This window comes from Ixodes scapularis, unplaced genomic scaffold (genome assembly GCF_016920785.2).
Source record: "Ixodes scapularis isolate PalLabHiFi unplaced genomic scaffold, ASM1692078v2 PGA_scaffold1__304_contigs__length_218370807, whole genome shotgun sequence".
NCBI classification, from domain to species: domain Eukaryota; kingdom Metazoa; phylum Arthropoda; class Arachnida; order Ixodida; family Ixodidae; genus Ixodes; species Ixodes scapularis.
The window spans coordinates 88,899,953-89,044,131 of NW_024609846.1; the positions used below are offsets into that span (position 1 = coordinate 88,899,953).

At 47.9% G+C, this 144,179-nt stretch overlaps 1 protein-coding gene across 1 annotated transcript; it reads left to right on the forward strand.

Annotated features, from left to right (window-relative positions):
• The first annotated feature begins 33,053 nt into the window (after positions 1-33,053).
• LOC8031621 (acetylcholine receptor subunit beta-like 1) lies at positions 33,054-99,589 on the forward strand. The gene is made up of 6 exons (XM_029972736.4): positions 33,054-33,427; positions 54,002-54,138; positions 60,688-60,732; positions 60,802-60,911; positions 60,992-62,090; positions 98,892-99,589. The coding sequence occupies exons 1-6, from the start codon at positions 33,247-33,249 to the stop codon at positions 99,060-99,062; spliced, it is 1,743 nt and encodes a 580-aa protein (XP_029828596.1). The 5' UTR covers positions 33,054-33,246; the 3' UTR covers positions 99,063-99,589.
• Positions 99,590-144,179: the final 44,590 nt, after the last annotated feature.

Genomic DNA, 144,179 nt, shown 5'->3' on the forward strand with positions numbered 1-144,179 from the left:
ACAGGCAAACGCGTTGCTCCGCCTACCGAGGCTGAGATCGCGGCACGTCGACCAATCTGTCCGAAAATGCAACATAGTGGCCACCGCAGTGAGAGATCTGTACCGCAGGTACTTGGTAAAGGAAGCTGCAGTGTCATGGCAAAGAAACCGCACTGGACTGAAATCCTATAAGTAGTGTCAGCGGTATGGTGACAAATCACGAAGTTTTCAAGTTTTTGTGTGTGAGGATCGTCTGACCGATTTCCGGTGGAACAGGGAGCTGAGGCCACTATTACAACAATATTCTGCCGCTGCGAATTAGTTACTTTTGAACGGGCGCTCTGGTGTGAGACGGCTTCCGTGTGAGGCCCACTAGGACTTTGAACAGAGAAAGTGAAACATTTGTATTATACCAAGACCGGTGCTACTGGAGTGGGATGAAATTAGGGACTCTCCCTGTTCATGTACGCTATTAATGTGCTTAACTAGGGGTGGACGTAATTTATACTCTGCCACCCGTGGAGGAGTGAAACAGTCCTCTGAGATCCTTGGTTGGATAAGTGGGACGAGTGTTTTCAGTGCACGTTCTGCAAGATCCTGAGCTGAGGCGCAGTCCTTAAAGGGAAGCCGGAACACTTCTTTAAAAAAAAATGAGATAGAGCTTGATTCTAGCGTAGTTTTATCCCGTGGATATGAATATCGCGTTCGTTTTCCCCGAAGATGTAACTTAACGCGAGAAAACACGAAAAACACCCGACCCGTCGTGGCGTCATAAGAGGGCCTTTCGGCCGCAAAGCTCGTGTCACTCGAGGGCCGCGCATGCAATCCCTAGCTTGCCAGGTGTATTCCCCCGTACTGGCACAAGTATTAACATCTTTTTCTCCCTTCTTAAAAAAAAATATAGCAAGAGTACGCGTGCATAGCTTTGGTGGACGCTGCTGGAAGGAAGATTCCAAGAACTCCTTTTATGGCGACACGCTCCTGGAAGGAGGGCCTTCGGTGGTACTCTGAAAATTATTTTCTGAAAGCTCCATGCCCCAAATTATAAAAGAAATAATTTTGATATTCGAGATCCTGGAGGTGAAATGAAGACGACTTAAGTGTGTTTTCTCAAATACAAAACCGCTTCAGGTTCCTTTTAACTTGGTGTGTGAAAGTTATTTGAGTAGTCTCCGGAAGTATGTGCATTTAGGTGGTTCAGGTAGATCTGCAACGTGCTGGAGGTAGTGTAGTGTTGAGAGGGAGTGTGTTTGTACACGCCGAAGAAGCGTAGCATCTGCCCTCTCTGCAGTGTGGGTGGGCTGTAGGGGGTTATGTGGTTACGACGAAACTATAACAGAAGGCACGGCGAGTTTCCTTCTCGTCGTGCCTTGCGTTGTAGCTTCCGGGTCACGTAGGGGTCGATTTCGTCTGGCCATTGACAGGGGGTACTCGGATCGTTGGTGGCGTGCGTAGATGAGTGGGCGGCCTTGCAACACCGGCGCACAATGCAAATATTTGCCTTTTGGCGCCGGTGCACCCCATGACTCCAGCAACGTGTCATGTTCCTCTTTATTCATATTTGATGTCCGCCAAAAAGGTGAGCCTGTACTTGATTTTTTTTCGTTTGTAATTGCATTTTTTTTGTCTTTTGTTAGTTGTTATCTTTCAACATTTAAAGCCAGCAATAAAAAATTGATTTCTGAATCACCCCTGCATCATGTCATCTCTCTAGTTCATTTCCACCCCGGACCTGTTGCCTGCAAATCAGTCAATTTTTTTGTAGAAAATGGGTTGTGGTCTTTGCCCCTTTTACGGACAAACTGGCGGACACTTTTTGTGGCAGGTATAGCCCAAAGTAGATCGACAGAGTACTGGCTGATTCCCCACAGGGTAACGTGCTATTTTACTGTTTTTGTTGGACCTACGCTGCCCAATCGGGTCTTTACTTAACACAGAATTCGTTTTATCGGCCGACTTTCATGAAATGAACGACACGCTGGACGTGCAAAACACATTCTGTACTTGCTCAGTGTAGGTCAGCATGAACAAGCTAACATAAATGTTAAGCTTTTTTTTAATTCAAAACAATATTAGCGATTGCGAACATGACAAAAACACTGAAGATAAAGGACACGACATAAATAAAAAACCACAGGTTTTCAGATGAAAAAAAAATAAAGCCAAAACAATCATGTTGGGGAAATAATCGCAAACTATGCACAAAACCAAATTGTCACAGGATTTCTATGACAAATGTCATGCGTGGCATGTGTGACATTTGCGTAGGGGACTCATTAAATAGTAGAAAGACCCTTTCTTGAAATCTGTTTGTGGGGATCTGACACGAAGGTCTGTCCAGAAACCGAGAATCGCTGATCGGCACTTTGTAATTAAAGCCATTTTACACGCGTGTCGCTCGCGTAGCACGCGTTCAGCGCGTTTACATATCAATTAGTTATTCTCACTATACGTAAAAATGTAAAGCTCGATTTTTATCAAATGGCTTTAATAACAAGGTTCTGTTCAGCGTTTCTCAGTTTCTAGACAGACCTTCGCGTCATCTGTAAACAGATTTGAAGAAAGGATCTTTCTTCTATGCCACGAGTCCCTTACGCAAAGTGATCGAACAGAAGCGTCAATTGTTATCGCCTGCAATTTTACAAAGGAAGCAACCACAACCCTCTCGTGGTACGCAAACGCCAGTTCGTTTTAATGCCGTACTGAAGCTTACATCCCCCGGCGAAAAATATTCACATGGAAGAAGCACACCCGCCGCCCCACCCCCGCAGCGAATTTTGAAGACGACGACGTAGGTGACGCATTTTTCGTATTTTTGATTCCCACGTTGCTATGACCACCGTGACGTCTTTCACGAGCCGCGTTTGATTGGCTGTCAGTCCCCTTCGCAAGAGCGGCCGTTCGCAAGGAAAGTTTGGCAAAATACGGAGTTGCGAATTAGTCGAATTCGCATCGCAACTGCGTTGTGCCGCAAGAACGGCGTCGCAATTGCGAAATCGCAGGCAAATTCGCACCATGTGAATCAGGCATTACGCGATGGAGATGTTTTACGCGTCTCCGGCGCTTTTTGCTTACCGGAGTTGTTTTTTTTTATCTTTTTTATTAATATTTATTTTTGCGCGCGCGGCTTTTTGCCTCATTCTCCGTCTAGCCTCCCTTTTAACCGTTCATGAACATTCAAAGGTGGCTACGTGTGGGGTTAAACGTACGTGGCTTACGTGCCAGACGGCGCTAATGCCAGGTGAGCCGCTTGTTTATTAAGGAGGACCTGAACATAGTCGCGATTCAGGAAACAAAAATGAAAAGCGAGGCCCAGACGGAGAACATGGTACGGCTTCATGAAGCGAGATATGTGCGTCAGCCACGCTATGGGGTCGTCGGAAAGGTGGGAGGGGGGAGGTATCCTTTATTTTTAAAAAAAGTTTATGGCGACCGTAGAGCAAGTATTTAACTATAACTCAAACCGCTTTGTGTGATGTGATTATTTTTTTTTTATTTCAAACATTAAAGGAGCGATGCAACAATTTTTGTACTGTGCACAAATACCGCTTAAAACGGATCCCTAACGTTAATGACCTATGAAACACGCTTTCGTTTTTCACCCCACGCAATAGAAGTCCCGGAAAAAAAAATTAAAGAAAAACGAGCAGCGTTGACCCCCTCAACTCGCAGCCAGAACAAGCAGCCACGTGATCTGGAGCCGATTATATGCCGCCAGTGTAGATCATAGCCACGCGCTGGGGTTGGCAAAGCGCAGGACACGCGCTGAGTTCCAGACATTGTTATGGCTCGGATGTTGTCGTCGTTGCAGCGATTGGACACGGGTCACAACCCGAATGCTTCTTGAGCTAGCAATCGTCACGAACCCAAGTCGAGTGCCCACGCAATGCTCGGGTCCAGTCTATGAACCGCATTCAAATATCGTCACTTGGGTGTACTGCGATCCCCGAGTTACGTCATCAAATTTTACAAAGGAGAGATTGAATGAAAATGATCGCTTTTTGTCCTTGAAATTACACCGCAACAAAGGAGTTTCTTGTCCAATGGCGTTGCGTGCGAGTATCCTCGAGTCCCAGGTGTGCCAGTAAGCTCGTGTAAAGAGAAGAACATTCCTGTTGAATATCGTTGCAGAGCTCCTTTAAGTGTTATGTAATTTTCATTTATGCCCCTATGAAGGCAGATGAACGGGTTATTTTTTCGCGCGCATTGAACAGTATGTGCAAACGGACCGCCTCGTCATTTTGTTAGGGGAACATTAACTGTGTGTCAGTCACGCGCGTTTGGATCGAGCGTACGTTCCACTCGAGCTTGTACTAGCGCGTAAGCAGTACGGGATCGATCACGTGTTTTTTAGTGGTCACGTTCTTGTTTATAATCGATCATTTTAAAAGAAGCACCGAAGATGTTTGTTTGGAATTCATAGAAGTTGCCAAGCTTCTAGACGACGACTGTTTTTCAAGGGCGGTTCGAAAAAATCTTGAAGACTTGGCACACGCAAAATGGGAGGAATTCGGCGTTAAATTGGAACTGTTTGAACGAGATACCAAGATGTTAGCCAATGAGCGCTCAAGTTTATTAAAGCACAAAGAAAAGAAAAAAACAAAACAAAAAAAAACTGCGAGTTATATAGCCTGTTTCAGAAGCTGATGCAGAAAAAGTGCCTTTCACCCGGCTTGTTTTTGGGCGAGATAATCAGTATCAAGAAGCGCCTCGAGGTCCTCGATGCCGAACAGTACAGGGGGGGGGGGGGGGGGGGGGGGCTATGCTACGTGCGCAGTGTAAGTGGCAATCGCTCGGATAGATACCCAGGAAAAGGGTGATAGGGGCGGAAAAGAAATACGCCTGTAGAAATGACATCAGCTAGATTTTATATCAAAAGCTTCTTTCACGCGATAAAAAATATCATCGAACGCGCTTTCGTAGACTATTGTAGAGACCTCTTCAAGTGTCGTGTGCCCAAAAAGGATAAGTTTGGAGCCTTTCATTTAGCGCTATTGCCGCGGCTTTCGGCTGATTTGAAGGAAAAGGTAGAGCAACGCGTCGAGTTATGGGAAGCAGAAAAGGCGATCGACAATATGCAGAAAGGAAAATCGCCAGGACCCGACGGTTTTGGGCGCTGAGTTTTACGAAGCGCTTAAAGAACGAATTGCCCTCTTTTTGCACTGTGTCATGATTTATAAGACAAGGAAAAAGAAAAGGAACGAAGGAGAGATTTGTGGCAGCATGAAAAAAGAAGAAGAAGAAAGAGGCGCGAGAGGGGTTCGAAGCAATCCGACGAGGCGCGAGATTTGACGGCTGTCTTCTGGGGTTGCGGAGCTCGGGTCGGCTATGTCCCGTCCTCGAAATCGACTCCGCCAGGCTTGAACCGGTCGGCTACGTTCCGTCCTCGCAAACGACTCCGCCAAGCTTGGATCACCGCGCTCGGCATCGTCAGCTGGTCCGAAGGGCACCAGCGGGCCGGACATCATTCTCCGACGATCCGCCCGACGACGATCCACCCGCCACATCCCATGGTGACTATACAGGGTGATGACTATTTGTGCTGACAGTATATATCTTTACTTTGAATGCAATATTTATTTCATTTATCCGACGCTGGTCGTATTCCAGTTTTTTTCTTTTTTTTTTTTTCTTCTTACAGTAAAGTACGTTTGAGTTCTCCCGCTGGCTCTGGCTTCCATGATTCTCTCTCACCTTCCCGAACGAACCTGACAAATTGGCGAGCCTGCCAGGATTCGTCTAGGCCCATTAAATCCTAGTTGCGTTTTTCCGGGAAGTGAGAGAGTTGAGGGGAAGCTCAGTTCGTTGTGTTAATATGGAGCTAGAACGAATAATCGCGTTGGGTAAGGAATTGGGGTATGCTGGGGACGAGCTAAAGAAATGGGTAGCTGAAGAAAGAGTTCGGGCGGATGAAGAGAAAGCGCGCGTGAGAGCCGAGAGAGCTGAGGAACGTGATAACGTAAGGGAAGACCGGGAAGCAGCCGAAAGAGCGTTAGCTGCAGAGTGCGCTAAATTAGAAAAGGAAAGGGAGATTCTGCAGCTGAAAATCGCTGCACGTGAGATTAGTCATGAAAGTGCAGGAACTGTGGGAGACGAGCGCGGGGAAGCGCCAGGCTTAGTAATTCGAGGGAGTCCCCACAAGTTAATCCCGCAGTTCGACGAACGGAGGGATGATCTAGACTCGTATCTACTGCGCTTCGAGCGTACAGCAACAGGGTTGAGCTGGCCTTTGGAGAAATGGGCCACCACACTAAGCTTATGCTTGACCGGGGAGGCACTGTCTGTGGTTGGCCGGATGGCACCGGCGGATGCGTTGGATTACGGAAAGGTCAAGCTAGCGCTCTTCCAAAGATTTAGGTATACTAAGGAGGGGTACCGCGAGCGGTTTCGCAACGCCGAACCCGAGAAGGGCGAAACGCGCAGACAATTCGCTGCCCGATTGGCCGGATTTTTTGACCGATGGCTCGAGATAGCTGGAGTTGAGAAGACTTTCGAGGCATTACGAGACCAGGTCCTGGTGGAACAGTTCATGTTGACCTGCTCCAGCAAACTGGCCGTCTTTCTTAGAGAGCGTGATTCTCAGACTTTGGAAGACGTAGCAGCAAAGGCAGACCTGTTCCTAGAAGCCCAGACACCATCCAGCTCGATTAGGCAAAAGTCAGACGAGGTGACAACCAGGCAAGGTGCTGGAAACGGAGACACTCACGCAAGGGGAGAAACGCGAAGAGCTATCCGCTGCTTCATTTGTGGGAAGGCTGGACATAAGGCCGAAAATTGCAGAGGCAACGCGCAAGGCAAGAAAACAGTGGCGTGTTGGAATTGTGGCCGCGCTGGTCATAGGGCGGAAAACTGCAGGGGAAGGCAGAACGAGAAGCAGCAAGCCTCGTGCTTATGGACTGCGTCAACAGGGGCTGTCGACGCGCCTGACGACTCCTACGTAACACTGGATAATGGTGACAAAATCCCGGTAGTAAACGCGGCCATGGGAACACCTCCAAAGTTCTTAGTAGAGAACATGCCGGTCGTGGAAGGCCGTCTCGGGGAGCGCAAGATAACGGTATTAAGGGATACGGGGTGTAACACCGTCGTGGTCCGTAAGGAGTTGGTTCCCCGAGAGAGCCTAACAGGAAAGTCAAGTCCGGTGTTTCTGCTAGACCGCACCGTTCGATATCTGCCCGAGGCGGATATAGTTGTACGAACACCCTACTATACAGGGAAGGTGACGGCAAAATGTGTAAGTAATCCTCTCTATGATCTGGTACTCGGGAATATACCCCAAATGCGGGAGGCCAATGATCCAAACCCAGACTGGGAAATTAAAAACGAAGAGGGTCAAGGTCAAGTTTTGGCCAAGCCAACGTCGAAGCCGGAAGCACTTCCGAACGCCGTTGAAGTCAGCTTCAATAGTCGCATGACACCGAGATTGTCTAAATGTACTGACGAGCTCCGGAAAGACAAACCAGCAGAAGTTGCGTCCGCGAGGGCGAAGGGAGCAGATGGTCAAATGGAAAGACCAGATCGACCTTTGAAGGTATCGCAGGCGGCAGTGGTCGATGCGACAACCGAGGAGCTCGCCAATTTGTCAGGTTCGTTCGGGAAGGTGAGAGAGAATCATGGAAGCCAGAGCCAGCGGGAGAACTCAAACGTACTTTACTGTAAGAAGAAAAAAAAAAAAGAAAAAAACTGGAATACGACCAGCGTCGGATAAATGAAATAAATATTGCATTCAAAGTAAAGATATATACTGTCAGCACAAATAGTCATCACCCTGTATAGTCACCATGGGATGTGGCGGGTGGATCGTCGTCGGGCGGATCGTCGGAGAATGATGTCCGGCCCGCTGGTGCCCTTCGGACCAGCTGACGATGCCGAGCGCGGTGATCCAAGCTTGGCGGAGTCGTTTGCGAGGACGGAACGTAGCCGACCGGTTCAAGCCTGGCGGAGTCGATTTCGAGGACGGGACATAGCCGACCCGAGCTCCGCAACCCCAGAAGACAGCCGTCAAATCTCGCGCCTCGTCGGATTGCTTCGAACCCCTCTCGCGCCTCTTTCTTCTTCTTCTTTTTTCATGCTGCCACAAATCTCTCCTTCGTTCCTTTTCTTTTTCCTTGTCTTATAAATCATGACACACTGCGTGTTTATCGAAGCATACATAGTTAACGTTTTCCCTCCATTGTTTTTGTGCACGCACGCAATTTTTACACCCAATAATGATGATCCCGTGAAACTTGTTTTTGTTGGATCGTACCGTTCGATCATTTTAGCAAACATAAGGTTCTGATGAAGGTTTTAGCGAAGCGTTTACGAACGCTTATTAGCATTATTGAGCTACACAGGGCACGCGGAATAAGAGTGCAAAGTATATAGTAACAAACATACATGTAGCCCGATGTAGTTTGGAGTGCTGCGACGCAATGGTGAGAAGGGTTGCAATGTTAGAAGTCAATCTAGAAAAGGCCTTCGACCGTGTGTCGCGTGAAACTCGCTTTTCTATACTAAACCATGCCAATTTTAGGTTCTGCTTTGTGCGACTGTGTGTGCTTGGCGTACAAAAACTGTGCGACCGGTTTTGCTGTGAACAAGTGTGTAAGCGAGCGCATTCGGTTTTTTTCTTCGGTGCGACAGGGCTGTCCACTTTCGCCTTCGCTCTTTTGTATTTCTTTAGAGGCATACTGTCTAAGTATTATTCGGAGTCATTTTATTCGTGAGATTAAGTTAAAATCTCCTGAAAGGCGTATTGCGTCGTTCGCAAACGGCGTGACGATTTGTTTTTTTATGTGGACAAAGATTGTCGTAAAAGCCGAAGTGCTAACGGAAATGTTTGTGTCAATACGAGCAGTTCTGTTAATTGGGATAATAGTATAGGTTTGTGGTACGGAAATCGGTTTTCAACGCCGGCTGTCTTTGAACGTCTGGTATGGATCGAATCACCGTCCAGCTATATTGGGGTTCCCATTCAAACACTACCGTGCCAACGACGGGTATTGGCGCGTTCAAGTTGAAGCTTTACGCGCTATAGGGGCCCGGGGACGGTTGGCAGGTGGGGGTGGTTATCCATTTTCGCTCGAACGGGTGTTTGCAATGCGTTTCTTCCAGCCAAAGTGTGGTACTTCTTGCAGGTGCTGCGCTGCTCGCGAATCAACAGACATAGTATACATCGTATTTTTGCAGTTTTTACTTGGTTCTTTGTATGGGAGTGTACAAGCTGCACAAATATTTTCGTACAGTCTAAGCTGGTGGTCGTGGCCTTTCTCATTTGTTTGTGAAGCAGTTGGTTAATTTATTTATTTCTTTTTCGCTACCAAAAACATCCGTTTTTGCGAACATTATTGAAGTACTGAGCAGCGCGATCTTTTTTATATTGTTTCATTGAGCGTAGACATCAGTGCCTGTGTGTGTTTTATTTTTATAAAGAAGTTGCTGGTGCGTTTTGTTTTTAATAACACAGTTCTCGGTCGAGTACTTGTCTCAAGTGTCACGTAAAAGGCTAACGAAAGATTTAAATTATTTACTTTTTCTCATTCCCATGTATCCTTTTTTTTTTGTACAGTGCATGCCCAGGGTAAGATGTGTTAAAAAAGTTAAAAGAATAATGGTGTCATCGAACACGAAAACTCTTTTTAATTGCATAGTCAGGCACTTCCAGTCAAAGCCTGATTGATTGAAAAATGCATACCAGTGGCATGGTCTGGCAACTGCATCCTTTAAAAAAAACATGAGACCATTGAACACGTCTTTCTAGAGTGTTGGGACGCGGTCTTCTTTTTGGGACGTCCTCCAAAGGACGCTCAAAAACGATCTCCCAGTAACGCCACATTGTATACGAAGTTATAGCTGTTGAAGGAGAAAATAGTGTTCCTTGCGACATAGTCCTGCTTCTGAGCCTGCACATCCTATGGCGGTGCCGGGCTGTGCGACAAGCGGATAATGACGAGGGTCTTGCCCACAAATGGTTTGTAGAACACATGTGTTTATTAGGGAAATGTTCAAAACCCAGCAATCACCACCGGATTAGTGGCCTCTTTTTGATGAGCTCTCTTCTTTTAGCATTTCCCGACATCAGCCAAGTTGGCTGAAGTCTTTTAGTGTCTTGCGCTTCTTTGTGTATGTTCACCTTGTATCTTCGACGTACATCATGGAATAAATAAAAAAAAAAAGTGTGTGCGTGGCCTAGTGGGTAGAGCGTTTAGTTCGCAACCGCAGGGTTGTGGGTTCGTATCCCGCCAACGCCTAATTTTCTTAGAATTTTTTCTCTTTAAGGAAGATTAATTACTTGATAAAGTGAAATCTGAGACATGCGGCGACCTTTAATTCGCATTGGATGTCGTTTTTGAATCACTTTCATTCCACGCGTGACGTCACTTGAGCATTGTGGATTGTTTGAAATTCATGTGCGAGGTCATGTGGCTGTGACGTCAAGACTCTGTCGACCAATCAGGATTTTCCTATTCCACGCCATTGTCACCGGCCTCTCTGCGACACGAGCCTCCCAGAGCCATCGCTTCAGAATAGGACCCGGGATTTAGATTTCCCAACCTGCACATGCATCCTCGTGACCCGATTATTTGAAAAACGTCCCGGTATCAGTAAAAGAATGGACGGGACATGGTAACTTTGTCTTGCTCAAGAAAGAAGCAGCTTCGCTTAAAGTTTAAATAAAAAATAAATCCGCAGATAAAAGTTTTTTTTTTTCTCTTAAGAAAGTTAGGATTTAAAAACATATATATATATTCGAGGACAGCTCTAATTCGGGACGTTTTATTCTTTAACATTTTTAGAAAACCGTCTCCAGGGATAATTTTAGGGACTTATCGGAATTTACCGAATATATGCATAACCCTACAATCATAACACATTGCACGAACTTAAGGACTCGTCATTAACTACTCTACAACTCTCCTATGCGTACACAATACAACTGTATAGGCGTAGAAACGGGTCTCTTTTTATTTACTAAAAAGCGGAATGCACCGTGTAATGTTGATAGCGCCGTTTTTCACTTTCTCGTCCTATACTCGTACCCAAATAAGTCACGCTCGGCACGCAGACAGGACTCCTTTTCCATCGCGGTCTCTTTAGCGGCCCCTAAAAAGCACTACGAAATAATGCCTGAATTGTAGCGACACACACACACACAAACACAAATCAAAGAAAACGAATCGTCGTTAAACAAACCTAAGAATAATAAATTTAAGAAGGAAGGAAGGAAAGAGGACATACCTATATTGAAATAAAGAAAAAAAAAAGCTAGTCGCGCATATTGCAGGAACAAAAACCCCGTGGGGCCCCTCCGACAAAAGGGAGTGTTCACTCTCGGCTCACGAGCGAACGAGAGCCTCTTTTGCCAACCGCTGTATAAACTCTGGAGCGAGGGCTTTGTCCCTCGCTTTTATTCAGGAGGACCGACTTGTTCGCTTCGTCGGGAGCCAACAGAAAAAAAAAAAAAAAAGGCCTGAGTTTGTGCGAGAAGGCTGGGGAGGGGTGCGCGACGTTCTCCATGGGTAAACGTGGCAACCTTCGCCGGCACTCGCGACCGAAAGGTCAAGACGTCAGCGACTCCCACACCTACGATGCTTCATACTCCTCCTTGAAAGGGGGGGATATTTTTTTTTGTAGTATCGATCACGACGATCTGAATACCGTGGGAGTTTGATATAAGGAGAAACCAAGCCTCAATATATATATATATATATATATATATATATATATATATATATATATATATATAAGAAAAAAAAATGGAATGAAAATTTTATTTAAAAAAAAAAGAAGAATAAGCAACGTAGGCTGGGTTTACTTTTCCCGCACTTTGGGAGGCAGTTAGTAGAGGGTTTTAGTAGATCGTTCCGACGACTCCGACAACGACACCCGATGCTCCGCCTACGCCTTTGCGCATGCGTCTTATAGTTACCGGGTATCGTTATCGGAGGTATGGGAACGACCTACAAAAACTATATTATTTCCTCATACGGACACCCTGCTGTACAGACGCAATTTTTGGTTGCGAAAATAAGCGAATGTTTGTCCCGTGATTACGGGCGATTATATGGACAAATGTCCATAATAATGAGATATATATATGATATATGACTGTAGTTGTTTTATTAACTACCTGTACAGGATTTGATTGTGATTGATCACCATTTAAAATGAACATTTTGTACTATATAACATGAGTGTGAAAAGCGATATCAGTTACGGCTGCTTTGCACTGTATCAAACGCACTGTCCTCAAACGGGTTTCAAGAGTGATTCATTCATCACCAAGAAAATCAGTAATTCGGATACGAGAAAAAGAGTTGTTTTCTCACTCACTGCTATGCAGAATGTATACGCAAGGGTCATCGACAAAACAATATTTATTTTAAGAAGCAGATAGTTTGTCGTTGCGCGAGCATGTGGATTATAACAGTATCTTTAAATACCGCTTTAGTGGTGAACGGTAAAAAGACGCGGGGTCAACCGAAAGCACTACCGCCTAACGAAATACAGGGTGCCCTAAAGAAGAAAAAAATGTATAGTGTTTTAGTGTACTTGAAAAGAGGCTTTACCGCTGCGAACGCTCATTCAAATACCATTGACTTGACTTATTCATCGCCCAAATGTAGCCCTAGCGTTCCGAACCAAATGCCAAAGCTTCAGAACTATCCGTTACCTTATTCATAAGTTACAAGTGGTTCTTTTTTAAAATTTTGAATGGTTCAAATTGCGTGACGGATTTAACCCGAGACCTGAGCAGGAGGAGGCAAAACACCTCGGTAGCTGTAGAAAAAGAAACAGGGACAGACAACTAGGGATCGTACACGTGTGTCTGTCCCAGGGTGAAGACATCGTTTGTTGCAGTGAGTAGGCTAGCGCGTGACGTGACTCAGTGCGTGACTTGTGCGGTAAAATAACATCTAAGCATTAGCCAAGGCTACGCGTTCGAGCTGAGTCCCACAGAACTGCGCGCACTTCCAAATACATAAAAAAACACGATTAGACGGGAAAATGGTTGAGATGTCACCACTCAAGCAAAAGCGCGTTTCCATGAAGGCACTCTACAGACAATGTTGTATGTCCCAATTTATTTTTCTACAGCTGTCAGTATTTTTTTTCTCCTTCTGCCCCAGTTTCGGGTTAAAGTCATCGTAATAAACTTCCACCATCTCGTTCGCGCAGTGACTGTATTTTCGGAAAATGTCGGCTAATGGAGCGCATGAATACATAGAGCGGAATGGCCGCCAGACACAAAGAACGGGCCCGATGTTGCCTTTTATATCTTCAGAAAATAACATGAGTTCATAGTAAAGTAACGGTTTGTTCTGAAACTTCGGCATCTGGTTCGGAACGCTAGCGCTACATTGGGGCGAAGTCTGGGCGTTCGGCGATGCGTCGTCTATGCGAAGTCAGCGAAGAGCAAGTTCGTCTGCTTCTTACACACGGGTTGTGATGATGTCAGAACGCCGAGCGCTTATTGGCTGATTGAAATGAAAAAAAAAAAAATAGTGGGTAAACCTCGAGGCATCTAGCATTGAGGTCTACCCACTATCTTTTCAATCAAAGCCAATCAGAGCTTGGCGTTTTTCTGACGTCACCGCAACTCCTGCGCAAGGAGCAGACGACTTGCACTCCACAGTTTTGGGTCACAAAAAAAGAAAAAAACTATATTTTTTTTAGGAAAAGGAGGGATTTAAGAATGTGGAGAGTGTTGTGTGCTTAGGGGCTAAACAAAATTACGCTCAAATACAGCATCAGAATCAGGGTTTGGCAGAAATGCTCAAAAACGTATTTGGAAATACAAATACTGGGATACATTAAAATAGTAGCTAAAATACTGATACTAAAATATATATGTAAAGATGTATCGAGATACGTATCGGAAATACATTTTAAAAACGGGCAAGAAGTCTTTGGAAATTCAAATACAGGAATACATTTTAGGGAGGGCAGAAATACAAATACAGAAATACTGATAGTGCAATACATTTTTTCAAATTTGTTTCAGACGCCAACTGAGATGCAGCATGAAGTAAGAGTTTTTGATCCCGAAATTACTTTCCCGTAGGCTTGGCACTTTGCCTTGAAGATAGGGGTTTTGGACGACAATTAGTCTTCAATGGGCTCAAAAAAACGTTCCATCAAGGACTGACCGCGGTCCCTTCCTTGACATCCTGTCTGTCTGACGAGGGATGCGAAAAGACTTCGATATCTAAATAAATTTAATGTCACCCTAAATCCCATGAAAATGTCACCACGAACCCGTCCACATTGATCACCGCATGGTGAAATTAACTGGTATTCTTTATCTGTAGATGAGGCCTTGAACATGAAACTTTACCACGCTGCTGTATGAAAGAACAATATGTACTTTTGTCGCAGGTTACCTAGTTGAAGATCGTGCAGGCAGTGTCATTTGAAATTTTTGAGAATAGTGGACCACCTGAAGCATTTTGGAACACATGTCTTATTTTCTGTTACGTTTGAAAAAAAAAACGATACGGTGGCATCCTTGTTATGAAGGACCTTCCTACCAACCCTCCGCGACCGACGCATGGATTGCAGTTCTCAAGTTTCACCTAGCATCATCCAAACAAAGACCTCGTGGATTGCCACCTGATAATGCCGGTAGAGGTGTGAGCTCTCCGAGAGTCAGCGCGCTCGAGACTAATCGCAGGTGTACGAAGTCTGGGTCGGCACAGCGAGGCCACGTCTGGCCTCCTTCCTGGGTTTCAGATCGCCAGAGCAGCGGGTCACGTTCACGTCGGTTGATGACCTACCCTTGAGCCGTAATATTACGGGCGCAGTCGCAGACGCATTCGATTATGTGGTGAACTTAAATGCGTGAGTCATCCTACTATTTCAAGTCAACCACCACCAGGCTCGTGCTGCAACGGACTGTGACTCAGCTTTGCCAGCTGGGTGTACTGTATACGCTAAGGCAAGACAGACGGTTAGCAGCGGGCGTTGGATGACAGAAAACAATGACTCAAGAAATCCCTACCTAAGGTCCTGCGGCAGAAGATGCTCTGACTCCACTCCTGGCACGCCACCACTTCTCAGAAGAGAGAAGAGGACGTATAGAAAAGTAGTTTGGAAAATAGGAAGGAACCTTTGTCAGCATAGTTACAATGCCCCAGCATCTTCTTAACCCTCAGAAGTAAAAAAACAAAAAAATGTGTTCGAACATTTTTTTTCCCGGGGGGAGGGGGGGGGGGGGGGGGGGAGTCATTTTCAAGAAATGTAACGATATGCATTTCATCCTGATTGTATCGCGACACAAAGAAATGTTCCAAATGTATTTCAATATAGGAATACAAGTACTGGTGAAAAAAATGTTTCACGATACAAAAATACATATACGAATGTATTTCTAAAACAGTATCGCGATACATTTGTATCGCGATACTGTTCAACCGTGATCAGAATGTCTCTTTATACTCAAATTTACTGTGACTTCTTTTCCCGGTGGTGCTTTCGTGTGGTTCCCCTACGTGACGTCATTACCAGGATTTACGTCGTCGTGACGTGACATGTGATTCTGGCTACCATCGGCTGTGAACGATAAGTTCAACGGTATGTGCGAAATCGCTCTCCTTTTTGTCGATGAAAGCATAACTAATTCCTTTGAAGACGCCATGGTGAGTGTTTGGCTAATCCTGGAAAGCCAACCAGAGCGACGTTATTGTTCGTCCAAGGCGACAGTTAACACAGACCTTTAATAGTGAGTGAATATGAAGTACAGAGATAAAAGTATACATTCCTGCATTGTGATATGTGTGATGTCTTCTTTTAGTCCGGGAAAAAATGGCTGTCTCTATGGTATATACCTCAAAGGCGCTCTAAAGGCATAGCATTTATAGGTTCTCTGTGACCTCACAATATCACGTGACGAGGCGTCACGATGTTACGTAACGTCACGGTGTCACATGACGTCAAATATGTGACTCTCGGTTTCACGTGACCTTATTGTGTCCCGTGATCTCACGGCGTCACGTAAGAACAATGACCTGAGAGTTTCTTGTCACCTTGCCGCCACTAGGGGCAGACACAAACTGGGCTGCACATCGTGACGCCATCAGCGTGTCGTCACCATCGAGGCTTCATCTCAGGCGCAGAAACGAAGATTTTGAGAGCTGGCTATATAAATGCAACGCATCAGCTCTTTTTGAAAATACAGGCAGTTGTCAAAGGACAATTAGTGGTATTTGGGCGTGTAGTGTAGTGGTATTTGGACCGTAAAATAAAAAGTTAGCCAATCAGAAATTATAAAAATATACGTGATCGGCTCTTAAACTGTATAATGGCAATGCACACCTCGCCTTTTAACTGCTAGAAGAAAAAAAATAGTCAGACCCATGGTGCTAATAATTGGCATGGTTTTGCGAATGTGCGAATTTTCTAATAGTAGTTTCGAGTAATACGCGATTCTATATTTGCTTGGAGGTGAACGGCGATATTCGTACTTTTCGAAAAGCTGACCCCGGCGGGTTAACCCCGTGGAGTTCGCTTCTCACCGAGCTGTTGTGCAGTGTGGGGAAACAATACCCGCGAAGCTCGCGGGCTCTGCGGATGTTGCTTCCCCGCAGTGCACAATTGCTCAGTGACAAGCGTACTCAACGGGGCTAACCCACCGCGATTATTCAAGAGTATAGACCCTTTCCAAAATTCTGCCTGCCCACTACAATAACTATCATCATCAAACTGTATATCAAATTTACATGCTAATGGCGGCCTTTGATCGTTGATGAAGCAAGTATTTGAGTACGGGCGCCTAAACATTTCAGACGTTAACTCGCGGTATTGTTGTTCGATGTCACCGTGACGAGTCTTTTGATGGTGTCATATAAGCCCTTGGAATGCCCAGCATCCACACGCCCAGGCAGCTCATGACAATCAAACGTAAAGTGGTTTATCAAGCGTTTAACTCAACTAAACACCTCGAACAGAGTGGTAGTTTCTTGACACGATCGAAACTGAAATGAATAAGGAAATAACTCTACACCGGAGAACACCGTAACTTCAGTACGTCTGCCATTGACCAATACGTACTAGATTTCAACCGCCATTACCATACACAAATTTAAACTGACATTGGAGCCACTAGATGGCACTGAATTTGCGAAATGGTCTATTGTGTTAGGCAGTGATGTCTTGACAGCCCACGTTTATCATTCGTGCTTGTTTTAATGCGTTAGCATTAGCGCCTTGGTACATGCGCCGACCTTGGACTGGTTTGGAGCACACATATTTAAAGTTCCTAACGTCGCCACGGGATGACGCAACAGCCCCCGTGGTTGTGAAGTGAAGTGACTGTGATTCGCGCTCTAGCACACCTGAAAAGAAGCGCTCATCAGGAATTAGATAATATCCCGGCATAAGTCCTGAAGGCTTTGGGAAAAGATGCCAGACAGCAGCTGGCGTCGATCCTCAACGACATCCTCTGCGGGACACAGCCCATTCCGTAAGACTGGATCCCGAAGAAGGGAGGCAACCATCCCTTTTCTGTGCAACTACCGACCCCTGACGGTTACGAGCACCCTCTTCAGAGTTTTTGCCTACACCCTCAAGGAACGGATGTCAGCATGAACAGAGCAGGATCTGCGCCTTACTGAACTTCAGGGCGGCTTTAGATTGGGTCGCCAATTGGAGGACAACCTATTTACACTCACCCAATGCATTGAGGCAGCCTGAAAGAAACAACGGTCCCTGATGGGTTGTTTTCTGGACATGGCCAAAAAGTATGACAATGCCCCACACGGAGCACTGACGCAGTGATTAGAACAGTTGGAACTGCCGAAGCGGTGTGACATCCTGGTGCGTTGTCTCTAGTCGGGAAATGCGGTACGACCAGAACTGGGAAGGGCAGTGACAGTGACAAGGGGCCTTCGACAGGGATGCCTACTCTCCCCGCTTCTCTACATGTTATATGTGGCTAGGATGGAGGAGAGGCTGCTTCAGTCGAAGTGGGTTTCTCTCTTACCCAACTGGAAAATAGCGAGAAAGTGAACTGGGTGCTGCCAAGGCCGACCTTTGCCGACGACATCGTGCTGACCGCGTAAAGTGTGGAAGATTTACAGCGGTTACTAGACGTATGTGCCACAGAGGCTGCGTCACGACAGCTAAGGATCAATGCAAACAAGCCGGCAGTTGTCAAGTTCTCGGGACCCACACAGAGACGGTGTCTTCTCTCCGTTTGACTGGTGAGGCTGTGCCGGTCGAAAACGCCTAAAAAGACAGGGTGTCAAAAACAATTACGTGTTTTTTTATTGCAAAAATAAACTAGGCATCGCCGAACGCTCATTTACCGCCCAAAAATAGCGCTAGAGGACACAACCAGATGCCAACGTTTCAGCCCGATCCGATACCTTATTCAAAAGTTATAAGTGATGTTTTGAAAAGTTCAATGGAAAAATGGCGGCCTACGGAGTTTTCGAATACATGGGGCTCAATGGGCACCAGAAATCGAAAACTTGCAAAAATGGGTTTCATTTTCCCAACGAAAATTTCAGAAAACCACTTAATTTTTTAATAAGGTGTTCGTTCGGGCTGAACTTTGGCATCTAGTTCTGGCCTCTAGCGCTACCTTTTGGCGGATAATGAGTGTTAGGCGATACGTATTCTAATTTTGCAATAAAAAAGCTGTAATTTTTTGTTGTGACACCCAGTAGTTGGAAGTCATCCTTTCCAATACACCGGACTACCTTCAGAAGCACCATGGACACCTTTGACAGTCAGCCATGCGTGGAGGCAACATCCTCCGGAAACGCATCCTGTGCAGTTGGGACAGGTTGATGGTCTCCCAAAAGGTGTGGAAGGCAGTGGTGGTGCCAGGGCTAACATTCGCCTATGCCGCTGCCCACTTCCCTGGGGATGTGCGCAACCTCCTGGAGAGACAACAGTGAGGGGTTGGTCGCCAAGCCCTGGGCGGCTCAGGCAATGCCGCCAACGAAGGCGCCCAAGAAGACTTATGATGATCAAGCTTCGAGGCAAAGCAGGCAGCTAGTAAAATAAGCTATGATAAAAACTACGGCACATGGACCGGTGCCGCTGGGCTAGGAAACTATTCGTATATAGCCACTTGAATGGAGTGCAGACCAAGTGGCAGAGGCGACTTTACCAACACGAGAAAAAGCATGGTTTCTTTGCCGAACCTGGGGAGGCAACAACGAAAGAAAAGTGGGAAGCTGAGGTCCGGAAGAGAGTGCGCGAGAGCGAGACCCTACAGTGGATTGAGGCAGCCCAAGAAAAGTCAAATGTGCTGGTCTACAGAGAAAACAAAATGCAAATCTTGAATGAAGCTCAGCTTTACGACAACGGTTTAGGTAGTCGTAATTTGTCCGATGCACAAGCGGTGCCCTGCGGACATTGACTTACATGAAAAGGTTCGATCCCAAAGTGACTTCTACCATCTGTAGCTCTTGCGACAAGGGCACAGAGACGGTAGAGCACCTGGTGCTCTTCTGCCAGCGGCTGCTGCCACCTTCGACGGATGACTGCTGGCCTCACCGCAATTGGACGCTCGCGGGCCCCCTGGGGTTCAAGCAGACGCCAGGCGAGGGCAGCATGGACTTTAGAGGCGCCAGGGGAAACTGACACATTACTAGTGCGGGAGTGTCGTCAACGGAAACACGAGACAACGAATCGCGCGTGCAGTGTGTGAGGACAATAAACGCGCGACTGGTGCACATGTGACGCGTGATTCAGGACGATAAGTGATATTCCGCATTATTTTATTTTTGATTTTGTTTGTTCTCGTTCAGGGTACAACGTTTTTTTTTTTTTTCGAGCTCTCCCGTTTCAAAGGAAAAAGCCGCACAATCAACATCATCATCATTCTGGAAACTTGCTAGGATACACCTTGTGCAAGCGCCGACAGATGGCGGTGGAGTGCATATTTATCTGAACTCGTTCTTAGAAATATGGCGTCCAGTAAGTCTCCCCTTCCTTGCAAAACTTTTTTGACCATTTTTCAATTTACATCGCGTTAGCTCGAGCTATAGTCTTGTTCGAACTATATTCCGTTCGCCCTTAAAGGCGCTGTGCAACAATTTCAGTGCTTTACTTAAATAATTTGGGAGTTGGTGTCTCAACCTTTCTGAAGTAAAGAACAAAAAACCGCTTTTGCCTGCATGTCCTATTTTTTATTTTAAAAATGGATAAAGATTGAGGTTTTCGCCACCTCTCGACTCCTTCACTGTCTTCCGAGTCACGTGCGCTGTGACGTCAGTGGGAGTCGCGCGGGGTTCCGGTGAAGCTCTCTCTCTAGAGCCATCAGTGAGCAGCGAGAACTCCTCCGCTCGCGACCGCGTGACCACGTGCTGGCCCAGCGCGAACAACATGGTGAAAGGAGAAAAGTCTCATCCGTGTCCGGCCATCCCCGTCCGGCTCTGTCCCCGTCCCCCTCCGGCTTCTGGCGGCTGTTCGCGGTAGCAGATAGAGCTGACGGTTTTGTGGACCTAGGATAGATGGCGCCACTAAAACTCCGTATAATAAAAGTTTTCTCGATGATACCAGGTTTTTCACGCATTTATATTTATGTTGAAACGACAAAATTTATAGAACAGTTACCTTTTATTGAGCAGGTATTCGCACAACGTGCTATCTTTCTACAAGACCCCCATTGACGTCATGCCGCCTGGTTTTCATGGCTGCCGCTCGCGGCTGCGGGTCGGGGGATATTCTCATTTTTGCCTCGCGATAACGCGGCGGAATCGCAGCATTTTGAAGGAAGGTGTGTTTTCTGTCCTTTGTGACAAGATAAACAATGTCAAAAGTAGAAGGTGCCAATTCTTTCAACATTAAAACCGTTGCACAACTCTTTTAAGGCTGCTGTCCAACGGCGGCCATTTTGAAGAAGGCGTTAGTTGAACCAATAGATGGCGACACGCACCCATGGTGCGGCCGAAATATTGCGCTGCGAGTCTGTTTCAGTCTTTTTTGTTTGCCTGTGAGTGTGACTGTATATCCGCGCTGTTCCATCCAAGCATAAATTACCGACTAGCTCAAGCCTCCACATTATCAAGCCGAAATATTGGTTCACGGTGGGATGGCTCAAGCACAATCGCGTTCCCATCGTGGCCTGTGCTGGCTCAGTAGCGTGGCCAAGCAAACTCATGTATCCGGGGATATCAGGCTGTGTAATAATTGTTCTCGGATATAGGGACATGCGGTTCGCCGGTTGCAACGGGCTTTCGCAATAAATCTTACCAAGAAGAAATCAATTGTTGTTTGGCGTGTCTATAATCAGTCAATAAAAAATTCTTCTGCAGGAATGCACGCTCAATAGACTCAATATTGTAAGACACCAGTGGAAGCGGACGTCTAGTAAAATGCTTCGCGATTTACGGTACTTACCTCACCATTATAATGTCGACTGAAAAGTTACGTCACGAAATATTGTGTTTCACAGTATGCGAAAGGTGTTGTAAAGGCTGTTACATTACATTGTTCCCTGAAAACAAACGCCGTTACAATATTTTCGGAATTCTCGAGAAACATAAAGATGTAAGTACAGCTTAGAAGAAATATTATGAAAAGCATCAAAATAAATAGGACGACGTTTATTTGCTACGAAGATGCTATGAATGAGAGGAGGTTAGCGACTGCAAGCGATGAGCGCTCGGGAATTTATAAGTTCACATGATTGCTAACTATGGACAATCGGACAATGAAGACCTGTTTTGTCGGGAGATGGAGTTGCGGTGATGACCCGATATCGAACGAATCGTGGCGGACGAACAAGCAAGTTTCTTCTTAGCGAATGGTAAGAGTAGTGTCAATCAAGCACAGCACGTCGCTACCGACGTTGTCGACGTTTCGAACACCTAACCGCTTTCGACAAAAGTGCTGACACCTGGGATAACTTTGCGGAAAGACTCGAAGTCTTCCTCGAGTCCTGTGCCATCATTAGAGATTTGTAGTAGGTCGTTTTTACCCTCCGCTGCGGTGTCCGTAAAGGAAACGCCGCCGGTGCGCATGCGCGCCGCCAGCCTTGTCTGCATAGTTCAAGGTCTTGCATGTGGCGGATTACGGAGCGCTATGCGGGTGCTTAGCGGGCTGCGGAACCGGTCTACTACAACTCCCTACTAGCAGCAACTGAAAACGATCCACTATTCAGTCGGTGCGTGGTGAAATCTACGCGGATCTGCGGAGTCATGGTCGATGCGTACTCTAAGTGATTGGAAGTTTTGGCGATGCATGCCACGACTTCCAAACGCGTCATTGACGTTCTATGCTCTCTTTTCGCTACTTTTGGCCTTGCGAAGATACTTTTCTCTAAAAATGCGCCGAGCCTTGCTTCAAATAAAATAAACAAGTTTTTGACAAAAACAAAAACAAAAAAAATTGCATTAGTCACCACACCAGGCATCATACCATCCTGCAACTAACGGGCAGGCAGAACAAATGGTGTGCGAAACGAAGAGAGCCGTCTTGAAGCTTTCAGAAGAAGCAGTTCAGTGAAGAATTGCCAGGTTCCTGTTCCGGCAGCACGCGATGGTCTCATCTTCCACGGGGAGAAATCCCGCCGGAGCAATGCTGGTTGATCTTCCATCGTAGATCTTGATATATACATGTGTATAAATTAAACGCAGAATCACAAAGAACACAACGTGCCGCCTTTTTTCTTTGGATCGTCTTTTTCAAACCAGCGCAAGCTTGCCCGTTCTCTCTTCTGTCGACAGTTAGAACGGTCCCACATAAAACCTTCATACTTATCTGTTACCCGGCCGCTTCGCCCTCTCATAATAATAATAATAATAATAATAATAATAATAATAATAATAATAATAATAATTTATTGCTGGTGCTTTAAGTATAATAATAATAATAATAATAATAATAATAATAATAATAATAATAATAATGTATTTGTTTATAACTAAATAAGCTATAAGAATGATGTAATATTTTTATTCACTTTAAATTTTAGTCAGGGGAAAGGAGGTTCGCGGGAAGAATGAGAAAGGGGCCAGCATCAAAAGGTAGTGGCTAGTGAAACCCACGGGACTCACGTCATAGCCCCTGGAGGTATTACAAGCTCCTTGATCAAGGCCATGAAATAAAGAGACGGAGAAAGAAAAAAAAGTTTTATTTTTGGGTAGGCTACCTGTTGCCCTTGAAACTCGTCATTGGCTACATGGGGGAAGGGAAGGAGGAATCGGGGTTAAATGTAAAAAAATGAGTCCGGCGGACTTGATGTACTAGATCAGCGAGTCTAAAATGGCTTTCCTGTGCTCGGGGGTGTCGTCTCGAAGAACCCATACCTTTAAGCAAGAAGGTCTTTCTTGTGGCGGTAGAGCATTCAAAGCTAGTTTCCGCTTGTTATCACTTTTGAGACAGTCCCAGATGATGTGTTTCATCTATGCCAATATTTGGCAGTGATAGCACATGTCAGTATCGGCATCTTTCCCGTTGTTGCTTTTGCGGAATTTATACTTCAAGGCCGGTGCAAAGCGGTTACTGTGCGCAATCTTCTTAGGCATACACGCTTTCACCGACGGTAAGATGTCGATGGCAGTGGGTGTTCGTCTGGACTGCGTAGATCGGCGAGTCTTTGTCTCCTTTCTAGTCGTTCTTGGGCTTTTATTTCCGATGGGTCGATGTTTCCTTCGATGTCCTCATCTACGACGGGATACTCTGAGCCTTGTCCAGGTGGGACTGCCTGTAGCTTCTCCCGTGCGTCTGCATGTACCTCGCCGTTTCCGTGGATACCTTGATGCCCAGATATCGTGTCATGATGGTGCGGCCTTCAGCTCGAAGCTGTCGAGCCGTAGCCTTGACGTTTTTAACCGTTTTGCTGCGGCTATTATGTTTTTTTTTGTTTTTTTTTCAATTCTTTTACGGCATTTTTAGAGTCCGTAAATACATATATGTTGATTGTATGTTTTTCTTGTTCTACACTCTCGACCACCGTCTCGATGTCTTGGAGTTCAGCCTCCTTGACGCTGGTGGTATTGTCCAGGGAGGCGGTGACTCTACTCTGGTCGTTTGCGCAGTAATGGGCTATAACCGTGCCTTTGTCCTCCTTGGCTGCATCCGTGTAAATGATGACGTTAGTGTTATCTTCAAGAAGGTACCTTATCTTCGTGTTTCCTGACAGCGTTATTTCTTCTTTTTAGTTATGTTTTTCCTTGGTCTTGCGGGGTCGGTCTTGTAGCAATCACTATCTCGTCTTCCCAAGGTGAAGGAGGTTTCGTAAAAACTTGGCAGACCTCGTTGTTGTATACAAGAGCTCTCAGGATATTTCTTCGTGGTTCAGTTTTTTCAAGCCTCAAGGTTTGACTCATCTTGTTTTCCTGTGCTATTTCTTCGACGCTGTTGAGTCCTCTGACCTCGTAGAGCACTTCCACCTTGGTGCACCTGGGATGCCCAGTGATTACTCTCAAGGTTTTCCTGTGGAGTGCTTGCAGTCCCTTCTTTTGGGCTCTGGTGAGACTGAGGTAGTTCGCCCCGTAAGTTTCCTTTGTTACAAGGAAATCCTTGACAGCCTGAGGATGCCTTCTTTGACTCCCCACGCTTTGCCGGTGGTGCGCTTGATCATATTGAGGGCCTGCTTCCTCTGACTTTTTTTTTTGCTGGTACCAGCTTCCCGCCTTTCCGGTTTTGTCAATCGTGATACTGAGTATTTTAATGGAGGTTTGAGATTTAATTTGCTGGCCATTGAATAGAAGCTTGATCTTGTCTCCAACTTTTTCATTTCGTCCTCTGGTGTTGGATATGGCGACGTAACTTATTTTTTCGGGTTAGAGTTGTAACCCCATCTGTTTGGAAAAGTCTTGAATTGTGTCCAGGGCTTTTTGAAGCGCGATGACGTATGTGGACGTGCTGCAGTTCTTTTTTTAGGTAAGAATATCGTCTTCCTAATTGGTACATCCCAGCCAGAGAATTGTTTCTAGGGAAAGAGCAAGATCTATCATCACCATATAAAAAAGTGGGCACCATGGCAGAACAGCACACGACAAAACAGCACGCGACAAAACAGCACGGTCAAAACAGCACGCGTCAAAACAGCACGCGTCAAAACAGCACAGCGTCAAAACAGCACGGCGACAAAACAGCACGCGCTAAAATAGCACGCGACAAAACAGCACAGCGTCAGAATGGCACAGCGACAGAAGAGCACGTGCCAAAACAGCGCGGCGTCAAAAGAGCAGAGCGTCAGAAGAGCTCAGCGACATAGCAGCACAACCTTAAAAGGGCACAGCGACAGAAGAGAACGGCGTCAAAACAGCACCGCGACAAAACAGGACATTGACAATATAGCTAGAGTTTGGCATTTTCGGTTTTTATTATTTCTAATTCGGCGTACCTTTTTCGGTTTTTATTCCAAACAGAAATTTTCTGTTTATTGCGGTGAATATTTGTAGACTCATAAGCTTCTAGCTTCTTTTCGGTTTATTGACGAAAACCAGTATACTGACGAAAATGCAGTATTTGAAAGCGTTTCTTTAAAATGTATAGAGAGTAGACCAGGTATGTTGCTGTCTGTGGCAGCCGACGTGACCTGTTCTGCCAGGCGCACTGGGACCCTATCGTGATCTGACGTTATCGTCGTGTGCTCGTATTTGTACGCACACTGGACGTACATGAGCTTCACTACCACTTCGGTCGAAGAGGCAAATATCAAAATCCAGAAATTTGCAAGCTCTGTACTTAGTGCGTTTTTTCCCCATTTTTACGACTGCGAGGGGTGGTGAATTCGCGCTGACCACAGAAACGACAATAAAACAATCGTATGTATGCCCTCCTCTAGTAGACGGAAGCTAGGGGTGTTAAAATGTGCGGCATTTACGGACGTCCTTGATTTTCTTTGTTCAGTTCACGATTAACCTCTCTTCTTTGAACGAAGAATTCGGCACAGAAATTTATATCAGGTGAAAAACCCAGACATTGTCCTGAAGACCCTTAGGCCCTCGGAGCTTTTGTTGAACGTTGAACCGATTTCGGAGACAAGCTGAAAACTGCGAAAGGAAGTGGCATACGGTCAGTAATGAGTCATAGCATACCCCCCCCCCCCCCCGGCCTCTCCGAACTCCCTCGAAAATACTGACCCTTTTCAGTTAAAACCCAATTTGAAACAAATTAATTCGGCGTACTTTTACCGGTTTTATTCGCTTTAAGCCGAAAACGCTGAACCCCGTATATAGCGTATGTAGTTAAATAAACGTATGTCTCAAAGTTGGCACTGTAAACGAATGGAGAGTCTAAGCCAATTCGTCGAAAGCCAATCCGTCGAGGGCCGATTTGTGAAATCCGTTTTCTTGGGAGCAAGTTCGGAGGGGGGGAGTATACTCGATGGGCACATGAAGGCTCCCTGGGCAGTACCGAAGCCTTTGCTTGTGCGTATTCTGGCCATTTCTCGAGCAGTTCTGCTAATTTTGACGCGCAAGTTTGCTGCCAATGTCGTCTACAAAGAAAAAAAACAAAACTAATTAATTGGACGGCATGTTTCTGCTTCATCGGTTTCCCCTCGATCGAGGCCTTCGTCGGAAATAATCTGTGAATTTAATTAAAACCGACTTCTCGCCTGCAAGCTACAGGCGCGTGTTTTCTGTACATTTTATTCACGGCCAATGAACCGCCCAGAATCGGTGCCCATGGTACACCTTGAATACGCTAAGCATTAAAGTCAGCTTATCTTACCGGTTCCATCAATGCATTTGTAATCGGCGCATTTCTCGCATTGTTTTTTTTTGTTTTTTTTTTTTTTTTTGGGGGGGGGGGGGGGGGGGGGCGTTTTTCGCTTAGGTGGTAATTACGAAAAGACGAGTACTATGGAACCTTACCGGACCGCCGCAAACCAGACGGTTCATAACTTGAACTTATAGATTTCTTTTTCCCAATAACTTATAAATTTTTTTTTCCCAATAACCAGACAACGCGGCCAACATCGACGCGATGATATCCACCTCTAACTACCCAAGCTCTTCAAGTATGCCCCCATCTTTTACAACCTAGCGCCAAAAAATGAAAGGGTCAAGGAGGTTCGAAATTATTTGCGCTGAGAGAGGTGAAGAGCGCACTCGAAGTTGCTACATGCGTGCTGTTTTGTCGCTCTGCTGTTTTGACGCCGTGCTGTTTTGGCACGTGCTCTTTTGTCGCTGTGCCGTTTTGATGCTGTGCTGTTTCGTCGCGTGCTATTTTGACGCGTGCTGTTTTGTCGCCGTGCTGTTTTGACGCTGTGCTGTTTTGACGCGTGCTGTTTTGACCGTGCTGTTTTGTCGCGTGCTGTTTTGTCGTGTGATGTTCTGTCTCGTTCCCAAAAAAAGTGTTGACGAGATTTCGGCTCTCTGTGGGACACCAATCTTGCTATCAGACATCGGTCCTCTGGTTGGTCCTATGACCGTTTTGTATTTTATTTTGTCCAGCAAAGAGTGAACGAATTTCCGGAGTCTCCCTTTGATTCCTCGTTTACTGTGCCGCGTATGACCGCATCGTGGGGCACAGAATCAAATGCTTTATTTATATCGATCATGACAATCAGCCGTGAATGGTAACATGATCGTTTGGAGGTGATGTCCTTGTGAATGAGCGCCAAACTATCCTTCGTTGAGAGCCCTGGTCTGAAGCCGTTTTGTCTGGCGCAGTAAGCCTGGTTATCAATTTCGAGGAGCCACGCAATTCTCAACAGGACTATCCTCTCCATGGTCTTGCACAAAATGGAAGTGAAGGAGATAGGTCTTTGATTCTGGATCGAGTCGATGAGCTTGCCAGGTTTGGGAATTGGGATAACCATTGACAGCTTTCATTCTTCAGGAAGCTGTCCTGTTTCCCATATTTTGTTGAACCAGGCAAGCAGTTCCCGTCTTCTTTTCCTCCGGCAGGTTCTTGAGAGACGTGATGGTAACCTTATCCGGTCAGGGTGCGGTGTTCTTTGCTGATTTCAGAGCCATTATAAGTTCCCCCATGTTAAATAGGGCATCTTCTGGTTACCGATGGTCGAACTCAAGAATCCTTCTTCTGTAGCATTGCTGCAGCTGATGTGTTGTTGGTTGCGGCAAGAAGTGTTTCCCTGCCATTACTGCAAGTTGCTCTTCCGTAATTTTGAGCTTGATAGCGAGATTTTGCCCCGTGCATTTGTTATTTCTCTTACCGGACACGCATTTGTATGTCCGCCACATTCTTTTAATGCCGGTTTTTTAATTGAACGAATTGCAGCGCCGTCTCCAGATTTGCTCTTCTTTGTATAATGTTTAACTCAGCCGTGGCGATGTTTAGTTGTATTTTGTATCAAATGTTATGCTTTTCTATATCGCTATCGCTGCGCTTGGAGTCTGCTTGCCCAAAGGTTCAGCAAATGTATGTCTAGGTTGGGAGTGTCTTCTTCGACTTGGTAGGTCCTCGTCGCCGCCTTGTCTGCCAGTTGGATGTTATGAACGAGGGTGAGTAAGGAAGGGACCTTTTTGATGGTCTCGCAAAACATGTCACATCGAATGAAGGGTGCGTTTCGTCTCCGGTGCCTTTGGTAGGGAGCCAGATCCTGATCGGCAGATAATCACTGCCCATCGCCTATGGAAACGTTTTCCAGGGGAGTTTGGTATTCTTGCTTGCCCAAGTGAGGTCGGGCGTCGCGTCTCCTTGTTTTGCATGAAGTCCGATCCTCTTTGGTATGCCGGGTTGGTTTATTAGTACTAATCCAAAAGCCTTCACATTGCACTTTAGTGTCTTGCCTCGAGCTGGTGTGCGGGTATAGCCCCAGTACTCATGCTGAGCGTTGAAATATCCGCTGATTATGAGTAGTTCTTTATTGGGTCTGAGGTGCGTGAGCCAGCTCATGTCATCTTCGTTTTTGATGTTAGCTCAGATGCAGGTTGAAGCAATTATGAGAGGCTTTTTTTTGTGCTTAATTTATCTGCACAGCAACTACCTCTCTTGCTTCATTGCACAGGTGTGCCGATTCTATACGCGCGTGTGGAACTTGTTCCTGAACTGAAATGGCCTACTGCCCGACGATCGCTGTCACTGCATCTTTGTCATTCCTGTGGTGGATCGTTCTCGTCATGGAGGGTGCTGTGTACGTTTTGTATCCGTTAAGTTTGACGTTTTCGTGGTTGGTTTCCTGGAGGAAAAATACTGCTGGTATTCTCTTTCCCATTCTTTGGAGTCGAAGTTTGAGCTCCGCAGCTTCGTTTGCAAAGCCTCTACAATCCCAATGGAAAATCCGAGCGTGTACCTTCGTAGCTTGGTAGTTTAAGCCGTCCGGTTTCATATTTTCTCGGGTGGGTGTTAGACAGTGAGGTATTTGTCGACCCTCTAATCCGATGTAGTTCACCTTGGTGAGGATTTAAATTGCTAGAGATTCTAAATGCTCTGTTCGGCTCGTGTTGGTGTGGACGTTGGCGAAACTGCTCAACCCTTCGGCTCAGTGCCTCTAACCTTGCTTTCCAATCGAGTTGGGTCCTTGTTCGAATATCTGAAAGGAGTGAGGTCTGGCTCTGTTCCCCCGGCTGCCGTTGTTGCGCGTTTTCCGGTGGAGTTGAGGTTGTGGAGTGTGCCAGATCGGTTTCTTGTTGATGCAGTGTTACTATGTTAGCCCACGCATTGTCCGAGAGAGTCTTCGTCGGTCTTGAAGATCTCTGTTATAGCACACTTAGCGAGAACTTCGAGTTCATACCTCCCCTTGTGGCAGATCTCTTACTTTGGTTATTTCTTCGCGTGTTGTCTCTCGGTGGAAGTTTTTTTTTTTTCGGACACGCGTTGCTCGTGACAATGTGCGGTCTTTCGCAGTTCACGGACCTGGGTGTGGCCTGGCATTCCTCAACTTCTCCATGTTCATGTCCGCACGATCCGCATCGTTTGATCTTTAACGGGCATACGTCGGACTTGTGGCCGAGTTGGTGACACCCGTAGCAGACCAGTGGTCTTGGCCTGTATTCTTACACCTTGTAGACCTCAAAGACGTAGCGGACATGCCGGGGCACTGTTTTGCCTTCGAAGGTAACGAGAATGGTCTCTTGCTTGATGTCCAGGGCTCGTGCAGCGACAATCTTGTGCGTGTTGCACCTGAGCTTGTTTACGAAAGTCGCTGGGTCATCATGTGCTGAATTAAGGTATACCATCCCTCGCACTTCGTTTGAGCTTATCGCCTTGTAGGGTTGCACAGCTAGTGGGCCATGTTGTTAGTATGGGATTTCCGTATCCCCAGGAACTTGGAAACCAGTGAGCTGTTCCTAGTGGTGATGACAATGTGTTCGCTCTTCTGTGTCAGTGCAAGGTGAACTCGTCGAAGTTGTTTACCCCGACCTTCTGGATGGCGGTGCGGAGTTACTTTGTCGAGCAGTCCTTGATGTTACCTTTGCACACAGGGTGGAGAACAACCGTCTGGGTTGGTGGTTTTGCAACTTTTCTTTCGAAAGTCTCCAACTGGCCTGCTGCCGCCTGGTTGTGTTTTCGCTTTCGTTGCACTGTCTGCCAGCCATCGTCGTTCTTATCGTGCATGATGGGGCCACGTTGGTCTTCGCGTGTTTGGTGCGAGCTACTTGCAAGAGTAGGAAAGACTTTTTCGTGGATGGCAGAGATTTCGTCACAAAGAGGTGTCATTTCGGTATGGTTTTCTTTGAAGCCATTGTTCTTTTCGTTGTTTGAGAGGAGTGATAGGAGTTTCTCTCGCTGCTCCAAGCATTGTCTAAGGAATGTTTGGTTAGCCATGCAGGTCTTGACCCAACCCTTGTTGGTAGCGCGCGTCAGGAAGTATCCTGCGTCCATGACGCTGTTCCGTTTTAAGACGGCGGTCGAGGATGCCTGGCTTTCAATGCTTTCTTGGATCGCTTGGGCGAGAGCGGCGGTGCGTTTAGCCGCTCCGCCTCCGGTATGCATCTTCTGACCCTTGAAAACCCCTGTTCGGGGGCGTCCAAGGGTCGCTTGACATGTCGGCTGGTTAAGTGACTTGTCCTTGTCGGTCGTTGGTATCCATGGCGGTTGCGATGAGGTGCCAAGAACCTTTCGTATCTGTGCAACGATCGAACCTTGGAAGGGGGTAGTCATGTGAACCGGAGTAAACGAGGAAGAAAAACCTTTCAACATGGCGGATGGAGGGGGACCAAGAAGGACCAACGTAAATACGCCGTTCATCGCAAACCTTAAGGCGGTCCAATGAAAAAACGGATGCATTGTTTCAAAGCGAAAGGTTCACCTAAGAAATTTTCGTCTACGCATCCGCGTATGCTGTCCTGAAAACGGTTCACCATCTTCCGTTTGGCATTCTCGGACCGATGATCACCATCACGGGACCACGATTCCAGGCGGTGAATTTCAATAAACTGGTAAAAACTACCGCTTTGTAGGTCATTACCGAGTTGCTGTTTTTTTGTTTTTGGTTTCTGTTGTCTTGCTTTGTTATGCTAAAAATGTCTGGCGGCACGCCAGCGTACAAACTAAATCTTAAATAAAACGCTTTCCTTCAAGAGCTTTGAAAATAAACGTCCAACACCGCCAAGCATGGACTTCGAGAAGTACATGCCAATGCTTGAAAGTAAAAGTGAAGTATGAAGTAAAAGTATGAATTTCCGAGCCTGATTATGTTCTTGGCGCATGCCGTCGTGTTGTATTTTAAGTGGGCGTAGTTTTGAAAGAGACAAGTTCAATGGAACGCAAGGTGACTGAAGCGCTGTTTTTTCAGCGACGACATTCAGACTCGGTTCTTTCAGAGGTCGGCGAATGGCGCCTAGACGAACATTTCTAACTTAAAACGAAACCACAGCGGCATCTTTTGGACCGCCTTGAGATGTGGCTTCCACCACTCGTCCAAGCTCGTCCTGCTCCATTGTGCCCTGTTGAGAATCTCTGGGTCTTTTACACTCGCACTAGACCGGTGCCGCAAATCATAACAATTCAGATGAACCTTTCCCAAGCTCCTTCAGGGACGAATCGATCGCTTCAAAAGGACTCAGGAAACAACCGGCGTGTGCAAATTTGTTTATGGGACGAACTATTAATATGAAAACGGCTTACTAAATATTCCTATTTACAGCTCAACCGACGCTACGAGCGGATGGGGCCGATCAAAGAGGGCCAAACATTCAGCGTCACGGCATTTGTCATCTTTTCGCGTGTCCCCCATAACCGGATAAACCAGCCAAGCGGAGTGAATGCACCATGAACTTAGAATTTTAGTTTGCGTTTCTCTGTACAGTCTCCCACATCAAAGACCCATTCGCTATAGATCTTTGATGTGGCGGATCTCAATACACTTTGGTGAGATGGACTTTATTTTAAAAGGGACAGCGTACCAAAGAATGATATTTTCTTCCACCCTTATTAATGTGCACCTGGAAAAAGTGAACTCAGCCAACACCACCTAGAATATTCAAAGCCTTAACCTCCATGTGACGTCCTCAGACTCGGATGGCGCCAAGTCAGTGACTGGGCCCGAGTCCTACACCAAGCATCTTTTGACGCATTCACTGGACGCGCAGTCAAATGCTGAGCAGCATTAGTGTCCAGTTTGTGTCTGCGCTCATTGTGATAACGTCAAAAATGCCCGGGCTTTGATTATTCTAGGTGGTGTCGAGTAAGCACAACCTCCTGTCTCATCGAATGGATCTTTCATATTGTTAGAAACTGTCCGCCTTCTAGCATTTGACCGGGGTGTTACTTATGGTGAAAAAGTGTAGGGTACGATTGGAGAGCAGCTCATGAGATGGGGAGCGCTGGGAACCAGGGAAAGAGGCCGTTCTCGAAATATTAAAAAAATACCTGACCTAACCGGAAGTTTAGTCCGACAGAGTGACCTGCCAGAAAGAGAGAGGCCCGACACCGGGGCCCGTCCGAGTGAAAAAGGGGCGCGACGGGAGTGGTGCGGCGAGACTGGTGCCGCCTGATGGATCGGCGCGCACGGGAAGAAGGTGCCGCGGTATGCGGGTCCGCTCAATGGCCAGTTGACGGGCGACGCGTTTAGGCGTGAAACGCTGCGGCGGCGATGAATGGGTCCCCCTCCGATCAATCGAGGTCCGAGGGCACGCGCGGGCCCGAGCGAGGCCGCGGTGGCGGGCCGTCCGCGGCATCTCCTGCCTGGGGTCCGGGCGACTGGCGTCCGGGGCGTCGGCGCTGCTGCGCGCGAGGCTTCACCGGCGGCGCTGCTGGTGCCCGGTCGATGGCAGTGCGCGCGCAGGCGGCCATCGGCAGACGGGGGTCCGCGTCAGGCAGGCGGAAGCGTCGGCGGAGGAGCCCGCAGCGAGCGTCGCACAGCCCCCCGCAGGAGACGGCGCAGCGGAGGAGCAGAGCAGCGAGCCCCCCGGCGTTCCCCGGCCGATGTGCGGAGCGCGGTGAGGGCCATGGGGCCGAGCCATGGGCGCAGCAGCGGCGGGAGCCGGGCGCCGGGCCCCGGCGGGGCCCCCCCGCTCCGCTTCCCCGGGGCCTCCTCGAACGCCTAAGCGCCGCCATGTCGCCCGGGCTGGGCCGCGTCTCCCCCGGCCAGCCATGACCGCCGCCTGCACGATCCTGCTCCTGGCCCTGCGGCTCGCGCCAGGTGAGCGCCCCCGAGCACCCCACGGGACAGGCCTAGCCGCTAGGCCTAACGCCCGAGGACCGCGCCATTGACCGTCGGCGACGCCCGCGCGCCGCCGCCGCCGTCGCGTTGGGCCCCCGGTCCGACCCGTCGGGCGCTCCCCGCCGACCCGAGCGCGCGCGGTCGCGGGACGCATCGATCCCGCGCGAGGCCGTCGGGGACCTGGACCCTCCCTCCCGAGGGCCGTCGCGACCCCCGCGGACCACCCCCCGTGCTTCTCGGCCGCCCAGGCAACGCAGCCTGACCCGCCGGGCCACGTGCTCGGACCCCACGGCCGCCCCGAGGAAAATCCGCGGGGGGTCCCGCCGCCGGAATTTCCCGAAAACCCGCGCCGCGCTCCCCCCCCGCCAACGGGTCCCCCTCTCGCGGGTTGCGGAACGCGACCCCTTCGCGTCGGGCGTCCCAGACACGCGGCCCCCGAATGGGTGCCGCTTGGCGCGCTCGGATCGATTGTACGCGATTTCCCCCGGTTCGGAATCCCGGCCGTGCCGCGGGGTGTCGACGTCGCGCGGGGGTCGGCGACCATGGTCTGTTAGCCACCCGACACCCTCGACCCCTCCCCTAGTCGACAACCCCGGTTGGAACGAAAGGGTGCGAGGTCTCAGGAACGCGGACCGGCCGGCCGGCGGGGAGTCCCGTCTAGGCAGCGCTCCGCGGCGCGCCCTTGGTTCCAGCGTGGAGCAAGCCGCGGCTCTCCCCACGAGCTTCCCGATTCGGAAGACGGTGCGGCAATCTTCAGTCGGGAGAACTCCCGCTCTAAACCCGCTCTTCCCTGAACTCCCCCGAGGCGTCCTCTCCTCCGTCACAGCGAAGATGTCCGTGTGTTTTCCGCATTGCTTTGGATTCTGACAGGGACCTTAAATTTCGCAATGTAATCTGTTACTCCGAACCAGTCAATCAAACGCGTAAAAAAGACCATTGCTTTCCCATCTCAACGTAAAAGGAATTTTGATTCGTTCGATTTTTCCTACGGTTCAGATCCCGCCGCCTCCTCAAAGCTTGCTTTGAGGCGCGCGTTGGCTGCAGCGTTACGGAGACTCACTCCGCTAGAAAACTCCTCGTCGTAAAATTCTTCCATCAAACGCATTAACCCCCGCCTTTTCCTATTAGTGGCGAAAAAGAGAAGCCGTAAGGGCATTCGATCCGTGCTAACAGATAAACGCGTAACCCGCGCGCGTAATGAGTATGGTCTCGAAATAGGGTTTCGTGTTTTCGGTATTTTTTTTCTTTCCAATCAATATTGGGGGTGGTTTTTCGGTATTTTATTTCGTTTCCCCAGAGATTCGGCTTTTTTGTTTTGTGTGTGTGTTGGGTAAAAAAATAATCAGTATTCATCCTGGCCTATCTGGAAGGATACAGGAAAGGGGCATGGAATTCCCTCACGTGCAGTGAACATGCCCGCTACGCTAATACTTGGAAAACGTTCGGGTAGCGATAAGACACAAAATAAGATATGAAAGAGGGGGGGGGGGGGTGTTCCTGAAGCAAGAATCAGCCTTGCAAATAGACACCGAAATCTCCCGAACATTCGTCTATCTTGCCTCTCTCTCTTCTCTTGGGAACGTACAGTTTGGTGGAGGTTTGTATCACGGTTCAAAGCAAAGTAAAGCTGCAAATAAAGATTTTCCACTTTTCCCGGGAAGCTTGGGTTTCTCGATATAAAGGAGAGCTTCAACTGGGGGTTTTAATTCCTTCACCCCCGCCCCCCCCCCCCCCCCCCCCCGCGACTTTCATTAAAAGAAAACAGCTCGGGAGTTGTTTTTTGCAGTTTATTGGTGTATAGACCGAAAACACAGAACCTTATCAGGTATGACGTTGGAGCCGCGTCTGCGTCTGCGGCGGCGGCGGACCTCCCCCGAGCTCCGGGGCACGAATCCTCAAGCATTCCTCTTGCACACTAAGAAATCCGGAGTGTCTACGTTGCCAGCAAAGCATTTGGTGAAAACCCATCCACACACTTTACGGGGAGAGATCTTGGTGAATGGAATGACGGCGCCAAAATTATGTTCAAACCCAGGAAAAAGCACGCACTGAGCATGACGAAACATCATGGTCAGTGCCCACAGCACAGACTGTCTTCTTAGGTCGAAACACGTTTTCAGCTTTGTCCACCGCTGGGCTGACGGGGTTGAAATTACAGCGATCGACTCTTCCGAGTGTTTTGCGGTAAAGCAGGCGCTCCAGATTTCTTAAGGTCTATCAGGCGTTGCGTTGAGGATCCGGCGAGGGACGCGAGCCCTGTCCCGAGGAGCCTATCGCGTTGCCTTCGCGTCGCCCTCGCGTCGAAAGGGGAGCCCGTCGGCCTCCCGAGCGACTCGGTCGGCCGAGCTCCCCGCCCGGGTCCCGGCAAAGCGGCGGCGCCGGGTCGATGCAAGAGCCGGCTCGGTGTCGGCTTTGAACCCCGGACCCGAATTGAACCGGATTTTTTTCTTTTCTTTTGCGAGCGACGACTTCTTTTCGGTTGCCTCGCGCGAAGAGCGAGAAAAACGTTTCGAACGGGGGTAAGGAAAAGAGGAGGTGGAGCGGTACGTGCGCTGCGTGTGGAAAATCACGAAAGCGGTACCCCCCCCCCCCCCCCCCTCGAAAAAAAAAATAAAATAAATGTGACGCGATATGGTTCGTGCGAACTGGCTCTCGTTTCTTCACACGAACGAGAAAAATTTTAATTTTATTTTTTTATCATTAGCTTAAAAAGGACGTGTTCCTAAACAGCTCTTTCGCCTTTTGTAGTTTATCTTCCTTTTTTTCTTACTTTTTGTGTCTTTATTTTTTTTTACTCCTTGCCATGACTGTCAAAAAGTGCCACGGTTAAAATTTTTTTAGCAGAAATTTATTTTTGTCAAAAAAGCCGGACAACAACAATTTCCCCGTAAAAAAAAAGGTGTAGGTTATTTTTTTAAAAAAGAAGACGTTCCGTTTATAACGATATTTCACTCTCCTACAGAGTCACTAAATCATAAAGCCAGTTCGCAACGCGACTACTGTACTATATAAAGCAATTCGTAACGCCAAGTCAGTGCCGTCATCGAGCAGAAATTGATGCATCAGCCACGAACGCGTCGCTGCATGATCGTTTTTCTTTGTCACCCCTTCATCACCTTCCCATATTAAAGGGGGGTGTACGGCCCCCGTCTCATACGAGGTGCCGCCGGTCCACCGTCTGTCAAAGAAAATTAACGAATCGATCGGCCGTCGACCTCAGGGATGACATCGTCAGTTCCTGCCGTCCACTACCATATAGATCTCGACCTTGATCTTTTTGTTGCGACCGCTCTACAATTTTTAGATATATACGGTATATACGACATCCACCCTCTTTCTTTACTGGTTTCTAGCTGTATCTCTAGATTGTTCTTTTCCTCTCTTATTTACACTTTTCCGGTCGAATCGCAACATTTTTACGTGCTGTATGGGGAGAGCAAGTCGTCTGCTTCTCGCGGGAGCTGCGGTGACTTCGGAACGTAGCCGAGCTCTAATTGGCTTTGATTGAAAGGATAGTGGGTATGTCTGCATGCTAAATGGCTTGAGATCTACCCACTATTTTTTTTTATCAGCCAGTAAGAGCTCCTTGAGGTCTAGCCACTACTTTCTTTTTCTTTTTATCAGCCAGTAAGAGCTCCGCTTTCTGACATCATCGCAACCCCTGGTACAAGGAGCAGACGAACTTGCGCTCCTTATAGTCAGCAAGGGCGTGGCTCATGTTCGCGCTCTTCGCTTTCTGATTGGCTCTTTGGCGTTCTGATTGGCCAATGCCGCAATCTGATTGGTTTAGAAGCGATAATGAGGTTATCGATGAGTCGCTACGCACTGCGTTTTTCGAGATATCGGTGACACCACCAACCCTCTACGAGGATCCCCATGGTGTCTGTCTGTTTTAAGCGATTTATAGTGCACATATCGGACACGCAGATGGGAAAAAGCAGAATACTTTCGATGCAAAACGCGTATTAACATCATCGAGCCGTACGTCAGCACTGGTGATACATCGTATAACAAAGGCACCGCGTTCGCTGCAGCAGATATAACGACGGAATACAGACACTTTCTTTTTTTTCGAAAGTTCGTCGAGCAATATTGATTGTCGTATTAAGAAAAGAGGCTGGAGCTAATGCAGGCATTGTAGTTTGAAAAGACGAATTCCATAGTCGAGCACTTTTTAAACCGAAATTCGACGTGTTTTACGGAATACCGTATTTCAAAGACAACATTGGTCGTCGCCCCAGAACGTAGGGTTATAGGTAAGAGACCAAACGTAGTTATGCGAGCTGATGCTTCGCCAATATTCTGACATACAGTTAGATATGACGATGGTTTTGAAGCAATGTGTGAACGTTTATAAACGAGACCGGCCATCGCGAATTGGTGAAAATAATGTCAGACGCTTTGGGCGTTTTGTAGTGCAACCGTAGTTGCGGAGGAGGGCGGTTAAGACTGCGTAGATTACATTAGACATCACATAATAGGCGGGAAGAGGGCTGCTTAGAATGTCGAAATTATTTTGTGGAAAATATTTTTGGGTGAACATTGGGACTGCTCATTCGATGTAACGGCATAGGTAACTTTTACATTTTGACGCTGTGTGTCCCCCTCTGCAGGGAATGTTTGTGGTGTCACTTATAGGCCTAGTTATTTATTGACAAAAGATACCAACATTTACTTTCCGATGTAGCAATAGCTATTCCGATGGGACGTAATGTATACAGTAAACTTTTTTTTGGCTTCTGTTTAGGTCAAGTTCTGTGGGTAATTATGATATACGAGATCTGAGGTTTTGCTCGCAGGAAAAAAAAAAAAAATCTGATTTCACCAGCTCTGACTACATCCTGAAGGAAAGACTCGAAACGTATCAGGACCCGAAGGCTTTCCGGAAGGACCGCAAGCAGTTGTAGCCGGAACAGTTTGAGTGATACAGATAGCGTTAAACGCAAACGAAAAGGCCGACTCACAAAATCCGCCGATACGCGCTATGAAAATATCCCCCTAAAGCGCGTCTTTTTTTCTGCATTGCATCTCGAAAAAGAATAGAGATAAGAGAGAGGCGTTCCGACTTTCTTTGTTCTTTTTTAGATTAAAAAAAAACTTTATTGGTTAAGGTCGAAAGGAAACTGAAGCACGTGAGCGCATTTTTTAGCTCAACTGAAGCGCTAGGTGTGTACATCGATGACAAAGTTTCATGATGTTTTTGATAGTATAGTCAACGGCACCAGGTCCGAAGAAGCTCAGGGTGTAAACTACCGTGTTCGCGCTTCGTGACTAACTCTTCGTCACTCTTATTGGCTAACGACGCGATCTGATTGGCTACGGAATGGTAACAGGATCCTCGGGGCTCACCACACCCTTCGTCAGTTTAATCATTCAGCGATTATACAGAACTAAACGGAAAAATACATGAAAAAAAGCGAGATCCAGATATACGATTAAAAGCTGCCGAGGGAAGAAACGTGTTGAATAAAAATCGTAATTTTTGCCCAACGACATTTCGTTTTTTGTAGCAGGACGCGAGAGTGAATGTGGTCTTAACGAGTTTTAACGATGCAGCGCTTCACGAAGAGTAAGAAACATGTCGAGCGAAGCTGCGCTCCGCGGTCTATACGAACGAACAAATAAAAAGTATCGACGGCTTTACAGATTCTGACCGGTAGTTCGGAAGGGGTTTCTAGAAAATACGCCGAAATAATAAACGGGATGTTTTAAATATAAAAGTCGGAAATAAAATACTCAACAGATGGAAGAAATGAATGGTTGCGTTATATGATTTCACGGTTGAACCTCCCGGCTAACGGTACGCCGTCAACAAGAACTTCAGGAAATCTATCACACGACTCAGTACGCGGCAATTCGAAACGAACGCAGATTATGATAAAAGCTTCGATGAATCGGGGGACGCTTTAGGTTCAATCTGAAAAGGTGGCTCTCGTATCGGACGCCCGGCAGCAGGCAAAGCTCTGTTGGTGCTCCGCGGACACTGGCGTAATCGTAGACTCTCCGAAGGAATTCCTTCTTCTTTTTTTATCGCTTCCCCGCACGCACCGGAGCTAAGGGGAGAAGTGGATTTGACGACCGGGACGAACTGCACACGCTTGTCACGTCTCGGCGCTTTTCGTTCGAGGACGTATGTAATAGTAATAAAATAAAGCGAGTAGGAACGCACGGTCATGCACGCGCGCGCTTAGGAAAAATAAGAAACGGGAGAATGAATTAACATGTTGAAGAAGCCAAATGACGAAGCGTGAAGATTGTGGGAGAAGGTCACTGCCCGTGACCTGCGAGCCGAAGGGAAATTGAGCGATTGGTTTTGTTTGGATGGAAATGACGAGTCTTGAAGAGAGAAGCTGGAGGGGAATTGGTATCTCAAGAATAAGGAAGAGGGGAAAAAAGGATGAGATATTTGAATTTAGTAATATCCGAATTCCCGCGCGCCTTGCACCGAATCTTTTCTTTGAAGTACTCAGAGCTAGCACGAATTTGAAATGCAGATGCTAGAGCACTTTCTACGAGTAATGTAGGCTCGCGGCAAATTTCAACAGTAAATATACCGTATTTACCCGAGGAATAGCCGCACTGTTTATAAAGCAAACCTGAGGGTTCGTTTTTCCGTGAAGCACGCAGATTGCAAATCGCCACGATCGACAGCATGACTCCAGCTGTTTACAGGACGGAGATAACGTCTTCGTGTGCAGATACCATCTTTGAAAACTGCATTTGCATGGAGAATCGTGTTCTCGATTTGGTTATTCGCTGCGTTATTTATGCGCAACGCAATGATTGGCTGTATATGTGTTCTGTAAGAAAGTAGACGCAAGGACCTTGTACATAAACAGTGCTGCTATCACTCGAGTAAATATGGTAACATATACATATACACATGTAAATAATAAGGAATCTATTCCAATTCAGATTAATTTTGGCAGCATTTTTGATCATGTTTATTCAACAGCCGGAAACCATCTGTGAAATCACTCGCGCATAACTCAATAAAGATAAAACAAATGCACTGAAATGTGCGGTACTTTTATTACCGTTAAAACCTGCTGATGACTTGCATATTTAATTACTTGTACGCAGAGCTTTACTGAAGGTTATTTGCTTAATTTCTTGACATCTTGGTGATGCAAAAAAAAAACAATTAATGTTGTTATTTCATCAAGGTTAGATGGCGGATTATAGATATAACTTCGTGTCTTTGAAGAAATAATAAAAAGAACACCTGGAAAATACTTGCCCGAACGTCTTTTATAAATTCAGATTTATTGGGAAAACTACCATCTCGAGCTCCTAACGACAAAATAAAAAAATAATAATAATACCTCTCTTCACAAACAAACTTTATAAGAGCACGAGGTGAGTGATCCTTAGGAAATGCCACTTCAGTTTCGTTTGAAATCTCGACTGCTGACAAAAGTGACTTGCCTTTTAGCTTGTTACGGCTCCTCCAGGACAACGGCTTAAGGTACCCGAACTTATTTACTGTGCTTATGAAGTTTAAAAAATGGGAACACAATAAAATAAACTTTGAATTTCAAAAAATTGTGATTTTAAATGTATAAAATGAATACATTTTTATTTCTCTATCACATTCATGATGGAAGGAGACTGAGGAAAAAAGCTGCATAAATGCAGTTTGACGAGTCCTCGGCCCCCTCCCTACAAGCAGCAGCAGTGGCAGCTCACAAAGAACAAAAACAAATTCCGATAAACCCCGCATTTCCGCGAAAAATAAACTTCGAAATACACCCTCGGAATTTTACGAGAAATAAACTCAGAAAACACGAAATACTAATCATTTTTAGGATCTATGCTACTTTCCACAAAGACTTCAACGAGATCATGCACTTCTTCCTCTCGAACATGGGTGAGCGAAAAAGCTCGTACGAGCGAACAAAAAGAAAATGCAAGTTTCATGTGCTCGGCTAGAGTCCACTTACCTTCAAGAACGATGTTTAGCGCTGGGGAAGGTGGGGATGCTAGTACGTGGTTTGAAAAAGTGGTTTTCTTCTGTTGGTTCCCGTTGGAAATCACATTCAAAACCGCTACATAATCACTTCGAAAGCATTTTGCAGTCCTCGAACCTTTGTCTTTTACTACAGCTACAAGAAACTCCTGAGATGAAGACATAAAGTACAACATAGGCGACACCATAGCACTTAATTTTTTTTTTCTTATGCGGGGGAATTGACGAACAACCAAATTATACCCACCAAGTTCAGTGTTTCAGATGACCGCGTTTGAAGTACACTCATAGTTTTGGGCCACATCGTTTAAGCCGGGGCAAAACACAAAAGAAAGCTAGAGATTGGTCATTCGAAATAGCTATATAGACTCTTAAGCAGGGTTGTAGGCTTTACCGCAGATAACGTTGGGACTCCAATCCACGCTATGAAGGTGGTTGGACAGCGAAGCTGTGCTATCTCCTGCAACGATTGTGGACTGCTCTATAGACTATTTTTATGGCAAGCTTCACCAGGTGGTGCTCCAGTCTTTGACGTCCGAGAGAACTTCCGGTTTATCAAAATAATGAACAAAGGCCACCTTAACACCACCGCTTGAAATGTAGATTGAACGTTTAACCACTAATTCTCTAGGTGAACGCCAAAAGAACGAAGGAGTGCAGCATCTCTTAAAACTGTTTCAAATGTTCTTGTAAAACAACTTGCCTCCTCCTAGATGTAATATTGTACAACCGAAGGCCCTAGTTAAATCTCCAACTTTGTTGTCCGTGCAGCATTTATGCTTTCTAGCATTTGGGACATAAACAAGCTCAAGAGGCTTGCAAAGACAATGCGGCCAGAAGTTGCATCGGATGCAAGCGACAGTTTGTGTTTGTAAACAGCAAAAGGGACTATACTTCGCCTCACCTGTGCATGAGCTAACTGCGAGGCTGTGCAAGCGCGAGCGGCTAGCCTTGACTGCTTTGTCTGGAGTACTCCCTGAACGAGCGCGCGTGCAGCCGCCGAGGCTTCATTCAAAGCAAATAGCTCGCGCTTTTAGCATGCGCGGCTAACAAATGATTGACGAAAGAAAAGTAAATTCACTGTGCGAACACGTTTTATATTGAAAGGCTAGTGACGTCACTCCTCACGTGGCAAGCTCTCGTCGCCGCGGCAGCTTGCGCAACAGTAATCTTTACCGGGAAACGTATACGGTGAGTTCTACATGCTTTGCATTGTTATAAGGAGCGCCTTATCATCAATTTCGTGGTTCGGACGCTTGTTTTGTGCTTGGTCATTATTGAAACGAGTGCTGTGCTGTATGTTGTATGCGTGATATGCAGTTTTCGCTTCAATCGCTGAAGTTTTTTTTTTTTTTTTTTGCGTGAGGACGACGACACTAAGAATTTCTAGAAATCCGACCTGTGAGTCATATACAGCTTCGCTGCAAAAAAACGAACGAAATACGTTACTCGTTACTTGCAAATAAAAGGAACGCGTTACAGTCCTACCTTACCTCAAAATAGAAGGAACGCTTTACCATCACCGTTAAATAGTAACGCACGTTAGCTTTAGGCTACTTTTCTATTTGTGAATTAAACACGTTTTACTGTTTTGAGATTACAGGTATGCATACGCTCCATATTACACGAAACATTAAGATAATGCAGAAACTGAGCATAATTACTTGATCTTTTTTTACGGCGACACCTAAATACTTACAAGAAACAACGCAAATAAAAAAGACCCCAAAAAAATTAGATTCTCTTAGCGCTTAGAAACACGACACCAAAAATGAAGTGTAATATTTTTATATCTTGGGAAGAAAAAGTAAAGAGTAACGTAAATACGTTCTACGTTACTCGTAATTAGTAATGTAAGTGCGTCACAACTATAGGCAGTTTTGTGAAATCGTTTTTGCACATCAGATGGGCCCTCCGGTACGTACTGTGCATGCGCTAGCACAGAAGACTCGCAGATGCGTAGTTCGTACCCGAGGGCCCGTTGTAACGTATCGGATGCGGGGAAACGGTTCCCTAAAACTCCCTACTGTTCTGAAAAAGCAACGGCGTTACCGCCAACACTGCTCTTAAGAAACCTAAATCGTCGGCTTTCCCCCCAAAACACTTCGTGGAGCCAATCCGCCTCGTCCTTCGTCGAGCTCCACCATAAACATGAAGCGATTACCTCTCGCAATAGACCCTTTCCGAAATGGTGAAATGATGCATAGATTATGCGCAGCCATCCTCAGTTGGTCTCATCGCTTCCGGCGTGAAGCCCGTGACTGGTTCCGAGTTCCCATCGAGCAGTGACGCAGCACTCGTGTGGAATGCGTTTCGATCCGAGTGCAGTACGAATGCTGACGAAACGCTCGTGGCCAATGCGTGCTCACAGTGCATGACCAACTAATGGCGGCCGCACACAATCTATGCATCCTATCAAAATTTGGAAAAAGGGTCCGTTACACTGCTTGAAAGCAGGCGCTCCAAACGTATTAAGCCGCACTCCCACTGCTAATAATACATCGTACAAAAGACAGTCTGGAAACAGTGTCTGGGTCGTGTTCCTTACTGCGTGGTGATAGTTAGGGGGAGAAAATTGGCTTAGAAGGGCGGGAGGAATCATATGGTTGTCTTTTTAGACTTTGGCTAGGTGGCGCAAGCTACCGCGAGTTACAGAGGGTGTATCCATTAACATATATATCGGCCCTGCTCCATTGATCGCATATTGGTCCTGTTACATTGATCATAAAACAAACTGTCTGCAGACTTGTTCAAAGTGTGCCTATTATGAGGCAAACATAGTTCGAACATACTTGAGTCGGGCCCACCTTTTACCATGCACGCTGTATAGCGTACTATTTTATTGAATGGGGACTTCTAGCAAACCGTTACCGCGTTCCACGTACCGTACTACCGGAGCCTTTGAAGCATGCTTTCAATCGCGAGCACCGCGGTCACGATATCACCCGGGCTTGCGCTTAAAAGCATGCTTTAAAGGCTCCCGGTAGTGCGGTACGGAGAACACAGTAACGGTATGCTAAATGTCTTAAAAATACATTTTTAGGGGACTGTTTTTGCACAACCGATGCGATACGATAAATTCTCCGGTACGAACTGCGCATGTGCAACCGCAGAAGACTCCCAAATGCGAGTTCGTTCCAGAGGGCCCATTGTACCGCATCAGATGTGCAAAAACGGTGAACTGAAACTCTCTAACATCTGGGTAGAGTAACATATCGTCGTCGCGGGGACTAAAGTTTTGACGGGTTCAAAAGCAGGACACATATGTGTGGCGGCCTGGAATACGCATTGCATGTGAAACAGGTACCGGGAACAGTGGCTGGGACAGAGGGAAAAGAGAAAAACCACAAGAAAACAAACCTTGCTTTACCAAAAAAATTGCTAAAAACTATATATCTTCGAGCGCTCTGCGCTCTGGAACCGTTTCAGAAATGAGGTTTCCTCTCTTGCCTCTTTTGTACCATTACCAAAGTGGTGAATATAAAGCATTGTAGACGTTTGGGGCGTACAAAAGATGCGATTGAGATTTGTTTAAAACTGCAATGAATTACGTTTTCTGCCAGTCTCTATTTGCACATTTCGATCCTATTTTATTACGGCTATGGGAACATCAGCCAGCATCGACGTTTCCTGAATAGATTAATTTCATAAGGTGGCCAGTGCTTACAATCTGCTATGTGCTACGCCATACGGAAGTTTTAGTGGAGCCATTAGGTGCGAGCATTAATCGCAGATAGATCATGAGTGACTAACACATCTGTCAGCTAGATGGCGCACTAAAGGTCGTTCTCGCTGAATGTCGTTCCCACTAAAGGCTACTATGCTAAAGAACCCGGTACAGCCAGGGGAGGAAAGGCGGGAGCAGAACGCGTCAATTCGTATAAGCGAGGACATCGGCCGTCCAGGTGAAAGAACGAGAGAGGGAGCGACAGAAGAGCGGAGAAAGAAAGCAGACGACAGGTTAAGCGTGGTCGTTTTGCCGCGACGAGTCGAAGTTGTTGGAGTGCTTGTCGAGTTTATTTTATTTTTAATGCAAAGCGCCGGTGTTTTCGTACAAAGAAAAAAAAAAGCGAAAAAAAACAACAACAACAAGGTAACGACATTTGGTGAGTCGTTTTGCCATTCTTTTGTGTGAACGCATCGTCATAGGCGATATGGGCCCTCTGGGGTGGACGATGTCCCCGTCTATGCCTCGCCGTTCTCAAGTGACCGAAATGTAGGGGAACATTGTGGACTTTTTCCACTAGATTTATTATGTAAACTATGTGGCTACCACACGCCGACAACGTGCCATTTACCGGCGATTTTAGTTGCTTTGGGATAGACTGTTAGCAGTTGAAACTAAAACTAAAAATATTTAGCGAAACAGTGTTTTTAACCTCTTCAAAATGTTGCAAACACGGATCTACAGTGTAGAAAAATAATAAAAAATAAATGAAAAAAGATTGTGAAAGGAATGTAGTTGAAATAAGGAAAATCTCTCAAGGTTTTTTTATATTATAGCTATAGATCTGAGTTGATTACTGACGGACATTCTTGGAAATGTCTGGTAACCTCTCGAGTGTACTTGATGTTTTCTCGCTTGAAACGACATAGAAAGAAAAAAAGCTGTATCTGTCCATAATAAAAATTTCCCCACCCTGCGTTTCTTAAGGTGTCAGCGACTGCAAGTAACTGTGCATTTGGGTAAAAATAAAACTTGCTCCCTGCGACTCAGCCAGGAAGCACTATACTCGTTTGCACCTCATAAACCATAGTATGAAAACAAAAAGAGGTCCGGCTCCTCGCGGAGCATTACTAGTTTACTCCTTTATGTAGAGAATTAAGATGTATGCAGGGTGAAATTAGGTTAGATGTATAAGTTATCAAGACGTACCCGTTTCAAACTTCAAAAGCATCGCGTCTTCCTCCGACAACCAAATCTTGTAAGAACTACTTTGCGCGACGCATGAGCAATGCGCAAAAAGTTCCTTTTTTTTTTCTTGAGGGGAAAACGAGTGTAGTGTGCCTGTGGGAAACATGGAGAGCCTATATTAGAGAGAGTGTCCAACTGCACGATCGAGGTCACGTGGTTTATGGGCCGCATTTGCAATACGAGCTGCGAGGAGGCGACGAGAGCGATGATCGTCTGCAAACGCCTCCGCCTTTCCTCCTCGCCACGCAAAAACTCAGCCCCTGGGCACTTGCGACCGATCGCCGCAAGAGGTATCCGCCATTAAATTGCGAAAGCTTCCCGTGGTTTGTGGTGGTGGACTCACTCCTCAGTCTAGGCTTTTAATGAGACACCCGGAAAGCAGCACGACCTCTCCGCCCTGATCTATAAGAGGGCCTGGAACTTTATAGCATTTGTAATGAAGTGCCACACCATTTTTTTTGAAGCAGTAAATACTTTTTCATAAAACTCCCTCCCCCCGCCATATCCCAGAATCCCAAACTTTTGTCCGTCCTTGCATTTCCCGTTTCGAGGAAATCAATGTCACGTGGCCTAAACGTTCATTTAGTTTCCCCGCTATATTCATCGGCAAATATCGGTATCACGTGACCTGGCGTCACAACAATTGCAGACCAAATTCGCTTCTCCCCTAGAGTTAGCTGGGTATTGTACACCGAACCAAATGAGTTTCCCCGCTAAATTTGGCGGGAAGATCGGCGTCGCGTGATCTTTACACGAATTGAGCTTCCCGCTAAATATAGCAGAAAAATTGACGTCATGTGAACTTTATACCTAGTCAGTTTCCCTGCTAAATTTAGCGGCAAAATGTATTTAAAACAATTATACATATATATATATAGAATATTTTTTTTCTCGCCAAAACAATTTTGTTTTCTAAACAAAATACGGACAGTCTCTCTCAAATAGCGCATTCCGTGCATTATAAAAGTTGAAAAATTAATACCGCAAGAATTTGCGATATTCATTTTGTTGTATGTTGACGTTTCAAGAACAACAGAGCGGTTTCAATCAGATGCGCGTAATAGATATCATGGCTCGTTTCTATCAAGCGACAGCTGCACTCAGTGAGAACAGTTATGATCGCCGACAGCTGAAAACGAGCATTCATCATTATGTTCGCGCTTCTTGCTTCGCGATTGGTCGTTCTGCGTTCGTATCGGCTAATGCAGCAATCTCATTGGCCGCCGAGTGATCATTTGATATTCAGGATTGGCACCGCCGGCGTCTTTTACGCGGCTAGTATCTATCAAAAATTGATTTGAAAACGACGAGTTTTCAAATCAATTTCAAGCATCATGGCGTTCTTAATCGCGATCAGTGAATATATTTATTCATGTTGGCCCAATAAGGCAAATCAAATTAAAGCAAAGAATGACTCAAGTCGTTAGCCATGGGGATATGTGAGCATTCATTTAAATAAAAAAAAAGTCTTTTTTGTCTAGAAGTTTTTTATGTTTCTTTTTTATTTGCTCAGAAATGAATCATTTTTGCTCTCTGAAACCATCTGGACGTAACATCGCATAGTTTTAAAATATTGCAATTTTATATATATATATATATATATATATATATATATATATATATATATATATATATATTGAATACGTCCTTAATTTTTTTTAATTATGCGTCCGAAGTAGTTTATGTAGTCGAATCAGGATTAAAATATTTTCATCCCTCCTATTTTACTTTTTTTTTCGGTTTGTGAATGTTTTTTGTACGTTCGCCATAATGCATCGAAGGGTCGAGAACAGACCCACCGATCGATTCTGGAAAACTGTGTCACGACTTTGGCGCGCGCTCAACTTTCGTAAAGAATCACCCGCAGTCGGATCTGGAGCGAGGCAGAACTTTTCTTTTCTTACGGAACGTGAGACCGGAGGCTGCGTCCTTCTTGTTGCCGAGTTGCTTTTTAGCACGCAAGTGTGCGCATGAACCACGTATCATTGCTCGGGGAAGCTATCGTGGATGCCCATTTTTTACCTCCGCCAAAGCCTCTCTATCGCTAGCAAAGAAAATAAATGTAACTTGGAAAGACGACGAGGAAAGCGGCAGGGCACATTCTAAGGAAATGAAGGCGCTATGAAAGTTGGCGCCCAGTAAATCGCCGGTTTTACTGTTGAAAACGCTTACGCGGTCCTTACTTTTTGTGTTCCCAAACAATCCTCGGGGCGTCGAAATGCAAATGCGCAGAACGTCTGCGCATGTGCAGTGCGACGCCCCTAGCACGTTTGGGGACACAAAGAGTGGGGGCCGCCTATTCCAAAACTCTGTTATGTCCCAAGTACCGGGCTTCGTTCTGTCTTCTTTGACCGCTTCAGTAGCATTCACTGACCGTGAACGATGTCCAGAATTAGGGACTTTTAGCAAACTGTCACCGTGTTCAGTGTACCGCACTGCCTGAGCCTTTGAAGGGTACTTTTAAGCGCGCTCACCGCGGTCACGGTATCACTCGGCTACGAGCATGCCTCAAAGGCTCCAGTACTGCGGTACACAGAACATGGTTACGGCTTGCTCAAAGTCCCTAGTATGAATGTGACAAAAGCGCTATATTGCGCATATAAATGTCAATCTGTTTTGCGGACAGCGGAAATCAATTTAGACTCATACTTGAATTATATATTTATTTTCGAATAACTTCTTCGAAAGCCAGCAGTCGAGGGAAGCTAAGAACATCGTACACAATCGTCAGGTTACGCTAACACACACACACACACATACACACACACACACAAACAATGTCCGACAAGTTACCCTTTTTTCTCACGTACAGTATTTCTTGGGCTATAACACGCATCCGGTGCGCAGTCCGCGGGTGCACTTTTTTTTTTTTTTAATTAAGTTTTTTCTCACATAGTTCGCAACCGCTGCGCCGTCCACATCTGGTGCCGCACGTGAATCGTTCTCACATGTCTCGACAAATGTCTGCTTTACTAGCAATCAGAGAAGCTTTGATTCTATATAAATCATAATTAACACACGCTGCCATTTGCAAAGTTTGTAGCGTCGCGTCATAAGGAATTATCTAAAAACAAATCCCCGTGTTTTCCGTACTTGTAGATAGAAAGCCTAAAATTTCAACTTTTAAACAGGTACAGACGACGAACCAATGGTTCGCCCAATACTGTAGTATCTTCACTTTAACGATGGTTTTTCTCAACGAGCCTGTCTATGACTCTAGCATTTCCGTCTTCTTGCTATTTTCAGGCAGTCAATGTTGGGCTTTTTGGAAGGGAAGAAAATAGAAGAAAACAATGTCGCCAACAATTATATAAGTACAACGCAACAGCGCGCGGCTCCTTATCAGGCCGAGTGCAGAGTCCAGCAGATATATAATATTAGAATTATAATAACATTGTTCCTTTTTATTTGTACAAATGGTAGAGAAGGAGGAGAAAAAAGCTAGGAAAGACACTTAAGACTGCTTACGTGTAGGAATACGAAAGCCTTCCTACACGCAGCGCATTCCTGCAAGCAGCGCTCAAAGTCTTTTTTCACGCGGCGCACCGGCGGTGACATCACGCTCCCCCACTGCGCATGCGCGGTGCCCGCCGCTGGCTCCATGGCTTCCGTGACGATCCATCTGCGTTTCTGTGCTTTTCTTCGTGTTTTATTTCTGAGGCGCGTCCGCTTTGATCTTGAGCGGCCCCGCCGGCTTTTGTGACAAAGCGTCTGATATGCCACGTCGCAGCCAATGGGAATTTAAGGCTCGTTTTGCTGCTACAGACAACGCCGGCTTCGCTCCATGAGACAGTTAATGCTTGAGAATTAAAAAGCTTCAAAATGAAGCTTGATTAGTCCACCGACCCACAGGCAGTTGGTGAGCAGGCCGTATATGGAGTGAAAAAATAGAAAAAAGACGTGCAAAAAAAAAAAAAAAAACTTGTACAGCAATTAGAGTTTTACCGATACGATAAGTTTGACAGTAATTAAACTAACAGTATAGGATGTATACTGGTACACATCGCGACACTGTTAGCGCGAACACGACATCGGCGCATTTTCGCATTTTACTTCTAAATAGTATTAGCGAACACGAAATTTCATCACTTAAATTATAGAACTAAATGAGCTCTTACCGTAGCAATAATAACTTGGATGACATCTCTTGGTTTCAAAGAGAAAAACTGGAAAAACCACCGATCGCTTGTTCGCGCTAACAGTGTCGCGCTCTGTACGTGTATGTGGTTTTATGTTAACGAATAACGCGAAACGATTAATGCAGTCCGTCTTGCTTCGCAGGGAACGTTTTTTTGGGTGCTATTCTGGACAATTGCAGGGTCGGATTATTTTCTCTGACAGCATAAGAAACATGGGGCGGGGTGAGCCTTAAGAATCTAATTGTCGCTCTCACGATAGTGTCGCGTTAGTTGATAAGAGCGCAGAAGATCGAATCGCGGAGCAAGAATCCTAAACGTAATAGGTGTTTCGCCAGCTGAAAGCGGTTATAGTCAAAACAATACTCTAACGTGATTCTGATGATTCTACCTCCGTTCATATAGGCATGTACCCTAATAAAAAGATGCGACGTGATTCCCTTCCCCTGTTAGTCACTCAAGCGATAACTTTAAATGTCATTTGTTTCTGCGGCAAGAATAAATAAATGGATAAACGGGTTATCTCCTTTTGATCGAATCACTTGTATCTCTAATTTTCGAGTTAAAATGTCTCTAGGCTGACATTCTGTGTAAATGTGCGACATCAGTCGTATAAAAGATTCGACGAAGTTTTTGTTACCCCTCACTATCTTTACAAAAGCACGGCATAGGTCAGCATGAAAAAAAATATAGTTTGCATTTTATGCCTTCGGATGAACGCCCAGTACATTTAAAAAAGAACGAAGATACTCTACTCCGTCTTGTGCGCAAAACAGATGCATACTGCCCACAATGGGCACAAATGCGCTTACATTGTGCAGTCACCCGGAAAGCTCGCGGAGGTGTCTCCACCGCGCAAATGTCGAACCATTATTATTAAAAACCAAGTGTGATGGTAAGGTACAGACCAGAGCCGTATGTGGGGAGAGTTCGGTGAATGAAAGGAGCGGGCAGAGCCAGGGCGTACACCAGACGCAGAAAGAGAGCTTGACACGCTCTCTTGAAAAAACATAATCCGAAAACAATCCCCTACCGGTAGTAGCGAGAAGCAGTTTTATTAAGCGCGTAAGAGTTAAATGTAGTAACTCTTCATGGCTGAACATATGATGCACGTGATGTTTCGATTATGACCATGCAAACAGATGTAAGAATCGAATGTGCCCCTCGAATACTGTTTGGCTCGGACGGAGTCTGACCGCTCGGACGGCAGACTCTGGGCCATCGGCGCCAGGCGTACGGATTACGTCGATCGCTCTTCTAGATTTGTATATGGTATGACCGTGATTGAAAAAAATCATGTGCCCCATATTTTCCGTCACCGAGAGTAACTCCGACGCACTTAATAATTTTGTTTTTCGCGACCCCCGCCAGGGTATTATTCGCAGCTTCTTGCTGTCCACATTCGAATTTGTGGAGACGCCCTGGAACACGTCCAGTTCGCTTTCGAGCAATGGTGCCTCCTCATTTGCCTCCTATACGTCGCAGTGTGTGGCCAGGCTCTCTCTATATACAGCTCTGGTACGGACTAGAGACGAGAGAAAAAAACACGTGAGCACAGAACACGACATCTTTCAAAGATGTTGTGTTCTGTGCTCCGTCCTATGCGTTTATTCAATTGGTGTGTACCTGTAGAACAAATAGTTTTTGTTTCTTAATATAAAGACAAAATAAAAGAAAACCTAGATTGAGTGCAAGCGAGGGCAAAACACCGCTCTCGCGTAACAAAAGTATCAAATGTAGATTTCGGTGTATGTTAAACGGGAGAAGATCGCGTAAACTAATAAAAATAATAAGCGGTTAAATTTTATATTTTTGTGCCCCTACCTTTTTTATATTTTTCTCTGCACGACAATGTAAGAGAAGGCGAACTTATCGAGGGTGTGTTTTAAACGATTCCAATTTATATATCAAAGCTATCTTGCATCAAATTAGTCGTCTTGGAAAGTGGTCAAGCAGGACCCTAAAGGTTGTGCGTTACAGCCTGCTTCAATTCGGAAAAAGTTCAGTACAGAAGGAAGTTCGTCTGCCTCCAAACATATACTGTAAGAAATCTGGTAAGAGAAGGCGAACTTATCGAGGGTGTGTTTTAAACGATTCCAATTGATATGTCAAAGCTATCTTGCATCAAATTAGTCGTCTTGGAAAGTGGTCAAGCAGGACCCTAAAGGTTGTGCGTTACAGCCTGCTTCAATTCGGAAAAAGTTCAGTACAGAAGGAAGTTCGTCTGCCTCCAAACATATACTGTAAGAAATCTGGTAAGAGAAGGCGAACTTATCGAGGGTGTGTTTTAAACGATTCCAATTGATATATCAAAGCTATCTTGCATCAAATTAGTCGTCTTGGAAAGTGGTCAAGCAGGACCCTAAAGGTTGTGCGTTACAGCCTGCTTCAATTCGGAAAAAGTTCAGTACAGAAGGAAGTTCGTCTGCCTCCAAACATATACTGTAAGAAATCTGGTAAGAGAAGGCGAACTTATCGAGGGTGTGTTTTAAACGATTCCAATTGATATGTCAAAGCTATCTTGCATCAAATTAGTCGTCTTGGAAAGTGGTCAAGCAGGACCCTAAAGGTTGTGCGTTACAGCCTGCTTCAATTCGGAAAAAGTTCAGTACAGAAGGAAGTTCGTCTGCCTCCAAACATATACTGTAAGAAATCTGGTAAGAGAAGGCGAACTTATCGAGGGTGTGTTTTAAACGATTCCAATTGATATATCAAAGCTATCTTGCATCAAATTAGTCGTCTTGGAAAGTGGTCAAGCAGGACCCTAAAGGTTGTGCGTTACAGCCTGCTTCAATTCGGAAAAAGTTCAGTACAGAAGGAAGTTCGTCTGCCTCCAAACATATACTGTAAGAAATCTGGTAAGAGAAGGCGAACTTATCGAGGGTGTGTTTTAAACGATTCCAATTTATATATCAAAGCTATCTTGCATCAAATTAGTCGTCTTGGAAAGTGGTCAAGCAGGACCCTAAAGGTTGTGCGTTACAGCCTGCTTCAATTCGGAAAAAGTTCAGTACAGAAGGAAGTTCGTCTGCCTCCAAACATATACTGTAAGAAATCTGGAGCGACTACTGTTCCGCAAAGAAATTTCGAGAGCCAATCGCCGCAATCTACGGACGGAGCTCGGCGAAGGGCGAGGCGGATACTATTTTTAAACATAACAAAATCTACGCTGTGGCAGTTTTTCTTTTCTTCTTTAAGTAACACATGTTTCGCTTTGTCAATGGACTAGCCCCCTTCATAGGTTGCAGCATCTGCTTTGCAGGAAAGCAGCTGCTCCAGGGGTCCGATTTTGGTCACGAGGGTGAGAGCAAGTTCAATTAGCTTCTCGCAAAACGAGCGTAGATAGCGTTCCTAGACGGTGCATCTGTCAACGCGAGCGAAGAACGCGGTTCGTCTGCTGCGAAGCGTCATTCGCAAACGGAAATAAACAAAAATACCATACGTCGCCTTTTTTCTTGTATGACGTTAGAGTTCTAATGTCAAAGGACGTACTGTTGAAAAAGCTCTTCTTTTTCTCTCTCTTTCCTTTAAAGTTTTGGCTTCCGAGGACGAGGAGCGCCTGGTGCGAGATCTTTTTCGGGACTACAACAAGCTGATCCGGCCCGTGGAAATAATGAACATGACGGTGGAAGTCCAGTTTGGGTTGTCCTTCATCCAGCTCATCAACGTGGTGAGTGACCTTGACCCTCTCCTTGTCATTTGTTTTTTCTTTTAAGTTGTTAGCTCTAAAAAGCTCTAGTATACTTGGCTCCTACAAAACGTAAACTATAGGAGATGTTGTCCAGTTCATGAAAAGTGGGGCAAGTCTTAACGCTCTAAAACGCTGGCTCAAATTGTTCACTTCACCGCATAGCTCACGGAGATTCAATTACTGCGGTTTACAAATTGACCGAGGCTTGGAGGTATTCGATTCCGCCGCGTGCGCCTTCGAGTGCGGGCGTTTTATTAAACCTTTTTTTAAAATCCCACCAAGCAACGTAGGCGGTCATCATATTTTGGGCCCGAAGTGTGTGATTGGATTCAAGTTCTCACCAAACGGTGACGCGACACTTATTGTCGGAAGAATAAGTTGACTTTCACCGGAAACGGAGCGCAACTCGCGAGCCGAGTTCACGACGAACGCCAACCGCGCCTTCATGTCCATGCCTCCACTGTGTGATAAAACTATGGTGGACTAATAATTTGTGCAGCAACTACTAGAAGGCGAGCACTTTTGAAAATGGTCTATTTAAGCACGAGGTCTCGATGTTCCATTATCAAAACGACCATGTCCTATAAAAATATTCGAAAGACAAACATTTTTATCGTAGTAGTTTACTTCAAGCTACTTTCAGGCTCGATCAAGGTAAGCACTAGGGTGCCTCAATGTCGTTCTGTTTAGGGTTATGCCATTCTTTGTAGCACACAAGGCCTACAGCACGCGCATTCGCGAAATATCCAAAGAAATGGCTGGTAACAAAATGCCGCCGCAGCACTGTCAACGTCCAAAGCTCGTGCCAGGTGACGCGCTTTCACGCGCTCCGTAACAAAAAAGAGACACGAGCGTTCGGAACAAAATGGTCAGATGTCATCACCATAAAGAAAGCGCATATGAAGGGACCCTAGAAGGTGCATGATGGCGGAACACTAAGCGCGGGGAAGCAATTCGCGCGGTTGCCATACTGGTTGTGGCATTTCAGAAGTGAGGACTATATTTGAGCAACGTTGATCGGCGCACAAATTGCTCGAACACCCGTGCGTCCATAGCTTTGATTGCATTGCCAAAGTTGTCCCCGAATATAGACATTTCCAAACAGGCCATCTGGCGGCCGCCATCTTCCTCCTGATCTGATCAAGCGAGGGTAATTGCAGGCCTGCCAAAGCTATCTTCGCGCGCAAGCTGCACGTGCTTGTATACATGAGGCTAAATCTTATCTAGCAAAGTTGCACGGGGCAGCAGTCGGGACGCCATGCTCGCAATTATCGCCGAGATGTTTCGGTGGCGTTCTACGGTGTCCGTTCGTTACATCATGACCTGGGTCTGCCTCACCGTGACGTCACAAGTTGTAATCACGGGTCTTTATTACTAGCTTCGAACCGCAAGTTCGATGGTGTGTGCATAAAACACGGCGGAAGCTTGGAGTCATCATATTCCTAAACCAACACCGTCAAGGTTTACAGTCCGACATTGTTCGTATTTCCGTCGGTGAAAGCAGAATTATTCCAAATCAAGACGTCATATTGAGCGCTTCGCCAACGCGAAGGGTGACCACAGCGGCGCTTTTGGTCGTACTCATCGCCAGCAGCTGTGCCGCCTTACTGATGGCTGGATCTCTCCCAGTAGAGGAGACTTTAACCCGAAGTAATACTGGTATCGTAACCAAAAACAGGTAACAAGCCAAGCGAGATTCGGGAGCCGAGAAACTTTAGTTCAAGCAAAGAGGGCAGTCAATTCGTTGACAGACCTGGGGAACGAAGGAAATGAGGAGGAAAGACGTGACTCAATTTATTCTGGGGAAGACGTAGGTAGCCATTTTGAGGACTGTCTGCAGAACCATGATCGGGGGCACAAAACAGCAACTAAGGCGCTGCGACTGGTGATTTGGATGGAAGATTCGAGTCATCAGTCGAGCAGAGTTAAATATATGAAGCACGAAAAAGAAACGCTACGCTTCGTTTCACCTTTAGTCCGAATACAACCGACGCTATGAGCCGTATGGGCCCAATCAAACAGCGGTATGAATGCAACGTTTTGGCTTTCCTATTTTTCTTTTCTACGCTTTCTATCATCTGCTAAGAAAATCAAACGCAGTGAATGATCGGTGGCTTGCGAGTTTAGTATGTGTGCCGGTGTCTGTATGTGTTTAAGCCTTCGACCGCGCTCAAACCTATCATGAAAGCTAATCGATCCGCGTAAACTACATATAGAGCACAGAAAACTTAAGCTGCATTTCTGCTGCTTCCGTTATGCCCTCCCATTCACCGCGTGTATCTGTGGTAAGAATAAAGTTCGCATCGTATCGTAACTTGGGATGATGAGAAAGAAACCTTCTTTAAAAGCAATCCCGACAAAACGTTTTGACCCCCTGCAAAAACGCAGCTACCTATATATATAATGCTTTTACGTTTTGTGCGCATGTCCTTACGCGAGTGTGTGTGTGTAGAAGAAGAGGGGGAGGGGGGGGCTCTTCTACCACATGACTTCACAATTAGTCACACGCACGCCCAACTTGCTCACCAAACGTCGGCGCCCGCGACCGTTGAGACGAAATGTGTTAGCGTGTTCTATTCGAGGTTTCTACAAATAGAGGGCGTCCCGAGAACACCTTCCGGTATACAATGAGCCGGAAAAATTGGCGCCTGCACGTACTGTAGAAAACTCAAACGTTCACCGAATGTGCACTGAGACGAACAGTTTTGTCGCTAAAGTCAAGGTTGGACGCGTTCGCAGATGAACGAGTTAGCGACGCTATTTACTAATGGCGCTATCTCCCAATAGACGCTTTTGCAAACGACGGACTCCGTTGTCTGCTGGCGGCGCGTATGGTGCAATAGCGCCACAAAAAAAACCCGTCGCTAAAGGCCTGTCCGAATAGGAATCGTGAGCCGACACGACTCCGACATAAGTCGTTCGGTGGTCCGCTTCCGTCCGTTTTCTTTTTTTTTTTTTTTTGCCGGGTTTACATTTTTTTTTGGTCAAATTTCACCTTGTTTTCCACGGGGGCCCTGAGCATGTCAATCACGTCCGCCACTAACAAGCTCTGTTGGCTGTCGGTCAATCACTCAAGGCCTCCACTTCTCTTTAGGTCTTGAAAGCGGGAAAGGAAAGAGCAGGAAAGGAAAAGCGACAAAGTTTAACCAAATAGATCCGAGCTACACCGGCGGGTCGTGTCACGTGATAATACAGATAGAGCGACGCTGTACGCGTGTAGGTTTTCTAACGCAGAGGTACAAAAGCCTTACCCTGGAGTAAGATCGAGTACATTTTGGACCACTTCAAAAGATACGGGGGCCCGGCAGGACAAACGGACAGCATTGACAGGTGGCGTGTGACGTCAAGTTTGACCAGCACTGAGCTCACCGAAAAGCGGAGGAAGCGAGGAGGAAAATCGTTATTTTGGCTCGGTGATGTTCAAACGAACATGGGACTGCCGGACGCTTCAACTTTTACGATTTTGGCCGGAGTCGTGTCGCTTCACGATTTATGAAGTGTCCTGATTGGACAGGCCTTACCTCCGGCCGTCTGCGAACTCGTACAACCTTGAATTTGTCAGGTTCTCTGCTCTCATTTGTTTATAGCAAGTGAACTATACGCCTTGAAATTTCACGCGGTAAAAATGACCTGTTCAGTGCACATTCTTTGAAAGATTGTGCTTTCTTTGTGCAAGCGGCGAGTTTTCCGGCTCGTTTTACGGCGGAAGGTTCACTCGGGACACCCTCTATATGCTAGAATCTACAGTCACAGACGACTTAAGAAACTCAGGGGTGGCCGATTGTGTTCACGCTTTTTTGCTTCATGTGTGCTTTCTTGTCTGGTAATACCGCTGTCCCCTTGGTTGCTGACAATAACAGACTGCTCGAAACTCCACACGCCCGGTGTTGCTTACGCTCTAGGTGAGTATGCGGAGAGCAAGTCGTCTTCTTCTTGCGCTGGAGTTGCGGTGACGTCATAACGACGCCGCGCTCTGATTGGCTTTGGTTGGAAGGATAGTGGGCAGACCTTATTGCTAGATGCCTTGAGGTCTACCCACTATTTCTTTCAATCAGCCAATCAGAGCTCGTCGTTCTTACATCATCGAAAACCCATGTGTAAGAAGCAGATGAACTTGCGCTCCGCATAGGCTGTCTCGGGAAGCCCAATTTGACACAAGCCAGCCAGTAATAAAATTTACATTCCATTTGTATGACCCACAAGTTTGTTGTGATTGCTTTTTTCCGGGGCCCATTAGCTTCGTGGACATGACATCCGGGAGCCGGTGGATTAAGTTTTCTAAACCCATTCATCGTGTTCTCATATTTGCATTTGAATGTGGGAGGTTCTCGCTTTGCATCAATCACGTTGAGCCATAAATGTGCGTCTGAAGTGTCGCTCTTCCTTTTTGTTTGATCATTTTGCAAGCCTAGGAAATCTTGATATTTCCAAAGCTTGCGTACCATAAGATTGCCAAGAAAGAAAGCTACGGGAACGAAGCAACAGAAAACAAGACACGTGAAAGTTGACCATGAATGTAGAATAAGTTAGTGTGAAGTGTACAGTAACTTTATCATGAACTCGCATAGAAAAACAAAGACTCGCAACTTTGTTTTTCTATACGAGTGACACAGAGGTTGCCATAATGACCCAGCTCCTCTGACATGCCCGGTTGAGGCTAGGTAGCATATGGCATAAAATGGACTATTTCATCATAACTCTTGCCGAGGGGCTACTTCCGCTCTTCCTCCGGACGAGCCTTTCATATGCCGTAGCAAAACTGCGCAATGCCAGGGGGGAGCACTGCCCTTAGAACATAATGGCGAATGAAGCATAGAAATAGCTGCTCCCTTTTTTGTCAGAACGCATGCCACCATTAGTCGTTATGTGAAAGGAGCTTGCTTGCCTCCGTGCAGAACCTTTCATTTGTGAAATTGGCAAGTAAAAAGAACGACAGGTATGACTGGCATTGTTCAATGACGTGGGCAAGTAAATTGTTGGTAGTACGAGGCGTACGAGCCAGTACTTCGTCAGCTCTCGGACGCTATTACTAGCATGTGGTTGCACTACTAAGAATCAACGTAGCGTCCCATTTTTTATCTGCGGTGGATAAAGGTAAAAACAAAAGAAAACGAAGAAGGACGCAAATAAGTTGGAGGCGTATTTAATCACACGTGATTTGGTTTTAAGCATTTATGGTGCCACTGAAATGAGGATTGGACTATTCCTCAAATGTCACTGACTTAGCTGTGCATTCAATTAAGGTTCTTTTGATGGGGCTTTCTTTCTAGATTAACCAAACACATAGGTGGTAAATTACCTGCAGTATTTTACTAGCGTGGTACAGATACATGTTCTATATTTAAATTAACCTTCGAACCAAAAAACATTAGCTGTAAGATCACTACCAACCTTTACCACGAGTCGTCGCAGCTCAACTGTGACGCCATAGTTGTCTGCGTCGATAAGCTGTCTATAGTCTTATGATAGTGTAAGTGCGGAATCAAGTGACGTGACGAAGTAGCCAGAGTGTGGGTCAGCTGGACGTAGACTTACTGCACCCTGAGCAGTTAGTTAAAGGGAAGCTACGGAGCTTCTTGGAAAAAATGAGTTAGAAGTGAATTCTAGTGTATTTTTACCCCGTGAACCCGAATACCCAAACCATTTGCTGCGTAAGTATTGTTAAACGCGAGAAAAACGCAAAAGACAGTCGCTGTCCATGACGTCATCGACGGCTCTTTTGGCTGCCCAAGGCTAGGGGGGCGGGGCTTCAGCCCTATTTTGAAATTGCTCTTGTGGTTCTCCGGCGCGTCGCATTGAAATATAATTTTGATATCTGTTATTCTAAAGACCAAATGAACGCAATTCAAGCGTTTTTTCTCAAATGTAGAAGTGCCCCATCTTCCCTTTAACGTTGCCTTCGGGTGGCAAGTCATGAGCTCAGTTCAGTGTACACCAATAGGAGAACGGACGAAGTAGAAACGACAACCCATTTGCTGCCAGTCGGTTAACGTTGCCTTCAGATGGCAAGTCATAAACGCAGTCTAGACCAATGGGAGGACGGATAAAGCGGAAGCGAGTAGGCCCGCATTGGCTGCCCATTGTGTCGCCGGCGACACGAAGGCTGAGCCCGAAGTCGTCCCCGAAGTTGTCGTGTCAATCTTGCGGGGGTCGGCCAAAAGCTAGTGCTAGCAGCATGCCGAGCAGGGCCATAAATCTGCGGTCCTGAGCCGCACCGCCCATCTCCCTTTTCGTCCGACAAAGCCCGAAACTTTCCGACTCGGCGTCAAAATCAATACGGCTTTGAAAGTTGGGCCATTTTTCTCGGTTTGCGAGCCCACTTGATCCTCGCCGAACCATCGGACGTGCGCGGCCTCTGATGGTCCCACCTCTCGTTCTTCTTCGGGAAAGACATTGCGATCGTGTGGCCGCCAAGCCTTTCCTCCGGAATTGTCGTCGTAGTTTTCGGACCCCTTTCGAAGCTGCCTCTCGGCGAAAGACGCGCACGTCCCACGCTGATGCCCCTATGTCGCTCTTCTTTCTTCACAGAACGAAAAGAACCAGATCATGACGTCCAACGTATGGCTCCAGCTGGTGAGTGCGAGTTCTGCCTCCCCGAGGTTCGTTGGGGGTGCAGGTATGCCGCGAGCCGTGGCCTTGCAGGTGTGGACCGACTACCAGCTCAAGTGGGACGAGGCGGACTACGGGGGAATCTCGGTGTTGCGGCTGCCTCCGGACAAGGTGTGGAAGCCGGACATCGTCCTGTTCAACAAGTAAGAGCTCGCGCGCGCCCCCTCCTTTTGTGGCGGGTACCCTAACGGGGCCTCGCGGGGCCGTGGGGGGGCCCGTGCAGTGCGGATGGCAACTACGAGGTGCGCTACAAGTCGAACGTGCTCATCTACCCGAGCGGGCAAGTGATGTGGGTGCCGCCGGCCATCTACCAGAGCTCGTGCACCATCGACGTGACGTACTTCCCGTTCGACCAGCAGAAGTGCGTCATGAAGTTCGGCTCGTGGACGTTCAACGGCGACCAAGTGTCCTTAAAGCTGTATAACGACAACTACTGGGTGGACCTGTCCGACTACTGGAAGAGCGGCACCTGGGACATCGTGGAGGTGCCGGCCTTCCTGAACCGGCACAACAACAGCAAGCAGAGCCGCCCGACGGAGACGGACATCTCCTTCTACATCACCATCCGGCGCAAGACGCTCTTCTACACGGTGAACCTGATCCTTCCGACGGTGCTCATTTCGTTCCTCTGCATCCTCGTGTTCTACCTGCCGGCCGAAGCTGGCGAGAAGGTCACCCTGGGCATCTCCATCCTGCTGTCGCTGGTCGTCTTCCTGCTCCTCGTGTCCAAGATCCTGCCGCCGACGTCGCTGGTGCTGCCACTGATCGCCAAGTACCTGCTGTTCACTTTCCTCATGAACACCATGTCCATCCTGGTGACGGTGATCATCATCAACTGGAACTTCCGGGGGCCCCGCACGCACCGCATGCCCAACTGGATCCGCGTCCTCTTCCTCAAGTACCTGCCGGCCATGCTGCTCATGAAGCGGCCCAACAAGACGCGGCTCCGCTGGATGATGGAGATGCCCGGCGTGGGCATGCACCACTACCACCCGCGCCAGCCACCGCCCCCGCCGCCTCCGCCGCCCCCACCGCCGCCCCCGCCGCCGCCGCCGCCCCACCTGCTCCAGCCGCCGCCCCTCAAGCCGCACGCGGCGCCTGCCAAGGCGCACGAGTGCCTCGAGCTTGCTGACGTGCACCATCCCAACTGCGCGCGCAAGCTCGGGGCGCCGCACCCTCCCCCGTCGCTGGGCCGCAGGGACTCCGAGGCCCCGGACTCGGCCAACGCCGACGTGCTCTACCTCAGCCCGGAGGCGTACCGCGCCACCGAGGCCATCGAGTTCATCGCCGAGCACCTGCGCTGCGAGGACGAGTACATTCAGGTGCGTTCGTCTGTCTGTCTGCTTGCTGCTCGCCAAGCGCCAGCTTGAATAATCAAAGCCTGTGAAGTGCATCCTCTTTATTCACGCTACGCCAATACACTCGTATGGCGCAAGCAGAACGGCCCCAGCCCGTCGCTGAGCTTCCTTCGACATTCCGACGAGTTTCAGCCGACCACTGAGGCAGTACTCGTGTCCAATCTGCGCTCGGTATCACCGTGATGACGTCTAAAGTGCGCGGATGATTACTCACAGGATGAGAACGACAGGGGGTATTTCAGTTGTCTGGCCTCCAGCGCGAGCTTTCTACCTTTGATAATTCGCTTACGCGTCTCGTGTGCCTTGATGGTGCTCGCGCGGCCCCAGCACGGCGAAAGGCAACCAGCGCATCTGGAGGCCGGGTCTCAAAGCAGACGCTCTGACATTCTTATCCTGTTACTAACTATACGCCTCGCAAGTGGGCTCATTTTCGTCTTCTGCGCATGAGAAAGGAAGTAGCGGAGACGTCAGAACGCCGAGCCCTGATTGGCTGATCGCGACCCCCTATCTCAGCGTCGTCTGCCCATTTGCAACGTCATCTGCTCGCAACATCGTCTGCGTCTGTCTTACCTTTCCTGCGACTTTCGGAAGTGCAGGTCTTTACGAGCGAACTCGACTTCGCCTTTCAGAGAGGGCAGATGAAATAACTCGAGCGGTACGTTGTTTTTGTCTAACAACTAGCAGACGCGCATCAAGGAGGGAAGTCAAAGGACTCACTGGGGAGGTGTCCCGACTCCCGAGGCGCCGAGGTTTGCTTGCTAAGAACCGAGAGTGAGCGTGTTAGTGTCCGCAAGTTCCCTCCCAAATACTTTTTCCCTCCATTCGTGTGCGGCGAAACCCCTTACTCTTTAACAGCGTAGGCTGGTTGGCGCAGTTAACGTCGTCTGCTTTACGTCTGCTAGTCAAAGCGATGGCTGCTTTACCTTTCCTGCGTCTGTTGGAGATTCACCGCTTTTTCACCGGCGAGTCACCGTTTCCTCGGGAAACAAGGAGATAACAAGAGGAAGAAATTGATCTCTTAATCTAAAATTGAGGTCAGCGATCAAAGTATAATACGGGAAGGGTTCACAAGGGTCGCGCGGGCATATTTCCTTCAGCACGCCAGCCGGTCATGGGCAAACGGTCACCGAGTCGCGGAGTGCCTGCTAGGCCTAACTGCCGAGCTCGCTTGGTCGCGTTTGGTGGAACCCTGGCCGTTGGAGCTTTTCCCGGGTGTTTGCGGATCCAGCGTTCTTGTTTGTCGTGGTCTGTTTCAAGTACTTTTTACTTTTTGCTTGCTGCTTGAAGTCGCAACGCGTGAGAAACGCACGTAGAGAAATAAACGTCCGTGGGTCGTCGCGACCGCGGCGCTGTCGGCCATGCTGATTTGATCGTAAGAAGTGCGTAAGACAGCTTCGGAGCTGTCGTAGGATTTCGTCGTAACCTGCGCAAAACTTAAGAAAATTTCGTTTCGTGAATACGAATTTGTTCTTAAGTTTTGTCTTACGCACATTTTTGCCGTAAGATCGTTTCGTGAATCTGGCCTCTGCACTTCCGAAAGTCGCAGGAAAGGTAAGACAGACGCAGACGACGTTGCGAGCAGACGACGTTGCAAAGGAGCAGACGACGCTCAGATAGAGGGTCGCGATCAGCCAATCAGGGCTCGGCGTTCTGACGTCACCGCTACCCCCTGCGCAAGAAGCAGACGAACTTGCCCTCCGCATAGCTGGTGTTGCGTAAGCCAGCCACTGCGTCGCTGGCACCATATTGGCTCTTGTTCTCATCGTCCTCGGGACAGTGAAGCTTCCGCGTCTTGACCAGGTTGAAGTGGTTTATAATAGGACGGACTTCGCAAATGTTTTCTACGATGATGTCAGTCTCCTTCAGTTTGCACATTGCGTAGTGCTACACTCGCCACGTTGCATCTATAGGGAGTTATAGGGATACGCTATCGGATCGGGCTGAAACTTTGGCATCTGGTTGTGACCTCTAGCGCTACCTTTGGGCGGAGAATGAGCATTCGGCGATGCCTAGGTTATTTTTGCGGTGACAAAAACTCTGAATTTTTTTTTTTTGTGACACCCTGTATTTACTGAGCTGAGTGCATTGTTTTGGCTTTGGAGTCTCAAACATTATTGGGGAATGTTGTACAAAGGGCCTGAGTTTAATGAAAGGTATAAGATTTCTCAATTATCTCCTGGTCTGTAGGGAAAGCAGCCTTTCCGCGATCTTTGGCGTTTCTTAACATGCCGCCTAGTCAGGATCGATATAACGAAAATACCTAAACACGTATTCTACGTGAGCGGATTTTAACATAGCCAATACCAAGGTCAATTGACCAAAGCTTTTACTGCGGCAAATTTTGTGTACCGATATGAAAGTATAAATTTTAAATTCAATGTCTGCTGGCGGGGATGTTTAATCTGTGCACCTCCAAAAACATGACACAGAGACGTGTGTTCCTCTTTTGTTGGTCGTCGCTGTAACTCTTGAATTTAATACCTCAGCCAACCATTTGCCTCAGCAGTTTTACATCGTCGTTAAACACAGGCCAGTTAGATTTTTCCGTCAAGTAAGCACTGAAATTATACCAGGTGTCCGTACACTACGGATTACAAATAGGAGCTGGTTGAAAACTGGAGTCCCATATTTTATTTATTGAAGCCTATTCAGGAGAGTGGCCGCGTTTTGTAATTTGCGTGCGCGCTTCACATCATATTTTACACGTGTCCTTTTTGTTTCGGCAACAAATAAGTGGATTTTTTCTTTATTCATTTATTTACATTGTACTTTCAACGCCGTGTGGAAATTATTGTTTTTTTTTTAAACATTGTGACAAGTGGTACTAGTATTTATGTATTAATTTTCCCTGAAACAATGGACGATTTGATACAAATTTTATGATGCGCTTTGTGTTCTATTATAAACATAAGCTTTTGTTATCAACGATATTTCGATAAGCCTTTATATAAATGATTGATATACCCATAAGTTTTATTATTTGCCTCAAAGTTAGGTTGCAATAAAATATTGAACGTTTCTTTATATTCTTTAGGGCCATGACCTACGACGCTATTCAATAGCTGCAGAACGTCTTTCGGGCAGTTGAATTAAATTAAACACAAAAATGCGATTTTGTTTGCAGAATGCTAATTTTCTGTTAGAAATCGTGCTATTTAGAGAAACCTGAATACGTTAATTTGCACTAAGCCACAGTTTATCGAGAAAACCGTCGAGGAGTACAGGGGGCACAAACGCCCAAAATACGCTAGAGGTCAACGCGCTAGACAGGTCTCACGTTCGTCCATATCAGATGGGGGTATATCGTGCGCGTGCGCAGACCCATCACACACATTCCCTCAAAGTGAAGCGTGTACGCATGCACCGCGCAGACGGCAGCAGTCACGTGCTGTCAGAGCCGCGCGTTGATGCGCGCGTCACATCGGTGGCCACTAGTGGCGGCCTTGCTTCGGAGCGCGTGTACCATCCGCATAGATACACTTTTGCAGCGCCGAATTTATCTTTCTCGACATCGAAAGAATGTGAATGTCTATACCCGCATGCTGCGACGGCGTTCTTATACAAGCCCCTATATATGCCCCGCGAGGTTCCTGTATATCCGGGCTTTCTTATTGTTCAAGATTCGACTTCGATGGCTATAGTCCGTCCAAGGCATCAGTTCTAGAATAGTTACTAAATATCAACTTTTGCAATGTTTTTCTTTTTTTAACTGTTACTGATGAGGGGTAAAATATTTCTTGCCACTTTTATTTCGTGCTGGCGGTCACTTGATCCTTCAAACTAAACGTTCAATGTGGCGTACTTGTGCCCAAAACAAAAAGGAAACAGAAGATAAGAATAGAGCGTCGCGGGCGTCGATACCGGCGTAACAGCAGGATCGAACGCTGGGGCGAGTGACTCCGCTTGCCATGCGGAGTCCCTTATGTACCCTCGTGGCTTTCTGGAACATTCGGCGTAGAACTTTCGGCGCGTAGAAAATTGGGAACTCGATCAGCTCGAACTTATGAAAACGCGAAGTTGAAAGAATAAATAAAAGGACAGTCCGCTGACTCTCCTCCAAGATGTAAAATTGTACAGCCGAAGGCACTGTTTAAATCTTCAACTTTGCTGTCCGGGTAGCATGTATGCTTTCTAGCACTGGTGGCATAAGCTAGCAAGTTCAACAGGCTTGCAAAGACCGTGCGACCGGAAGTCGCTTCGGACGGAAGCGATAGTTCATTTTTGTAAAGAGCAAAAGGGTCTATACCAAATGATGGACAAAACAAACGTAAATGCACTATACAAAAACTCTTCATATATGAAAGGCTAGTGACGTCCCTCCCCACGTCGCAAGGTGCCACCGCCGCGGCAGCTTGCGCAACAGTAATCTTTACCGAGAAATGTATGCGGTGAGCGCTACGTGCTTCGCATTGTTTAAACAAGCGCCTATCATCAAATATGTGGTTCGGATGCTTGTTTTGGGCTTGTTCTTTATTGAAACGCTGTGATATATGTTGCATGCGTGATATGCACTTTTTGCTTCAATCGCTGAAGATCTTTTTTTCGTGAGGTCGACGACACGATAAAGTTCCGTAAATCCGACTTGTGAGTCCCCCATATACAGCTTCTCTGTAAAACTCGTGAATAAGTGACTGGAATGCACTACCTCAGTCCATTGTATCAATTACTGATCACGATTTATTCATAGCAGAGTTCACGCTTATGTCTCGTCGCAGATTAGAATGTTACAAGCAGCTGTTGAAAGTGAATGGTTGTTCCTGCATTTGTATATTTTACGCGAAAGCGTTAAGGAGCTCTTGTCACAGAAACCCACCGTCGGTGGCGTGCACTAAAATCCACGATTGGGTGGTAGAGTCATGACTTCGCAACCACATGACCTCGCGCGGCAATTTCAAACAACCCACAAAGCTCACGTCACGCGTTGAATGAAAGTGATTAAGAAACATGACATGTAATGCGAATGAAAGGTCGCCGCATGTCTGAGATAGTTTCACTCTATAAAGTAATTAATTAGCGTCAAAGAAGAATTAGAGGAACTTTAGGCGGGGTTCGAGCCCACGACCCTTCGGTCGCGAGCTAGACACGCTACTTACTAGTCCACGCAAGGCGCGCTTTATTTCTTTTTTATTGCATAAAGCAGCGTACACATGTCAAATAACAATAAAAATTTGCTACAAAGCTTTTGCAGGGCATGTTAGAAATCTTTTATTTCCAGTAGCTCTTTGCAAAGGCGTAAGAACTCGGGTTTGGGCTCACAGGAGAAAAAATAACACTTTCTATTTGTTTCCCAAGGTCAAAGAAATAAAACCGAACTTCTTTGGTATTGGGGTCGGCATCATTCATTTGCTGCACAGGTAAAAAAAAAAAAACATAAAGTGGTACACAGTTATTGCTGCTTACGCTCATAAAACGTATCCCCGATGGGGTGATACAGGACTCTTCCTTCAACGTACGGTAACCCCCCCCCCCCCTCCCCCCCAAACAAAAACCAGCGTCCCAACAAGAAATACAAACGTGCTCGACGGTCTTGGGTTGTTCACACAACATACACTCCACCGGCCATGGCACACCCACGCCCTTTTCTCTAAGCCAAGCTCTAGCTGGAAGCGTATTGCTCTGGAATTTAAAAATGAAGGTTTTGACAGCGTGGGGGGGGGGGGGGGGGGGAGGGGGGGGGTACACACATGCGCTTAACACGTTTGAATACATTCCGACCATCGCTGCAAGCGACACTTCTGCACAGCAGGGAAGGAAAAAACGCTTTACACCAAGTCACGTTTTATCGTTTTCTTGCCTAGACAGATACTCCAAAGAAAAACGGGATGACAAAAAGTGGAATGCGTCAACAACCTCTTTCTGAAAGCCATACAGCTTTAATGGCTCACCTCTGTAGGATGATACAACAAAGGTCAGCAAATAAGCTGACAGTTTTATTTAAAGGAAGCTGCGTATGGAAGGGTAGTCTTGATCGCGTAGAAAAAAGAAACATGACACCAACTGTCATATGAAACAAATGCGATGATCCCAATTCGCCATCACTGACAAGGTGAAACAGATTGTGGCTCCTCATGGGCTCCCAATAAGAGTTCCAGATGTATGTCGCAAAAACGCGGTGAAACTTTTGCACGTTCATGCGGGCACAATGAATCACTTCCATTGCAAACCGTAACTTGGTAATAAAAAAAAAGCATTGCAAACAGTCGCGCGCGCGAAAATGGACAGGTCCCGCCTCTTCCAGTGAGAGGTGCGCCTGTCCAGGTTGGTGGTGACACCCGACCAACACAATTCGCTTTCAGGATAGCAGTTTAAAGGCACGCCGAGGTATGTGCACGGTGCCCGCTCCGAGCTGAAGCCTTCAAAAACTAAAGGCGTTGTTGCCCACGCCCCATGTCACAATTCACGGCATTTTCACCATTCAGTATACTGGTGCCCCTGTGGCCTCACAAAACGCTTTTTACAACGCCACAGCAGCACTAACACTTTTCTTTTCGCTGCAGAACACTAGAACATCATCGGCATAGCTCATTATTTTGAACTCAGTGTCACTCAGCCGGTAACCACGACAATGCTCATTGCCTAAAATACTCAAGCAGAACAGTCCCAATGACACATTAAAACATAAAGGTGACAGAGGGCAGCATCGCCTGACAAATGACCGGAAACCTCTTTGTCGTACAACCCCTATGCACCATTTTTTTCCCTTCCGAAATGACTGTAGCAACATTGGTGCGCTCCAATACATAAAAAGGAACGCTTGTTTAACACGGTCAAAAGCCTTGTCAAGGTCTGTTTGGAGTATAGCGACTTGATCTCTGCAATGGTCGCATGCCTCTAAACCCATGCGCAGCCTGAACATTTGTTCCTATAGACCGCCCCTGAATCCCACAAGTCTGGTACTCGCTGATCTGGCAGGCAATGCTCTGAAAAGGACGCGCCAGACTTATCGCGAAAACTTTATAATATACGTTGCGCAGCGTTATCGGTCGATAACCTTTGACTTTTCTGCGCTTGTCAATGTCGTCGCTTTTGGGCATTAAAACAGTATACGTTCGGTCAAACGACGGTGGCAGCACCTTACGTTCATACGTTTCGGAGATTACACAAAGCAAAAAACTACGTTCTGAAACATTTTTTAAAACTCTTCCCCTAACCCTTCGGGCCCCGGCGTTTTTTCGTTTGGCAAGTCGTCGATCGCTTTTTCTTTTTTCTACAGCGTAATAGACTGATTGAGCCCTTCCTGCTCCTCTGCGCCTAGTTGAGGTAGGGCTTCAAGAAGGGTAGCACACATAGGATATCTCCTCCCATTGGCATGGCTTTCAAAGATCCCTATAATGGTCAACAAAAGCCTTCTGAATATGGTTTGCGCTCATGCTAGTTACATCCTGGTACTCGATCCCGCCGATTTCATTGCGGAGTGCCTAGCGTTTTTCCTCCACTAAGGCTCGTTTTGTCGCGTGCTTTCCCATTAGGTAATTCTCTGACCGAGCACGAACTATGGCACCCCGGCACCGCTTGCAATGTAACTCTTCTATTCGAGCTCTAACGCTTTCTGTGTCTTTAAAGGGGCACTGACACCGCAAAGGTGGCATTTTTGTTTCTTGTCTAAAACGGTGCAAGTTGTAGTCATAGACACTAAAAAAAAAAAAAAAAAAAAAAATATCGCACCGCAAAAAACAATTCCGCCACGCCCGCGCGTGCCTTTTTATTTTTGGCGTTTTTCTCTCCCGCTCCTCACCTCCTCGGTTCGTTTGACTTGTGACGTCAAATATTATGAAATTTTAAGCTTTGTAAGCGACATTTTTATAACATTTAATACCGGCATTCGCGAAACATGTTTTCTTTTTGTGTTTGTTTAACGGAAAAACGAACGCACTACGGCCCTTCTTTTAGAAATACCGAAAATCCGAGTCCCTTGTGATGTCGCCTCCTGGCTTTTTATCGTCCCTCGGAAAACATGTCGCCGCTTGACGCATGTAGCAGAGGATGATCGGTGCGTCGGGGAATCGGACGAAGTTGTCCTTCTTAGTTGTCCGCCGACCTCTCAGACTTCGAGAAGGAAATCGTCAAACGGTCAGAACAACTGGGTTCGGTGTCTGTGTATCGTAGTTTCCGTAGTGACACCGCTGGGGCAGCTTTTCCCGCCGAACTGGCGCGACGTGCCCCTCACGTCGCTCACAAAAGTCCACTACGCGTTCTCTTCGATCTCACACCGTTTCAAAGAATTTGCGATGGCTGAAAGGGCCCTAAAAGAACTTCAAACTCGAAAGTCAAGCGTCGTCTGCTCGCAGCCGGTTGTTCGCGGGACGCTGGCGAACACGACACCTTGAGGGGTGGCGGTTCGGAAGCGTCAGAGAAACTCGACTCGCAGGAGGACGGCTCAATATCTGACGTCACTGCCCTGGCACGGATCGCGCGGGAACTTCGAATTCGGCATTTCGAAATTGTTTTTTTTTTTACTTCACAAATACTGAATTCTCAAGTTTCGAATATTGAAGGTAATGTCCAGGCATCGTAATCGTTCATTTTGGTTAATAAATAAAAGAAAATGATTTTTACCTGTCAGTGCTCTCCGCCTCAAGAGTGCACTCTGCCCTCAAATGAGCTAGCAAATTCTCGCTCATCTCACGCTCACTGCTGCGCGCCGCAAACACCAAGACAGAATATCTTTCGATAGCGAGAATCTTATGGCGAATTCGCACGGTTCTTCCTGCGCGCTCTCGAGCGCTCTTTCGAGAGCGCGCGAAATCGGGTTGTTGAAAGAGAGTACTGTGGCCTGTTCGAGGTGGTTCATTCCGAGGGCACCTCTCCCTCTCAGAGCGCTCCCTGGCACTCCGTCTGTAGCCGTCGGAGTGCGGAGCGGCGCAGGCGTCACATGTTACTTGCATGGGGATCACGTGGTTTTGTTGACGATGGCCGGCAGTGGTCTGTGGTGGTGTGCGAGGTACGGCATGACGGCGATTGATATGTGGTTCTACAAAGTGCTTGTGCATTCGACGGTGCGAGGATTACAACGGACGGGACGACATTCGTTGGCGACCGTAACAGGAAAAGTCGACGTGTTAAGTATTCCCAGTGATTTCGCGAGATTTTTCATCTCACGGTGGTGAATCCGCTAAGCCTAACCGGCGTCGAATCAGCTCGCAGAGCTCGCCGCTGTTTTACCGGGTTTTGTGGTCGCTTCAAGAAATTTTGAGGTTTGGTAAAAGTGTGTTCAAAGGTTTGTGTTGTAAAATAAAGGGAGAGCCGAATATAATGCACTTTGATTTGTGTCACATTGCGATGCTTGCACAATATTTCGCCGTGAGAAAAATGCGGTTTGTTAGCGTTTTTATTTGTGCCTGCTTTGTCGTACGCATGATCGCTATCGCAGCGCGTTTACTGTCGAAAACGCGATGAGTTGACAACTGTTTCCAAGCATTGGCTTTCGTTCCGTTCTGCAAAAATCAATTCGCATACTGCTCTTTTCTTCTTTCTTTTTTTTACATGCAGATGCGTAAAACAATTTACGTCACAACCGTTGTTTCATCACGTTGCGAGCGTAAATTTTGCTCAATCGCCCACCGTATGCTGTGAGATCGTGTTGTTTCTAATGCATTACCAATGTCAAGAAATTTTACTTCCGTGACCGGTCTGAGAATCTCGGAGCGCTCTGAAGCCAGCAGTTGTGATCGGCTGAAAAGGATCCCGAGTAGCTCTGGCGGCGAGGAGGGGGCGCTCTGCTGAATCAAGGTCAGAGGAGAGAGGCGACCACCCGAATTCACCATTAATTTCCTGCTAGGCGAGTTCCCACGCCTTTTGATTGGCAACTCCTTTCCCTCAAAAAATGTTGCGAACGCTTTATCCGCTTCTTCAAGAAAAACCTCATCCTTTAGGAACTTTATATTCAACTTCCAAACCCTACAGTTGAAGTTCGCCTTCGGTTGCGCTCTTTCACCAATAGTTGTTAAAGTTAAATAATGATAAAAAAAAAACGCGGGGGTGCCGTGGTACTTTAACAACGTGGCCCATATAGGCTAGACATACACTCCATCTAACCGGGCATGAGATGAAGCTTGAAATTGGGTGAAGCGCATCTCGCATGTGTCGTTCTTAACTGTGCAAACGTCTATGAGATCGTAATTCTCAAGCAATTCCGCCAGAACTGCCGCACTTTCACCCGGGCGCTGCTGAGATGGCGTTCTGTTTCTTCTGTGACAACGCAGTTAAAATCACCTAACAAAACAACCGTCCTATCGGAATCGACAAGATGAAGTAAGCTAGAAAATTACATTACCCGGTCTTTCACCGTACTCGGGGCATGTATGCAAATAAGCCGCCAGTGAACTGCATGCTGCAGAAGTAAAATCACACATAATAACGTCCTTCCGTGTCAGTAATGACGGCCCACTCCGACAAAAAAAAAAAAAAACTACTTTAAAAAGAGATTTAAAAAAACACTCTCCCGAAAAGACTAAGTGCGCTGGCGAGCTGGCAACAGCTAATCATGTCGCTTAACACCGGAGACTGTAGTGCAGGAAGGGCAAGAAAAAAACTTTTAGTAGAAGGAACCGACACAGACACATTGAAACGTTCCCTTCTTTGTCTATTCCTTCGACAGAATTTTTTTTCTTTTTCCTTTTCTGCGCCACAGTTGCAGATGTGGAACGACATGATTAACCTCCCGAAACACCGACAGCGTGCGGTACACGAACTTCATACGAAAGCTGAAAGGCTTTAGTGTACTGGCTAGCTGCTCCTCCTCAGCCACCTTGGTTTCCTGGAACGCTAAGAAATTGGGCCTCGTTTTCATTAGGAAACGTTGCTCTTGGCACTGTTTGTTACGCGCCAAGGCCTCCAACATTTAGCGGTGGGGGATGGGGGCGTGTCCTCGAGATCGTGCATGGGGGAGTCGGTCGACTCATCCATGACGACACCTTCCACGGGGGAGGGGGGGGGGGGGGGGGGGGGCGGGGGGGGGGGGGCTTTTCAGACATTGAGGGACAGGCAGTGGGCGGGACCGCGCCGACCGCGGTCGACGTCGCCACAAGGAAAAGGAGACCGGAACCTTGTTCTGGAACAAGCTGGGCAGACTTGTCCTCGTTGTCTGCACCGGAGACTTGTGCGGGACCAGCGTCCCCGGCGGGGTTCCCCTGTGGTTGCGTAGGCGATTTGGCGTCTTGCTCCAGACCTTGAAGACCTAACTCTGCCTCGTCGACCTTCATGGTCAGCGATGGAAGGTCGTCTCTCTCGTCTTCACCAGTGACGCGGGCGTGTGTCCTCACGCAGTCTTTCTTCCTTGTCGTGACCAAAGCGGAAGCACACCGTGCACTTTGGCACGCGACAGTCGCGCCTGATGAGCCCGGCGCGCTTGCAACGCGAACAGACCGGTGCTCGCCCGGGGATGACGATGAGGACGTTTTCTCCCTGGACTGATTTAGTGGGGCATGCTGTCGGGCGTGACGACATTCTTGAGCGTCATGCCCACGATGCGCGTCGTCGACTCGATTGCCTCAAATCCTTCGACCAAGCCACTTCTCGCGGGAAACTTCTATAACTTTGCCGTACGGCTCAAACAGTTTGCTCACCACGTTTTCCTGGACGTGTAAGGGGACCCAGTATAGACCTTTCCAGCGGCCGTCTCGAACGAAGCGATTTACAGTGCGCGTCCCTGGTTTTGAGAGGGTACCTCAGTGTTGCCCGACTGCGCTGAGCTGTGGAGTTTCTCGTCAGTAGGCTGTGGCAACCTGCGTAGGCGCAATTCCGGACGCTGGTGGAGGCTAAATTGCCGCGTTTTCTTTCTTATTTTGTGTTCTGTGGCGAACATAATTTATAGAGGTATTTAAGAAAGCAGTGCTCTATTTTTTTGGAACAAAAACAAAGAAATGAAAGCTGTTTTGGTGAGTCCGTGCGCGACAGAACAAATGCAACTGGAATGGTTGTTTCATATTATGTTCATCGTTTTACGGCACCGTACACTCAGCCGTGTCAATCTATATACTTCCAAATATTTGACCACACAGGATATCCGAACTGAATGGATATTCCCCGCCCACAACATGAAATTCAATGAGTCTCATCAATCGAACAACATATATTGTACGTACCCCACGGTGCCGCGTTATCCGAACAGGATTTGAGAAAGGTCTCAAATAACACAGCATGTCCAATATACAGTGTCGACGATAGTCACTTCACGACAATTGGACGGAATCCGGCGTGTTTTAGGTAACATGTAGAAGAGAGCCGCTTTTTTTTTGCACAGCTTCAAAGCAAATGAACGAACGTGTCTATTCTGTCCCCACACCCCGAACCCGACCCTATCAGCTATTTTTCGCGAAGACACGGAACACACCCGGGAAGGCTTTTTGGAGATTATCTCGACGGAAATAATCCTCCAAGCATGTCGAACTGCCTGCGTCGCGGGCTGCTTGACGTTCGCTCTCTTCGTTCGTTTTCTGCGAAGGCCGAGCGGGCTACGAGCCCTGGTATTCCCTGGTTCTCACACTGGAAGATAACATACAAAGGGTAAACATCCTAAACAAGGGAATAAAATAAAAACTTCCAAGAAAAGCCGCCGAACTCCGAATGCACAATGCAGCTGCGGAGTCACGCTGACCGGGATTCCACAGCTCAGGTAGGTGCCAGAAATTCCTGGCTGATAGGGGTCGCTCGATTCGCAAAATGGCGGCGACCAGAGCGCTCTTTTTGGAAAGGTCTATACGCGGAGGCGCACCTCGGTGGAGCAAGGGTCAACGACGACGCACCGTAGGTTCTTGATGCTCAGCTCCCTTGCGTTAACCAGCCCCTCCTTGGCTTTGGGCGTCCGAAGCGTGGCCAGCCAGACATGATTCATCTGATATGCGCCGAGCGAGGTGATATCAGATAAAACAGAATGCGCCTGAGTGTTGGCGAAAATCTTTCATTCGATATAGACGCCCCTTGAGGTCGCAGTGAAGCATGACCGAATTTAAAACTGTTGACCCTGTAGGTACTTTGGCCGGTAAAACAAACTTCTACTCTTCCGAGGAGGATGCGCCAACAGCACAACAAAGAACCACGGCCGGCAATGGCCGATGTTGCCGTTGCCATCGCAGAAGCGGAATCGCCATATAAGACACGCTTGCACTACTTGGGAACGAGCGAGGGTTTGTTTAGATGTTTCGCAATTGCGTTTCACTCTTAAAAGTGCAGGTTAAGCGTCCTCCAACTGTTTTAAGCCTAAAGTGTAGTTAAAACGTCTTTAAAATTAGTTCCTTATGTAACGCCCCCCCCCCTCCCCTTAAAGCATAATAAATTAAAATAAAATGAACGAATGGACAGCATTCAATTTTTTTTTTTATTTTAACGACTGCTTTAGTGGTTTGGCGGGACGAAGCCTATTTTCGAGTAGTTTGCCGGATTGTGGCGCGCCACTCCTAAAGAATTATTCTCTTCACAAAGTGGAGAGTGAGCGCGACGGAGAGTCGCGTTCACTTTCTTCTCCGTGGTCACGTGCCGTTTTTAATGGTTTAGGCACAACCACCAAAGATAATCAAAATCTTGGGTCATCATCGAAGGCACACACTCAATACTAAAAATAAACAAAAATATGATACGCATTTTTTTTGTGTCTTCTAAAAAACTGCAAATACGCTGATCTAAAAAAAAAATAATTTCCGCAGTCACGTGATTTTCGGAAACCTCCTCCTCCTCCTCTACATTTCTTCGTCCTCTCCAATCCAGTTTCGGTTTCGAGCAGTAGCGTTTCTTTTTTTTACTTTATTAAAATTAAACGTGACGCTGTAGCGAAATATTGATTGGGTAGTCTTCTAACACCATAATAAATTGTCCAAAGAAAAAAAAAACTTTGGGGCGTGTCAGTGTTCCTTTAAAGGCCCCGACAGTACGGTGCGCGGAGCACGGTAACGGTCGCTAAAAATTCCTGGTATACATGTGTTTTACGAAACGTCGGCCAAATCGTTCTTGCAAAAAAAAACAAAAAAAAAAACGCATCACTGAGAAATATGCCGAACGTTAATAGTTTTCCCAAATTGGCCCTTTGGCAAAGGCCAATACGACATCAACATTTTTGAACGTAAAACGTTCTTTGTTTAGTTCTTCCGAATTTCGCGAAGTCTCACTTCGGGAAGCCGTGGCCTGTGATGTCACACGACTTCAGTTTTCCCGCTAGCTTTAGCGGAAAAATGGAGGTCACGTGACCACAACACAAATTCAGTGTCCCCGCTAAAGTTGACGGGAAAAATGAGGTCACATGACTTCGTGTCACGTGACCTTTTTGCAAATTTAGTTTCTCGCTAGATTTAGCAGGAAAATTGACGTCACGTGACTTCACCGCCAATTCAGTTTCACCGCTAGATTTAGCGGAAAAAATGGTTTTACGTGACTTCATGTCACGTTAACCTATACACAAAATCAGTTTCCCCTCTAAATTCGGCAAAATATTTGATGTCGCGTTACATTATGTCACATGACCTTTTGTCAAATTCAGTTTCCACGCTGGATTTAGCGGGGAAAGAGCGCATTTCACGTAGCAACACAATTGCAAGGCAAGCTGCCATGCAATTTTTTTTTTTGTGAAATGTATATTTTTGCAGGAACGATCTGACCGACGTTTCACGAAGGATCCTGTGTAATTGCATCGCTTCACCTCGCGTGAACATTTTAGCAACTATTCATATGCCATCTTCAGTTGGAGATAGACTTTTCATTGAGGGACGAAGAAGAAGTGATTCGAAGTCGGTTGCGGTTTTGAGCCTCGCTCTTCTGGATCAACATTTTAATATTATAAGACGGTCTGAAACATTCGAACTTCATTCGTACGTTGCCTACTCCTGTCCACGATGTGGTCTGCCGCACTGGGGCTTGCCCTGGTGCCCGTGAATCGACCATGGTCATGTCTACTGGGCCAACGCCACCTTCGCCACATTCCTGTCATCCCGCCTCCACTGATCAGTACAGTCTGCCTTCGTCCGTCTTTGGCAGCTCAATCGCTGAATCAGAAGACAAGGACACACCCATGAATAGCGCTGAGGACATCACTCCAGGTCAGAATGGGCTACAGCCTCTTCGCGGCGAGTCATTGTGCCATCCAGTGACATAGAACTGTCCAATTTTGACGACTTAGATTGGACTGATGTCGTCAGGAAAAAACGAAAAAGAATAGCCCTAATTCCAGCCTAAGCGCTGAGACAGTCCGCAGTACTGCAGTAGTACCTGAAGGACTTACTGTTATATTTACGTCAGTCAAACAGGACGAAGTTATTACGTCACTGAGCCGCCTGAGACTCTCCAATACTCTGACGTTGCCGGCATGCATCCTGGAGATCAGGTACAACAGCCGCTTGAATCTCTCTTGCCGTAGTCGTGAGAAACGAACAGACAACGCGAGGATTGCTAAGCTGCACAGAGCTCTGCGGAATCAAAGTCAGAGCATACGAGCCTCTCCCCGGACACTGCGCCACAAGTGTAATCAAAGATGTGAACACTATGCTGACTGACGAGGAGATCACCAACAAATTAAGTTGTCCTAAAAACAAAGTTGCACGTTTGCGACGACTAGGTAAAACTTCGGAAATTAAGATCTCTTTCTGCGGATCTTCGCTGCCAAGCTTCGTCTACCTTGGTCTTGTTCGGCATCCAGTTACTCCATACCAAGAGAAACCTGTCCAATGCCGCAAGTGCTGCTGCTATGGGCACCGTGAGGCCTCCTGCAAGCACAGTCCTGTGTGTAAGCGTTGCGGTAACACGCACGAGAACAGAGACTCCTGCACTGCTCAAGAGAGGTGCGTAAATTGCGGAGCCGCTCACTTGGCTACATCAACATTCTGTTCCAAATGGCAGCAAGAAAAAAAGACGAGGAATTATGCCGAGGAACATGCAGTCAATTATTATAATGCCAAAGCTGCAGTTCAAGCATCCGACTGGCCAGAGTTGCCCAGAAAAAGTGAAGAGTCTTCTTCAACAATGCAAGACACCTGGACTACCAAGACTGAAAACCAGCGGCCTAAGAGACCGACCTATGCTACACTAAATCAAGCTTCCCTGAAAGGACAAACCAAAGGCACCCCCGACCAAGAGAGGGCCCAGTTCAAACGGAGTAAATCCATTCGAAGATCCGTAAACTACAGGGAACGCGCCCACCGATCCAAGACAACGCAGAACAACAAAACGGAGGACTCCTGTTTCAACTGACACAGCTCCAAGCAAGGGGTGGGTCCTGAAGCTTCAAGCAGCAGCAAACTTCGCCTGCAGGTTCTTGGAAGTGGTTGATGCAGAATGGGCCCGTAGCATTCTTACACTTCTTCAACTGGCCCTTCCCCTTATTCGATCCTTGTAAATGGCGAGCTGTAATCCCCCTGCATCCACTGCACCACGGTCTTCTTCTTCAGACCTTACGGTATGGCAGTGGAATTGCCGAAGTTTCCGAAAAAAACGCTGCAGTCTCATCCAGTATATTCAATCGCACTCACCCCCACCCGACATCACCTTTTTACAAGAGCCTCGTACCCTACCTAATCTTCCTGGGGCGCATAATGATCCTGATCAAGATCACCTTGTGGCAACTCTTGTCAAGCGCGTTCATATCGCTGCCGACTTAACTTTCGACAGCGAGGCCGCTCCACAAGTATTACTTGAACTCCTTCCTGCAAATCTACGCATGCCTAACACCTAATCCCTCCGTCTACTCAATATCTACAGCCTCCCTCAAGATCGCCATGCACGGTTCAACAAGTTGTTTGAAGCCGCACGCTGCAAGGGTTGCGCCACATTCATTGGAGGCGATTTTAACGTTCCACATCCAACTTGGGGTTACCCTCGCGACACACCTAAAGGGCGAAAGCTCCACACTAATTCAACAACACAATCTCACTTTACTTACTGATCCATCGACACCCACAGGTCTTGGCACCAGCGTTGCACGAGACACGTTCCTTGACCTTACCATGTACCGAGGCAATAAACCCTGCACCTGGCAGAACCTTGACGAACAGCTCGGCAGTGACCATTCAATTCCTGAAACTTGTATGTACACTAAGACTTCACAGGGAAAGCACGCCACATCCGTATCACAGAATGGCCTGCCTTTCGCGCATCGTCCTCCTCCTATACCTCCTCCGACACACTCACCGATTCGGTGCAGACACTGCAAACCCGGCTAAACCGACACACGCGCACCTTTCCTACCACTCCAGTTGCACCGGATATAGACTCCCACCTACTCCATCTATGGGAACCACGTCGTATCCTAACCAAACGGTGGCGACGTCAACGCCACAGTAAGAAGCTAAGACTACGTATTGCCCAACTTACTGTTGATGCTGCAGACTATGCTGCCAACCTTACTGGTGAAAACTGGCACGCGCTATGTGACAATATCAATGGCACGCTCGGTATCGCACGAACGTGGTCCCTACTCCGTCATCTAGCCTGGTCAAGCCAAATCGGACAGGGTTAAGGACATTCATAAACTTCTACGGGCCACTAACCTAACAGACAGCCAATGCCTCACACAGCTACGACAACGTTACCTTCCCACTTACACTCCACGTTACGCGGACTACATGGGTCCCCCCAACACACTCACTTGCCTTAACGCGCCGATCGCACCGATTGCAGCCATTGAGATTCGTACTGCACTCACCGGCATACGTGGAAACACATCTTCTGGTCTTGACCAGATCCGCTATTCTTTTCTCTACAACCTTTCTAATTCGGACACCACGCAGCTTACTACCTACTTGAACAAGGTGTTGGAGTCGGGTACCCTTCCCAAGGAGTGGAAGGAAGCAACAATGGTTCTGATTCCCAAGCCTGGCAAACCCCTCTCCCTGGAAAACTTGCGCCCGATTTCTCTTACCTCGTGTCTGGGCAAACTGCTTGAGAAGGTTGTACAGCTTCGCCTCCACAAATTTCTTGCGGATACATCCGCTCTTCCTGACACTCTTTATGGCTACCGTAGTGGCATTTCCACCCAGGACGTTCTGCTCCGTCTCCAACATGATGTTTTAGACTCACCGAGCACAGCCCAATATCTTGCCGTCCTTGATGCACACCTTAAGGGGGCTTTTGACAACCTCTCCCACGACCTGGTTCTTGAACAGTTGTCAGCCACTGGCTGCGGAGTAAAAGTGTACAATTCCGTCCGCAATTTCCTCCGTGACCGATCTTCCAGCCTCGTCCTTGGTCATCTTCGCTCTCCTTCCGCGCCAGTGGCAAACCATGGCACACCGCAAGGCTCTGTACTTTCTCCGCTCCTGTTTAACCTTGCCATGCGACATCTTCCTCCCCTTCTGAATCAGATCTCGGATGTCAGACATGCAATTTATGCAGATGACATTACTGTCTGGGTAACGAGAGGCTCCCTCGGACACATAGAGACTCAGCTACAAGAAGCCGCCCCTACCATCGAGCACTACGCCCAGCGTGGAGGCCTGACCTGTTCCCCTACGAAGTCAGAATTACTAATCGTGACGAAACACGCTCGCGGACAGACCGACCTCCCATTACCATCACATGAGACGACAAACCCGTCCGGCGTAAATTGGCCAAACGGGTGCTTGGCTTTGTATTACAATCCAACGCTAAAGCAACTCAAACCCTCCATCAACTCACCACCCAGTGCAACCAAATTATGCACATGCTTTGCCGCGTCTCAAATCGTCGACATGGCCTTAAAGAGGCGCATGCCCTAAGCCTTGTCCAGGCGTTGATACAGACTCGTTTAACCTACCACCTTCCTTACCACAGCCTCACCCAGACCGAACACACTCGTATGTCTGTATTGCTGCGGAAGGCAAGAAACTTGCGCTCGGCCTCCCTGTTCGCACAGCCACCGTTTGCCTCGAAAGGCTTGGGGTGACCAACACTCTGGAGGAGCTCATTGTAGCTCGTCGGGCTACCCAGTTGACGCGCTTGCGCTGCACGGCTCAGGGGCGGGCACTCCTTGCCACCCTTGGTTTTCCACCCTTTCTCGCTTCCCTCGCAACTGAGGGTCTCTCCCCCGCTGCGCGTGCCAGACTCACTGTGGCTTCCATCCCAAGTCATGTGAATTCTACCCGACACTCGGCTCGGCGCGGCCATCGCTCGCGCTACCTCCGCCGCTCATATCCGGTAGGTTGCGATACCGTTCGTGCCCTCTTTACGGACGCCAGCCCACATGGTGTGCGCGGGGTGTTACGGTCGTCGTGGACTCTGATCTCAGGACAGTCCACGCGGCCACTGAACGTGGTCTTACCGACGTGTCCATCCTGGAAGAACGAGCGGTGGCCAGGGCAATCCTTTCTACCTGAGTTCCTTTCTCTCCTCCTCCATCCCCATTCACATTCTCACTGATTCGGAGACGGCCTGTCGGCACTTCCTATATAACACCTTACACCCTTCCGCTGCATCTTTACTCGACGCGTTCCTATCCTCCACCTCCCACAATTTCCGGCTGGTATGGGTGCCTGGGCACGCAGCCGTCCCCGGTAATAAGCGCGCTCATGCGCTCGCCCGAGACCTCTCACACCGGGCGCATGGGGAAGACTTTGTCAGCATCCAACCAGCCCCTTACTCCTACAGCACTCACCTTGCAAAGCCACGCCTTGCTCGGCAACATTATCCTCCTCCTCACCCTTCCCTTACTCGTAGAGACGCCGTCCTCTGGCGACAACTGCAAACTGAAACTTTCCCGACCCCCCTCTTCTTCTCTTACCTCTCCCCGTCACTCAGCCCGCCTCAGTGCCCTCACTGCAGCGACCGTCCCAACCTTATTCACATGGTCTGGCAGTGCCAGCTTATTCCCGCCATTCCACTCAATCCCAATCCCACCCCCACCTCCTGGGAGGAGCGGCTGACCGATGACACGGCCACTGGCCAGCAATCGCTGGTGGACCGCGCCAAGGCGGTCGCCGCCACGTATGGGGTCCCGGACTAGGGGCTCCACCCGAGAGTTTGGCACACGTCGCTACAATAAAGTTTATTCACTCACTCACCAGATGGATGAACATGGAATCACCTCAAAACAATGTTGTAATCTTGTGGATAGAGGGAGGGGGGGGGGGGGGGGGGGGGCATGGAAAGGATGACTGTACGGCTCATTTTGGCGTAAAATTATAAAGGGCTATGACAAGAATATTATGAAGGTTGTCAATGAGGCTGCTGTCTTAGTCCTGTTATTATTAGGCTCAACTGTGGTTCATGCCTTCTCTGCGTTTTAACATCGTCATTTTTAGTTTTGAGGGATTCTTCATCACAAGTCAGAATACAGGTTGAAGTAAATAAAGATGATTATTGACTCCTTTACCTATTTAGCGGTAGGCAAGTTTCTCACAAAAAATATCTGGAATTCGTTTTGCTTACCAAATTTGTACAGGCTACAGTCACCGAAAGCTAACGAAACGCAGGGTGCGGCGCATCCTGTTCAGGCTTCCTGCTTCGTGATTGGTCCTTCCGCGTCCTTCCGCGTCCCTTGAGAACAATGCAACAATCTGATTGGCTGAGGGAGCGATAACGAGATGCGCTGGACCTACCACGCCCTCCCTGCGTTTCTTAAGTTGTCCGTGACCATAGTAGAATCGCACTCACAATACTAAACCTACTCTTGGCATGCTTTGACTTTTTTTATTTTTTCTACGTTCTCGTCCGTGGCTTCGCGCTAATGTCGAGTTGCCTCGTCTATCTGTTCCACTGCGTCCATAATAGGAGTTGAATTCGCCTAAATATGCACCACTAGTACCGTATTTACTCGAGTAATAGCCGCACTGAATATAAAGAAAACCTGAGGGTTCGTTTTTCCGTGGAGCACGCAGATTGCCAATCACCGCGATCAACAGCCTGACTCCAGCTGTTTACAGGACAGAGATAACGTCTTCGTGCGAAGATACCTTCTTTGAAGATTGCATTTGTATGGCGAATCGTGTTCTCGATTTGGTCATTCGCTGCGTTATTTATACGCAACGCAATGATTGGCTGTATATGTGTTCTGTGGGAAAGTAGACGCAAGGGTCTTGTACATAAATAGTGCGACTATTACTCAAGAAAATACAGTATTAAGCTTTATTCACAGCGGTTCGCTGTAAGATTAAAAGGAGTCTATAGCTTTTTTTTTTTTTTTTAATGCGAACCGTTTATATGCTAGTCTCTCAGATGAAGGGAAACCTGAAGAAGCGTAACCGCCAATTTCCCCGCTAAACTTAGCGGGAAAACTGACATCACATGGCTTCATGTCACGTGACCTTTACGCAAATTCAGCTCTTCCGCTAGATTTAGCGGAAAATTGACGTTACGTGACCTCAACACTAAACACCTGGTTTGGCGCTAGGGGTTTAGCACCACTAGCCCCAAACCAAGAACGTTTCACGTAGCAAAACACTATTGCAAAGCAATTTGCCAAACTTATTTCTTTTTATTAACAACTTAAAATTCAACACCGTCTTCGTGTAAGCGTGATTTCGAGTGTAGATGTTCCTTGTAAGGTTTGATGTGCTTTGCCGCAGCATACTTAATCGTAGATATACTCAAACTCTTCTATATTTCTGAGCTAGTTGCTTTCGTTCGTGTTTTCTGGTTGCACATTTGTGATAAAGTGTGCCAATTACCCAAAAACCTGCCCGTGAACGGGTTGAATCAAAATTATTCATACTCGTAATAATATTACCAATATAATTATTAATTCAAGAAACGCGCGGGATACATTTTACAAAATGGGAGAGTAAAATGTGATGTGGCGTCTATTGTGATCTTTCCCATACATTTTGAAAACACTTGTTATTGTAGTGCGACAACACTGCGCTCGGAGTTAATAGTAAAAACGTCACCTCGCAAGCCTACGCCGGCGGCGCTGCCGATTTTAGCCTTCCCAGTGTTGCCTTATTCGGCCATCGGGGTGCTGGTGATCAATCGGCGGCAGCGCTCTATGGAAATATTGTGGCGAGAAGTTTCGGTGTCGCCATCCAGCGGAAGCCCGGCACAACACAAAGTGAGGACCCTCCCGACGCTCCCGACGCCGCCGCAGTTCTCAGAGCTGAATGAGCTTTCGTTCAGCCTCGCTGTCGCGCTAGTAACTTTTCGTTTTGCATTTTTTTTTTATATATAAGATGTGATTGAATTCGTCGAAGACGATTAAAATTTTGCGTCTGGCAGGTATTCATCATAGGCTTCAATGCTGCTAACGAGAACATTTTTTTTTTTCCTGGGCAAAGCACAGTGAAGACGCTCGGTTTTAGCTCACTAATGGCTTACATTTAGATATTTTTGTCCGGCTTTAATTTACATGTTCAGAAAAAGTTCTCGTTCCACTTTCTTGGAGAACAATCAACGCCAACGTTGTCCTGGCTTCCTCCCTTGAAGAAGCCAGGACAGTCCCGCACCCTTCAGGGCAGTCCGGCACCCATTTGTTTTTATACACATCCTGGACTTTGCCGAGCTTAATAAAATCATTCGCAGCACCCTGTTTATTATTTGGGTAATTACAGTGAAGAGTTAATGCAACAAGAAAGGCTGTATTTTGAAGAGGGACACAGTTTAAAAGTCTAATGAATTTAAGAAACAAAAACAAACCATTATACTCAATTAAAATGATAAAAGAACACAAACAGGCTTTTAGTCGAAACCGTTTTGTAAAATTATTTTTATCATCGGGTCGTTTTGTTAAGATCGTGCGTTTAGACTAACAAATCATTTGGCTGATATTTGACGCTTCCGTCGCAGCCATTGAGACCTTGCACAGATATTGATATTATGTAATGACCGTAATTACAAAAAAAAAAAATTACCGCATCTCCACGTGGTGGCTGATGTCGATTGGGGCGAAGCTCGGGTGGTGCTGATGATACTGATTTTGGTCATAGGTAGTGCTGATGGTGCCGTTTTCATTCATGTCAGTAGAAGAATGTGTGGTTTTCTTCTTTTCCTTTTTGTAAAAAGACAGATGGGATGGCAGCTCAGAACACCTACACTTTTTTTTCTTCTTTTTATTTTTTTTTTCATCTTTTTTCATTTTTTTTTTTCTTGCTCTCGCTGCTGAACTCAAGAGCAGGAGCTCCTGAGCTCCTGCTCGTGAGCTCACCAGCAGGGGCACGCCGGACGGCGGACGGACATACGGACATGGCTAGCACCTAAAGAGGTTGTCACACGAGGGAGAAATCCCGGGGATTTCTCCCCGGCACGCGCATCCCACGATGAAAACGTCAGGCTTTGCGATGTGCAAAAGCCTCGCGTTTTCATCTCGTGATGCGCGCGTGCCGGGAAGAAGTCCCCGGGATTTCTCCCTTGTGTGAATACCCCTTAAGGAGCTTTGCCCCTAAAATAGGAGATGGGGGATTTTTTTTTTTATATGTATCTGACCTGTGAGTGAAGAAAGCACTGTTGTGTTCCAGTTATAACTGCTCTCAATAAAACAGAACTGACCTCACGACCACAGCCAGTATTTGTGGACGTTACATAACATTTTACCCTGCTTATCATAAGCCGTCTAGAATAATGAACGCTTATAGTATTGAGCCTAAACGTCCAGTAACCGACCTTTTATGGCACAGAAAAATATATGCCAATGGCGTCTACGAGTAGGCGAAATAGTGAAACATCCAACATAAGTTGTTGCTGTTGTTTTTCTCGATTACAATGCAGCGCCGGAGCTACTGCACCGTAAGAAAGTCAAGACTTGCTCGATTATGGCATCCTCGGGGCCCGATTTGTTGCACAGACAGAGGAGAGTCCTTTCGTTTTGAACAACATAAAGGTGACTTTCGATTCCTTGAACTTTGCAGCGCGACAGGTGACACGGACGACACAAAAAAAGAAATTCAGGTGCGGGGGAAAAGGAAAGCCGGATTATCGGATTATAGTTGTCGCCGAATCCCGCCAGTGGAATCCGCACGGAGGACGAAACAGACACTCGCGAAGAAAAGTAAAATAGAATACAATATACAACACGATTCGTCGTGAAAGCATCTGATTAGTGGTTCGACCGCACAATCGCGCTCGCCCACACCTTTTAGTCCTGTTTTAACGTCATCTGATACTTCCCCGGTAGTTTTTCTCCTGTATATAATAAAAACTTACACCTTTTTCGGTCGCGTCTGTTGTGCCAAAGATGGCAGAGCAGTAACGAGCCACTGCGCCGCGTATTAAAGCAAGCGATCTCGCCGTACCGCTATGGAGCGCGCGATGTAAGCAAATTGGGCATTCTCACACTTCCGATATCCTGTGACATTCACTTGTTGCTCAGTGGCGCCCCCCTTCGTGGTTCTGTTCCGGCTGGCGCCATTTTGCGACTCTCGACACCCTTCTGGGCTGTGGTAACCGGGGAAACCCGTTCAGCGAGACGCTACACCTACATTGTACGTTCGAACTTCGCCATCCTTCCCTGAAAGTTTTTACTTCATTGGCCTACTCAGGACGCTCACCTTTTTAGTGTTGTCTTCCACTATGAGAACCAGCGAAAGTCAGGCCTGGTAAGCTGCTCGACCTTCGCTCAAAACGAACGAAGAAAGCGAACGTCGCTGGCCGTTCGAAGTGTGCTATGTTTTTCGAGGACGTTTGCTACGTTCTTTGAGGATTATCTCCGCTTAGATAACCTCTGGAAAGCCTTGACGGTCTTCGCAAAAAATTGGCATTCGGGAGCGTGGTAGGGGGCAGTTGAGACACGTCCGTTCCTTTGCGTCGGTTCTGTGCAAAATACGATCTCTCCTCAAAGCGTGTCCTAAAACAAGTCTGGATTCCGTCCAATAGTCGTGAAGTGGCTGTCGTCGACACTGTAAATTGGATATGCTGTGTTATTTTAGATACTTCTTAAATAAAACCTGTTTGGATAGCACGGCACCGTGGGGTACGTACAATACGTTGTTCGATTTATGACACTTGTTGAATGTTTGTGTTGTGAGCGAGAAATACCCATACCTTTCGGCTATCTTGTGTGATCACATATTTTGAACAGTTCCATCTTTGCAGATTGGCACGGCTGGATGTTTGACAACGTAAACAATCTGCGTAAAATGAAACAAACATTCTAGTTGCTTTCGCTCTGTCGCGCACGAACTCACTAAAATAGCTTTAATTTGTTTGTATTTGTCCCCAGAGATGGTAAAATGCTTTCCCAAAGGCCCCATGAAGTTTCGTTTGCCACATAACACACACGCACAAAAAAAAAAAAAAAAAAACAATAAAGTGCAGCAGTTTAGCCGTAACCAGCGTCAGGAATTGCGCCTATGCAGGCTGCCACAGACTACTGATGAGAAAACCCACCGCCCAGCGCAGTCGGGCAACACTGACGTGCGCTCGTAACCAGGGAAGCGCGCCGTAGATCGCCTGGTTGGAGACTGTCGGTGGAAAGGTCTATAGGTGTCGCACTCTCCCAATAGGTGGCGCTAGCCAAGCCAAAACGAACGGCGGGGGAGAGAGCAGGCATTTCTCCTTCCTGGTCACCTTGAAAAATATCGTCCTAATCTTTGTTCTTATGCAGCGCGTCGCGTAATGGCTGCTCCAGATTGCCCGACGGAGCGACCAAAGGCAAACCAGTCGATTAACGCAAAAAAAAACAAAAAAAAATATATATACTTATAAACGGGATTTCAGGATTATAGATCGATCGAGCTCTATATAAAAAAACGAACGAACAAATTTTACGCTCGCGGCGTTATAAATTGCGCCTGCGAGATGTCAATAAATGTTGCCTTAACGCTTTACTTTGCTCGTGGTGTTGAAACACGCAGATTAGTCGACGGGTTGTTGCGCAAAAATGAAAAGGGAAAGGGGGGGGGGGGGTGGAATAGTTAGTATGATAATCCCATAACGCCATATTTAAAGGAAACTTCTTTGAAACGATGGAGGGGCCCGGCCCAGATATTTGGAACATCGGTTTTCGATAATGAAACAATTGTTTTCTTTGGCTATTTTTATCTACTGTTTTAATTTTATTTTGTCTTCCATTTTGCATATTAAAATCTGTTGCACCTACGGTGCCATTAAAACTGAACTGGGATGAGAAATGCGACCTTTAAAGTTTCTCCTAATGTTAATAGTTAATGGTAGTAATAATGATATTTCGTTTATTTCGGTAATCAGGATGATGCACCAATGGCTAAAAGGGTTTTCTGTTCTTATTTAATGTGTTTTTTTTTAATTCTCATTCAGTTTTGGCAAATATTAAGAAAATAATTCGTGAATTTGAGCTCTACATTTGATTGAATGCGAAGCGTCGAGTTTCAATCATTATTGAAAGAAAACCTGACACTGCGTTTTTTTCATTGAACTTTCCTAACCAGTTCGCCTCCGTACATTCCCTCTTTGGAGTTCTAATACTTTTTTATCTTATCAATCAATCGAGCGATCAATCGATGTTTAATACAGCCTCCAGGAATCACCTATTGTTATTGACGCTGGCACACCTGAATAAAAAAAAAAAAGTCAGATGCGCACGAAATAAATTTTAATGATTTTTAATAGAGCTTCATGGACCGAGGGAGCAAACAAGGGTTAACAAGTTAAATCCTGCCGAGGCCCCAGAACTTTCTCCGTTCTTTATCGCGATTCCAGCCTTCTAGGACCGGTCCCATTCAGCCATTTGAATTAAAACTATGGTAATTAATTTGTCAGATACAAACTAAGAATGCGCCAGGAGCTCCTTTCACACCCTCATTACAGATAACCACTCTTCCTCCGCGATACGAAAATAGTCCGTGACCAAGATGAGCGTCGCGGTGACGTCAGAATGACGGGTTTTGTTATTCTTCTTTCAATCCGAAAAACGGAAACACCGTCACACAGATGGTAACTTTCGGTTGTGAGGAATGTTCACTGAATGATCGTGCTTAGCAGCAATACGGGATTATTTACTATGCATTATTTTATCCGGATTTTGAAATATTAGCGGCGAGATGTTTTGGAGGCGCCCTCCTATGGCTCCCCCTTGTGACGTCATTTCCTTGCGAACAACAAGTTCGATGGTGTTTGTAAATAGCATGAAGGAAGCCTGAAATCATTGCGCTCTCAAAGCAACACTGCCAACACCGTCGAAATTAAAGTTCTTTCATTCCTCTTATTTCCGTCGATGGTATACCCTTTCCGACGTCATAGTCAGCTTTTGGGCCAATCGTGGAAGGCAAGCGACGCTTTCGGTCGCGCACGTCGCCAGTAGCTTAAAAAATCTCGGCCTTAGTGTTTTTTTTATTTTGTATTTTAATTGAAAATCTGTTAGTTTTTGAAATAAAACTTTTGGCTGGGTGGCGCAAACCTCCGCCCGATTAAATAGTCTTCAGTCGTGTCCATCGATTCATCGTCATGCATACTGCCTTTCCTGGCTGGTCGGCATAGCGAATCGATTTTCTTTCTCGTACTACGGGGTCGTGGTTATTTTTCAGAGTATTAACATTTATACCCGAATATGTAGTTGGAAATGGAAGCACATATTCGTTGTCCATGTCACCCGTCGTAAAGTTTCATGCAAACCTATAACATTTTTAGAGCGCAACTCTTAGGCGCTCCTTCGCGTGTTTTACGGCGTCGGCGTAACCGGAGGGGAAGGGGAGGGTAAGAGGAGAAGGGGAGGATGCGCAGAAGGAGGAGGGGAGGGTACAGAGGAGGAGGAGGAGACGAGGAGGGTATGAAGGAGAGGAGGGGAGAATACGAAGGAGGAAGAGAGGGTATGGAGGAGGAGGGGAGGGTACGGAGGAGAAGGAAGGGAGGATACGGAGGAGGAGGGATACGGTAGAGGAGGAGGGTGCAGGAAGAAGGGTACGTGATCAAGTGAAGTTACGTGATCACGGCTTCCCTCGTAACAATCAAGGACTGGCAGAGGGCTGGTACTTAAAGAACCAGTATGTGAGGAGAGTGGTCTATATTTGTACACATATATATATTTTTTTTCTCAAATTGTCTAGCACGGCATATCGCAAAATCAAAATACCTCAAGAGCAGTTCTCTAATTTCGCATTAGAGATTTGCGAACGTATTTAATTTTTTTTTTACTTTTTTCTGCCTTTTTTGCATATTGTTTACGTTCTGCGAAAATTCTTCCCTCACATTCTCCTGGATGCTAACACAACAGACGTTTCCTATCCTAGCAAAATGAATTCTCGATACTACTGACCTTTATTCTTAGTACGGGTGCGATTGTTTAGTAGAGTATATGTTATGCTAGCAAGTCCCAGCTGCTCTGGTAGCTCCGATATTTCCACAACGGTTCAGGTCGTAATAGCAAGAACCAGTGTTGCGGAATGGGCACCCCCATTCTATTCCGATTCCATTCCAGGGAATTAGCGTTCCCGACAATTCTATTCCTTTCAACTCCTCGGAATGGAGACACTGGGTCCCCACTCCTGGAATGGCTAAACTCCACCATTCCATCCCACTCATTCCTAAACGCGAACAAAATGGCCGTTGATATTTACATTGTTACTGGAAAACAGCAGCATAAAGCTGCTGACGTTATCAAATGCGAAGACCAGTGAAGAAGTATGCAAAATTTCCCTCAAAGAACTCATTCCGCTAAGCCGAGGCGTGGTTGCACAAACCGCTTTGCGGCACTTGCTGTCACTCTAGACATCGACCGCGCCATCAAGCGTAAAAGGCTCGCGAGTTGCAACAGAGGCAAACAATTAAAACCACCCATATTCTTTGCAAACGGACCGTATACCCTCCAGAGATACATGGTTAGGTTAGGTTAGGTTTAAGAATAAGGCCTTAAAAATGTCTACTTCGTGCGTGGCACTAGAAAAACCTATCTTGCTCTCCGTTTCGAACACCTGCGCAACAGCACTGCTAGTGTGCTGTAGAAGCGACGCCGGGTATACCTGCCCCAAATCTCCATGCGCTGCGGCAAGAACTGAAAACCACTGATGAAGTGTAGTCGGCATATGGCGGCAGCAGAAGGAACTGTAGCCCTATATGATGAAACCTGCTTAAAAATGTAAACTTTTAAGGCTTAAGCGCATGTAAGCGATTTAGCGAGCGACGGCGACGAGCGACGGAGATGTCTCACTGTCGCTCGTCGCGACGCTCGGTTGCTAGATTTATAGAAAACGTCGTTCATCGCCTTGGTCGCTTGCTCCCGTAGCTTTCGTGCAGTTTGCCTCGTCGCGCAACTGACCGAGCGACAGCGAAACGGGTCGCCATCACTTGTCTCGTCGCTCGCCGAATCGGTTACATGATTATAATTTATATATGATGTACGATTCCTGCGATTTCTTAACGTACGCAATCGAATTTTTATTTGTGTTCCACGCAAGCACTGCAAGATCGGCTGGGTTAAAATTGGGGAGTCGGACCGGTCATTATTCAGGTTCGGTTCGGGTTTTTGTTGCTTTCATTTTGCTCCGGTTTGGTTCTGGTTCAGTGACGCTTTTAAATATAACGGTTCGGTTACCGGTTCCACCAAGCGCGAACCACTTAAAACCGGTTTTTCGAAAAAATTTCGCAGCTCCGTATGGTTAAGAATAGGTGAGTTCAACACAACGGCATCTTCAATAAAAAAAAAATAAAAAAAAAGTAGGTCACCAGAAGCCGTGCAGCGAAAACCAGGACAGCAGAACAAATATATGACTTTGCGATCTTGAATTTTGAACGTAGACACCGTTGTGTGGATATTACGTGGTTATACAGGCGCTTGGAAGCAGCACCAAAGTACAGGACTCACATGTGAAGTCGATCAGCCAGCACGCACAGTTTAGCCAGCATCGTACTCGCAAACTATCCACAAAAACAAATTATTCGTTAGTTGTTTAGACAGAAGGAGTTTAGTCTGTCAGAGTATGGCGACATTGTTACCCACAGTAGACGAGACAATTAGAAAGTGAAGTACGGCAGCAAGCCTTGTGTCTTTAACAGGCGTCACGCAGTACTGATGCACGACCGCACGCCGGTACGATGTTCATCCTGATCGAAACGGAAAACAACCCACACCGCGCGCACAAATGACTTGCTTGAACGATTAAGTTGAAGAGGAGAAAGAAAGCGAAGGCCGGTCGAAAGAAAATTCAAACAAAAAAAGGACACAAAAATACAACGGGAGACCTCCTGCTTCTATAATAAGCCCACACAAAGCAGCGTCTAGGGCTCTGGGCGACTGGCGTCCCTGCGACGACGCCACAGTGTCGCGCTCGTCGCGCGCGGCTCGCCTCTCGGTGCTTGAAGATTTTACCACCGCGGAAAAAATGTGCCCAGAGCCGTCTACTTTTAATGCGAAGGCATTAACTGTCTAGAATAAACAGTTGGGCTAGTTGGTATACATTCATAATGAAAAACAGCGCGAAACACAATACGCAGCGGAGAGAAATACACAGAGAACAGCGCATTTTCCTGCGTGCATTCCTCTCCTCTGTGTCCTTGTGTTTCGCGCTGTTTTTTTTTTTTTTTAATTTTATTATTAACTTAAGCATGGAGCGAACAGGCGCTTTCAGCTTTTAAAGCCACGCCAGATGGCACCTAAATTCCCTTGTGCAGTAGAGAAAGAAATCGGGTTGTGTGTATATTTATACAGCCTATAACTTAGTGTGCCTCAGCGGGCGACGAGTCTCCCAGCTGGAGATGAGAAATTTAGCCCGTGAAGTACAACCACTAGCCTGGGGTCTTCAACGTGAATCACGCAGTAATGATACACGACCGTACGCCGGTACCATGCTCGTCCAGATCGAAACGGGAAGAGGTGGAGATTGAGCCCAGGATTTTGGGTTCAGCAGCGCGAGCTTTCGCTCCACGTTCTCCGAGCTCGTGTGCGCTAGCCCACTCGGTCACCGATCCCCCTGAGCGAAGCCTATAGACGCTTTAAACACTCGCTAGATGGAGCCGCGATTGCCGACCTTCTCTTGTCTTACCGAGATGCCAAGCCACTGAAGCGGGCGTTGACGGGTCTCCACAAGGGCCTATGGTGGGGAGAAGGACACAGTAACACTTAAAATGGCAATAACCTGTCCTGCTGTGGTGATGATGAAGTGGAGCGAACGGTATCAGATGGAACAAAAACTGAAGGTCGGTTATGGCGGCGCCCATGCACAGCTGCCTGAAAGCGTCGATAGTCTGTAGGAGTGAATTGGTGGATAAATTCCCATTGGCTCCGTGTAGCGCGTACCCCGTGGCTCGCACTCGGCCGCCACTCTCGTGTCACGCGTTGCGGGGGCTGCGGCCGCTTCTGCTCCTCTCGGCGCCGAAAAACATTGCGGCGCCTGAAGCATCTCGGCGGCCGCAACGTCGGCGGTAGCGAAACGTGACCGTCCACACACCGCAGATTAACTAAGGGGGCGGAAGAACGACATTCATACTTTCGCATTCACAACTCATAAGAAGTGCTTATGTGTCCTCGGTTTTATAGTTGTTTCTGCCGGTATTATGTTCGGTGTGTGTCTGTTTTTATTTTAATATTTATGTTTGTTTGTATTTTTCCTTCAGGCATACTGCTTAGAAGCACGAAAAGAAACTACACACACACACACACACACAAACGAAGACACATACACGAAGAATAGAGATTTAGCCTCTCGGCATAGTTAGATATACTCCCTTTCATCTTACGATGTATCGCGACGGAGGCTACGAGCGACACGAGCCAATCCATATAGTTCGTAGCTTATCACGTGACTTCGCGCTCCCCGCGTCGCTCCGCCCGACGGGAAGGACACGTGATGCCCTCCGAGCTACGAATTGGCCCCGGTGGCTCGTAGCGTGAAACAAAGTATAGAAGAGTACGCAGACACGTACATGTTACCCGAAAAAAATAAGTAAATATCGTTACTCGTTAATCGCTCAAAAAGTAACTAAACACGTTACTTGTTACCGATCCTCAAAAGGAACCCGTTGCTTTACCTCAAATCTACCGAGTTACTTTTCTCGTTACTTCGATGATCAAATACACAACTGCTTTTGTTTCTTGGTTTATTGTTTTCCTTTCAGTAGACGTTGCACTTAAACCAGTAGCTGCCTCTTCGTTTTCATCAGTCATATTTCCCCGCTTCCTTGCGAATACGTCTCCATCGATGCTGAAGAGTCCTATACTGACGCGCTCGAAGTAACGGCAGTGTTGTGCTCCAGGAAGATCTTGAATTTGGGATTCCCCTCCCTCTTTTGCGCTTTCTGCTTCTAAAGATCCAAGTTGACAATGGGATATGCGCCTTCCCGTGTTCGCAACCTCCGGGTTTTCATTCGACCAGTGCACGATTCTAGAAGGTTCAACCAACGAAACTTATCTGTTCGCCGGGTGAAGGACATTCCCAGCTGTAGAGCTCGACCGTCGACTTCAGCGATAAAGGTTGCTATACTGTCACACTGTTGAGTTATTTTGCGGGTTGCCCATCTGCCTTTGTCGCCATAGGCGAATACTCCGGTTTGAATTAAAACGAGGTCGTCTAAACGGTGTTGAACAAGTTACTCCTCAAAAGTAACAAAATACCGTTACTCGTTCCTTGGCCCTAAAAGTAACTAAGTACGTTACTCGCTCGTTTTCTAAAAGGTAACTAAAGACGTTACTTGTTACCGAAAAAGTAACTAAACAGAAGTAACTCCTTGCTGGTAACGTGTTACGTACACGTCTGAGTGTACGCCTCCACACCGATTCGTCGTCGCCATTTCGTGCTACACATAGATGTAAAATACACTTATTTGTTGCATTATTACGGATCTGTCTCCATGTCGTCGCCGCCATTTGTTTAGTCAAAACTGAGGCGCTGACGCAACCGTCGCGAATATTTAATTAACTTCCCGCCACCACCACCAAGAGGGTGCGGCTCACATTTTATTACGCTGAACCTGTTGCCAAACTGGTAACCGCCACAGGGGATTGCGGCTCTGTTCCGATTCAGGTTCAATATCGAACGATTGATATCAGTTACAGTTTTGTTCCGGTTCAGCTAAAAATAACAGTTCTGCTCCGGTTTGCGGTTCGGGTTCGCTTGGACACCATGGTTAAAAGAATCGCGCATGATTACAACAGCCGCTTTGACGCGTCTCGCGGCGCCATGAACGACGCCTTGTCCGTCTGCAACTATTCAGTTTTGGTTGCTTCACCGAGGATGCGCCATTTTCATCCTCGAAGGAGCATTAGCCAGTGACACAATGAAGCCGTCAGTCACCTCCAGTGCAATGATGCCGTTTCAAAAGCAACTTAACATGCGCTAGAAAATTGCGCCATCAGCCCGTAGGCCCTATGAAAATCGACACAGTCGCATAAGAAGTGAGCCCATTCCATTCCCACTCTATTCGGGAGTCGCACAAGTGTGGAATGATTCCGGAATGATTCTGGAATCATTCCAACTTCGGAGTGCCAACTACGCAGCGTTGGTGAGAACGGTAGTCTTGCTTGCAGAACGGTAAAATCACTGTTTGCTCGGAAGGCAAGAGACTTACGCCTCTCAGGCACTTTCCAGCAGTAAAACGCGGCGTTCCCCATATCTCTCGGCATCCACGTCCTTTCCCACGACCCGCATTACATTTTGCATACCGGATATATTATTTTAATTCAAACATATTTACGAAGAAAATGGGGAAGCGCGCTGTTACGCTAAACTAACCACTCGTTAAATGTAGGCTCAAGGTTGCCAGTGCGAAAACGCGGATGATAAAAGTATCATCAGCGTAACACTCTTCCCAGGCGCTCCAAATCTTTTTAAAATCAACTGAGTTATTGGTTTTTCGATGACGCTGGACACGTTTCTAATTAAAACCATTTTATTTTTACAGCTTAAAAAGATAATTAAAAACTTTGTTTTCCGACGTTTCGTTACAATTAGACAAATATACTATGTTTCCCTAGTCGCATGGCTCAGTCGTACAAACCGCATTAGTGTAAATATAAATTTAACAGAAAAACGTTCAGCCTTTCCACTCTCGTGAAGAAGGAAGACCAGCGGAGCTGTACTCGATACACTGTGTGCTTCTTCTTCGTCGTCTTCTGTTTTTCGCGTTGTTTCCTACGATGAATTTTCACCAACGCGCCCAACTATTCATTCTTCTATGATAGCTGGAAAGGTTGCCGCCATCTACGAGCGTCGGCGGAAACCATACTGGTTGTGTACTTGCCGCCGTCGCTTATAGACGGCGGTAGCTGTCCAGGTAGGTTTGTGTTGACATACACGGACACGATGCTGGGGAACCTAGCCCTTAACAGCTCCGCTGTAAAATAAAAAAAGAAGAAAAAAAAAAACTAGTAGGGCCTGAAAATTAAAATTCGTCTATAAAGAATGAATACAATATTGTTGCACGGGTGTGATTTTCCAAGAATATTGTATATACTCAGACTATAAATATAAGAATGCGCCAAATGAACCTTACCACGTACCAGGCAGGGCATCAAATCGCTCCGTTAAAGTAAATATCACGAATTATGCGACGTCAGGGCAACGTGCACCCTGAGTATAGCGGACTATTGGCGCATGGCGGAGGAACAGGAGAATTCCGTGAACGGATGTCGTGACGTCTACAGCCCGCGAAACTCCGTCCGCTGCAGTCGTACTAGAGTGTACTAGAAGGTACGAGTAGGACGAGCTACAGGCACCGCTCATGCTTTCAGTTGCACCTCAACATGTGGAAAACGATCAGGTGGAACCAGGCCACTTTGTTCGCTGCGCCACCTTCGCTGCGATCAAGCAACGACGCAGGTCAAGATCATATGGGAAATATAGCCCCTTAGGGGCTGTGGTGTATTTTTTATGATTTTGACTTCAGAGGTAGCGTCAAAGCACCACGACGCGACGACGTTACGCGACGCCAAGATGCTGTCATAAGGCCGTCGTGACATCACGTCGCGTCGAGGACGACGCCGTTTGGAAACATCAAGTCACCGTTGTAACACGGTCGTGACGTCACTTTGAGGACGACGCCGTTACGCGACATCAAGTCGCCGTTGTGACGCGGTCGTGACGTCGCGCGCCGCATCGAGGACGACGTGAACGTGGTCGTCGATGCCGATGTTGACGTCGACGCCCCACGCAACGTCAAACATCGCTATGACGCCACGTTAACGTCGTCCTGACGTCATCGTGAACGTCAACGTCATGACGAAGCCTCGACGGCGTTTAACGTCGTCGCCTTCGCCAGCATTAACGTCGACGCGCAGTCACAACGAAGTCTTGACGTCGTGTAACTTCGTCGACGACGGCATCGACGTCGTGAAGCTGTCGGGATGTCTTAGTGACGTCAAGTTGCGTCATGGCGACAACGACGTAAACGAACTGACACCAAGCGTCCTTATGACGTTGCATTGACAAGGACGCCGTCATCTTGACGTCCCTTGACGTTGTCGTCGTCGTCATCAACGTCAACGTACACATCGTCCTCGTTGTCAACACAATATGATGTCAGAACGCAGTCTTAACGTCGTGTAACGCACGTTTTCAACGTCGATGACGACGCTGACGTCAAGGTGTCGTCCTGATGTCGCATGGCGTTGTTACGACTAGTCAGGTCGCGATGACTTTATGTACGTGACGCCTGACGTTTAGGTTGTATAAAAATAAAGTCCGGCGTTCTATCGTTTCTATGACCTTGACCAGTGTGCCGGTCGAGCTTGGCGTTAGAACGAAACACGTTTTTCATAAAAAGCGGCTAACCCGAACCGCTTCGCTCGTAGCGCCCGAGAGAGCGCTACGAACGAAGTGGCTTGGATTAGCCGTTTTTTCTCACATGCGGAGGTACCAAAATAGCACTCCGGTGGCCCCACTCGTCCTTTCTAGTACACTCGAGTCATACGGACGGCGGGGAGTGCCGAGGAAGCGTGAGAGATATCAGTGTTACCAGACAAATTTAGCGGTAACACTCTACACAACAACGCGGCGGTATGCCGTTATGGCAGCAGCGCTGCTAGAAACGGACGACGATGACATTCTACCTGCTAAAAAAATATGATAAGTAAAAAAAAAAAAAATTTAGAAAAAAAAAACAAAAAAAAACTTGGCATACAGAACGTTATACGAAGAGCTTTTTCAAAGCGATGACACCTCGGAGTGTCGAAGACTCCTTTTGGTGTCTCATGACGTCTTCGTCGAACCACTGGCCCGCGTCCATCCGCGAATGCAGAAGCAGATAAGAAACATGAAGCGTCTTCTGAGGTTCTGACAGTGTTTTAAAGTCAGTAGCCGCAGAGCGCATATATGCATTGAACAAAGATGTCACTCACCCACTGTGTCGGCGAAAATTGCAGGTACCACGCCATCATTTTCCGGCGATTTGTTCCCATATCGAAGCCTTGATGTTTCCTTTCGAGTGGAGATCGCTGCTTGTGTCCCACAACGCTGGGAACTCCTCAACGAGGGAGATGAAAAAGAAAGTGGCGTCGTCATTTAACTTTGTCATTTCACGTGGGACTACAGCAACAGGAGCAACAGTAATGGTGTAAGCGATTCGGAAGCATTCCGAAGAGCCCGAAAAAAGCGCGGAGGCACTCGGTGGCCAGCTCCGCCTGCTCGCTAGGCGCATCGAGCAGCGCCACCTGCTCGCTGCGCCTAGCGGCAGAGAACCATCGCAAACTCGGTTGTCTGCAAACACGTCCGCAGTTGACCCTGGAACGTTTGTTTGTCTTATTTCTCGCAGAAAAGCTGCTATACGCCTTGAAATTTCACCAGGCAAACTCCACTACGTATATTCACATTCGGTGGTGGTTTGAGATTTTTATGTGCAGGCGCCAATTTTCAAGGCTCTTTTTGAAGCGAAGGGATTCATTGTGGGAACCCTATACTTCTTTTTTTTTTTTTGTATCCTTGATGGGCTTCATTATATGCGTGTACATTTATTTCAAACAAGGGCCCAGTGAGTCTAGAGCGCATTTTTTGAACCCAAAGGGCCGTGCGTGTGCCTTAGCCTGGGGTTCTTTCTTGCCGCCTCGCGCAGATCCGGGAGGACTGGAAGTACGTGGCCATGGTGATCGACCGGCTGCAGCTGTACATCTTCTTCGCCGTCACGACGGCCGGCACGATCGGCATTCTGCTGGACGCGCCACACATCTTCCAGTACGTGGACCAGGACAAGGTCATCGAGATCCACCGCGGCAAGCCCACGTGAGGCCCCCAGCGAGTAACCCACAAGCATCTATACGTAAACACAGGCCAGTATACTCAGCTGTACATACCTAGGTCTAGGCGGACTGCTCTTCCCTCGGGTGCCACCGTCTCGGGGCCAGCGGTGGGGCCCCCCGGGGGCCCCGCCCGGGGCCCCGCCAGCTGCGACTTTCGGGCCACCTCTCAAAGTATCTGGAAGTTGCCACTGTTTGCTCAAGACTGTGCCCCCTGCCGCCAGCGACATCCGCGGCCGGGCATCGGGAACGAGCCGCCGCCGCCGAAGCTGCCGCTCCTGCCCAAGGAGCACGCATGGGGCTCATGCAACCACAACTCTTTGTACCGTCGTCGTGAGGCCGCGGCGCGCGCGCGCTGCCCCAGCCGCGGCGCGCCCCGGTTGCCGTGGGGGCGGCCTCCGGAGGCGAGGCCCCCCACCCACCCAGCACGCCGCCCCCCGGCGTGGACGACAGCAAGCTCAACTAGAGTATGTTTGCATCCGTTTGGAAGACGAGTAAACATGTTTGTTCTCTCAGCGTCCCTTCTTTCACTGGGTGAGCCTAGGTTAAAGAGAGAGAACAACTCAAACCGGTGGACAGCGTTTGCAATTTAACGGTGGGCGTCTCCTTGCGCGGACTGGGTGCATGTGCACATGCGCGCGTTGTCAAGTGGCAAGGAGGATCCTAGAGTAGACAAGCCATATACTTTACTAGGGAATACACCTTACTTGGGGGATATCCCATGGCCTTTGCAATAAAGAGTTTGAGGAGATCGTTCCGACAATTCCGATAACCCCGATAACGGTGCCCGATAATAGCGAGTTTTAGTAGACCATGTTTTCCCCTCCGCTAAGCCCCTCCGCTACCCGGAACTCTACAGCCAATGCCATCGGCACGCAGTCGCAGTGGCGGTTTCTTCGTAGCGGAGGGTTAGGGAAGGGGGAAACACAGTCTATACTAAAACTCCCTAACGATACGACGCATGCACAAAGGCGGCGCGGAGTATCGGGTGTACTGGTATAGTTATAAAAGTTATCGGAACGATTTACTAAAACTCACAAATAACAGCTTTTGCGTAGTAGGGACTGCTGAACACAAACAGCCTTGGGGTTCTCCCTTTTGAATTTGGAGCGGCGGCTGCCGTCATCTATCGTCGTGGACAGCCTTCGATACCTGTCTTGGCAAATCCGGTATCCCGATACGTCACCGGCAGCCCCCTCCCTCACCGCAGCGCCAAAGCGCGATGCGCATGCGTTCTCCTGGAAGCTGGCTGTCCCCACCGCTAGGGGTGGATTTGAAGCTGTAGGCGCGCTTTCGAGCGCAAATAAGCCGAGTAGAATGTATCCCCCTGGTAAAGTATTTGGAGAAGCCGGGTAAAAGCTTGGAGACGCTGGCAGATGATCGACGTTTTCGCTTCCTCCTCGCAGCTTGTATTGCAAATGCGGCCCATACACCACATGACCCAAACCGAGAAGTTGGAAACACTCTTAAATCTAGGCACACCACCTTCGCTGCTCGCTCTGCGACGTGACACGAGGCACCCCGTTAGGTGCAGGGTGCCAGCGGCCCGCGGAAAATCCGGCCTTCTTTGCTGCCGATGAAAGGTAAGGTGCTCGTCGCGATGTTGTAGCGGCTCTTCAACGTGTTGCCGGCCCTTTCCGACGCAAGTGAAATCAGCGGCTTCCGTCCATCTGCTTCAGGTAACTGCCTCAAACACACGATTTGCAAACGGGAATGTTTTCAAAAGACAAGAGAGGAGGTAACGGTACTAAAGCGCAAAGTGCGTGACCGTTTTGCTGACAATGAAAAAACTGATAACGGAGGTTTCCGTTCTTCTTTCGCGGTAACGTTTCTACAATCACTGAGAAAGTGAGATCGGCAGGGCGTCCGGTTTGATAGCCCGGCCCCCAGCATGCACACGCTTACTTTCGTCGTGCTTGGGCTCTATGTACTGTACATGCTCAAATTCCCCCCCCCCCCCCCCCCCCCACACCAAAAAAAAAAAAAAAAACGCTGAAGCGTTATTGAAGGCGGGAAGCTCGCACTGGAGGTGGAACAATTGAAACTCCTCCCTGCTGTTTTCACCTTGTCAGTGACAATAGGCAGGATTCACTGGCGGCCATAGCTTTGCGCGCGAATGCTGAGCGGCTGCTGAAGGCGAGCTTCCGAAGTTCTTTTGCAACGTGGATTCCGCTCCATCAAGATTGCCGGTCATGACAGCCTATTATTGTGATCTCGTCCTGAGCATTCGCTCTAAACAGCGCCCTCAAATATGGCGTCCAGCGAATACCACATCTTTCCGGAATAAAAGGCTTCTGGCCGGTGCCATTTTCGGAGTGATGCGCGTCTGGCACGTGCTTCGCTCGCTTTCCAAAGCCACGAACACGAACGTGGCTATGGAGATCGGCTGTAAATTTGCAAACACTGGAATGGTGTATTGTGGTGTATGGTATCCCAGTGGCTGCTCTCTCTTTGTTCTATTGGCGGCGTGCGCGGCCAAAAGCGTAGCTGCGAATGGCCTTCCACAATTGGCCAAACGCTGGCTATGGCGTCTTAGCCTGCCCGTTTCGATCTTGATGAGCATCGTACCGGCGTGCGGTCGTGTATCACTACTGCGTGGTGCACGTTAAAGACCCCAGGTTGTACTGCACTGCCTAAATTGCTCATCTACAGTTGGGAGACTCGTCGCCCGTTGAGGCAGACCAAGTTCTAGGCTGTATAAACATACACACAACCCAATTTTAGGCAGGATTATTTCAGCTCTTATCGGCAGAAATAAGAGCAAAGTCGGGCTCAACTCCGACGGCGTTGATTTAGGGACGTCGTGACTAGGCTTCCACCGCGTTCTTTACGAAACATCGAACTTGTCGCTCGCTTCTAATAATATTGATCGCGACGTCAGTGGCAGGAATCACAAGGCCACACAACCGGAACATCTGGTCACCAATAGTAACTTACGTAATGAGACCCACAGAAAAGAGTTTAGGTTGTCCCGCCTCTAGCACAAGTGACCCACCTTCGGCAACTCTTCGGCGTCTCGTGAGCCAGCCTCAAGCGTGCACACGCATCCGAAGCATGACGGAAGGCAACAGTCGCGTGCTGGAGTCTGGGCGTTCCAAAGAGAGGCTTTGTCGTTCCCATCTTGTCAGTGACTATTTAGTTATTCAGTGCTCAGAACAAGACACGTGACGCCCTTACATAGTTAATGTTACCCAGAATCAACATCACTGTATATACGCATTCTAACAAAGAGGGTGTAGCCATTACACCACTTGTGACGTAAAAGACACCCAAAAACTTCAGTTCGGCGTACAGCGCACTGATATCGAACTGACGTCCCCAACTTTTATGAGAGGCTTGATGACGGTGTGACGTAAAATACTGAACAACTAAAGTACGTATAAAAGACTACAAAAAGAAAAACACTTAGGCTTTGCAGTAAGGCCAAGAAAACACCGATTACTTTTTGTAGTCAGTCACACGTACATTATATACTCTACTAAGTTGTAAAACTCCGCAATCAAGCCGCTCGTGAAAGTTGGTACCGTCGGTTCAACGACAGTGCGCTGTACGTCAAACTGAAGTTTTGGGGTGTATTTATGTCACAAGGGGTGTAAAATTACACCCTGTTTTTCTGTGGGCGGGGAGATTGTTTTATTCTACACCATTATCTAACAAAAGGGGGTGACCCTTACCAGGCTCACACCGTCTTTGGTTTGTGTTTATCGGGCTCGGTGGTCTTTGGATAGAAGATAACGGCTTCGATTAGTGTGCGAATTAACTATAAGTCCTGAAAATTGATTTTAACTTGTTTCATAGTTCACGTTGCCCTTGCAGTTGTGAAGGTGGTCATATTAAAAGTTAAACTAATTTTTGGAATATCTAAAATAAATAAAAAAAGGCTTTGGGATTTTTTGTTTTCTCATCTACCACAACTGGATGCAGAAGGAGCGCCAAAAACTCTCTACAGCGATACAGTGAAGAGTGCCACGCTCGTGACAAGCCCGTTGTCGTTATCTCGGTAGCGTAGTGTGTCATAGGTGGGAGCACCAAGGAAAGACTTCGGGGTAACGACAACGAGCCCCTTATGAGTCGTACGTCACTCTTCAACGCCTTATTGTGAGGGGAGCTTACGGCGCTCATTCCAAATATTGAACTAGTGCATCTCACCCCGCAAAAATCCAATAACCTGGGCGCAGAGAGATTTCGCGGAGTAAGATCGGCTGGACGAGCGCAGCGTCTGGGTTTTGAATTGAGAGGACTGACTGTCGTCACCTATCGTCGTGGACAGCCTTCGAGACAGCGGTGGCAGCCGTCTCTGCTGTCCTGGCCAATCCGGTATCTCGGTGCGTTGGCGGAAGCCCCCTTTGTCGGTGCAGCGCTAAAATGCGTCAGGGCGGACAGCGTGATACGCAAAGATTCTTTTGGAAGCGACATGTCCCCACTACTACTTTCACGAGATAGGCGCGCTATCTCGTGAAAATAAGTGGAGTAGAATGTATTCCTCTAAACTCACTATCAGGTAAAGAATATAAAATAAATTAAGTTTCATACGATGCCTGAAGTAGTTTTTACAAGATTCGGTTGTCCGGGAAATAAAAGATGTTTTTGTCGTTGGAAACCTGTACCTTCTGATAAAATAACAAATAATTTAACTTAAATGTTCATATAAAAACCTTAATTCGCCGCATAAAGAGCGAAGTTAGTAATGCTCCACAAAAAGACAAAAAAAAAACACGTCTTTGTTTGTTTTTTTCGTTCTTTTTAGGGTTTTGAGGTGACTACGAGTGTAGTAATGTACTTGCTCATTCTGTGCCTAGTTTTGAAACTGGAAGAAAGAAAAACGTGAACAATGATTCACGAAGATCTTGAAGCCCGTGGCCTTTTTGCAGTTTCTATAAACTGGTTTACTGGTTTACCCTCTTAAAAGGACTGCCTTCAAAACTGCAATTTCAACTTGTTTTTTTTTTCTTTCACCCCCTCCCCCCGATAAAACAAGTTTTAAAACGTTAATTAGCTCATTTTATGCCATTGCTCAACTACACTCCGTTTAAGCTGAGACTAGAAGCTCCGCCTTCTGCGAGAGCTCGCTGCCTTCCGCAGTGCTTTGGATGCGCGTGCCTGGGCGTTCCCACTTGTGTTAGCAAGGGCAGAAAGCTCGCGCTGAAGGCGCAGCTTCTAGTATCATGATGCTTGTTTCCCCATCTAATGTCTACCGAGATTTCTACACATGCTGTGAACTTGGTGTCCACACGAAGGTAATTCACTTCTTTAAACGTTTTGTATCCCTTAAAAACGATCCTGTACCCAGAATAGCAGCTTCATAATCTGAATCTGGCCGATTTACTTTTTTTCGACCGCGGTATACCAAGGCGTTCATTACGATATCTATACCATACCATCCAAATTCGGAGTCCCAGGTTAATAGATCCTGGTAAAGAACGCTAAAAACCCAACAGACAGCTACAGGAAGCACTTCACCCGACCTCATATTGCCCCGGGCAGCTCGCCAGAGAAACGCTGAACTTGGCCCAAGTTTGACAATTCTAAGGGTCTAACTTGACCCTATTAAGGTTTTGCTCCAAGGCGTTAGTTAGGGCCTAAGCACTTTTCTCGGCATTTCTGGGGCTTTTCTCTGGTTCGTCACGTAATTGCCAAAGTGTCAGACATTAACCAAAATAATACACCAATGAATTATCAGCGAAGCATATAATTCTTGCACTTGTTTGGCCATTTGGGCCCAAGTAGGCGAAATTAAAATCAATCAACCAGAACTGAAGCTATGGCAATTCATCGGGAAGCCAGGTGGTAACTGAACACCCGGGATGTGAAGCCTAACTACGCCGCTTGTTTGGCACTGCAGGGCCAAAATATCCAGTCCCTGTCCAAAGAATATCATTCTAAGTTATACCTTAGCTTTTTTTAGTTTTCAAGGCCTAAATTACCAGACAAACCAAATGTTGCCTCAAAGAACTGTGCTATTTGGCAGTAAATGTTGTCAATGTATTTCTCTCTTTTTTTTTCGCACAAACTTTGTACGAATAAATATTCGCTGTCACCTTCAATCTCGAAAGCTCCTTCAGTGTCCTAAAACGTGACTACAAAAAATAGGTAGAGTGAGGTATAACTTCCGAGATGCGTAACAGCCTGCAACATGAGTTAATTGAGGACAACATATTTGTCAGCGACATTGGATATCGTTACAGGAAACTATATGCATATCCGAGCACAAAAAACAACTAAACAATAAAACTACGTATGACAACATATTCCCGCCACAAATTATAAATCCTGACGCATATAGTAGAATAACGTGATAAATTATACAAGCTTTTTGTGGTTATTTTTAAATGTTCCTGGTCGCGTTTATGCTAATTAACTTGCACCTCCATACGAACCTGGCCTAAAAACATTCGACGGCTCATCCCTATTCCTGCTCTAAAAACAACCGTCTCAAAACGCAATATTTTATTGTTCGTGAGCATTTTTAAACAATTTTAGCCAAGAGCTTAATGAATATGTGCAGCAAAAAACAGAGCAAGGATTTAAATATTTCTTCTCAAAAGAATTCAACTAGTTATTGTAGTATTCTGAGTTTAGTTGTCGTGCGGGCACGAACTCGGAACGAGGGAAGCGCGTACCCCACTCGCCGTGGCGCCTGCTCAGCTCATACATGTTAGTATCGCTTTGGAACAGTTGACCCTGGGATTTGGATTAAAGAAGTCAGACAGCCATCAGAGTCCTTCCTCGCCCTCGGCGGGAACCCGCGTCCTCGCCCCATATAAGGCACCATATAAGGCGCCATATAAAGATATAAGGCGAAAGCCTTATATGTTTCGTCGTTCAGTCAACCTTCAAGGTCCTTGAGCGAAAACACGTCGGCGACACGAAAAGTACCAAAACGAAAGGTTCCAATGAAACGGCGCCAAAACTGCGTCGTCAGAGAGCGCGTTGTCTTCGGGGGTTCGCTATCACGTTTACATTGCCTTTCGCCTTCCAATCGTCTCAGAGATAACATAAGAGGCCCTGCAATTTTTTTGTCTTGTATTTTGCTTCTTTGAAATTGCGATTTTTGCTAGCTTACATCAAATTACCACTCACGTTCGATAAAGACTGCGAGGCCCTTCGCGACTTCCTTGGCGGTCTGCCGTATTCCGCAGTTTTGAAACCCCTGCCCAGCACCCCTCTTCGTAGCATTAGTCTAAACAAAAAATAGCGCTGAGCGCGGACTAAGTATTACCCGAAGCATAATATTTATTCAGGTTTGTCTATTCCGATCCCCCCAGGGCCGACGGCATTAAAGAGGGGAGTGGGACGTACAAATAAATAAGGTTATATGAACGTAACTACAAAAGCAAAGCACGAACTAAGAAAATAACTCGGGCTCCGTGTTTCCGGGGGTTTATTTCCTTCAAATTGGAGGAGAGCTAGATTCGATGTCTATCGGTGTTTCTTTTTGGTGTCAAACAAAAAATTCAACTTTCTCAAAACTCATCCTCAAGAAAAAAATAATAAAAAAAAAATAAAAAAGTACACGGTTGTGGAATTCCTCAGAATCCAGGAACATGCGCGCGATCCGAAAACTTGAAAAGCGTACCGCTCCCGATGAAAGAGGAACAGGAGATTAGAGGACAGTTCAATAAGGACCGTGTATCACGAAAGACCGTAACTAAGAACCGTGACGTAAATTTCCTCCGCTAAAGTTAGCGGGGAAATTAGCTTGACGAGTTACTTCAGGTCACGGGACGTCAATTTCTGCTAGGTGGTTATGAAGAAGTGGTAGTTTGCGCTCAACACATATTGTGCTCCCCAATCATTTGCAACGTGATGATCCAATTGGTGCAAATTTTCTCCCGTAAAACATAAACTTTTGTTTTAGGACAGCTTCTTTTTTGTGTGTGTTGTTGGTTTTCACTGATGTCGATGAAACGGCATTGGGGAGTTATACCAAAAAGAAAGAAGTCTGAACACATATTACCAACTTCAGAAGAAAAAAAAAAACGCAGTGATTGATCGTTGTCCGAGGGGACCATCGGAAGATCTCATGCCGTCTTCCGAAAGCTCGGCTATTGGTATGCAAACACTCAACTTCCTTTATAAACCAGTTGAACCCCCCCCCCCCCCCCCCCCCCCCCCCAAAGGCCGGAACCCATTTGCGAAGAGCTAACCGAAACTCGCTCCACACAACGAACATGCAAATTCAATTTTCGGTTATACAAAAAATAGCAAAACAGGCTGGATTCACTGCGCATAAGTCGCAAATAGTATTTCCTTAAGGGCGTATTTGCGACTTACGCGAAATAAATACGAAAGCATATAGCTTGTTTGTTTGCTTGTGTTCCAAGAAGTGTGCGGAACCAGCACGCCATTTTTCTTTCTAACAATATAGATAATAAGTTTTAATTAAACAATATGAGATACAGATTGCGAGAAGCGACACGCACGCTTCAGCACACTTGCCACTACTTGCAGACGGAAACATTTCAAAGATCTTCACATGATCCCGTTGCTTTTACGTTATGTTCCTTGTCTTCTGATAATGTCATCCCGGGGGCATTTTTCCATCACCGCCTAGAATAATCAAACCTGTGCAAATTAATTTGACGTCATCAGAGTGAGATGGAGCGAAGACGCAGATTGGACACGAGCGTTGCGTCACTGTTCGGCCGGGCCTCGTGTCCAATGAACGCGTCGAAGGACGCTCGGCATCGGGCTCGGGTCCGATTGCTGAGTTGGCGCCATCCGACTGTGATGGCATTCTATGGAGGAAGAGGAGGTCGTCCGCAGGCCTTGATTATTCGAGATGGTTTAACTTTTTCACCAAACATGACAACAAGAAAAAAACTCAAAATCTGGGCACATCGTAGCTTTTTTCTGAAAGGGTATACCAATTGAGTCGTATATTATATAAAAGGAACTGTAAAAAGCAGAAGCAGAAAAGAAAAGGTAAGTGATAAAAGGTTTAAGAGAAAAACGTGAGCTGGAGAGTTCCCCAAATATGGACTCGTTTGCCTCCGGGAGAGCTGGCGAGAAAGGCGACGGTGATTTGGCGGTGTGAGGAGACGGAGCCGAAAAAGAAGCCAGGACGAACGGACGGGTCAACGAACCCAGGAAGGAGTTGTGAAAAGCCCGTTTCTTATACCAGGGACCGGCTAGAAGATCGATGACCGTATCAAACGTTTCCCCGGTTGGGTGGGCCCGGGACTGGCGCGCCCTAATCCCGAGACTGGGGGACCAACCCCCCCGCCCTCCTTTTTAGAAAAAAGGACAAAAAAAAGGGGGAGGAGGAGGGGAGGGGGAGATCAGGTTGTCATTGGAAGAGCAGCCGTCCGTGTCGAGGGGCTTCCCTGGCGGATCAAAAACAAATCATAATTTGTCTTTGCTTTCTTTATCGAAGCTCAGAAACGTGACGTTGCGGGATTTCGTCAAGTACGCCTTCCCGTAATCACAGACGGCTGCTTAGGAGGAAGCTATGCGGAGAGAAACTGCGGGACAGGAGCCAAGAGATGAGAGCGGGCTGGGACGTCGGAGCGCTGATCTCTGCATGGTAGGTTTAGTGCGTAGACGCAAAGGTTCCACTAGTGGACAACTCTGTGTGTCTATGCAGTCAAATACCGGGGCGCGTGCATGAACGCCGATTAAAGCTCTACATGCGCCCTCCTCCTCTCGTCGAAAATGCCGCAGAACGTTTGTCCACGGGTATTAGCGAGTCCAGCAGGACGGTCGGCATCTAGTGCGAAAACCCTGCAATAAACGAAACAGGTCCTTTCCCGATTTCCGCTCGTCCCTTGTTTCTTCCGTGATTACAAGTAGTCGGCGGTTGGCGCGATGGGACAGCTTTTTCTCGAGATTATGTTGTTACTGTCGTACAAGCGTGTTTCCCAGGTTGCTCTGGACGCAACCTAAGGTATTACGTGGGCCAGACATACACGCTTATCAACGTTCATCAGCACCGCACGTCCTTTCGTCGCTTCCCCGGGGAAAGTCAAGCCTCTGGAAGCTCGCTTACGCCACCACATTGGCGCAGGCTTAAAACGAAGTGAATAAAAATCGGGCCGCACCATTTTGAGTTTAATACTTGCCTGCTAGACCCCGAGCGTTGTGCGTCGAGCTGGCACATATACGCGGCACGACCTCTTCTGAGACCGCCATATCTGCCCGATAGTGGTGTCCCCTAGGGGTCGCTGGAGTCGCGAAAAGCTGCGAATAGTTTACACCGTGGTGTACGCTATATCTGAAAATGGACACTGCGCGCGTCGTAGCTGCCAGTTAAGGTCCTCTTCTCGCTTCGATTGCAAGCGGCGCTACCAGATGACTCTTCGATAGAGTCAGTGACAGATAACCACCAGGCGAGTACCACGATTGACTCTCCTCCACTTTTCTACCTCCTCAACGCTAACAACAACTCTTCGATAATCGCAAAAGGGATGCTCCTGGCGGTCCTGGATTTCCATATGCTTCTCTATGGGAGACATGCTTGTTTTTAGAGTCGTTTTCTGGATGTGCCACGTCTTGTAGAACTTGGCATTTGTGCTTCGCGTGTTGCTTGGACACAACATTGTCATTAAGCTTAGTTTCGTGCCTCAATGGTGGCAGGAACGGTTTTAGGGACGGATTGAAACGGAAAAATCTCTGCAACAAGGTTTTTTTTTGTTTTATTTTTTTCCTCAACTGCGCCGTCTGGCCGGCGGAGGCGCGATCGGAATAAGCTACTAGGACGAGCGCCAATGGGACATTATCTGCTGGGTTACTTCGCAGCGTTCGCCGTACTGTGTGTTCACACACATACATATATACAGGGTGTCACAAATAACTTGCACCAAAAATTAAAAACAAAACGGAGCGCTCTGCGGCATCTAAATTCACTGTATGTTGTAAGCAAGCGTCTTAGAAAAGTCCACTAATTTTCGTAGCGCACCTAGTAATTTTAATAAATAAGATTTATTAGCTAACTTTTGAATTATTCGTTTAAGTTCCGAGGATTTAATTGGAAAGTTCTAGAGTGCATTAAGAAACTCAAATCATTGGTGTTTGCTACAGATAGCCCTTTGCGCGCTTCATTTAACACAGAGCCCTACCTCGGACAGCGCGCCAGTGTTAAGATGGACTTCTGAGAGCGCTGCTAGCGCGTTGTCCTGTGGTCCTTTCTTTATATATCGCGTGCTTTCTTTTTAGGCTAACACAAAAAAGTGTGCAAAACGTATCACGTAGAAAACACCACACTTGGGTCTTTCTTAATACGCTCTACAACCTTTAAATTCACCCCTTGCCCTTACAGGGGTACGGAAACAAATTGACGTGCCCCTTTACTTATACGTCTCTTGTTTTCATTTCAAAGTTGGCCAGCAAGGAGCGCAATCCGTATCGCGCTCGTGAAGTCAATAGTTCCTGCAAGGCCAAGGGTACTGTAATTGAGAGCGTTTCCGCTTGGTGGTGTCAACGCGTGACAATCTCGCCTATACTCGGTGACAACTATTCTTGGCAATGCAGTGGAAGGTACAGGCCCGAGTTCCCTCTCCCATTCTGAGTGTACGCAGGCTCTCCTCCTCTCCCCGGAAATGGGGGAGGAGGAAAGCCTGCGTACACTCGAAATGGGAGAGGGGACGCGGGACGTACCTTCCACTGCGTTGCCAAGAAAAGTTGTCGCCGAGTATAGTAGTGTTATTCGAGGACTGTACGCCCTCTGGCCTACACATAGCTTGTCCGTAATGTCATTTGCGGTACCGGTATTTTATGCGCCACGAGCGTTCGGTTCACCACGCTAGTTTTACAAAGCTGAAATAGCGGCTTGAGGGAACAAGTGAGTAGAAATAACCGTCTGTACTCATCAATGGCGACACCTGCAAGCTATGTATATAAGGCATTCACGAGGTGCCATATTTGAGCGCGCTATTCACAGCGCATCCAGTTGAGGGGGGGGGGGGGGGGGTTAGTATGGTTAGCCTGGAGTTGCCTCCGTATCCTCAGACCAAGCTCCTACTAACTTCTCCAAAGAACGGCGGTCTTCATGGTGCAAGGTGAACGTTGAGGAAGCACTGTGGAAGCTTTAACATACACAACGTAGTAATCAAATGAGCGTTGTTCTCCGGGTCACATTCAGGACTAAGTGCCTCCACGAGCGAGCCGTACTGCAGCGAAGTGGCGCTGCTTCTAAGCAACTCATGACGTGGCGGCATTCCAATAGAGCTTCACAAACCGCCACCAGACGCAATTTTGATATTTTTTAATTCGTTTCAAAGTTAGTTTTTCCTACTTCTCTGCTGGCAGCCCAGAAACACTAGTCTAGGCTAGTGATTCTGGGCTGGCGGCACAACATAGACCACATCTAAACAATAAAATAAGAGCGAACATTTCGTTTCCGCACCTTTTTAAACGAATAATAATGATTTAGCTAATTAGTCTTAATTAAAGAAGTAGGAGCACTGATTATGTTTGTGCACATTTCTAAGATGCTTGCCAACAACATTCAATTGGTTTCACTTTGGCTAAACGGTTCGTTTCTTTCTTTTTTTTTTCTTTTTTTTAAAGTCTGGTGCAAGTCATTCTGAACACCCTGTATATATGGTGGCACAAGCAAATCTTCCGTGGTAAAATGAGCCGGAAAAATTGGCGCCTGCATATAGAAAGCTAAAACTTTCATCGAATTTAAGTCCGTTTTACTGCGTGAAATTTCAAGGTGCTGCTCTCTTTCTGTAAATGATGATAGCAAAAAGAACTTGCCAAAGTCAAGGTTTGGTGCGTTCGCCTATGACCGACTTAGCGACGATATTTACTTGTGGCGACATCTCCTGATAGGTGCAGCGAACAGACGACGCACTCTTTTGTCTGCTCGCGGCGCCTATTGGAAGATGGTACCACAAATAAATAGCGTCGCCAACTCGGTCGTCGGCGAACGCGCCCAACCATGACCGAGACAAGTTGTTTTCTCACATTTTTCAAAGGCAGGGAAACTAGGCCTTAAACTTTCACTCAGTATAAAGCTGACCGGTACAGTGCACATTCGTGGAAAGTTTGAGCTTTTTTCCTGCAAGAGCCAATTTTTTCGGCTTATATATTTTACACCGTGGTTTCTACTTCATGTTCGAACGCGTCCCGACGCCGAAAGCCGCAGCGTCAGGCCTTCGAACGCCAGACAGTGCGCAAGAAGTAAACACCGATCTTGTTCACTCTTATTGGAGGGAGTAAGCGGCAAGAGACAAAGACATCTAGCCTCTGCGTCGTATACGACGGATACCCGACCAAGCGACCGCCAAGAACTAGCTAGGAACACTAGGCCTAGCAAGGCACTCCGGTACAACGCTGCTCCAACGATCCCTGGACAAAACCGGCTGTCCACGACCGGATGGCTCGCTGAATGGAATATGCCCGCGAGACCCTTCTGAACCTGTCCTGTTTCAATAGCTTGAACCCTGACCAAAATCCACTCTCTTCCCCTCGTTTTCCCCTTGTTTTCAGAAGCAGCGGTGGCGAACGCACTTGTCGGAAAAGAACACTCTAATCTATTATATATTCCGTCGCGTGTTTTATAGAGCCTTTCTAAACGCTGTATGGATTACCTGCACAACATATTCGTACACCTTTTACAGCGCAGCTCTGAGGCGCCCATTTCCGGGTTGAGCGGTGTCGCCGTCGCCGTCGGCGTCGCGTCGGTGTCAGCGTAACCGCGCGCGTTGTATTATGGAATGTCACAGTTTTCCCGCTAAATTTAGCGGGGAAACTTGACGGGCTAAATTTAGCGGGAAGTTTAGCGAAAAATTCCCGCTGAACGCGAGAGGAGGAAAAGAGAAGGAAGGGTACGGAGGGGCATACCCTCTCCTCCTCCTAAAGAGCTGCGCTCTAATTCCGAATTACAGAGAATTGTAAACGACTTTCATTTTTTTTTATTAGTATGTCCCTTTTATTCTGACATGAGGGTACGTCAACACGTGCCGGGCTAGAGCAGTTTTCGTGAACTACGCAATGTCAGTCCAACCTTCCTCTGCCGAGCGTCACAACAGCATTGAGTTGCGACTGACTGGTGGCCCAGCGGTTCCTTCATAACTGGTTGTAAAAGATCAATCCCGAAGCGATTACCAAAATGAAGTAAAACAGCACGATGCCCTCGCGGTCCCGCTCCCAATGCGAACAGTATTTACGTGGCTTTTGCAATAAAACACTAAAAGGCTCGAACGTAAGATTGGTGGGGAGACGTTCATTCCGACTAGAATTCACGTTTTACCTCGTAAATCTAGAAAATTACCTCCAACGGCCCCACCGGGGACTTTAAGGTTAAGGGAATAAATAAATAAAGACATGAATAAGAGCTCGTCATCTTTATAAACGCAGGACTTTATATTTTTTTTTTTTGTAAAACAAAAAGCTTGAACGGAACTTTCCAGCTTTGCGTTTTAAAAATAGTAATATGCGTTGTCACACGTTGCTCGGTGATTTTTCATCAGAACATTACCTGATGTCTACTTCCCTCCAAGACGTTCAAGTGCGAAACTCTCAGCATATTGTCGCGTATGAAAAAGGGTCCACAGGCGTGAATCTAGAAGTAAAGGTTTAATCGGTGAACTTATGCCAGAAGCAAAGAACGAGCGTCGAGAAAGCAGCAGCTAGCGCTGAGGTGTCGGCGTGACAGCTGACTAGCGCGAAAGTGAGTCGGCAAAGCCACGCTGGGCTCCTTATCTACTACACTGGGTATCTCGAGCCTGTGGCCTAGAATGTTCGAACGTCGAACATTAGGCATACGAGTAAACGCAAATTTTCTAGATGTATGGTGTGGCGCTCCATCTCGGAAATGAACGCGGCAATATTAGTAAGTCCCCTGAACGTGCATTCCTTATATGACAACTTAACTAACCAAGCGCCTACCGAAATGCCCAGTACCGAAATAACCGGGTACCGAAATGTCTTATGCTCCGTTTCAATTTAAATGCCAGCAAGGTCGAAGCTACAAGCGCGAGCATGTGGCCCTGAACAGAACGTGCGCTGCACGAGCGCGCGTATACTTGGTTGGGACGTTAAAAGCCCGGACCTCGCTCTTGTAGCTTCTGCCACGCATACCTCGGCAAACCTCACTCATGAGGGCCCTCACTCACCCTCACTCACCCTCATCTTCACAGGTGAGGTGAGGGTGAGTGAGTTTCGGCACATTGATACTTTAGACCCATGTTGTTGTAAAAAAAACTATCTCCAAACTCCGGTCTAAAAACATGCTTTTCGTGCAAGGCTCGTCAAATTATGAGGCGCTGGAGAAATGCAGCCTTCTGCGTTAAGTCCTTATTTCGAACTCTTTTTGTTCGCATTCCGCCCATTGAAAAGCATGCGGGAAGGGCCTTAGAACGCACCTGGTATCGCTACGCCGCAGCGTTCTTCCGCATCAAAAAGTTCGTCTGCTTTCCTCGCCGTCACCATGGCAACGAACGCCGAATGAATAGAAGCACGCACGGTACCGCCGCGTGAAGCCAGCAACAGCTGACGCCATTTTACGAACGCCGTCTGCTAGCCACATCCGAACGCGGTGTGTCAGATCAACCGCCTCCGCCGGTGCGCCGCTAGCAAAGACGACGAAGCTGAGGCACGCCGACGGCGAATGGGCGAGCAACCGCACCGCGGGACGACTGCAACGGCGGCATTTATTGGGATCAAAGGCGCGAAATAAGCAAGAACATTTTTTATTTGAATCATAACACCCGATATCCAAGTTGGGGACCACATACCTTTGCTGGGTCTCTTCTGTGAACTTTTTACAGAGACAGGGGGTGCCGCATTCAAAACACAGCTCCGTTTGCAAAATATGGGGGCCCTGAAAAGGACCGTTGAGACCGCTACCAGAACCTATAACTGACGTAACGAGCACTTGACGAGCGGTTGGCGCATAAGTCGTCTTTATGCATTTTTTTAATTTTTTTATACGTGGTGCAAAGTAATCCCGCCCCATATTTTTATGGCGTCAGGAACGAAGCAGCATAGAAAGAGTACCCTTCAAACGACAATAATAATAATTAAAAACTGCCGGATCTCCGCTGGAGACTCCGAGGCACAGTGGAGTAGTCGTCACGATAAAAAATCTAAAGAAACAAAATAAATAGCCTAACGGTCGTCGGCTGCGTCATAAGGCCTCGCCAAGTGCGGAGTATAACGGTCTTGGCATACGGTATGTATTGTGCATTCGTTATTTTCTTTTCTTTTCTACCACGTCCAATTCTGACGCCAAGACTCTCTACCTCCTCCGTTCCAACGCGTTGTTTGTTATTATTTTAACAAATCAGCTTCAAATAAGGGTCGTGGCACCCAGTAGAGTAAGCAAAAGAATAAAAAAGGAACATTCCGAGCAGCCAGAGCACCACGGCTGCTCTGGCCGCTCTGGACAGAGCAGCTCCTCTCATCAAAGAAGACGCCGTCCGAAACTCTAACGACTCCCTTCTTATTTTTTTATTTTTATTTTTATTCACTTTGTTACTTCATTTTGTTGTTGGGTTCGACTGCTCCCTTCTCTGTGACGATGCCGTCCGTGGACATACGTTTGGCGTTTCTTTCTTTTTTTTTTTTTTTATGTCACGCGATGGTGTGGTCCGACAGATCAACCAATGAGTTTGTTAGAATTGTGTCACGAGGTATAAAATGGCGGATGAAATAAATATAATAAATGCAAAGAAGCGCGCAGTTCCCCTTCGGCGCTTTATTCTTCAAGAGGCGAGCATCGCAGTGCCATGGCGTTCAACTTGTGCCGTCTTCTTGGCGCCATGAAAGACCCTCTTGAAGCAATTAATTTGCTTCAGCGCGTTGGCCTGCTCCTGGCTCCTGGGTTTTCGTGCGTGTCCAGAGTGCGAAGCTGCGATGACAAGCTGCAAGTCCGCGCTAGATCTGCGGATGGCTACACGGGGGGGGGGGGGGGGGGGGGGGTTGCGGTGTGTGGATGACTCGTGAGGTGCCCAAGAGAAAGCCGGTCCAAGTTCCGTGCCGGGGCGAGGTCTCGGTACGGAGCGGTTCCTTTTTCGAAGGATCGCACGCACCTCACGTTTCTCCAACTCATGAAAATCATCCTCCGGATGCCAGAACCTACCGTGCGCCGTCATGCAGCGGGAGGCTGATATCGCAAGTAAGACAATAACTGATTGGGCGAGCCTTTGTCGGGAGGTTGTGGTAAATGCCGTCTGTAAGCATTCAGACATGATTGGTGGCGAAGGCGTGACTGTAGAACTAGACGAGAGTATGATCGGTTGGCACAAGTACCATCGCAGGTATTTAAGGCCTGGCCAGTGGGTTTTCGGTGGTGTGGCGCGTTGCAGCGGGTGCTGCTTTTTTGTTCCCGTGGAGACCCGTGACGCTAAAACCCTGCAAGGGCGAATAGCCAAGTGGGTCCGCCCTGGAACAAGAATAATCACAGATTGTTGGGCTGCCTATCGCAAGCTTGCAGATGACGCTCGCTTCACGCACCTCACCGTTAACCACAAGCTGCACTTTTGTCGACCCGAACACTGGTGCGCACACCAATACGGTGGAGGGCACCTGGGCCCACGTCAAAAACTCTCTTCCACGTGGACGGCGCGAGAGCCACCATTTCACTGGTCACCTTGCAAAGTTCATGTTTTGGAGGAGAGAGAAGGCGCGGAAACACTGATAGATTCCAGTCGTTCGTCGCCGCGGCCGCCAAAATCTAGAGCCCCGACGCAGACAGGGCGAGGATTCTGACGGCCCCGGTGACTTCGAGGGATCCGCTGCGCTGAGCCCGTCACCCGCCTGCATGCGTAAAGACGACTTATGCGCCAACCGCTCGTCAAGTGCTCGTTACGTCAGTTATAGGTTCTGGTAGCGGTCTCAACGGTCCTCTTCAGGGCCCCCATATTTTGCAAACGGAGCTGTGTTTTGAATGCGGCACCCCCTGTCTCTGTAAAAAGTTCACAGGAAAGACCCAGCAAAGGTATGTGGTCCCCAACTTGGATATTTGGTGTTATGATTCAAATAAAAATTGTTCTTGCTTATTTCGCGCCTTTGATCCCAATAAATGCCGCCGTTGCAGTCGTCCCGCGGTGCTGTTGCTCGCCCATTCGCCGTCGGCGTGCCTCAGCTTCGTTGTCTTTGCTAGCGGCGCACCGGCGAAGGCGGCCTTTGATCCGAATAAATGCCGCCGCTGCAGCCGTCCCGCGGTGTTGTTGCTTGCTCGATCGCCGTCGGCGTGTCTCAGCTTCGTCGTCTTTGCTAGCGGCGCACCGGCGGAGGCGGTTGATCTGACACACCGCGTTGAGCTTTGGCTAGCAGACGGCATTCGTAAAAATGGAGTCAGCTGTTGCTAGCTTCACGCGGCGGTACCGTGCGTGCTTCTATTCATTCGGCGTTCGTTGCCATGGTGACGGCGAGGAAAGCAGACGAACTTTTTGATGCGGAAGAACGCTGCGGCGCAGCGATACCAGGCGCGTTCTAAGGCCCTTGCCGCATGCTTTTCAATGGGCGGAAGGCGAACAAAAAGAGTTCGAAATAAGGACTTAACGCAGAAGGCTGCATTTCTCCAGCGCCTCATAATTTGACGAGCCTTGCACGAAAAGCAGGTTTTTTTGGCCATCCCGCGTCCTGTTTTTTTTATCCGGAACATGGGTCTAAAGTATCAAACTGCCTGAGTTTCTGAACCAGGAAAATTCATGAGTGTGAGGGTGAGTGAGGGCCGTGAGGGCGGTGAGAACCGTGAGGGCGGTGAGGGCCGTGAGGGCGGTGAGGGCCGTGAGGACCGTGAGGGCTGTGAGGGCGGTGAGGGCCGTGAGGGCGGTGAGGGCCGTGAGGGCCGTGGGGGCGGTGAGGGCCGTGAGGGCCGTGAGGGCGGTGAGGGCCGTGAGGGCGGTGAGGGCCGTGAGGGCCGTGAGGGCGGTAAGGGGTATCAGGGCCATGAGTGCGTGAGGAGCGTGAGGGCGGTGAGTGGCGTGAGGGCCATGAGTGCGTGAGTGGTGTGAGGGCGGTGAGTGCGTGAGGGGTGTGAGGGCCATGAGTGCGCGAGGGCAGTGAATGGCATGAGAGGCGTGAGGGCCGTGAGGGCTGTGAGGGCGGTGAGTGCGCGAGGCCCCCTTCAGATCGAGCATCTTTCTCAGCAATTTTGGTGTTAATGGCGGGTTGTTCTGTAGCTTTCCCTAGATCGACACGAATTGCTGAAATCGGGTCCGGCTCGAAATAAGCAAGCAACTCGGAGCAATTCGAATACGTTTGAAGCGGCTGTATCCAGTCAGGGACGCAAAATTTTCACGTGATACATCGTGCCGGTGATGATGACACCGAAAGACTTGGTTCTGGTTTGAAATCGATCTTTTTTCTGGAAATAAACTGTTTCAGAAAGGTGCATTAGTATTCTTAACGAGGTTTAAATGCATCAAAACACGTTTATAACGCGTAATTCTGTCTAAATTGTGCAAGAAAAATAAATCTTTTATGATTACGATGGCAAATTGCAGCAATTGGTTGCTGCATGTGATCGCGGGCGGCCCGTGTTGCTGGTGTTGCGACGTAACGTAAAGTTTCTGGGCGAAATCGCCCCATCTGAAGCTGGCCTGAGTGGCGTGAGGGCCATGAGTGCGTGAGGGGCGTGAGGAGTGTGAGGGCCGCAAGGGCGGTGAGGGGCGTGAGGGCGGTTAGTGGCGTGAGGGCGGTGAGTGGCGTGAGGGCGGTGAGTGGCGTGAGGGCGGTGAGTGGCGTGAGGGCCGTGAGGGTGGTGAGGGCCGTGAGGGCGGTGAGGGCCGTGAGGGCGGTGAGAGGCGTGAGGGCTATGAGTGCGTGAGGGCCGTGAGGGTGGTGAGGACCGTGAGGGCGGTGAGGGCCGTGAGGGCCGTGAGGGCGGTGAGGGCCGTGAGGGCGGTGAGTGGCGTGAGGGCCATGAGTGAGTGAGGGGCGTGAGGGCCGTGAGGGCGGTGAGGGCCGTGAGGGCGGTGAGGGCCGTGAGGGCGGTGAGTGGCGTGAGGGCCATGAGTGAGTGAGGGGCGTGAGGGCCGTGAGGGTGGTGAGGGGCGTGAGGGCCGTGAGGGGCGTGAGGGCCGTGAGGGCGGTGAGGGCGGTGAGGGCCGTGAGGGCGGTGAGGGCCGTGAGGGCGGTGAGTGGCGTGAGGGCCATGAGTGAGTGAGGGGCGTGAGGGCCGTGAGGGCGGTGAGGGGCGTGAGGGCCGTGAGGACCGTGAGGTTCTGTGAGGGTGAGTGAAGGGCTGAAGGTGAGTGTGACTTTGAGGGTGAGGGTGAGTGAGGGGCTGAAGGTGAGTGTAGCTGTGAAGGTGAGGGTGAGTGAGGGGCTTAGGTGAGTGTGGCTGTGAGGGTGAGGGTGAGTGAGGGCGACCTAAAATGCCGACCTCTGCTGCCACGCTTATCCTTAAAGTAAAACGGAATATGGTCTCCCTGTTGTACCCCTTCAAAAATTACGCCCTGTTAGGGTCGATCTAACAATACTGTAAACTGGCGTGAGCAAAAAACACCAACAAGCTGGCAAGTCTATAACTGTTATAATACTCACTCCCAAGAGATTGTATAGGGAGTACTCACTGGACGCCATATTTGTGGGTGCTGTTTAGAGCGCATGCTCAGAACGAGCTCACATCAATAGGCTGCTAAGACCGGCACTATTCATGGTGCGGAATGCACGTTACAAAATAACTGTGGAAGCTTGCCATCAGCACGCGCTCAGAATTCGCGCACACAGATATGGGCGCCAGTGAATACTCCCTATACAATGGATAGACTTACATTTTTATGGTGTCTTTTGCACACGTCACTTTGCGGTCTTTCAGATCGACAAAGAGTATACACTGTAAACGAGAGGGCTTAATTTTTGAAGGGGCCTATAGGAAGTATTCACTGGCGGCCATAGCTGTGTGCGCGACTGCTGAGCGCGTGCTGATGGCGAGCTTCCACAGTTCTTTTCTAACGTGCATTTCGCACCCTCAAGATTGCCGGTCTTAGCAGCCTATTAATGTGGGCTCGTTCAGAGCGTGCGCTCTAGGCATCACCCACAAATATGGCGCCCAGTGAACACTCCTTATAGACCCTTTTCAATTGTGCGTGTTATTTAGTAGTTGCAGCCCCGATTATTCGACTACGAGATTACTTTGGGTGTCCCTCGTCTTAAAAAAATCGAAAGAACTTCCCCTGTCATATTTTGTTCGTGCCGGCGCGCGTCGGCCACTCAAATTCACGACCCTGGGCATTTCTAGCGCGTAACTCTCACGCAATAGCTCGCTAGGGCACCAAGAGCCGTCGCGCACCAAAGACGAGATAGACATAAAAGAACTGGAAGCATTTTTGTCTCCCCGTCATGGCGGCCGGAAGCGGCACGGATAACGAGTGTACGGTGAAATAACTAAGAGGAGGGGGGAAAAAAAGATCTCAGGGGCGTCGAAGTGCCGAGCTCTGATTGGGAGGATTAGTGGCGGGATGGAAAACAAAAATCAAGGTGATTTAAATCGTGATTTAGCCCATAATTTAATAGTGATTTAAATCGGACCAGTTTTATTATGATGATTTAAATTAAACCGTTCCCGCTAGAAAAATATTCCCGACATTACATTTTTCTATATTTACCGTCTGTCTATCATCTGATGCTTTTGATAAGCGTTTGTTCTGTATTTAAACTAAATAAATCGTAGGGCACGCAAGATTTATATATATCTGAACACGAGCAAAAAGGAGTGTACTTAGCAAATCGGGGCGTTGATCTTGATTTCTACCTTTCACTTTGTTCGTCAGCTGCGTTACGTCCTATTGCAACAAAATCGGAACGCAAAAGAAAGAAACGAAAACCAGAAAAAAAGTAATGTCCCATTGCAATGTAAGCAGATACTAAAAAAAATCAGTTAATTTTTTTTAACGAACTAAAAAACATGTTTTTTTTTTCCTATCATGGCGGTGATTATAGCAATAAAAGTTTCTCATTTTTACAGTACTTCTTTCTTCGGCATCCTTATAAGTGACCGGACGAATTGATGAATCAATCTGCCATGTTGAAAAATACCTTTAGTAGTAAAGAATCACTATTTTGCTCTCTACATAGATTTAAATCGAAAAAGTCCGACTTACATCAAATCAATCTAATTTTTTTTTAATTATCACGATTTCTTTTCCTGATGAGTGGGTGGACGCAAAGACGAGCTGCCTTTGTCTCTATATCAACTGTTTTCCTCAAACCTGAGCAAACAAGACCGTTGTCTACCCTTCGCGCACTGTCTCGAGTTCGAACTCTGGACGCTGGTGTTCAGAGTCCGAACGCGTCTGTTCAATGAACAGAGGCCATGGCAGTTAGTCTTCGCATCTATCCACTATCCTTCCAATCAGAGCTCGGCACTTTGACGTCCCCGCTTGCTATCATCTCCTATAACATCTCCATCAGCTGAGTGAGGAGTCGTATTTCGGTCATCGAGACCACCTGAACGATGTATTTAGAGACGGTGAGAGGAGGTGTCTACGCCTGAGCTGTCGGCTGTATTGATTCTGGACCCCAGAATCCTCGCGGCACGATCAATTATGAATGCACGCGAGCTGTCCCTCGAGCCCGACTTGTTGTCCTCGGACTGTCCGTGCTGAGGTCCCAATAGTTTCATCGGACGCCGAAGCAGGATGATACTCAAAATACGGATACCTCATATACTACTTCCGTTACTAATACAGACGACTTACGTAAACTACGTAACTAAAAAAAAATAATTCAAGAATTGTCCACATAGAGGCAGTTACACAAAAGGTTCAGTTGAAAGACCGTGAAAAGCACACTGATGCGGTCTGTGGTAATCGTTAAGAGAAGTCGAACAATAAACTAAAATATGTTGACCAACTTTTTAATTAGCGAACAAAAACTTGTGGCTTTATATAGAGACATGCCGAGCATCGTTGAAAACCACCAATTTACTGAATTGTAGATACTTCATGCGTGTGGAATCGCGTGGGTGAGCTGAAGTTACCACTTACAACAAGAGCGAAGCTGGCGGTGCAAACGCCGGATGATTTTCACACCACCAGCCTTATTTATCCGACTCTTCGAGCATCTGTAGTTTGATGCACGTATACTTTGTAGAGAAACATATCCGCGGCGTAACGCAGTGCCTTTCTTAACGCCGGGCAAAAGCCGCAATGCGTGGCTTGCATTGGCATCACACCGGCGGCCGTTGCGGAGGTCTTGCTTCTGAGCGCGTACTGATTCTTTAGCATGCATTTCGCGCCACTGAAATATTTCTTGCTCTCCTTAAAGGGGTAGTCCAGCGTTTTTCTCGCAATCCCCCATTTTCCTGAAAACACACCATCAAACATCGCTGAAATAATTACTCAAATAGAGGCCCAAAGTTGTTGAAATTAAGGTATTTGTCCTCACCATGTTTTTCAAAGTGAAAGTCCCGAGTGTCAGCAATGAAAAATTCAGTTCAGCGGAAGGCAGGTGGTCCCTCTTTGGACTCTATAGAGTTTGTTCCCAGCTGATTACAACTGCAGTTCGACGGTGTCAGATGATTGCTTTGGAAACTCGCACAGAACAAGTTCTCGGCATAGTCCATTTCTAGACTACTTACTTGGTCCTTAAGCGCGGTTATATTGTTGGTTTTGACATCATTTTCACTTGCCGATTTCACAGTAAACATTTTGAATTTCGCGATACTAAATAGTACACCAGAAAGGGTAAAGGCCGTTGATCCCTAAAATATACAGGGTGATTCAAGGAGACGCCAGGCTCTTTAAATTGACCGTAAAATTCGGTTTCTTAACCTATCACACTACGACTTTGTGCAGCGTTGCCCACAGATGGTGCTTTTTTTTTTTTTTTTTTTGTAAAATTTGCAAAGTGCGAATTTACCTGAAGGAAAAGCAAAGAAAGAAAAAGGCTTAGCTCCTATGGAAACGCAGCGACGCCACCGGTCTTCAAACAACACGGCGTTGTTTCGCACGGGAGACAAGAGATGGCGCAACGAACCCACCAACGAACGAGCATACGGCGCCGAGAGCCGGCGTTTTTAGCAGACAATCTTTTCGACTCAAAAGCAGCGCGCGTTCCGCAGGCGGCGACAGTCGCAGAAACAAAAACAGGCGCGGTAACAACAAGAAAGTGCAGTTCCTTGTCTGCTAAAGGCGCCGGGTCTCAGCGTCGTACGTATGCTCGTTCGTTGACGGCAGTTGGCGTCGCGACCGCTTGCGCCATCTTTTGTCTCTGTGCGAAACGGTGCCGTGTTGTTTGAAGACTTGTGGCGTCGCTGCGTTTCCATAGGAGCTAAGCCTTTTTCTTTCTTTACTTTTGCCTCAGGTAAGTTCGCTCTTTGCAAATTTTACAAAAAAAAAAAAAAAGCACCATTTGTGGGCAACGCTGCACAAAGTCGTAGCGTGATAGGTTAAGAAACCGAATTTTACGGTCGATTTAAGGCCTGACCCAGGGTCAACGTTACTAAAACACTCAGTTGGGAAACTCCCATAGAGACAGCTTTGAAAAAGTGGCACCAATCTGTCTCCGAGCACCGAGCTAGTGACGAACACAACGCCACCATTTCTCCCGCAGCGGCCTCTCGAGGAACTGCACGTGACTTCTATTTTGGCTAAGAACAGATACAGTGGTAGAGGTTACAGGGTTTAAAGAAAAGTTTATTGACACTGTAAACTGCAAGACGTAAATCACACCGGTATACAATAGGAACATGTACGCTACAAAGATCCAGGGACGGAGGTAACGAAAAAACATAACTTAGCGAACCAAATATGGCCGCTGTTTACATCTCATCAGCACACACGAGGAGGGTTCTCTCCTTTACCTAAGAAATGTCAGTGTAAGCCAGGCGTAGCGTTCGGCTGGCTAACGTCATATCCCCCCCCCCCCCCCTTTCACCCCACCCCACGCCTCTCACACCTGTGCGAGAGGCGCGAAAAGCAAGTGGATGCGACCACCGACCAGCCGGACGTAGCGGCAAGACCACCGCCTGAGGAACTCTTCCTCGCCCAACCAAAAGAGCTCGGAGTCTAGGTGACGGAGCAGGGTACCCCGCAGTCGAGAGAGGACTGGCCACATTGCATGAGATCGTCGTTGCTGGCCAACCGCCGCACAACGATTCTGCCAGAGGACCAGTTGGCCGACTGCCAACAGGAGCAGGGCGAAGCCCCCGCGGGGGCACCTACCGCCTGACACAAAGTTCCAGATGCCGATACCCCGGAGGCCATGGTGCACCAAACGCCAAAATGAGCGCGCAACGGGACAATCAAAGAAAACATGGGTGTTTGTTTCTACCTGTCCACAGTTGGGGCACTTAGGGTCGGGAACAATGCCCCAGCGGTGGAGTCGTTGTCTTGTTGGAAGGACACCCCAGCCCCGACGCCACTCAAAATCCTCCACAGGTCCGGGAAGGCGGCGAGAAACCAACCAGGTCCACGGAAAGGCGTTCGCCCGATCCCTCTGCTCACGAGTGATTCGGGTCACGCAGAGCTCTTCGACGACGTGAGCCGGTGGCACTTCGCGCACTTCGAGGTCTGGTAACGCCCGCCTCAACTCTTCTTGGCAAGCCACCACCGCTTGGTAAAACGGTGGCGTTGCTTCTGCGCTCGGGTAAAGGTTGCCCAACGCGCGAGGAACAAGCACTCGGCGCGAGGGCCCTAGAAAATAAAGAGCCAGGGACCGTGCCGGGTGATCCGTGTCATCTAACACCCCTAGAACAGTGCGGAGGGAGAGCAGGCGGCACACCGTGCTGACGCAGGGCATGCCCCTTCCGCCCAGTGACGTGGGAAGGCGGAGCACCGACCTTGTCACTAGTTCAGTGCCCCTGCTCCAGTAAAACCGGAAGAGACATGAGGTGATGCGGCTAGCGAATCGAGAAGGGGGAAGTGCAATGTGGGCAACATAGAAAAGTTGCCCACAAAAAACAGCTCTTACTAGGTAAGCTCTGTCGCGGAGGGAGAGCGTAAAGGTCCCTGCAACAGCCACCTGACGTTCAACGGCGGATGCTACAACCTCCCACGTGCGGGGTGCCACTCCACGAGAGTCAAAAAACACGCCGAGAACTCGGAGCTCGTTCACAATCTGGATATCCGCAGGTAGAGCGGGAGGGGAGCCTCCAAACTCCAAAGCCTGGCTCTTGGTGGTGTTTAAACAAGCCCCAGAGAGTGCGCCATACTCCAAGAACAGCTGTCCAGCAGCCTCAAAACTGTCAGAGTTGCGGACAAACAAACTGACGTCGTCTGCGTAGGCGCTAACCACGACTGAGTCCCGGCCGGGCAGCGGAAAGCCACAAATCCTGGAGCAGGATGCAAGACGTCGGAGAAGCGGATCAAGACTAAGAACGTAGAGTAAGGGAGACAACGGGCAGCCCTGTCGTACTCCCCTACTTACTGGAAAAGGCGGAAGAAGACACCCGTTGACTTGCAAATGGCCAGTCAGTCCGCTGTATAGGGACTGAAGTAACGAAATGAAAGTCTCGGGGAAGCGAAAGGCTCTCAGGACCTCGAACAGATAACTATGCTCAACCCTATCAAACGCTTTCGCTTGATCGAGGGAGACACAGGCCCCCGACAGATGGGTAAAATTCGCGTACGAAAAGAGGTCTCGTGTGAGTGACAGGGACGAAAAAATGTTTCTCCCAGGCACCGAACACGTTTGAACTGGGCTCACCACATGGGGCATGACCGTACGGAGGCGCGAGACGAGTAGAGACGCTACTATCTTATAGTCTGCGTTTAACAAAGTGATAGGTCGCCAAGCTGCAGGATCCGATGAAGAGCCACCCTCCTTTGGGAGGAGGATGACGCGACCTCTTCTGAAGGATGGTGGAACTTCGCCTGTCTCCAGAAAGCCGTTCACAAGCTGGACTAGGGGATTCGCGAGGACATCCCAAAAAGTGACATAAAATTCGACTGGTAAGCCGTCGGGGCCTGGGGCAGACCCGACTTTCATAGCCCGGAGGACGTCAAAGAGTTCCTCGCGTGTTGTAGGACGGAACAGAGAGGAGCCGAGATCATCAGGGCAGGCCGGGAGATCTCCGCAAAAAAGGCGAACCCGCTCGGCGAAATTCGAGATGTTTACGTCGGGGTTCGAGCAAAATAGGGACGAAAAGAAATTTCGGAACACCGCGCCAATTTCACGGAGGTCCTCCGAAAGGCTACCGTCCGCGAGATGTACACTGGGAACGTACGAGTACCCGTCCCCACCGGCGCGTGTGGCACGGAGGCACCGGAGCACCTCCGGGTCTTCCACCGGCTGGTCACGCAGCCGCTGCGCCAAAGCACTTCGAGAGGACATGCTCAACAGACGTTGATGGCGATCGCGAAGAACCGTGAGGTACTCAAACATCAAGGAGGTGCGCACAACACCACGCTGCACAATGCGAATGCGACGGACAACCTCATTGAGGGCCTCCGTCGTGCGGCGCCGAAGCGACTTCCCAGCTGCCGTCGCGAAAAACCGGCAGTCAGACTTCAGCGCGTCCCACTGGGCGGGGGACAGGCAACGGCCGTCAGTGACGCCCGAATCGATTGTCGTAAGCTAGAGATGGACGGTTCGTCCCGCAGTAGCGAGATATCTAGGCGCCATGTGTCGCCGCGTGGGTACAAAAAACCCGTCCCATCAAAAACCGCTGAAACCGGGCGATGATCTGAAACATAGCCTGCAGCTGATGGAAAGGAAAGCACCTCGCAGCTGAGGAGACGCGATGCAAGATGTTTCTGGACATAGACGCGGTCCAGCCGGCTCGACGACGTGCCCCGCGACCACGTGGAGTCGTACGCAGCGCCGTGTAGTTCGACCCAGGCATCGCGCAGGTCGTGCAGTTCGAGAAGCCGAACCAGCTCCTGAGCGTCAGAGGTATTCCGCCCGCGACCAGGCCCGCTAACGTCTCGAGAGGAGTCTATTACACAGTTGAAGTCCCCGCAGAGGAAGAAAAAACCGTCCTCGGGCACATACTGCAGAAGGCTTCTAAAAAAATCCCTCGCCGGCGTGTGGCCGCCACGAACTGGAGCGTAAACGCTTATAGCCCGAAACTTGGCATGACCGATAAAAAAACTGTACACAAGGATGCGACCGTCCGGGTCGCACTGTGAAAAAGCACCTCGCAAAAACGAAGTGCGGAATATTAAAACGCCAACACCACGCGCGCAAGAAGGTGCGAGAGAAAAATAACAAGGAATCGAAAAACGGGCCTTAAATTCTGCCACATCTCGAGCAGAAAAAAAATTAGTTTCTTGCAAAAAGAGCAGATCGCAGTGATTAGACTGGGCAAAGTGTATCACCTCGCGCTGCTTGTTCGGATTCCGAAAACCCTGCACATTTAACGTCAGAATGTGTAGGCCCATGAAAAAAAAGTAAAAGAAAAACATGGCGGACAGTCGATTAGAATTCCAGCGATTCCGCGTAGTCAAAATTGTCCGCGCCGAGCCGCTTCTTTTTAGCTGACGAGGCGGGAGACGCGTCCGAGCCGCCGCTAGCAGGCGAGAAAACGCGTTTGGCATCGGAGCGGTCGTCCGGCATGTCGGCGTCGGGAGATGCCGACTCTGCGGACGACTCACGTGACGTCGTTGTCGTCGAAACCTCTGGCGTGGGTGGCGGATGTCCCTGGCCTGGGGTCACGTCGCCTTCCTCAGCGATGAAAAGGCGGTCAGAATCGTCGCTCAGATCTTCGGAATCAATGCTGTGAGATTCGAGGATGGCGGCCGCATTCGACGAAGCGTCTGAGGTTTGGCAGTCGGGTTTAGCGGCCACGTTCGATGGAACGCGCGAGGCTTGGCTGCTGGCCGCGTTCGATGAAACGCGCGACGCTTGGCTGCTGGGGTTGGCGTCCGCGTTCCACGGAATGTCCGAAGTTTGGCCGTCGGTAGGGCCGGCCGCGTTCGATGGAGCGCCCGAAGCTTGGCTGTCGGAAACTCCGGCGTTCGACGAAGCGTCGGAATCCGAGACAACAGGGGGAGGTGGTGGGGTCCGCGGGCGGATGGACGGGTCCGAGTCGTCACCGGAAAGCTGGGGGGCTGGGTCGGAGACGGTGTCGACGACTCGCTGCGAAGTGCGTGGACGGTCCTCCCTGGGTTGCTTGGCGGCGGCGGCATACGACTTTCGCTGGACGCAGTCCGTGGTCGCGTGGCCGTGGCCGCACCGCTGGCAAGGAGCCGTGCAACCTGCCGTCGCATGCCCAAAAACGCCACATCTGTCGCAACGTGGGGTCTTGCAGGCGGGTCCGATGTGGCCTTCCAGCCCGCACCGGCTGCAGACGCGTCGCAGACCACGGTAGTCCACCATCACCCGGTGTCCCTGGATGTGGACGAAGTTGGGGACCGGCTTCGACATCTCCATCTTGACCACCCGGGTGCCGGTCCTGACGTCCGGGCGGTCTCGAAACGTGACGTGGTTGATTGCCTTCACCTTGCCGTACTGTGCGAGGACTTCCACCAGTGCCTCCTCCGACACGTACGGGGGAAGGCGGTACACCGAGACAAACACAACGTGGGCTCCCACTGGCTCCAGGGGACTTCCACGTTACCCAGCGACAAGAAACCTTGCGCTACAAGTCGTTGTGCGGCGGCCATGGTGCTGACCGCTGCCATGAACCTTGCTCCACCGTGGTGTTGCAGGTACGACAGACCATCCCCGCCGGCGACGGCTTGAATGCTGTCCATGATGGCATCTACCGGAGTGTCCGCCGGAACATTAAAAGAGAAACACTGTGCCTTCGTAGGCGTCGACATGGCGGAGGCTTCGAACCCCGGGGACCACAAATAAATTGAGGTCCCTGGGCGCGTGCAAAACTAGAGACGCTTCACACAAACGAGCGACCGCAACCCGACGACAAGCCAATCCCCGTCTCCCCGGCGGACGCGCCGCGTTCAACATCCGAAGTTAAAATGCACCTAGGTCTGGACGCGCTACCTGAAAGGCCCGCTGAGGCATGGTTGTATAAAAACAATATTAATTGTTCCGCAAAACCTTGCGAACTAAAGATGATAAAAACATCACGCGCCCATCATATGGTACTAAACTCCAATAAATTTCATACAAAAAGAGTCTTTTCCGTTTGTTTTTACGCAAAAACAGGCTTTCAAAAAGCTCAAGGTGACCACAGTACAGACAAGTGACAAAGAGTGGCGCTGTTGTCGCATTTAGCTCGGTCTCGGTGGACGCCAGCGGCCCAGGTTTCGACGGCGAGTTTCCCAACTGAGTGTTTTAGTAACGTTGCCCAGGGTGTAAGATAGACAGGTGGGGAAACGGCCCATAGAAGCCTACCGCAGCGCCGTGACCGGATTGTGTACTCGTCTGCTTGCGGGTTCCCTTGACTTGCGACAGATGGCGCAGCGGCGAGAGGAAAAAAAATCGGAATCGAATTTGCGTGGAACTCTATGGGAGAGTGCGCAAAATAAACCGAGCGCACGACAGTCTTCCATTGAAAATCCATGAGGAATCATCTCCGCCAGTTTAGCTGGTCGCCATCGGTCGCCCACCCGCAGTGAGAGTTCGCGGTGCTGCACATAGATGGCGCCACAGAAAAAGAGAAACCCGAGGGGGACACAATGCGGTCGCTCATTTGGCTCTCGTTTCCCCACCTGTCTATCTTACACCCTGGCCTGACCACACTAGCGTGAACGGCGCCGCCCACCGCCATTCCATAGAGTTATTATAATGTACGCTAGAGGTTCAACTGGCGCCAGTGTCTATGCGACTTCCGGGAGGCAAATTGAAGCAGACAGCAACCAGTCTACTTTTGCGGTGCTCCTGTGCGTTCCTATGTGAAAACGCGCGTGAATTTTGTCTCTTCGCCGGAGAAGAACACGAATAACTTTTTTTATTTTTTTGTACCGGATAGTATGCACCTTTATTGATATTGTGAAAGTGTAATTGACTTAGTTACAGCATTTTTCTTTACCACTAAATGATGTTAAACTTCGCCATATTTCAGGCCCAAACCACTGTTCCATGGCAGGTACGTAAAAATGAGCGACGATTCTAAGCAAAATAACAATCGAAAGGAATGTAGAGTGCGTTCAAGGTTCGCTAGCATTCCGGTGGCGCTCATATATTGCTAATATGCCCGTTCTGTCACTATATTAAAATGACTCCGTCGTGCATCTTTGCGATCTGTGAAAAAAATGAAGTATGTGGGCTACGAAGTGTGTCTTTTCATTATTTCCTATGTCGGGCAGTTTTGATCGGGCACCTGTTCTCTGGCTTCTCCCTATTTGCAAAGATTTAGAGCGTGCGGGTAATGATTTCAATTCGCACAGATTCATGAGCAGAATGAATAAAGCACTACTTATTTATTGAAAATCTGGCTATATTACGTGGCTTTCAATTTATTTTGAACGTCTGCATGCACAAGGAATTACGTATCCAGTGTTACTGCGAAATTCTTGCCGTCTCTCTTGGTTTTCCACTTGTCCTTCGTTCGTTTGGGACGTATATCCCCCATGCTGGAAAGCGCCGACGTCGTGTTCGCACTAACAGTGTCCGACAGTGCACATAAATACACGTACGAAGCGGTCTGAGCACCGTTTTTCATGCCACGAATTTAAAATGAAAAAGCTGTAACTGACCAATTATTTCGTCTGCGTGACTGAGAAATGTTCCAAGCTACCTAGTGCGTACAAACTATTCGTGATATTTGCTCTTATAATCGAGCGCAGAGAGAAAATGCACCCGCTTTTTCCCATAGATATGCATTACCGGAAGTGAATTTCGGACTGGTTGCTGTCTGCTTCAATTCGCAGCAGCACACTAGCGCCAGTTGAACCTCTAGCGTACATTATAATAACTCTATGGGTCGTCCCAACGAGAGGAGTCCACATTGGCCTCCGTTTTGCAGGCGTCACGTGACAGCACTGGATCCCGCGATCGCGCCTCCCGTCCGATTTTCCGCTCTTTCGTCGTCTGCTCTTCGTTACATTTTTCCGTTCCGCACTCGCTGCCTACATGGTGGGAGTCCATAATGACCTGGTGATCAGCGTGAATGTGATTATCCTAGCCTGCTCGTTGATCCTGCGACGCCGCCGCGCTCTGAAGGGAAGGAGGCGCAGGCCGAGTTGGTTCTACCGAAACACCGAAGGACAGGACAGGTCTGGCGCGCCGCCAGGGCTTTGCTGCCCCGGCGGCGCGCCAGAGATGACGTCTACTTTGAAAGTGTCACCAAATCAGCACGACATCCGACACAACACAGACGATGTGAAACAAGTGCCACGGAGAAACTCACTTGTAATTCCGAATTCCTCTCCTATAATTTCCCAGCGGTTGTTCTTAGCGTCCTTATCTAGTAGTCTGGCTGCGTCTTGTCATATAAAAAGGGAAACAGTCGCACAGTTTCAAGGAACCGCTCCGTTGGGGAAGGCATCGGGGGGAAATAGGGAGAGCAGACGACACGAAACACGTCCTTCGGAACGTGAAAGACGCGCCGAGGACCGGCTTGAGCGTTGCCATGGCATCGCGACGTCACTACCTACGCCACCTCCCATTGGCTCCTCTCTTCTGCGGCGTGCGGCGCCGAGCTCTGAACCGCGCACGGAGCGGTTGACTCTCCGGCGCCGCACGTCGCGCCGTTGAAGCCGAAAACTGGTTTGGGTCGGCAAACGGCAGCGCCGGCCGTCGCGCCGCAGGCCACCGTGACGCCAATGTGGTCGTGTCTTTAAAGGGCCCATGAAACGATATTTGGGTTGGGATAAATCATTTTAGATTGAGATTTTACTAATAGCGCATCGTTCAGTGGACCAAAAGAAAAAAGGTAGAAAGTCAAAAGCCTGACTTTCAGTGCGAAAATTTGAAAACAGAGCGGACTATTTCGTACCCCCTCCCCTTCGCAACCTCTCTGCCTTTTCACTGTGATACATCCGCGGTCCCAAAAGCGTGTCATCGGGTCCAAACTGACGTCACACGCAACCGGACCTCACTTATTCCCTTCACCCCTAAGCTGACATTGTGGTGGAAGCTACGCGCTTGCCGGACCAATCAGCCGCCTCCCTTTCATCACCTGACTTCATTCTCTGCAGCCACATTTGACACGCTCACGTGGCAAGTGTGGCTGGCCCAACGAGCACGTAGCTTCAACAGCACTGTCAGCTTCGGAATGAACGGGGTGGGGAAAGCAACTTTTGTCTGAATTTTGAGCGACGGGCTAATCTTCTAGGGGGACAATGGATGCGTCCGGGATTACACAAACGAGAGTGCGAGCAAGAGGGGACACCCCCTGTTCGTCTTCTTTAACTGTTTGGTGGAATGCGGGATTTATGAGTTGAGGAGGAAAGCTAAACAGGAAAAAGTTGGAAAAGCGTTTCATGACCCCTTTAAAGAGCCTGGCGTCTCCTTGAATCACCCTGTAGTTAGTTGGCGCAGTTAAAAAATTCGCCGGAGTACGTCTTAAGAACAAGTGGGCATGACCACCATCACGGTGCGATGACGTTACGTGTAAATCATGCACATGTTGAGGTACAGACCTAAAGCGGCAAGTGAAACACCGAAAATATTTTTAAGTCGGTACTGAAAGCGGCAGCTTTATAGGGCCAACCAACCACGGGAGCCACGTAAGCGCGAAATGTGTAGGTCGGTCAGTCCGTAACCGTTAAGCTATCGATAAATACCGCAACCGGTGCCAGAGATCGAACATCGGTCACCGACGTGGAAGCCGAGTGCGCTGCCGCCTGAGGTACGGACCCAGCACACAGGAACTGGAGGAGCAGAGGCAGGTGATCGGAGAAAGTGGGCGGAGCGGAGAGGTTTGGCAAGGGCAAGGAACAAAGCACGAACAGGTGGTGTAAATAAAGCGCGCGGGATACGAAGGAGTGGAAAGGGCAAGAAAGCGTGCTTTTCCTCTCTTGGCGACCCGAAAAATTCGGCACAAAGGATTTGTATTTGGTTGGTGCAGAAAGGAACCGCGCAAGCGTAGCAAAGAGACAAGGGTGTGACGAAATCTGTTTCCATGCAAAACCCTGCAAAAGCAACATCTAAAAAAAATCACCACCCACTCCAGGAGCTGAAAGACACAGGGTAATCCTGACATTGCGCGTGCTGGGCGTTTGCACTTGTGTCAGCAAGGGCAGGAAGCTTGAGCTGAAGGCGGAGGTTCCATTTAAACAAGAAAAGACAACGCAAAAAAAAAAAAGGTGCACACACACACAAAAAATTATTGTGGAAAACAGGTTGCTTTTCTCCAGCGTTGCGGTAGACAAATCAGAAGCCGAGAAAGAAAAGAGGGTCACGTGCTTGCTCACGCCACTCGGCGATGCGTATCCGGTTCTCCGTTCGAGGAACTCAGGCCAGATTCTCGAAGCGCTTCTTAGGCTACGACAACAATAGCTAAGAAGTTCATAAGTTACGAACATCGCAAAAGGAGAAATCGGTATTTAGGAACGAGTTCTTAAAAGAGAGGAGGAAAGTGGCGTCCCAGTACGTAAAAACTAGAACTTCCGGTGTCCTCCAAGCTCCCGATCCCCGCGAGAGCGGGCTTTTGATATGATGACAGCGTTTTCGGCAACACGAACAACCAATCGGAGAAGTCGGCAGGGTTCAGAGCACGTGGAATTTGAACATCAAACGCAGGTGGCCTTTCCGCCGACGCTTGTCGGGGGATAGTGTCCGTGCAGTGAAATGTCGACTCTGCCACGATTTGAAAGGGCCCGAATGCCGAGGCCAAGATACATACCCGCTTTAGTCGACTGCTACGAACTCGATCGCTACAAAGTTAACACAACTGTCACCGTTGCTGAAAGGAGACGGCCAATGCCGCTCGTTTGCAAGGCGGCGTATATGAAAACAAATAGCCACGGCGTGTTTAGCGGCCTCGGAGACGCAGGAGCGAGCCGACGTCCAAGAAGATACGTTTTAAAGGGAAGCTGAAACACTTCTTGAAAAAAACGAGTTAGAGGTGAATTCTGGCGTATTTTTATCCCTTGAATCTGAATATCACTTTTGTTTTCCCCGAAGATGCAACTAAAAGCGAGAAAAAGCGAAAAAAACATTCGACCAGTCGTGACGTCATACTAGGATCTTCGGGCCTCCAAGCGCGTGTAGCTCGTGTGTTCAGCGCGTGCAACGGCAAGCTTGCCAGGTATATTTCCCCGCACTGACACCAGTCGTGACGTCTCTTTCTGACCTTTCTGAAAATAGCAAGAGTGCGCGTGCATAGCTTTGACAGGCGCTGAAGATGCGCGAGAGCAGATATTCCGAACGCCCCTAGTGTGACGTCACGCCCCGGGAAGGAGGGGCTTCGGCGGTACTTTAAAAATTAATTTCTGAAGCCTCCGTGCACCAAATTGAAAAATAATCTTGATATTCCTGATCCTGGAGGTAGAATGAAGGCCATTGAAATGTTTTTTTCTCAAATAGAGAACCGCTTCAGTTTCCCTTTAAGGAGTGTGTCAGCAAGAGCCACGCAAACCTATTTACACACGGAGGACTCGCGCGTTTGATCGAAGCGCTCTATACGCGCTGTTAGACCACCTCTTGGTAAGCGCTTCGGGACCGATCCTTTACAACTGCAACTCTATAGCTGACGTGACACTCAGCAAAGGAAGTTTAGACCGGCATCGCGTAGCTCCCACGAACTGTTACAGCTCGATGGTGTTCACGTACCGTCGTGTCAGAATAAAAATTACCTGAAAACAAAGTATACATAGCGTATATTGTAGAGGTAGTTCTTATGGCGTTTAATTGAGCCCTATATCACACATACAAAGAGAAATTATAGAATCGATAGGAGCTGTCCCTTTTCGACGAGAGCGTTCCCCACAACTGCCGTTGAAAACAAGCTTTGTGATGACAAAGGGAAAAGACTGACCTCTTAATCGAAAATTGGGGACAGCGATCAAACTATTTATACGGAAAGGGTCCACAAGGGTCGCGCGGGCATATTCCATCCAGCAAGCCAGCCGCTCTCGGGCAGACGGTTTCGGTAAGTGTCCGTGAAAGCAACCGTCGTAGCAGGTTGGAGTGCCCGCTATGCCTATTTTCTGCTGAGCTAGACTTGGCCGGTCGCTTAATCGGTTGGATCGTTGCCGTTGTAGCTTTTTCCTGGTGTCTGAATTCAGCGTTCATCTCAGTCGTGGTCAGTTTCAAGTACTTTCTTTTTTATTGCAGCTTGAAGTCGGGGACGTGTTTGAAGATCACGTAGAAAGGTAAATATCCCTTGGTCGTCGCCACCAAGTAGCTGAGCGACGCTGTCGGACATGTTGGTTTGATTGTAAAGTGCGTAAGACACCTCCGGAGCTGTCGGAGGATTTTAGAGGAACCTGCGCAAAACTTTCATGTCGTTTCGTGAACACGAATTATTTCTTAGGTTTCGTATATTTTTGCGATGATAGGTCGTTCTTATTGTCTCCTGACTGCGGTCTAATGAGTGTCAACGGAACTCTGTGTACAAGCTTTGCACAAGTGCTCTTCGCAACGCCAAGAATCGGCGTATAGGCGTCCGATTGCTGCTACGGAATTCACTGTGCAACATATTCATACATGTTCATACACATTTACAACGTAAATGTGTATGAACCTTTAGTTTCCCTTCGCCACGGAGCCGGGCACGAGACATCAAAGTCCCTCTTGCGGGTGAGAGAATCGCCAAGAGAGATACCCGCATTGATCAGCAAACCAGCCCAGGTGTTGGAAGCCACCCTAGTTGACACTGCAGCCGAGAAACATTCATAAGTATGATTGATTTTGACGATCGCTGAAAGACCATATCTGTCAAATTTGACCGAATAACGGGGTATTGGTAACACTATAGCAAGAAACTTTTTGCAGCGCAGCACTCCTTTCGGCACCAGCACGAGTGTATACTTGACAGGTGGCACCGAAAGGCGGTAGAAAGGTCGTGTTATGCGTAACAGTTGTTACTTGCACAAAAATAGACTCCTGTGGGGTCGTGTGGGTAAAATATGGTTTATTTAAAAACAAAATGAAGCATAAAAAGGCTACGCTCTCGTTGCGTTCTGTCTCTTAGCCACACGCCTCCAGTCGTCGTCTGTTTCCGAGGAGCGCAGTGTTGTCGCGGTGCCAGACGTGGGGACAGTCAACGCCCTTGCCTGCCAAGAAAATCAATTGGGTAATCACTCTAACGACAAACAAGAGCATTAAAGGCGGGACCATATATGCGCGAAAAACCATTCGAGAAAACTCGCAAAATCTGCAACACAAGAAAATGTATCCAGATTTCGACAAAGAAAAAGGTATTTACTGCGCATAAATTATAACGATGGCTTCGTTAAAAGCATGTAGCCACACGTGCGGTTTATTTTATTTTTGTTTAAAATATAGTGTGGTGCTATTATGTTGAGTCGCAATTTGTTTGTTTTTCGCGCAGATTCGGAACAGTGAATTATTCCACGCTACATGTGAATAACAAAAACTGCTTTATTGCTTGCGCAGGATATGCATTATATAATTCCTTGTGCACGCTTTTCACAATTTCTGTGTACCTGGAGAGGGGAGGGGAGGCTAGGACTAGTCAAGTTACTTGTGCAGCTTTTTTGCTTTATACTGTATACGGTAAATTAAAGCCACTTTTAAGAAGCTACACCAGCGCAGTGATATATATATATTTTTACAGTAATTTACGCCTGAGTGGCAATTTGTTTTCCCTGTCAAACATGAAAATTTTTTCCTCAGGCTCTGAATTTTATGAGATTGTCGGTTGTCTGAACACAGCATATGGTACCAGCTATTTTTTTTTTTTTTTTATCAAAAATCCTTATTCTCGACCGTTAAGACTTGACTCCTTAAAACGAAGTGCCTCAAACTCTTTCACAAAAGAACAGACTGGCACGCTGGCGCCAAGTTTCGTGTGGCAACTCTAGAACTGAGTTTTACTAGAGCGATGGTTTTGCAGTATTTGCGAGGTCAAATGCGGAGTCTCCTGCAATATGAAAGACTAGAGTTCCTGTATAGGCTCCCTACGGGAGCCAGAGTTGCGCATTTGTTTTCCACGCGCCGCCACGCGCTATTCGCCGAGATCCATCACGTGAGGAGCAAAGCATCCGTTGGCGTGCAAGAAAGCCACCTTTACGGTCGCTCCGCCGACGTTTCTCTCGCCCCGGCGTATGTTTCCCTGCTTTCCGCCTCCTTTTCCTCCTCTCCTGTTTTCCATGCGCGGCGGCGCGCGCGGCGCCGCTATTCGCGAAATTTAGTCACGTGAGGAGCAAAGCATCCAGCTCCTGCGGGAAAGCCGGCGCTACGGCCACGCGCCGAGGCTGAATGCGCAACTCTGCTACCGTAGGTAGCTATACAGGAACTCTAGTGAAAGACCGACTGGGAGCGCGTTGCCGAGGCGGTGGCGGGCGGGGGCATTACGTGCTCTCCGGGGCGACTCCATTCTGTTTCGAGGGGAGAATGGTAGTCTGGGCTCAAAGGGTCTGAACGCGTTCAGAAATTTTAGGTTTCGGTTTAGCGGAAGTGCGGGCATCATCGGCGCCATGCCCAGATATATGGTCACGAAGTCTCGAAACACGCTTGCCACTACTGCTTTTTCGCAGTTGTTTCTGGTGTAAAATACCAGAAGAGGCACTGTCAAATAAACAAATATTAATATTAGATACCCGAGTTCAATATTGAAAATAATAAAAAAAATGGTTGGAGAGCGCATTCGTTGGTTAGAAGGATGGCACAGATCTCGCACTTTAATAGAATGATCGCCTTGGCTCAGGCCGGTATCTCCTGAAGAGCAGCTGCGTCGTTAGTAGCACGTAGCCGTGGCATAACGCTGACGAACTTCTCTACACCGCGAAACCAGATGAGCGCGCAATGCGCTTTAGTTGAGCTTTGAGTGAATCCTCCCCTCGGGGTAAAATTGAATCGCTCGGAGCGCGCGCGCAGCGCCCCCGCCAGCCATCGTCTCGACCACGCACTCCCAGTGGGTCTTTCACATTGCAGGAGACTGTACGTACTGCCTAGGAGAAATGGGAGAAAGAAAGAATGTGCGAAAGAAATAGAAAATATACGGGACCGCGAAGTGTACCCCTGCTACCGGACAGGTGGCGCCACGGAAGGGTCTAAAGCCTACCGTTTCCGCTGAGCACATTGTATGCGCCACGGTCTTTTTCAGTGTCATGATCCTCATGAGAATGCTTGATTATGAAGAGGACGAGGTGGGGAGCGTGCGACCGATATGGCAGTTGCAAGCTGAGCACGGACTGCAACGGTCGGCCTGCAGATCGCTTAACAGCTGCCAGTCAACGAAGCGCTGAGTCCACTGGTCTTGTCGACGGAACCTTCGCCGGACTCTGACACGTGGGGCTGCCATGCACAGCTCCTAGCCAAGTCTGCGATACGACCTCCAACCATCGAGGCGAATGAAACCGCCTTCACGAGGCCACGGCACGGAGGACTCGTGAGCCGAGATTCACCTCATGTATCTGTGGCTTGATCCAACATTAATTAGTGCTGAGACGCGTGCAGTGCTTTCTCTATTGGACTTGTTTTCTTCTGCTAATTTTCTTTCTTTTTTGACGGTTTACTTTTATCTTTCTTTCTCATAGTTCTTCCGCTCCTTTAAACAATATAACCTATTTCTCATTCCCGCACTTCACATGGTCTTGGTGTTCCTCTTTCTCCAACGGGCCTGGCAGTTAGCATGATCAAGTTCTACTCCGTGCACACGAAGTCCGACCGCAGCCAACTCTATCCGATGCAATGAAGCCAAGAAGGCAGCGACAAAAGTGCATCGTCGCGCCGCTCGACGTGTTTGTGCTGTCAACGGCTAAGCCAGTCACGTGCAGACAAAGGGCAAGATCACGGCGCATAATCAATACTAAAACTTGCGTTTCCGACGAGATAATATGGTTCTGATTTTGATATGTGTCCGATATCCGGGTACCTAGTTCTTGACACCGATCCTATCCGGTCGCGCGAAGCTAGTCTGAAATAGGAGCGCGAGACCAGTTAGCCGATCCTATCCTATCCTAACTTATTCAGATATCAGAAACATCTGTCTGATATTTGAAAAAATTATGTTCGATAATCAACCAATAAATTTATCATTGACGGACGATCGATCATCGGCCGATAGTCGATCATCACTCGATGGATAAATCTATTGGTAGTCGCCAAAGTCTGATGTCATTTCACGTGACATGTCCCGTGAGATCTGCGAATTTTAATTCCTCCGAAAGGACTTCTAGCCCTTGACCCTCGGCTGGCTTCGAACCAGCGACATTTCGTTCAGTAGCCAAAGCGGTACCTCTCTGCCACGGATGCGAATGTATCTTTCGTGCTTAGACGTCGTGTGCAATTGTGGGAAGTGCGAGGACCCGCCACTCTGTTACGCTATGTCAAGTTCAGATTATAGTCGGTGATACTCCTACAAGGTGGCGCTTGAGGGCGCCACCACAACGGTCAGCGTAATTATTCTCTCAATATGTGGTGTCCTTTGTCCCGCTTGTTCCCCTTCTCCAGGGATTACTTTCGTCATTCTTGTCCAGCTTGCTTGCGCCTTCGCATTTATTTGCATCATAATCATAACCTTAAAATGCAAGCCTTTCACCCTTGTTGTTGTTAGTCTGGTGGCAGCCGATGAAGCATGTTTGCTCTACTAACGTCTAAAACCTGGTTAGTTCAGTTGGTAGAGCGCTCCACTGGAGATGGAGAGGACCCGGTTCGATTCCCGGACCAGGCAGATTTTCAATCGCGCACCAGTCACCTAGCTGTGTTTGGAGATTGATGTTTGTCCTTTGTCCCTCTAGTTCCCCTTCTCGGGGATCATTTTCGTCATTCCTGTACAGCTCGCTTGCAACTTTGCAATAAAATGCACTATAATCATATACGTATATACTTTTCTTTCCCGCTAAATATGACGTCACACGTGACGTCATCATAGGAAACTTCCCATAATGCAACGCGCGGTTACACCGACGCCGCTCAACCCAGAAACGGGCGCCTGCCCGTTCCTGGGGTGAGCTGCGCTACGCTCTAAAATAATGAAATTACATAACGAAGTATTTGTACTATACATATTTTGCAGGGAAAGTAACACGAGTAGTGCTCTCAATACATTTTGAAGCAGATGTCACCAGGGCTCTTGTGAGATGGCGCGATTGTGTTGAGCCGCAGGCACCAAAAGTTTTAGCTCGAATAACCCAATTGTCAAATTCAGCCAATGGGCCTTTGCATGTGGTATGACAATTTATGCGCTAGTTTGCTGTACCTGGGAAAACGTGTGCGATATTTGCCTGGCGTGGTTGAACCGATTCTTTTGATGCACTATTAAAAAGAGCATTTGTACACCATTTCCGAAAAGGAATGCTTACTTTCTCGTTGGACCCTGACGATTTCGTGCACATCGGCAGAGGACGAGGGGCACCGTGACCACTTCCGACATGGGCGCGACCGAAGGGGTAGTCCCGTGCGCCGGTGAGCCACTCCGCGTCGTCTCCAGGTCTGTCCGTGGAGCCCTGTCGCCACGGTGGTGGGAAGGGCGTTTGAGCCAAGCGGAGGATTCCAAGGCCTCGGGAACGTGGGAGTGTCGGTATGGCTATTGCCTGGGATCCGCAAGCGCTACAGTCAGTTAGGTTACACTTGCACGTATGCAGTACGTCGATATCCATATGATTATCACGCTGAAGGCACCGAGGGAAAGGAGGAGATTGCGGAGGGGGGGGGGGGGGGGGGCGGTTACGTTACTGTGCCGAGCTCCGGTTGAAATTAGTTGGTAGACGCAACGGCTTGCTTCCTTTGTCTGCCTCCAGTAAGAATGTAAAAGAGCGTAGTCTTCTCCTCGCACAGTCTCTCGCTCCAGTAAGAATGTAAAAGAGCGTAGTCTTCTCCTCGCACAGTGCAGAGAGACTAGAGACACGCCCAGTTAGGTTTACCCACTCATCCTTTACATCAAAGCCCGGCGGACTGTCGTCCACACGCGCCCCTTCTCCTCTCCCTCAGGTCTTCTTTGCATCCCGATGAGCACCCAAGACATTAGGCAGCACATTCTGACGAACGAAGCTAACGAAGCCGCAGGAGCGCGCTATACATGGATCGCATACTTTTGACCGCCATGTAAAAGAATGAAAGGGAAGCTGCTTCTGTAAGAATTTTGAGTAACAGGTATAATCTATAATCTTCTGGGAGGAGAATAGCGAAGCCTGTGCAAATCCGGGAGGCACAAAAGAGGATCCTGATAAGGGGGGAGCTCCTTGTCCTCTTTTCTGGTGGTCATCGGAGCGCTCTTTGAATGACGTCACGTGCAGCCCATGTATTGGTGGTGTGTGCGGACTACTGGGGCGCTTCTCTAACTATCATCATCATCGTTCATGATGACACGGGTAGGACAGACTGGGAAAGATCGCCCAGATCTTGGATCCTTCGGCTCGTCAGTTCGCTGCATGCGCCATTTGGGTAACGCGCGGCAAGGGTTGTATCACGCCTTATATATTTGGTGAAGCTACATTCGTAGTATAGAACATTTTACCAAAGCTTGAAACCCTGGCACGCGTAGCCGCGCTAACAAACAGTTTTAGCGCTGAGGTGTTGAAGCGCTGGGATGGAGGGGTACTGTTCTCTACCCCAGTACAAAAAGCTGGATGATGAAAACAGAATATCCAGCTCTTTTCTTCACTACAACATCTACGACGAATAGTGTGTATTGTTAATCATGATTAGGACAAAACAGAATTGAGAAAAAATGTCTCAAACAGAAAAGAGGAAAGCGAAATATCGAAACCTCGCCTAAACACCTCAGTCTTTGTTTTCTTTTTTGCAAACCAGTAAACGAACATTTCCTCAACATAACTGGCATGCACCCGGTCGACGAGAAACGTTCGAGGTCTTAAATATTGTTAGCCGACGACATATGAGCGACCGCCACCCCCCCCCCCCCCCCCCAAAAAAAAAAAAAAAAAAAAAAGAAAAATAAAAAAAAATATGAAGTACAGCTCTTTATGAATACTACCGTTTATGTTTAATTTTTTTTAGAACGAAGTGCGCATAATGCGGGATGCGCTTCTCAGCGAGCTTTTTCAATTTTGTAAACAGTTAATAGTAAACATTATAAAGCACAAATTAATAAATCGCCCGAATTTGACGGGCTATGTCCGTCAATCTTAGGAATGTATGAACATTTCCGCTTTTCTTTCGAGCAGATGTCGCGATGTGACAAACTTTTTTGCCGGGTATTCGATGTGGGTGGAGCTAAGCGTCAGTTACTGACAAGCATTTGCTCGCCAGCAACTGTCGTGTCACTTGTAAAGAAGCGTCCGTATCGACGAGCTCAATACAGCTAAAACAAGTGTACGGCGCCCTGTAACATAACTGTGCGCGCATACACAGCTAAGACAGCACGTCATTTAATATGGCGAATGCAAAAGCTTTTTACAAGACCCTCCACAAATCCAAAAAAAAAAAAAAATAGAATCGTGGAGGTTGTGAATAGTGCCAGGGCACGCCGCGCAAGCTGCAATGTGAAGCTCCAGGCTTTTGGTTGAACATTTGAAAGTGCCGTTTTTAATATGAAAAGCAACTTTGAGGAGCTGTTATTAGTTAGAAGGATCACTTAAAAACGTCACACCTTCCTTTAATAAAAAAAACCGTTTTAATCGGCAAGCATGCAAACTAACACAGCCATTCCGTGCTTTGACATAGCGCGTCGTCTGCTCGCATCCCACTAGCTCCGTCACAAAAGGGCAGCATCGAGGCAGCGCCACCAAAACATTTCGTTGCCAATATATTGGCAACGAGAGGTTTTGGTGGCGGGGAGTCGGGAAGTCGGAAAGCCACCGGGAAGTCGTGCGCGCGTATACACGCGCAGGACTTCCCGGCGGCGAGAGCAACCACTTGCTCCAGTGGCCAAGCGGTTGAGCGGCTGCCCAACATCTGGCCACTTGTTCTCGCTATACTTCGCTTGAGAAAATGTTACTGTAAGCATTTTTACCTAATAAATTTTGCGCATTGTTATACGCCGCACGCAGTAGTTCTTGTAAGAAATGGTTGTCGGAGGAAGACGCGATGCGTGTGGCGCGTGAAACGTACATACATCTTGATAAAATAGCTCATACCTGAATGAAAATGCACATACATTTATCGTAATTTTACAGATCAAGAAGGAAATGATTAATGATCTGCGAGGAACCAGACTTTTTTTACCCTGGTTCTTGGCGGTGAACACGAGTTAAGATTAGCTCAGTTACGGAACTGCCCATACTGTGCTTTCACCAGCAGTACCACCCCCCCCCCCCCCCCTCACGGCTCACCTCCCATCGTTCGACGCGACACCGTTTTGAGGACGGCTGCTATAGTAACTGCAGTGTATTCTATGGAATGCCTATGTTTTGGAGCACAGCGTATAGATGGCGTTGTACCGTACTTCATGGAACGCACAGTTTTGAAACGGAAATCTAGATGGCGCTTGAAACAACGGGATCTGGAGAGCTGAAGGGTCTACCACCCTCCGCGGGAGCTGCACACCAGAGCTAATGTAGTAACGTTGGTTTCAGCTTAAGCCGAGAAGCAGAACACGCTACGAGGTAATGGAATCAATCAAGCAGCGTCAAAGCGCACGTCACTAGGCCTTGCGTCTGTATGATTGATTCAGCGATGATTGAACACGCAGAGAAACTAACACCGTGACGGAGCGCTTTTGACGCTGTCCGATTAGTCCCATCAGCTCGTAGCGTCGGCAGAGTCTGGACAGAATGTGTCGCAAAGTGTCACAACAAATGTCTTTGCAGTCGTCGGCGCTGAACGGCACTTTCTATGCTGGCTGAGTGCGTATCATTCGGTATGTTGCGGGTGCACTAACAGGAGCGCAGAACTACCAGAAAGTCGAGGTCGAATAGGTAGATGCGCTTTTGTTGAGTTCTGTCGCACTGTACGTGTGACAGAACAGCAAAAAACCGATCTCCTTTCCTCCCAACTGCGACTCCGAAAGCAGCCAAAAAGCAGCAAAAACTCGACCAGGTAAACAACATTGGCAGAGATACAACACATTAGTCAGAAACCACCTGGCTCCCGAGTCCTTCTGATATTACTGGAAACGACACACTGGGATTAGTGCCAAGGTCTAGAGATCTGCTCTGTTCAGAACTTTTTACGTCCAACGCGACCCTGTACAATGCGTCTTGACCCGAACCAGACAAGTGTCAGAACGTGGGCCCGAATGTGCTCTTCAGAACAACCTAGTCTGATAAAAACCGTTTCACTGTTTTGCTGAGGGTGAAACATCGTCTATGACACTACCATGTGTCCGCTGAAACGCCGCTGGTACAGGAATACCCGCTGTCAGCTGACGCAGTATCTGGGTT

Coding starts and splice junctions, on each gene's coding strand:
- LOC8031621 (XM_029972736.4), top strand. CDS start 33,247: ATGGGCGCAGCAGCGGCGGGAGCCGGGCGCCGGGCCCCGGCGGGGCCC. Junction 54,139..60,687: donor TCATCCAGCTCATCAACGTG/GTGAGTGACCTT, acceptor CTTTCTTCACAG/AACGAAAAGAACCAGATCAT. Junction 62,091..98,891: donor GCGAGGACGAGTACATTCAG/GTGCGTTCGTCT, acceptor CGCCTCGCGCAG/ATCCGGGAGGACTGGAAGTA.